The sequence below is a fragment of the Peromyscus eremicus genome, chromosome 18 (genome assembly GCF_949786415.1).
Source record: "Peromyscus eremicus chromosome 18, PerEre_H2_v1, whole genome shotgun sequence".
NCBI classification, from domain to species: Eukaryota; Metazoa; Chordata; class Mammalia; order Rodentia; family Cricetidae; genus Peromyscus; species Peromyscus eremicus.
The window spans coordinates 38,365,387-38,509,565 of NC_081434.1; the positions used below are offsets into that span (position 1 = coordinate 38,365,387).

Consider the following 144,179-nt stretch of genomic DNA (forward strand, 5'->3'; position numbering starts at 1 on the left):
CACACACACACACACACACACACACACACACACACACACACACACACACGAGAGGAAGGGGGAGAAGGAAAGAGATAAACTGAGATGCTCACTGCATACCCATTCTATCTGTTGTTTCAGTTCCAAGATATAGCAAGTCTTTCATGGCCTTCACAGTGCTCTTCTCTCTGCCTGGAACAGTGTGCTCCATTCTCATCAGCAAGTGTGGCCTTTTTACTTTTTTCTCTTCCTCCCCCCTTCCTCACTCTCTCTTTCTTTCTTTGACTCTTACTCTTCCATCGTATCTCGATTTAACATTCCCTTAAAGAAATGCTCCCACAAACCAAAGTAGATGATCTGTTTTTTCCTGTTACCACAAATACCTTATGCAAATAGACAATGAATACAGAATGTCATCATTCTTATAGCCCGTTTTTTTTCTTGACACATTTACCCAACATCTACATATCACCAACAATCAAAATATAAGAGATAGGAAGAAAGAAAAAGAAGGAAGAGAGGGAGGAGCAGAGGAAGAAGGCAGGCAGGCAGGAACGTTATCTTTCTTCTCTTTAGATGGGATGAAGCAAGACTCTCATCTCCCAACTCCCTTCCACTTGGTCTATCCCTCAAGGGGCAAGAGAAAGTCCCTAGATGGACAATCAGTGTCTTAGGGTTTCTATTGCTGTGAAAAGACACCATGACCACAGCAACTCTTATAAAGGAAAACATTTAATTGGGGTGGCTTAGAGTTTCAGAGGTTTAGTCCATTATCATCATGGCGGGACATGGCATTGTGCAGGCAGACATTGTACTGGAGAAGGAGCTGAGAGTCCTATATCTTGTGGGCAATAGGAAGTGATCTCAGTGTCACACTGAGGGAAGCTTGAGCAAAAGCCTGCCCCCACAATGACACACTTCCTCCAGCAAGGCACAGCTACTTCAACAAGGCCATAACTCCTAATAGTGCCATTCCCAATTACATTCAAACTACCATGGTCAGTAATAGTCAGGAGGCTCATATTAGACTGGCTGGTTCCCAGGGATGGGGACCAGAAGGGTCAGTGACCAAGGAAGAGAAAAGCAGATCCATGAGCAACATATCAGGAGAGGAGAGTGGAACTTACTGTATGTATGAAGGAAGAATATAGAATAATGGCATTTACTAAAGACAAAATTGAATGACGAGCAGAACAACCTCACAAGAGATTTCTTTCCTTCTGAAATAAGCGTTTTAGACTGACGAATTTATAAAAATTATTTCACCTCCTGTAAATTATTATTATTATTATTATTATTATTATTATTATTATTATTAGTTGGTTTTTCAAGACAGGGTTTCTCTGTGTAGTTTTAGTGCATGTCCTGGATCTCACATCTCACTCTGTAGACCAGCCCGGCCTTGAACTCACAGAGATCTGCCTGGCTCTGCCTCCCGAGTGCTGGGATTAAAAGCATGCACCACCGCCACCCGGCACTTGGATAGATTTCTAAATAAGTATTTTTAAAATAAAAATAGATTCTTCAGGTAGAAAATCCCCAAAAGATTAACAAATACAATAAACATTAAGAAGTTATTCAACCTCATTAGAAACTAGGGAAACCCAAGGCAAAATGACGTCATATTTCGAGAAAGCCACCTGGGTTCAACTACCACGCTGCCCATCCCCACCATTCAGGGAGAGGAATTCTGGACAGTATTAAGATTATTAATATCTACAAGAATATGAGAAAATACATATGCCCATATACTGACATTGGGAATTTCAGTTACTATAACTTTGGGGAAAAGAAATGTCTGAATGCCAGGTGGTGGTGGTGCATGCCTTCAATCCCAGCACTGGGGAGGTAGAGGTAGGTAGAACTCATCTCTGTGAGTTCAAGGCCAGCTTTGAAGCAAGTTTCAGGACAACCAGGGCTGTTACCAGAAAAAAATCTGTCTCAAAAAACCAAAAAATTAACAAAAAAAAAAAAAAAAAAGGAAAGAAAGAAAAAATGAAAAAGAAAGAAATGTTTGAGTGCACATTAAACTAAAAACACAATATCCTCTTACCCAGGAATTAGCATCTCTCTTTGTCCTTGTTTGCTTTCTTTTGCTGAGATAAAACACTTGCCGAAAGCAGATTGAGAAGGAAAGGGTTGGTTTGGCTTACAGATTAGACCACCATTAAAGGAAGCCAAGGCAGGACCTGAAGCCTGGAGCGTGGAGAAACGCCATTCACTGGCTTACTCTGCCCGCTTTCACCTGGTTAGGAATGAATAAACCCACAGTGGTCTGAGCTTTCCCACAGCCATCACTAATCAAGAGAATCCCCCACAGGCATGCCCACAGGCCAATTGGAGGGAAGCAGTTCCTCAGATGAGAGCCCTCTGTCCAGGTGACTAGTTTGTGGCCAGTTGACACAATGAAAAGCACACCCCTGAACTAGTGAAAACAGCAGAATATAAGATATGTGACAGTTACTCTTGGTTGTCATCTTGAGTACATCTGGAATTAACTAAAACCCCACAAATGGAGAGCACACCTGTGAGAGATTTTTGCTTAATTTGAAGTAGGAAGATCCATTTCTTTTCTTTCTTTTTTTCTTTTTTTTCTTTTTGGTTTTTCGAGACAGGGTTTCTCTGTGTAGCTTTGCGCCTTTCCTGGAACTCGCTCTGTAGACCAGGCTGGCCTCGAACTCACAGAGATCAGCCTGCCTCTGCCTCCCAAGTGCTGGGATTAAAGGCGTGAGCCACCACTGTCCGGCTGGCTGGAAGATCCATTTCTAATCTGGATCTTTGAGGTGGGAAGACACACCTTTGATCCTGATCTTTTGAGCTGGAAAAACACACTTCTAATCTGGGCCACGCCTCCTGCTGGAAGCCTCAATAAGGACACGGAAGAAAGAAGTGTTTGCTCTTTGCCTGCTTGCCCGAGCTCTCATTGGGCAAGTTCATTCCTTCATTGGCATTAGAGCCTACTTCTTCAAGATTCCACTGTGTACTGAAGACCAGCTGGGACATTCAGCCTCGTGAACTGGATTCTTGGACTTTCTGTTCATAGCCAGCCATTACTGGATTAGCTGGACCACAGTCTGTAAGTCATTCTAAAAAGAAAAAAATCCATATATATAATATATATATATATACATAGTTATATATGGGATTTTCTCTCTTTGTATATATATATATATATATATATATAGTCATTCTATAAGTTCTGTCACTCTAAAGAACCTTGACTAATACAAGATATTTATACAAATATGTTCATTTTTTATTTTTTACAAATTAGATGAAGTGTTTTGTTGGCTATCTTCATCAATAGAACAGTTATATAGTTAGGAAACTTCTCTCAAATACATGCCTAAGAGTGACGAGATGATGTACCAGTCCAACTTCCTTTGGTGTCTATCATATATTTCTCAAAGGCTGATGAAGCCTTTTCCCCATGCCCTAATTCTCCAGGTCGGGGGATAATCTCATTATACATAGAGAGAACTCCAAAGGAACCCCAACCAACCAAATGATCAGCAAGGGTAACTTGAGGAACTTAAGAGAGATAGTTTTATTCATTCTGGTAGCTAGAGACCTGTGCCTTCAGTCAGGGGCTAACTCTGGACCTGCTGGAGTATCTCATGGCCTTAGGCCTGACGATAAGAGTCCTGCCTCCCCACACTATAGCCACATCCATCAACTACTGCCTCCCACACTACAGCCACGTCCACAGACCACTGCCTCCCACACTACAGCCACGTCCACGGACCACTGCCTCCCACACTACAGTCAAGTCCAGGGACCACTGTCTCCCACACTACAGTCACATCCACGAACCACTGCCTTGCCCTAAGTGTTCTTGTGGCTGGCCTAGGGCTGTCAGCATTTCTTTAACTGAAGGAGGCTGTGGCTGTCAGTGAAGGGATGCTTCCCTGTGGCTGAATGCATAGGAAAAAAAAGCCCCTTAACTGAGCCCAGAATTCCGCTACTACTTACACCCCAAAATTAAGTCTTCTGACAACAAATTGAAACTCGTCTTGCCTGACTTGGACTTTTCTAACAAATGTTTTAGACTGGAGAGGCGAAATCACACATACCTGTTTTTTATAGTTCTGGAGGCTGGGAAGCCTGCGATCAAGATGCAGGCCAGTTGCATGTCTGCTGCGGTGTTTACACATAGCCATCTTCTGGTGCTGTGTCTCCACATGGCAGAGGGCAGAGAAAGAGAAATAGAGAAATCTCTCACCGTTTGTGAGCCCTGAGGAGAGGGCTCACAAGCACCCACCCCATTACAATGCTGCTTGGCACCGACCACACTGACTTTCTCCTGTACTTCAAGCCTCGTTTTGATGAAGGGAACATTTTTTCCCCTGAATCTCCCCAAAAAGTCTTCTTGATCTGTGCCTAAGGATACAATGTCAATATGTAGAGAAGGGCGTGGGGTCCCTAAGTACTGATTTCTTCACAGAGTTGTATTTAAAGAAGCAAAAGTCAAGCCCCACCCCCATCCCAAATTCCCAAACACTTGCAAAGGGTTTTCTTTTCTTTTCTTTTTTTTTCCAGAGCTGAGGACCGAACCCAGGGCCTTATGCTTGCTAGGCAAGCGCTCTACCACTGAGCTAAATCCCCAACCCCGCAAAGGGTTTTCAAGAGAACCCCAAAGCACCTATCTCAGCAACACTTATTGACCTCCCCATCCCCCCACCCTCCACCCCCTTCCTAACCTCTCCCTCCACCCCCACCCCCACCCACCCACCCCCACCCTCCATCCCCTTCCTGACCTCTCTCTCCACTCCCCCCACCACCCACCACCCCGTTTAACTCATCTCCTCTGCAGTCTACAGCTGCAGGACTTTCACAGTGTGTCTAGATTGTTCTCTGTCACCCAGTCCTCAAAAACTTGCTCCTCCTAACCTCCAGCCACCTCTGTCACCTCGCTTTTCTTCCTGGAGCAAGAATCCTCTCTCTTTAGGGCTTTAAGAGGAGGGAGAACTCCCTTTGGCAGGCAAGAGAGGAAAATAAAATTGTAGGTACTCACATGCTCCCCCTCCTTTTCTTGTTTCTCATCACAAGGATGTTTGCTGACAGTAGGGGAAAAAATGTGTCAGATCAAATGTAAGAGGAGACACCAAGTAAGGAGTGGAGAGACACGTGAAGGCAGGGACAGCAGGTGGGTTTGTCAGAGTGGAGAGAAGGGCAAGCTGACACAAGACCTCACTGTATCCTAAAATACCGTCTCTGCTGGTGTCACTGTTGGAAGCTACTGCTGTGAGGAAATTCACACAACCGCTCAGTGGTGTCTCCGGGAACATAAGAAGATGTAACAGTGATAAAGGTTAAGTGTCGGGTGTGACAGCGAATTATTGAGAAATCGAACCAGGAGTAAGCAAAGCCCATCCCCAGATTTTACTGAAATGAAGACGTTACTACTGTGAAGTGAGTGTAAGGCCAGAGGCCCAGTCTGCAAAGGAGCTTGCGTTTTCTCCAGCATTCAGAAAGGTTGGAGGCAGACAATCTAAAGTCAAATCACTGCAGTGGATATGCTCTATATGCTGTGAATATGCTCTGATTGGTTAGTAAATAAAGTGCTGATTGGCCAGTAGCCAGGCAGGAAGTATAGGCGGGACAAAGAAAGAGGAGAATTCTGGGAAGAGGAAGGCTGAGTCAGGAGTCGCCAGCCAGACACAGAGGAAGCAAGATGTGAAGGCAGAACTGGGAAAAGGTACTAAGCCATGTGGCTAAACATAAATGAGAATTATGGGTTAATTTAAGTGTAAGAGCTAGCCAGCAAGAAGCCTGAGCCATTAGGGCAAACAGTTTTAGTTAATTGTGTTTATTTGGGTCTGAGCAGCTGCGGGCCCAGGCAGGACTAGAGAAAACACCAGTTACACCCACTAGCAAACACAACGCAGAAGCCATTACTCCTGTGTTTCCACATGTAAAATAGTAATCCTAATACACAGGGATACTGTATTTGATAAATTGTTGTACCAGTAGAAAAATTAAACCACTCAAGTAGCCCAGAGACAGGGAGCCAAGAATGGTTCCTTTCTCATATTACTGCTACTATTATTATTAATTATTACTCCGAGACAGGATCTCACTACATAGCTCTGGCTGGCCTGGGACTTGCTCTGTAGACCAGGCTGACCTTGAACTCACAGAGCTCTAGTTACCTCTGTTTCCTGGGGGCTGGCATTAAGGGCGTGCACCACCACCAAGCCGAGCTTTCTTCTTGTGTTAAGTTTTTCAGTGATGGAACCGAAACACGAATGGAGTAAAGGAAAAGGGGAAGAGGCTGGACAGATTTTCTCACATGCTGTGGTAATAAATTACTTGCAAGTAGAGAGCTGCAGGTTATTGGCCAGCCATTCACTGCTACCATTAGCACGTCGAATCTAACCTGAAGCCAAAACTCAAAGTCTCCAGTGAGGCAGTTTGAGCCTATATTTATAACTACTCTGGATGTCTGCAGCTGATGCGAAAGATACTTACTCACTTGGGAACCTAGTCAAGTTCATGCAGTGGAAGTAAGGAGGAAAAAAGGACTTCTGTAACTGGCGATAATCTGAGGTAGCACTTAGAATCCATGCCCTAATGTGCCACAGGGTATTTTCCACAGTGACTACTGAGTGATGTTGAACTTGGACGAATCTTAGTATTGTCCAGCTAACTGTGGGATTTGGCCAATCAACAAACACTTCTTCCCCTTTTCCTCCTCTTCTTCTTTGGCAGAGTCAATTATACGAAGTAGATCAGGCTGGCCTCCGAGCTCACAGCTCTCCTAAGGTGTGGTCCACAATGTCTTCCATTTATTAATTTTTTTTTTAAAAAATTATCCTCTTATTTACGATTTGTTTGTTTGTTTTTCGAGACAGGATTTCTTTGTGTAGCCCTGGGCTGTCCTGGAACTAGCTCTGTAGATCAGGCTGGCCTCTAACTCACAGAGATCCATCTGCCTCTGCCTCTCGTGTACTGGAATTAAAGGAATGCGCCACTATTGTCCAGCTCTATTTATGATTTTAAATGCTTTCTTCTATATTTGCCATAGCAAAGACTCAAAGGCTGGAATTGTCTCAAATTGCTTACTGCAAGGAACAGTGGCTTTGGCCATGTACCCTTGGTAATAATATCCACCTCCCCACTCCCCCACCCTCAAATCCAATTCCTACCAAAAGAACCCCCAGAGCTGCATCATACAGGCAGAGCTGGAAGAACTCAGTGTTAACTGAAGTTATGAGGGTTTTTTTCTTACTGTACCCGCCACCAACTAAGCCAGACACCCACTCTGTATGTGACATCATTCCTTCTAAATGCTCCCCCAGGCCAGGGGAAGTGAGGCTAGAGGTGATTCTAGGCTTGGAGTGGCTTTTGAGGAAAAAGGCAGTGTGCAAGGGTGGCTGTGGACTGTGCTTGCTAACCTTCCGGTTGAAGTTTTGCAGTTGCCTCTGAGTCTGGGCGCTTGAACCACTTTATTGCCGTGTGCACTAGGATAAGGCAAAGGGGAGTTCCTTGTGCAGGGTTCAAGTGCTCTACCCCGAGCGTGAAACAGGAGGACTTCACGTAGCTAAGTGCACAGGCTTTCAACTTGTCCTTGTCACCCAATCGTCGCTCTTCCCGTCCCAAACAAGTTGAGCTGGTGCGTAAAATTTTCCATCATCGCTCTGAGTGGCAGAACCCTCCTGCTTCTGCACTTCCTGTTCTGCAGTGTCTCCGTCAGTCACAGAGTAAAGCACATCAGCAGGGCTGCCCGCCATCCTCTCTCCCAGACATTTTCCTAACGACCTACACCTCTCTTCACCCGGATTAGAATCCGGGTAAAGTCAACCTTCCCGTTTAGCTTCCTTTCACCGAAGAGTCTATTTTTTGAGATTTGTCAACTTCTTTTGCAAGAATTATAATTCTTTTCCCGTAGTCTTTTATTCATGCAGCCAGGTACACCACCATCCAGTGTGTATGCATTCCATCAGCCAAGTTCTTATGCCTCGTTGAGCAGTAAAGAAATCTGATAGCTCCCTTGGTCTCTATGTTGGAAGATGTGGGAACTTTTCCCTAGTGACAGCATGCAGCAAGATTTAAATAAGGCTAACAAAGAGGAAGAGTTTGGATGGGAAAGGAAAACTTCAAACGTCTTGTTTTAAATTACACCAAGATGCAGCATGGGAGATGGAAAAGAGGAATTTTCTTTAAAACTGGAGAGAGATTCTTAGTGTGTGTGTGTGTGTGTGTGTGTGTGTGTGTGTGTGTGTGTGTGTGATTATGATCCAAATACACTGAATTCGTGTATGAAATTCTCAAGGATAAATGAAATGTGTGACAAGATAAGGCAAAGAGGTTCCTTGTTTGGGGATCAAATGCTTACTTGCTCTCTCTCTCTCTCTCTCTGTCTCTCTCTCTCCCTCCCTCCCTCTCTCCCTCCTTCCCTCCCTCTCTCTCCCTCCCTCTCTCCCTCCTTCCCTCTCTCTTTTTCTTCCTTTCTTTTTTATTTAAAAAATTATTATATATATATATATATGTGTGTATGTGTGTGTGTATGTGTGTGTGTGTGTGTGTGTGTGTGTGTTTTGCCTGAATGTATGTCTGTGTGCCACATTCGTGCCTGGTTCACGTGGAGGCCAGAAGCTGGTGTTGGATCCTCTAGCAATGGAGCTACAGATGGTTGTGAGCCTTCGTGTGGGTGCTGGATATCAGATCCAGGTCCTCTGGAAGAGCAGCCACGCTTTTAATTGAGGAGCCATCTCTCCAGTACTTGGTGCTTTTAAAAATAATCAAAACAGGGCAAAATTTGAGAAAAGCGGTTCATAAATAGTATGTGTACAGGACAGTGTGGAAATTATAAAAAGAGAGGAGTGCTGGAGTTTGGGAATGTTTGATTTATTTTTTCTATATTGAATGGAATTTTTAATTTTCTACAGCTTTTCAACATCTGGTCTATTGCTACGTGGTTTCACAGCCTCTTATCTCCTTCAAGGATCTTTTGTGCAGAATTCTTTTCTAGAAAAGGAAACACTCATACAAAGTAAAAAAGACTTTGTCTTGTTCTTGCTTTATTTATTTTTACTTTGTTGTCTTTTTAGAGTGAAACTTACTTTCATCCTTTTTTTTTTTTTTTTTTTTGTTCTAGGCCTGGTCTTACTATGTGCCCCATACTAGCTTGCCTTTCTTTGTTTGTTTGTTTATTTATTTTGAGACAGAGTTTCCAGGCTGGCCTGTAGCTCCCTGTGTAGACCGACCAGGCTGACCTCAGACCACAGAGCTCCATTCTGCCTCCGGAGTGCTGGGATCGAAAGCAAGAACCGCTGGGCTGGTTCCATGCTAGCTTTGAACTCATGTAGAGACTAGGCAGTCCTCACACTGCAGGACCTTCTGTCACAGCTTCCCCCGATGGCATTTCAGGTGTATGTCATCACACCTGGCTTCCTTTCCACGGTGGATGGCTCACAGACCACCTGGAACTCCAGCTCCAGGGCCTCTGACCGACACCCTCTTCTGGCCTCCACAGCTAAGTGCATGCACACGTACACATAAATAAAAACAAATCGCCTAAAAATTAGTGTTTGCTACTTTCTTTTTCACTCTGGTTGCAGATAACATGTATGGCACGGAAAATGAGAAGATATTATAATATAGCTCAGCAGCGAATATTGCTCCACTTTTTAAAAATTATTGTTTTTAAGAGTATGGAGACTGGAATGCACTATGTGGACAAGGCTGGCCTTGAATTTGGGTAGACAGTCCCATTTCTGCTTCCTGAGTGCTGGAATTATAGTTGTGCATCACTATGAGCGACCTCTACCTCATTTTTTATGGCTTTTATCTTTTTTTTTTGCACATGCCATTTGTGTTATGTAAGATTTATAAATAATACCTGTTAACTAACACACAAGCATTAGTTAGATTCCCATTATTAAACATAGGCTTGTTTTCTATTTGTTTGCCTAGTTTATTTGTCTATTTTTATTTTTCAGCCAGGGTCTCACTATGTAACCCAAACTGGTCTTGACCTCACTAAATGGCCTAACTATTTCCTAGCTCTGTGTCTTCTTCCTACAGCCTCCTGAGTGCTAACCTGAAGGGCAGCAAGCCACAGCGCTCTGTGGCGCATCTTAGTCGCTCAGAACGTCAGTGAAGGCCCTTTCCTGTCAACTTTACCGTCTTGCATATGGAGTTTTGTGGAGCTGACTTTGGGTTCGTCAATCTTGACAAATTACCACGCCCACGGGATGCCGACCTGAATCTCCCACAACGCACTGCTGAAGTCAGGTTGTCTGAGAGTCCTGTTGGGACTCCTGTTGGGAGCTGTGGGACTTGCCATTTCCTCACCGGTAGCTGGTACCGCCCCTTCCATCACAGCTGACCCCACCCCACCCCACCCCACCCCCACCTCTGTGCGTTCCCAGCACATCCCCGAGCCAGCACCAACAGGGATGACCACATCACCTACGAATGCTCCTGTCTCATCAACCTTATCCCGTGTTTGTATTGTTCTGGTTCCAGATTGCTGATACTTTAAGCCCGAGGCTCTAACTTGAGCAGGAAGAGTTTATTTTGGGATGCGGAATCTCTCCCCCCCACTCCCCAGAGACAGGCCTCTCTACCAGTGTCTCTCCCTCCCCCTCTCCTCCATCTCATGCCTCTCCTCCTCCCCTCCCTCCATCCCCCTTCCCGCCCCTTCAACTGGGGAGCTCTGGAGGGCGAATTGGTTTCTAAATCTGCAGAAGCATGCTCCTTTCTCTCTCAGAAAATTCAGTGTTTTCCACATCTACTCACTTAATAGACAGGAACAGTCAACGGGACAGTAAGGGGTCTTGCTGACTGTGATGTCAGTCACTTATGGAAAGCGCCCCTATAAATCTCCTTCAGTGTGTAGAGTTGATGTGACAAATACATGCAAAATATATATTTCATCAGCTCTGTAAACACACGTGTTTAAAGTGGCCAAGGAAGAAGGAAGGCCCCGCAATAATGACAGGGGTGGCTGGAAAGGGGAGTGGGCGTGAAAATGTGATAGGACTACATTGCACGCATGGATGAAATTCTCACAGAATAAATCAAATTATCATTTAAAAAGTGACGGCATATCAGCTTGCTTCGTGTTGAAACAATACTCCCTGCATGTGCTCATGTCATTTGACCTTAAAAAAAAAAGAAAGAAAGAAAGAAAGAAAGAAAGAAAGAAAGAAAGAAAGAAAGAAAGAAAGAAAAGCTCCAAACAAGAGCTTGCTTAATATTTTGTTTTCTTCAAAAGATCAGTTTTGTCTGGGCATGGTGACTCAAGCTTTGAAATCCCACCTCTCAAGAGGCTGATGCAGGAGAATTGCTGTGAGTACCAGGATAGTAGTCTGGACTACCCAAAACACTACTCAAAAATTAGAAAAAGAAAAAAAATCACTTCGATCAATAAATGTTGGACTACCCAAAACACTACTCAAAAATTAGAAAAAACCCACTTTTGATCAATAAATGTAATTTTTCTTACAAGAACATTAGTATGACCTTAAAGAACAGGCTGGTGAAGTGACTCAGGAGGTAAATGAACTTGTCCCCAAGGCTTACAATCCGAGTTCGATCCCAGAAAACCACGTAGAAGATGAAAACTCCAAGGACTGTCCTTGGACTTCCAGGTGGGCACAGTGGCACACATATGTCCCCTTATACACAGTATAGATTTAAAAATATAGAATGTAATAAAATCTTCCAGAAAAATACAGAAAAGAAATGTACATTTGTGAACAGCCTTTTCAATAACAGAAATGGGCGGGCAGAGTATTGGTGCTCTTCAACATGTACATAGGATTTTTCTCAGCAGAGATAAAACGGGTGGGTTTTTATGAAGTTGGTAGAAAAACAGGAAAAATAACAATTTGTGATACATTTGTGATACCCACTGGGCAGTGTTGGGCCACGAAGGCTTTGTGCCCTCTGGGATAAGTTTCATTCTGTGACATCTTGGGATTGCTTATCAAATGATAGCCCGAGCAGATGTCCTTAACATATCCAGATCTTTGCATCCTCTTTGTCTTTTCAAACCCAGACAGTGACTTAGTATTACAGTCTTGTAAGTAGAGCATTTCACAAACACTTAGGTGATATGGGACCTAAAATACAAGTGTTTATATTTTTCTGGTTTTGTTGAGCACATTGGAACTCACTATAGAATGCCATAATATTTATTTTATTTATTTATTTTTTATTTAGAGACAAAATCTCTCTATGTAGTCCTGGCTGTCCTTTAGTTAGCTAGGTAGATCAGGCTGGCCTCAAGCTCACAGAAATCTACCTGCCTCTGCCTCCCCAGTACTGAGGTTAAAGGTGTGCACCACCACATTGGCATGCGTCAGAATTTTAAAGGAAAATATATGTAATAACTTTGGTAGGAAATGAGAAGGAAAGCCAATGTTTTCTGTGACTTATGAACAGACATGACAATACTCAGCTATTGGGTTTTCAAAATTAATCACACAACCGCTCTCCGAGGATTCTTTTTTTTTTTTTTTTTTTTGGTTTTTTTGAGACAGGGTTTCTCTGTGTAGCTTTGAGCCTTTCCTGGAACTCACTCGGTGGCCCAGGCTGGCCTTGAACTCACAGAGATCCGCCTGGCTCTGCCTCCCGAGTGCTGGGATTAAAGACGTGCGCCACCACCGCCCAGCGATTCTTTTTATATTAGCTTTCTTGGAGGTATTTGTGATAGTTAGTAGAGTACCAGCTACTCCACGAAGAGGTGTTCACTAGTGACCACTGTCAGAACACAGTCCAAGAATGGAGTCCAGTTGAGGAATACCCAAAACGTATAGATTATCGAGGTCAGGAAAAGGGGGCTCCAGCTATATGGTTATGAGAAGCCCTCATCAATATTAGATAGATTTCCAAGTGTGACGAGATTTCTGAGTACTGATGAGAAAACTCCTGTGGGAGCCCAAACTGACTCAGTTTCCCAGTTTGAATCTGAAGTCCGTTCTTAGTCAATAGAGTTCAAGCTTGCTTGCTCCAGGGTTGTGAGAAAGTCCTGACTAGCCCATAGAGTCTCCTTGAAGGACTGTGAGAAAGTCCTCATTAGCCCATGGGAAGGAACACACTATCTAGCTAGACGCAGGCTGCTGGTGCCAGCTGGAGGTACATCGAGATAGAACATGAAACCGCCTGCTCCTTGACTCAAGGACAGGATAGTGGTTGAATGTCCACGCTGTGCATTGTTCTACCTCTGTCCTTCAAAACTGTTCATAAGCTGGCTGTGAAGTAAACTCGGGGCTGTCCGGCATTGACCAGCAGACCTCTCGACTCTTTTCTGTCTTCTTCATTGTCTCTTCAATCCGCACGCCTCTACCCAGTTACCCAGCTGACTGTCGGCAGGCTCCGACAAACTCCAAACAACAAAACAAAACAAAACCAAAAATCCAAAATAACAACAACAACAACAAAACAGGCAAGAGTCTTGTGACCTCCGTTTCTTCAAAAACACAGAATTGTTCTTGGATAATGCTTTGTGCCCTCCCGGGTGTAGCAGATAGGAGCGAGTTTACTTCAGACTACTCATTACAACTGGCTATTGTTACTTGTTTACATACCTGTATGGGAAAACATGTTCATTTTTGTCACAGGCAGCTTATGGGCAGCTTGTCCACCACAGGGGCTTGCCCTTGTGATTAGACACTTAACTCATGAGACTCCTCTTAACCCTCAGCTTATAAATTGTCTGATGCTCCGAATAAGTTGGCTATTGCACGAGACTTTGGTCCGCCTTATTTATCAGCTCTGTTCTCCCAGGTCCCACCCTCTGGATTGGCGACAAGTCACTATACAAAGGACACTGTTCTGCAAGGATTACCTTAGGAAGATGACATTCTAATGGTGCCCTCCAGAGATGCCTCCATGGTATGAAATGAGCTATGCTGGTCAGTCAGTTCCAGCCCCAGAGCCTAAAATGTCTCATCACCTGAGGGACCATTAAGAATACGTTGATGAGGGCTGGAGAGATGTCTCAGTGGTTAAGAGCAATGACTATTCTTCCAGAGGTCCTGAGTTCAATTCCCAGGAACTACATGATGGCTCACAACCATCTGTAGTGAGATCTGGCACCCTCTTCTGGTCTGCAGGCGTACATGCAGACAGAACATTGTATATGCAATAAATAAATGAATCTTTAAAAAAAAAAAAGAATACTGCTGTGGGAATGTTCTGTATGGCAAATGTGTTGCTAATTAGTCAATAAATAAAACACTGATTGGCCATTGGCTAGGCAGGAAGTGTAGGCGGGACAAGGAGGAGAATAAAGCTGGGAAGTAGAAGGCTGAGTAAGAGAGACACTGCCAGCCACCACGATGACAAACAGCATGTGAAGATGCCGGTAAGCCATGAGCCATGTGGCAAGGTATAGATTAATGGAAATGGATTAATTTAAGCTGTAAGAACAGCTAGCAAGAAGCCTGCCATGGCCATACAGTTTGTAACCAATATAAGTCTCTGTGTTTACTTGGTCAGGTTTGAGCGGCTGTGGGACTGGCAGGTGAGAGAGATTTGTCCTGACTGTGGGCCAGGCAGGAAAACTCTAGCTACAGAATACATTGATGACAGATGATGGAGTTCCACTCTGCCTCCCACCAATTCAATCAAAATGCAGGCTTGGACAAGGCAGTCATACTCCACCACAGGTGTTTTCAATTTCTCCACAAGACTCCAATGTGTAGCCAAGGAGCAAACTACTTGCCTAACTTTTAAACGTTGTTTTGTGGTCCCCAAGAAACTTCCAAGTAGCTGGATAAAATTGGAATTATTGCATTCCGGTCAGGGCGGGCATCTTGGTTCACTGAGGGTGTTACCATAGTTCCTATGTGGAAAGTCCCAGATGACAAGTTGATTGTAGAGTTTAAAGAAGCCACGAGAGGGGTCTGTTATGTGCTACCCAAGAATATAAATGGGAATATGTCCGAGGAAGAGGTAAGTGGAATAAGCAAAGACCAAATGTAACTAGAGAATTGTTCTGTCTTGAGTCTATATGTGTACAGTGTTACCGCAGAAATAGAATCAGGAGCGTCAGGGATGGTGAGAAAATCAGTCAAATCTCAGGCCTGGACAGCAGGGTTGCTGGTAGACCGTTTATCCTGGAAGAGAAATGAGAGCAGCCATCTTATGTGAGTGACGCAACTCTGAATTTAAAGGAAAAAAAAAATCGTTTTATGCAAGAGGCCACACGTCTTCAGTCAGGACAAGAGATCAGATGGGATGTGGATGTGTGATGTGTGACTCCAACCTGGACGACGGATGGAGAGGGAAGATGGGGAGCTCAAAACCAAGTTCTAGGCCGTCCTCGGATACAGCGTGAGATCTTGTCAACACAATGAGAGAGGGAGGGGAGGAGGGGAAGGGAAAGATCTCTTTTCTGGCTTCTTGGTTGCTTTCATGGTGTCACCAGCACTCGTGGCTGGGGAGCTTGGCCTGCAGTTGCCCTCAGACGGATGCTCGGCCAGGACCGTAATCACGAGGGTGGTCATGTGATAGGCTGCTGCTGAGTCTGTCTCTCCGCTTTCAGGGGAACACTGTGACTTTCTCACTGAGAATGCCGAGGGACGATAACACTATGTCAAGTCCAGAGAAAGTAATGTGTAAGTAGATGTTTGAGCAGAATTGAGGGTCCTGTATCAGGCCTGACATGGAGTCTTGCTTGCATTTGGGAAAGTGTCACTGAACGGTAGTGACAAGTAAAAGGTGCCACCCCAACCAGCCATTTGGTTTTCTTTTGAAGGATTTTACTTTCAGAAACTAAATTCTGGAGTACCTTATATAGCTCTTGTGTGTAAAGTTCATGTGTGCAAGTGTGGCCTAAAAAATCAGATTTTACCACAGAACCGCAAGGCTAATTCTCTCAATTGGATATTGTATCTTATTAACTTTTAAGATTATTTTACTTTGTGCGTATGAATGTTTTGCCTGCACATATGTATGTGCACCATGGATACGCTTAGTGCCTTTGGAGAAGAGGGCATCGGAGCTCTCGGGATTGGAATTACAGATGTTGTGAGTAACTACGTAGGTGCTGGGAATTAAGCTCAGGTCCTCTGGAAGAGCAGCCTGTGCTGTTAACCACTGAGGTAGGTCTCCAGCCCCCTCTGGGTATTTTAAAGCAGAGTTACAAGAGTCTCCTAAGTGGAGAATTTCTTTTCTATTTTTAGTACTGGGGATTTGCAGTACCAGGACTTTGTACATGCTGAGCAAATGCTCCACCATTGAACTATACCCCAGCCCACCAAATGCTAATGCAAAAAATTAATATATTAACATTGCTACTCTCAAACCTTCCTACACCTAGTTCTAAAAAAATGCACAGCCCTCTAGGTCAACGATGAAGCCCATGTATACTTAACTGAGCCTGCTGCTTCTCAATAAAAACGTGCTGATGGTTGGGAGTTATTTAGGACTAGAGATGTTGTATAGCCTGAAGGCTCGCACATCAGTTAACAATTCTTCTCTCCACCTCATGGCATCCTGAGCTCCTTTTTTTGAACCACTGTGGTTTGGGCTTTGACATTTCTAAGTTTGTTCAACGCACATTAACCGATTTTCTGTCTGTCCTTAAACTTCAGGTGGACTCTGAACCAGGATAGTGCTTCCTTGCTGTTTGTGCCTCTTTGTCTCATAAGATAGGTTTCTCTCTCACTCACATCAAGGCATACACTTGACCCCATGTAATACACACAATAGGTTCCCTCTTATCTGAAAGACCTAGAGCATGACGAGCTCCCAGGCTAGGAAAATCTCTTTCATTTTGCTTGACAGATATCACAGACAATATAGCTCCTATAATTTCTATAAATAATTGTGTGTGTGCATATGAGTGTGTGTGTGTGTGTGTGTGTGTGTGTGTGTGTGCGCGCGCACGCGCGCGCATGCATGTACATGCATATGAGCATGTTCGTGCCACGGAGGTCAAAGAAAAACTTGTGAATGTCCATTCTCCTCCACCATATCAGTTCTGACGACTGAACTCGGCTCATCAGACTTGGCAGGAAGTGCTTTGATCCTCTAGGCTGTCCCTTTGGCCCTCAGGAATATTTTAAATGGTATCTATGATTTTGTTTTATGATCCTAACCGAAATCATTCTGTTGGTGTATCCTTGAAAAATTAAGACAGTAAGACTTTTTTTGTGTGCAGCTTTCCCCTTCAGAACTTATAAACACACAATTCAAAAATCAATTCAGACTTCACTAATTGATCAATACATTTTCCTCGCTTAGCTCAAATATATTCCAGCATCCTCAGAGTTGTGTGACAGATGGTCGCCTTGAAGATCATGTGGGTGAGCTTGACATACTCTGCGTCATGTTAAAGGGGCTTAGTTTAATAACTAAAACCATATATTCTAAAAAAATGTTTTCAAATACTGGCTCTACCTTTAATGGTGAGCTTTGGAGATAATTCAGTTTTGGGGGGGCCTCAATTTCCACATCTCTTTTTTTGAAGATGAGACTAACAACATTAATCCTCTCAAGGTGTTTTTTGGAGGGTGGAATGAATGAAATAACCCATGAAAATGCTTAGCAGTCTGCCTTGAACCCTGTACATGACAAAATGATGCCAATAATGTTCTTTTAGGAGATAAGTGAGGAAGTTCTCCTTCAACCAGTGAGGTACATGAGTCTGCTCAGACAGCAGCGATGTTCTGGGCAGCTGAGCAGGCCTAGGGTCTTTTCAAACAAAGACACATGGCAGAAAATAAATCAGAGCCCCAGAATCTCATCCCACAGGCTACAAATAGAAGCTGCAGCTGCAGGCCCAAGGCTGGCCTTTACATGTCCAGCGTGCAAAGGGACTCTTGGTGACAAGCTGATCTTTTCTGTCACACCCACACAGACTCGGCAACCCGTGGAGTCAACTCTGAATATTAAGGAGCTGTTTTTAGTAGACTATAGCAAATTGCCTAGTAATACAGACTGTGTAGAAATAGAACATGGTGAATTTAGTGATTAGATGTCCCTGTGTGTACCATAGGTGATTCTGGATTATGGAGCTGCCAATAATAACCCATTCCATCTGTAGAATAATTAATCATGTCCAGGCACTGGACCAAGGACATCCAGTGTTAGCTTACTTAATCCTCCCACACCTCTGTGGGGCAGATATGATTATTATCCAAACCTAGACTTCAGAGGGAAAAAAAGGACCAACAGAAGACAAAAGAAACCAAGACTCAGTGAGAATAAATATTTACCCAATTCACAGAATTCTAGGTATAAAGCCACGTTTACACCCAAGTCCATCTAACCTTAGAGTCTCATCTCTTACCCACTTCCTTTGGGTCATATCTAACTCCCACACTATTCCATGCACTTACTCCTCACTACATGTGATGATCTCTGTGGAGAGGGTACTGCTGTCTGGCTGGTTCCATAGCCCCAGGCTGAGGGTGGTACTACAAGGGAAAAAGAAAACAGCGCAAAAGACTTGCCTCTTAGCATGCACACACACACACACACACACACACACACACACACACACACACACACACACTTTTAATTAGATATTTGCTTACTTTAAAATTCTCATATGCACTTTATTCAGTTACAAATTATTGCTCACTACATGAACAGTCAAGACAATTGAGAGCATACCCTTCTCTGAGAGTACTATGTCTAGTCTAAATGTTTCAAATTCAAATGTTTGCTTGGGCTCAGCAGCTAATAAAAAGGAATATAAACAACTCAAGGAGCAAAGTGATATGTTCTCCTGATGACTGATTCATGATGGACTTATTGCCACCAAGAGAAACTGATGGACCTGCTGTTACTAAAAGAAACCAATGGACCAATTGGCACCAAGAGAAAATAACTCTCATGTTTTGTATGGTTCTCATGTTTTGTAGATAAAAGAGTGCATGGGTCAAATGAAACATTTGGAGAAAGGATTTAGGTCATAGTTTTCCAGTCTGTGTTCTCTGGTAAAAGTGACAGGGAACATATATAACTAGAGTGTGATCACTATATAAAGAGTTTATGTAAAGTTTTCAGAGAAGTCAGTCTAGGTCCAGCAAGAGGATCTGAGACTTTGTAATGGGCATTACCTTGAGGCGTTTGTTGTTGTTTGTGTTGTTGTTTTTTTCTTCCACAGTGGACCAGTTTCGGATCCATGCTAACAGGATAAAACTTTCCTTTGGTGACAGAAAATGGTCAGAGCAGAGCCTGGCAGGTAGGAAATCAGAGCCAAGGCCAGTGGCCTTGGAATTACACTTTGGATTTAAGACTTTGTTTTGTTGTATGTTTTTGGCTTCTTGTTGCAAATAAATCGACTCTATCCTTCCAAGGCTCTGGGAACATCATGGAAGAGGAAGTGGAACAAATGTCGGAACCAGAGGATGGGAGAGAAGCTAGAAAATGTCTTCTGGATGTGGCAAGGCCACCATGCTCCTGAACTCACAGCAGCTACAGTTACCTGGTTAAGACCTGCCCGAGACTGGACTCATCAGTATTCCACCCTGCATGGAAGAGGGGCACATGAGACCACACTCCTCCATGAAGGAGTACTGACAGCTAATGGTTGTTGGGGGAGAGGGTGTCTTTATTTCAATTATCTATTTATAATTTTCAAATATATCTTTGGTAATGATAGTTGCCCATGCTCCAGTAAATAACCTTCAACCCAAGGTCATGTAAGAAACTCTAATTGAACTCAGAGGTATACACACACACACACACATACACACACACACACAAAGACTTGAAAGTAAGAAGGGGACTCCTTAGGAAGAAGGGTTTCAGTAGGAATGGAAGAAAGGAGGTGAAAAGGACCAAGACTGGGGCTGGGCACAGTGTACACACCTTTAATCCCAACACTTTCAAGGCAGGGACAGCTAGATCTCTGTGAGTTCGAGGCCAGTCTGGTCTCCATGGCAAGTTCCAGACAGACAGAAGTACATTGAGAGACCTTGTCTCAAAAACAAACAAACAAACAAAGAAATAAACAAAGAAATGGCCAAAATTCATCACATGCAAATGAAATTGTCAAAATGAAAAAAGACAAGTAAGTAAATAAATTTACACATCGGACGTTAAAAACTACTGCAATGCGTCTCTAATCCATCAGAACTGGGACAAGGTTTGCATTTTTTCCAATGGGCACCATTAGCAAGAAGCAGAAGACACGGAGGTGAAAACTTGTTAGGGTTAAAACGTTAAGGCCCAGGAACTGTCACTACTTGTAGCTTACTTAGTGGTGTGTGGTAGGACACGGAGCTTAAAAGAACGCCTGAGTCTTGGAAGGGATCCAGCAGAGACACCAGACTAATTTAGGAGATGAAGGGTATGTCTTCTGAGGAGAGGTTTAGAAGGCTTAGCATGCTTCACTTTTAAATAAGGAGGCTGAGTAGAGTTCTATTGATAGCCAGCAAGCCGTCAGTAGGAACTTGTACTTGGTACAAAAGAAAACTCAAAGTCACAGAAAGGATTGCAAGAAGGCAGTTTGCTTTCTTTTTTTTTTTTTTTTATTTCAAACTTAACGAGCCCAGGAACATGATAAGCAAAAGGGAGGGGGCTAATTTTTCCTAAATGAAATCTATTTACATAAAGCTTTTAAGGGAAAAATCTTCAGTTTTAATATCATTTATTAAAATGCTAGATTTGAAGAACCATTGCTCATGTTATCAGTTCATAATATAGTAGATAGAAATATTTCTGTTCCATAATAGTTTGTCTGAAACAGTTTCCCATGTATGCATGGGGAAAAAAAAGAATTTGCTTAGCAGTTGCTTTGTGCAACTCTGATAACATTTGACAAGTTCTTCAAACCTTTGTTATTTATGTCATGTATTTTTTTCTTTTGTTCATTTTTTCAAAGATAGGGTTTCTTTGTAGCTTTGGAACCTGTCCTGGAACTCACTCTATAGCCCAGGCTGGCCTCGAACTCACAGAGATTCACCTATCTCTGCCTCCCAAGTGCGGGATAAAAGGCATGTACCACCACTACCTGGCCTTTTTTTTTTTTTTTTTTTAAGATTTATTTATTTATTATGTATACAGTGTTCTGCCTGCATGTGTCCCTGGAGGCCAGAAGAGGGCACCAGATCTCATTATAGATGGTTGTGAGCCACCATGTGGGTGCTGGGAATTGAACTCAGGACCTCTGGAAGAGCAGCCAGTGCTCTTAACCACTGAACCATCTCTCCAGTCCCCTCATGCATTCTTTTCTGCTTCACACAGGGTGAGAGATTTCATAGCAGGGAAAATGGGTGGACACAGACTTTGGGTAACAATTGTGTGGAGTTATTCGTCATAGTTTTGGTAGGCTATGTTCCCCAGGCTAGTCTCAAATTCTTGATCCCCCGACCCACTCTCCCAATACAACTGTGTAGAACCATGCTTGGCTTCATTTTTCAAATTTCATTTTATTTAAATTATTTTCTTTTTGAGTTTCATGTAGCCCAGGCTAGCCTCAAGCTTGCTACATAGATGAGAATGACTTTGGATTCTCCATCCTCCTGTCTCTACCTCGTCAGTGCTGGATTACAGGCATGAGCTACCAACCCCAGCTTTCATTCTTCAGATTTTTTTCGAACTTGTTCTCTTTTGAATTATTTTGAATTTCAGGTTGGATCCTAGATTTCTGCTTTCCATGGCGTAGGTGAAAACTCAACTGTGGTGGTATTTATTTGTGCTGAAATGTGATATTTTATTTGTATGTTAATACATAAGGTTTGCCTGGAGATCAGAGGTCACATAGCGAGACATGAACAGAGTCAGGCGGTGGTAGACCCTTCATCTGATCACATGGCAGGCAGAGTCTCTGTGTGGTCAAGGACACAGCCAAGTGTGGTGACACGAGCCTTTAATCCCAATACCAACCATAGAGACCTGGAGGTCTGTATAGACAGGCAGTGACGAGGAAGTGATGTGGCTGGGCTTAGAGCCAATAGAAGGCAGAACAGGAAGGTAATAAGGGTGCAGATTAGACAGGAAGAAGCTCTCTCGGGAAGCTACAGCGTGGTGGTAAGCTAAGGCTAGTCAGTGGCTCTTCGCTATTTCTCTGATCTCTTCGGCAAACTTTATTTATTTATTAACATACAAATAAAATATCACATTTCAGCACAAATAAAATATCACCACACTCAACACCCACTCCAAGTATACATAGGAAAAACTGGGGGGAAATAAAACACTTTTTTTTTTTTTTTGGTTTTTCGAGACAGGGTTTCTCTGTGTAGCTTTGCGCCTTTCCTGGAACTCACTTGGTAGCCCAGGCTGGCCTCGAACTCACAGAGATCCGCCTGAAATATAACACTTTTAACAGTTACAATATCTCTGATTAAAATTTTAGTACTCAATTTAAAGAAAGCTCAGGTTCCAAAGTAGAGGATTAGGATTAAGGTTGAAGGTAGGTTCTGGGAGTCCTTTGCACTCAACTGACAACATGAGAGGGGATCATTGAGGGAGAGGATGCGCCCAGGGAGCAGACAGAGGCAGACGTATTAGACTCCATCTCTTCATCGCTGTCATAATCTAAACGAAGGTCTTAAATAAATTTGTTCACGTTCTTCACAGCAAAGGCTGAATTGTGCCCCTCTGTTTTATATAGTTAGGTGCCTATACCTAACTCGCTGGTGGTATTATAGACTTGTGAATATCAGTTAGGTTAGAGTAAGATCCTGAGGGACTCACATGGCATTGAAGCCTTTAAAGGAAAAGATGCCAGAGAGATTCCTCTGTGTCTCTCTCTACCCTGCAAGAGCATAAGGAGAAGGTGGCCCTAAGTCAGCCAGGAAGAGGGCTCTCATCAGGACTCAGTCTTGCTGGCACCCAACCTTAGACTTCTAAATTGCAGAACTGTAAAAAATAAATCTTGGTTGTTTGTTTGGCATTTAATTGTGGTGCTCCAACTTGACTAATAGCACCTTTAAATTGCTTTTGCATAATTTGCATGTATTTAAAATTCTTCATCATAAGCTTAAAAGGTTACCAAGACTGTAATTGTCATTGTCCTATAACAGTGACCTGTGTACTTTAACTGTCTCTACAGGATGAAAGTGTGATGATGGTATAGTCCTCCATTGACTGTTCTAGACTGTGAAGAAGTCCTTCATTTCTCTCAGGTCACAGTTTCAGAGGGTCCCGTCCGCCACAGTGTAGAAGGCATGGCTGGGAAACCGGAAGAGGAATACTGGCCACAGGAAACACGTCAGTCATCAGAAACTGAACACGGTTTCCTTCTCTTCCCGAACAAACATTTTGATTCCTCTCAATCACAGGATTTTATTTCTATCTAATATGATATTTTCTTAAGCACTCAAAGAAATCATTTAACTCAAAATTTTCATATCAAAAAATATAAAAGCTGAAAAAAGAATTGATTTGAGACAAGGCTTCACTACGTAGTCCTGGGTAGCCTGGAACTCACTAATAGATCAGGTTGGTCTCAAACTCACAGAGATCTGCCTGCCTCTGCTCTCAAGTTCTGCCATTAAAAACATTCTCCACCATGCCTGGAATGGTGAAAATTTTTAAAAACTTTTTTTTCTGTGACCACAAGGCTGATATATATATATACAGTATTTTAAAAGTCCATTTGTTATTAAGTTACTATCATGAGTACCATTTATATACAATTGACTAAAACAACATAAAAGAGAATACTAACTGAATACTAACTAAATAGTAAATAACACCTTACTAAAATATGATTTAGCATTTCTATTAGGTAGAATTCAGTATTTTTCTCATTAATTTATAAGTAGATATTATTTATTGTCAGAAAGGAACCTAATTCAGTGTCAATATCAGACAAAATAGATTTTATTTCAAAAATTGTTTCAAGATAGAGACCATTAGGTATTAACAAATTTATAACAATTGTGAACACAAGCACTGTAACTCCAAAATATACAAAGCAAACAGTGGCAGAATTGAAGGGAGGAACAGATAGTTCTGTAATAATAATAAATAATTATTTTTTAATATTTAATAATTCAAAAGCAAACAAGTTAGAAAAAAATCTGAAGAATGAAACCTGGGGATGGTAGCTCATGCCTGTAATCCAGCACTGAAGAGGTAGAGACAGGAGGATGGAGAATTCAAAGTCATCCGTGTCTATTTAATTAAAAATAAAAATAAATAAATGATAAGTACACAATAAATAAAAAATAGCCATCAACACCTCACTTTCAATAATCAAAATATCCAGACAGAAGATAAGTCTCTTAACAGTCTATTGCAGTGAAGAGACACCATGACCAAGGCAAGTCTTCAAAAAGAAAGTGTTTGGGGGCTGGTTACAGTTCAGAAGTTTAGTCCATAATTGTCATGGCAGGGATGATGGCAGCATGTAGGCAGACATGGTGCTGGAGTAGTAGCTGAGAAGTACAGCTGGATCCACAGGCAGCAGGAAGAGACTGAGACAAAGGCCTGGCTTGAGCATCTGAAATCTCAAAGCCCATCCCCAGTGACACACTTCTACCAACCAGGCCACACCTACTCCAACAAGGCCAGACTTCCAAATCCTTCTTGAGTAGTGCTACTCCCTGATGACTGAACAGAGAAGGGAGAGGAGGACCAACAGGAAGACATTGTGTCTGAAGGTGACATAATAAATCACCGGCTGAGCAGACGGCTCTGTGGAGAACTGCTGTGCAAGTGTGAGGACCCGGGTTCTGATTCCCAGAATCCACGTAAAGCCAGACTCAGTAGTGGGCCCCTGTATTCCGTGCTTCTACAAGGTGGAAAGCAGAGACCAGAGGATCCCTGGAATTCATGGGCCAACGATAGCGTGGTGTATAGTATGACAAGGACCCAAGGTTGTCCTCCAACCACCATACATGTGCACATTATAAATACACACACACACACACACACACACACACACACACAGAGAGAGAAAGAGAGAGAGAGAGAGAGAGAGAGAGAGAGAGAGAGAGAGAGAGAACTCAATACTTTAAAATTTTATTTTTATTTCATTTGTACATGTATTTTGCCTGCATGTATCTGTGCACCACATGCATGCCTACTGCCTGCAGAGTTTGAAGAGGGCATTGGATCCTCTGGAAGCGAAGTGAGCTGCCCTGTGGGTGCTGGAAATTGAACCTAGATCCTCTGCAAGAGCAGCCAGTGTGCTTAACTGCTGAGGCATCTTCTCAGCCCCAAACTCAGTGCTTTGCATACTAATTTAAAAAACAAGCTTTAAATGGGGATTGTGAATTCTTTTTCCTTTCTTCCTTTCTTTTATTCCCTTGTCCTAGGTGTGAACATGATAGCTAGTATACTAGAAGCCTTTTTATTCATTTAAATCAAATAATTTAAAATATTTTAACTTTTTAGACTTACTTATTCTATGTTATGTCTGTTGAATGTTTTGCCTGCAGATATTTATGTGTACCACATGTGCACCTGGTAACCGTGGAGGTCAGAAGAGGAGGTCAGATCCCCTAGAACTAGAGTTATGGGCTGCTATGTGGGCACTAGAATTCGAATGTGGATTTCCTCAAGAGCAGCAAGGGCTTCTAACTGCCCAAACAACTCTTGAGACTCCTAAAAGAGTTTTGAAATAGTTTTCACTATGTTGTTCAGACTGCTCTCAGAGTGATCCCCCTGCCTCAGCCTCCACATGACTACATGTGCAGCAGGCCACAGTGCCTGGGTGAAAAGCATTTTTTCTTTTGGCTGTGATGTTACCTGACTGCCTGATGATTCTGAACTATTTGATTTTGGCCTTGCTTTATGTGGGAAAGAAATATTTCTTTCTTGATGGAACTGTTGCTAGCTCTGTGTGTGTGTGTGTGTGTGTGTGTGTGTGTGTGTGTGTGTGTGTGTTATGGTTAGCCAACTCCCAACTTCTCCCTCAATAACACACACACACACACACACACACACACACACACACACAGGCACACGCGCACACACACACACACACACACACACACACACACACACACACACAAATTCAACAAAGCATTTAACCAAAGGAAGGGGGAGAGCCTGTTGACCATTTTCCCTTCCACAAGAGTCTGCAAATACCCGTATCCTAATCTAAAATTTCACAATAACTGCCTGCTAAACTGTGTGGAACTTGTCTAAACTTTCAGTTCCTCCAATAGCGTTTTCTTCTTTGTAGTGAAGTCCCTTGTTACCAAAAAAGTTCTCCAGGTCATCAAATACTTTCTCCGAGGACGGCAGTATTTCCTGGCATGTGCTTGCTCAGTAAAATGATCAGTGTATTAAAAGCCCACGGGGCCTCTGCTGAAGCCAAGGATGGCACTGCAGCTCCTTTGCGGCATGTGTGAAATCTGCCCATCACATAAACGTTCTTCTGCAGCACAACACTCTGCCTCTCTGTCCATTTCACACGAAATGCTCAGTGTGCTGGGAATGCTGGGAAAGGGATTCCTTTTTAGGGCCTTCTGCTGCAACAAAAGTCACAATGTTAGAGGCATAGTGCACCTCTGAGATTAGTCAAATCTTTTATTTGACACAAGAGGAAACTGAGGCACAGATTGGCCACCAGACTTCCTTATGGCAACTCAGCTGGATTCTACCGGGCCCATAAACAGAACCTAAGGATCCTAGATGCCTTAACTAGTTTAATGTGTGATTGGCATCCCCATAAGACACAGGGAGCTCTATGTCCTTCTTTTAAGCCATGTCTGTCTAACTTAGTCTGTCAGAACACACCATTCTGTGCTTGACATTAACAGGCTGTCATCTAAAAGAATCTGTTTGAAAAGCACATGGTGTGTTCAGCAGAACTAGAGAAGGCTTTCTGTACAGACTATAGTCATTGAGAGGGCTGACTAGCTGCCTCCCCCCTCTTCCCACATAGCAAACTCATGATGCCATGGAGTGCTCAGTCGAGTTCCCATCCGTATATGAAAACTTAGCTTGGCACGGTGCTTGTTAGAACTAAGTCCGACCAGCTGTATCTCAGCCACAAGGGAGATAAACAGACAATGTGGTTGCTTCGGGACAAATTGTATCAAAAACACACACCATTAAGGGCATACACGTGGATGACTTTACATCTAAGCAGATTTTAGCCCTTGGACTGAGGTGCCACGCATATGGACGATGAAAACAAGGGATGCCTGTTTAATGGAGCCCTTTGGCAGGTCATGTTTCTCACTAGATCCTCTAGAGTTTCAGGAGAAAGTGACCAAGTCTGCTACCTTCTGTGACTGTCTTAGGTTAGGTTTTCTGCGCCCGTCTGCCATATTTATTTATTAGTTTGTGTTTGTTTTTTGAGACAGGGTTTCTCTGTATGTAGCTGGCTTTCCTGGAACCTACTCTGTAGACTAGGCTGGCCTCGAACTCACAGAGATCCTCCTGCCTCTGCCTCCCGAGTGCTGGGGTTAAAGGTGTGCACCACCACCGCCTGACCCATTTGCCGTCTTAATAATCACCTTTCTGTTTCCTTTCTGTTTGTTCGTGGTGTTCTGGTTTATCTGACTTTCTTTACCCGTGCCCCATATATCCACAAAGCTATGCAAACATTCCCACACTCCAATTCTGGAACATTTTCATCATCGTCAGAAGGAGTCTTGCATTCGTGAGCACTGAGTTCTAGCTCTGCTTCTCCTGGCTTGTGGCAACCACTAAGCTGTGTTCCAAAGCTATTCTGCACATTTCACAAAAGTGGAATTGGATAACATGATTTTATAGTCAGTGTAAGTTACATTAGTGTAAGTCCTACGCACGTTGGAGCATATCTCCTTGCTTCATTCTTTTATATACTTGCAATTTTTAAAAGAATATTTTTTTGGAAAAAATGCAAATGCAATGTATCCTTTAAGAGACACCTTTGCTATTCTTGGTAGAGAAAACAAAACAAGATATTTAACTTGGAACTCAGTTTGACTGATTAACATTGGTGTAGAAATACAATACAAAAATTTTAATCTCAGTAATTAAGAAGTAAGGAAAACGAACATCTAAGGGAATAAAAATGATCATCTTAATATATCATTTTTTTTTTCTTTCAAGTCTTAGTGAAAACTAAGAGAGAAGCCAGGCTCGTGTATATATGACTGTCATGTATTTATTTTATGACTCAGAAGCCTCCGTGTGCTGCTGAGTCGGCACATGCATCTGTCCGTGGGACAGAAAAGAACAGGAAAGAGCACGAGGCTACAGCTGAATTTAGAAAGTTAGAGGTGCTCGCATCTGCCACACAGAGAGGGACAGGAGATTCCTTCCAGCAGGCGAGGGAGCAGAGCACAGACAACAGATGTGAGGAAGGTCCCAGGGCTGTCAGATTTCAGCATCCTTGTGCCGAAGAAGGGAGGCGCCAACATGATTGATGTCGGGAGGCTGTATAAAAGCGTTCGCTACCTCTGCCGCTGCTTGTCACACTGACCCGCACGTCTCTCGACTCTTCTTGGGGTTTCTGTCAAGTGGTGCAGGAGGGAGAAAACTCTCGGGAGAGTAACCTTTTATTGTGGTCATGCCAGAACCCACTAAGAAAGAGGGTAAGAACACCCATAAATCTTCTTGTTGTACTCTTTAATACGTATTTTGGTGTTTGTTTTCCAACAGGTCTCTGGTTCTTTTTTTAGACAGACTATAAAACAGTAGAATGACTGGGATGCAAAGATAAAATTCTCGAGTGTGAAAAGGCCAGAAGAAAAAAATATAAGACTATATAATCAACTGAGCAACATCTGATAGAGTTTATAAAGCAATATTGATTCCAATGATTAAGTGAAAATTCTATTCTTCAATTTTAAGAGGTCCTTAAAATGCTTAAATCAAAGATATTAACTGTTCGTGGGGAGGGAGGCTGCATTTTCAAGCTTATTTTCTTACTTTGTTTCTCAAAATTTCCACCTTGTTTGCAGTGTACAGGGGTGGGGGGCGTGGGATGCCTTCTCAAACACTTGATAACTGTGGTCAAGTCTTCGAATAAGAATGTGTGATATTATTTGTAGTTTTACTATTTTTTTCCACAGGAAGGTATTTAAAATATACAGATGGATTTGATTGTTGCTTTGGGAACTCAGCTTTGAAATTCTTACTTGAAAAGAAAATCTTTCTGATAATGACTGGTAGATTGAACCTGCTCCTGAGTTTTGCTATATACAATTGCAAAATATTTAGTCTTTTAAAAAAAACAATCGAGGGGTTGGGGATTTAGCTCAGTGGTAGAGCGCTTGCCTAGCAAGCAAAAGGCCCTGGGTTTGGTCCTCAGCTCTGAAAAAAAAAATTGAGAATAAAAAAGAAAAATAATTAAGGAATAGTCAATTGCTAGTCAATAATGTAAGCAAGCTGGTGTGGGTGACTATGAAAATAGTGAAAATGCACATTCATCACACAAATATATCAACTAATTTTTAGTAGAAACATCTTTTGTAAATATCATCTCATACTCTGGTTTCTCTTCAGATGATATAAATCTTTCATCCTTTACTAATGATTACAGAGGAAAGGAATATCTTTGAGTTTCAAGCCAAGTTTCTGATGCTTTGCTTCTCTGGGACTAATACAAAATATAAATATTTAAATCAAATCAGTTTCATTGGGGCTTTTTAATCTTTTTTTTCTCCTCTACATAAAAGCATACTTGTATGCACTCACAGATACACACACACAAGATTAGCAGAGAACATAAAAAAAATATTTAGGCTCTTTGTTTCATTTTTAATTCTTAAAAGTGCTTGTTACCATTATTCTGAAGAACTTTGAAAAAGATGCCACGCCTTGAACATGAAGTTGAGATACTAACCAAACTGTGAAGAGGCTTTTAAGTGTTTTTCTTTATGTAATTAGGTAGTCAGTGCTGACAGGTTGGGGTGATCAGTTACAGGTTGGCTCTACTTAGCGGTAGAGAGAATTGATGGATGAAGTCTTCCTCCCAAAATAACCACACCAAATGCATGCATTAATATGGGAACTTAATCCCAACTGTGGGGAAGTGTGTCTAACACTTTAGCAAAAGTGTCTTATTTGTGATGCAAATGATTTACATGTGTATTAAATGTCCCTTTTATCTGATGGGTCACTTGACTTGCCTCTTGGAGACTTACTTGGATGAAATGCCTTTTATGATTCCCAATTGAAAACAGAAGATTATTTTAATTATTCTGAATTTCATTTGTTGTTTGACATCCCAACTGAAAATAACAAGAAAGCTGGAAGATTAATTAGTAAGGTTCTAGGCTACAGGACCGATAAAGCGAATTAAATGATTCTGCCTGCTGGATGCAGTGGAGTTTTGTGTTTGGTTTGGCAACTTGATCCAATCTCTTCTACATTTAGAGAGAAGGAAATTACAGAGCTAGGAAGAAGACAACATATTTTTCCTCTACCATGTATTTATACTATATGTTTTATATAGTATATTTGAAAAATAAATCTACATGAATACTAAAGTCTCCACGAGTTTCTTTTGCTGTCAAAGTACTTTTGGTATTCTGTGTAGGAGCCCCTCCGCCCAGGACAGTAATTTTATACCCATAGATTCTTTGCTTAGTTTAAATTTGGATGGTGAGAAGCGGCATCCCAAAAAGCATCACTGATATATTTAAAACCCATCGAGGAAGTACAGCGATTTGCTTTTTTTAATTCCCTTACCAGCAGAACTGATTGGTAAAGGAGCTGTGTCCCAAGTTTGCCTTGGTGAAACTGCTGCTGTTGGCAATCACTGTCATTTACATCCCGAAGAATGTGGTCATTGCTGTGCTGTCCTGGTCTGAAGCAGCTTCACTGTTTCGATGATTTCATATAACCACGGTTGTCTTGTTGCATGGAAGCTGCCCTCTGAAGGACAGAGCAAACCAGCCACGCTTCAGAACTTCCTGTAGATATTCACCCAAAGAACCGGCTCCTCCAGCCCTAGGGATCTGCCTTCTCCTCCCCAGCTGGGAACACCGTGCCCAGAAGGGCTGGACTACTGCTGTGAGCCTTGATAGGATCTGGCAAAGAGACGGAGTTTTCAGCACCCAAAGGTGCAAAGGACATCCCACTTAGGTGCCTCCAACCTGCAGTGGCCTAATTCTGGGAATGTCATGTCAGTTCTTCAGGGAGTGGGTCATTCTGAGGATGAGAAAGACAGGTGCCCCTTTGGACCTCAAGGAGGAAGTCTGGTGGAAAGAATTAGTCTATATGAAAATATTTTGGCTATCTCAAGGACTCCGTTTGGAAACAGAAAGCATCTTTTCCCCTGGGTGGTGCTGAGGGTCAAATCCAGGGCCTCATGCATGTTGGGTGTGTGCTCTGCTATTGAACTCCATCCTTGCCTAGAGCAGAGGTAACTGCTTCCCACTGTCTCCTCTGTTTCACCAGCTGCCGATGCGTTCAGACAACTGTGTTATTTACCCCATGGACCCATCCTACACTCTGTGTTCATATAGACTCTGAAGCCATTTTATTTGTCTAATAAGATGGTGAGAAAAGATGCTGAAAGGAAGCTTCAGTTGTTAGGAATCTCCCAGAGTGCCTTGCTAATGGATTCATTCACATACCAACTATTAATTAAGCACTACCGTGCTCCATTTCAGACAGATGGATAAGGTGGCTTCTTCAGGCCTTCAAGGATAATTGCCTCTCTGGGTCCTAGTATGTAAAGAAACTGCCTCTGGAAATTTTTCTTTCTCCTGTCAAAAAGAAACTATCAACACAAAATTAAGAAATTTTAATGATGTTTCTTCTCGGGATAGAATCTTTATTAGTTTGAAAATATTATGGGCTTGGCGAGGCGGCTCAGCAGGCAAAGGCACTTGCAGAACCTGACAACCTTAGTTCCGCCCATGAGACCCACATGGTGAGAGGAGAGAGCCAGCTCCCACACGTTGTCCTCTGACCTCCACATGCTCACAGTGGCTCACATAGACACAGACACACGCACACACATACATACACACACACACATACAGACACACACATGTACATACATACATACATACATATATACACACACAGACACACAGACACACACATGCACACAGACAGACACACAGACAGACAGACACACAGACAGACACACACATGCACACAAACAGACACACACACACATGCACATACACAGACAGACAGACACACACACACACATGCACACAAACAGACACACACACACATGCACATACACAGACAGACAGACACACACACACACATGCACACACAGAGAAACACACACATATAGACAGACAGGCAGACACGCACACAGATACACACACACACAGACACACACATGCACACACACAGACACAGACAGACAAACACACACACAGACACATACATGCACACACATTAAATAAAATGTAATAAAATTATAAAAATAATACAAATGATGCTTAAATACCTAAAAATTATTGTACTTCTGCAGCATGTAATGATGAACGCCACAAGGCCTGGCTCTTTAGAATCTGCACGTAACAGTTAGCTGTTAGATTCTATGCTCTCTTGAAAAATTCTTTTCTCACACATTGAGTTGAGGCCTCACCACGAATTTCACCTTTGCCTTGTGACATATTGGGTGCTATTATATTTTGCATATGTAACTCATCAGAAGAAATCAATAGTTCCTTTTGGTCCTGTGCATCCATCAAAATACCTGTTGGCATTGTCATAGTTTTCTCCTTTCACATTGGATCCTTTCTTGCACACTCCAGACACAGGACAAGCACAGGGTCATTTATGACTGCAATTGTAAAGGTGTATTCAGTAACTTCCAGAATCAAAGTCGGGGCTCTTGCGCTGCACTGACATCCAATGTAAAGTATCTGCTGTGTGTTCTTGGGTCATTTTTGGTGGGAACGGGAGGGAACATGGTCACACAGATCTTTTTCAGTCCAGCAGCCTTCCCCACTTCCTCTACTTTTCTTTCCTGGTCCCTAGAACATCTTAAAGTTTGGCAGAGTATAAAAACCAATCTGAAACTAAAGTGGCATCCTTCACCTCTTGCCTATTTCTAAGCATGACTCTGGGCTTAGTCATCGTCAGAAAAGGAGCCCAGTGACGGGACGCCTCCCTCTCGGATTTACTCACTGACCTTCAGGTTCCACATGCAAGCCACTGGGTGGCTTATTTGAAGTCCCCAAATAAACTTGATTTGCGAAATCAAATATATATATGAATATATATACATATGAATATATATATCCTTAAATTAGGGGGAAGTTAATGTATAGGAAACAAGATAGAAGAATAGAGGAGAAAGGAGGAGGCATTTCTTTTTTTTTAAATGGAGAGTAACTGTTTTCCTTTTAACTCTGCATGAGCATGTGGATCAAGTAAAAAGCTCGAATGAAGAGTGTACAAGCTACATTGTGAGATGTGTTGTGGTGACACATGTCTATACCCCCAACATCCAGGAGACTGAATAGGAGAATGAAAACTTCAAGGCCAACCTGGGCTACTGAGTAAGATACTATCTCAGAGAAGATATATGAGATGTCAAGCAGAAGATATATGAATAAGTACTATAGTGTTACCTCACCCCACCCCCCGACCCGCTCAGAAAAGAGCTGCCTTGACGTACTGGAGCTTCACAGTGCAGGCTTGGGCTGTGTGTGTCTGAAGGAATGCTCTGGGGAAATACACCCTGGGGAGGCTTAATGCTTGGCAGAATTCTTCTTTCTCAGTGTCTGCTTTTATGATCATCCCACTGCACCTGTCAGGGAGATAAATAAAGGACCAGGTGATTCTTTCCTCTCAAGCTCTCTAAATAAAACACTTTAAAAAACTATAGGAAAACAAATTGTGTCCTTGCTCTCGTCCAGTGAGTGCAAAGGAGTCCTCCTCTTGCTTCCAAGGAATTTCAAAAAGCAGAGAAGTCAAGAGGTAAGATGGCCAAATGCTCTCTGCTTCTCCGGGAAGCTGGAGGGAAGGAAACATGTCAAGGACTTAGACTTTCTCTGTGGCTTGCTTTATTTTTGGTCTGAGACATGACTCTGGCCTTGAAACACTTTAATTTTTGTTTAAATAGTGTCTCACTATTTAAGGCTGGCCTTGAACTCACCATGTCCCTTCCCTCAGCCTCTCCAGTACTAGTATTACCTACATCATCTTATCCGTGTTTCAAATACTCACTTTCAGCATCCCCAGGCACACACACGTGGTTCCTTATTGGCAGCAATTTTAAAGTCCATTCATGTTGGAATAAGCTACCCAAACTGAAGTCACTTTCAAATAAAGTCTCTTTAAAAATTTGAATGAAACAATCTTCTGCAATACTCTTGCAAATATATTCTTCTAAATCTTAGGGATCTTTGAGAAGAGGTAGCTGTGAAATTATTGCTCTTGCTCTTACAGACTAGCAAGCATGCTTGGTCTCTTTCCTTGAATTTCTTATGACCAGTTTATTTTAAAATATCAATTTAGAGTCTTTATGGACCTGTAAAGAAGATTTTCTTATTATGAAACTTTCCTATTTTTACCTAAACTCTTTCCTCAGTACCTCTAGGAAGGCTCCATTAAGTGACACTCAGTACTCTTGGCCATCAGTGACTCCTGTGAAGATTCTCATGCTAGGTCACATCTCTCGGTATACTCGTGTGTAATAGATAACCAACATCAGGGTGAAATTCCAGCAATAAGAAATTAGCCCTGCCTTATCATCACCTGATGCCAGTTCTTGACAGATAAGTCAGTTTTGTTTTGTTTTTCTGAAACCCTTTGGTTGGTTCAGGGTAATGCATCCTGGAGAAGCCCAATAATTTCCCAGGAAGACAGCTCCTGAATTGTGTGTTCTGAGTTCAGTAAATTGTGAAGAGTCCAGCTCTTACGCAAGAGCCATTTCCTCAAAATTGAGAACACAGTGATGAGCAAAGATCAGATTATGAAAAAGAACCAAGACTTTGACATTTAATTTCCCAGAGGCAGCAAATTGTTTCATAAACAGAGAGAATACGACCCCTGCCCCCATAGTTTTTTTTTTTTTAGCAGACAGCCCCCCTAAATCAAAGTGATGCTATTGTCTTGTCTCACCCAGACTTGTTTTGGGTGAACAGGGTCAGCTTTAACCCACAGAGACTGCATTCACACAGCCACACAGATAGGTAGCAGGCCAGATTTCAGGGTGGTCCCATTCGCAGGGCAGAGCTCTTAGAGTCTTCCCATGTGCTTCCAGGGTGAGCTTTTCGATCTCATCTGGGCAGGTGTGGGTCGACTGTCTTGGCAGAGAGCAGACGAGGCTCATTCCATCCACCCCATGCTTGTTTCTCTCTCTAAAATGAGTTCACAAGAAACAGACAGTAGTCTGACTTTCACGCTGCCTTTCAAGTTTAAATCCACTCTGATAAGACTTTGGCCCTTCTCTGCTCCCCAAGAACCTCTGTGTGGGCCAGTTTGGCACAGAGATGTAATATCTAAAGTTACACTGCATGTCAGGTATTAGGTCTTAGGGTTTGTCTTACTCACTTTTTGACTTGTGTTTGCCTATTTAGGCGAAACATTTTCTTTTTTCAAAGTCATTCAGGTCATCTCCAGATAGTGTCAAATCTTTTCTTAAAACTCCCCAGGAATGCTCTGCTTATATCTTTGCCTTTTATAAAATGTCACACAGCAGTCGATGTTCTATTTATATCAAAAGTTCGCTTATTCATAGGATTGAACATTTTAGTTTTTATCGTGTTGGTAGTTGGATGTCTTTAAGATTGTCCTGTATTCAGCCTTTCTTTGTTTTGTTTTCTTTTTTTTTTTTTTTTTTTCTGAGACAGGGTTTCTCTGTGTAGTTTTGGTGCCTTTCCTAGATCTCGCTCTGTAGACCAGGCTGGCCTCGAAACTCACAGGGATCCACCTGGCTCTGCCTCCCGAGTGCTGGGATCAAAGGCATGCGCCACCACTGCCCGGCTTATTCAGCCTTTCTTTATGCCTATTAAATAACATTCTCACTAAAATGCACTGGATAATGCGCATGAACAGTCTAGGTAGCTTAAATTCCTGCTGAACCATATACTGAGTTCCATATACTTTCTATGCCTCGATTCTCTCATGTCTAAAATGTAACTAAAATAATGCCTGACTCACAAAGTGTTTGTAAAAATGGAAACAAATCAGGTAAAGTGTTCAGAACACAACCCACCATACAGCAAGATTGCAAGTAGTGAGCCCAGAACTGTGCATGTGATCTAAGCTTTGTTTTTCCAACAGCCTAGGCTATGACAATGGCTGCTCCCTCTTAACCTTTGTTAATATTTATAACACATGACCAGATAAAGGTTGTCTTCTGTTTTGTTTTAGGTGGTTTTTGTTTGTTTGTTGGAAACAAGAGTCTTGCTATGTAGCTTTAGCTGGCCTGGTTCTTTCTGTAGGGCCCTGGACGGCCTTGAACTTGGTCTCTGTCTCTTGAGAACTGGGATTACAGGCAAACAATGCCACGTAGTTTGAGAGCAGGAACCATTGAGATGGCCATTGTTGTCACCCGGAGTATGCCCTTATTTTACTCAAAGTGAAACATCTTAGTTTTAACCCAATTCAAAAAAAGGTCGACACTCCGGGGTCTCTGTTGTGTTCCCACTGAAATGGATGGTGTGGAGGGGTCTCTGGCTGACAGAAAGAAAAGGACACCAAGCTATTTCTTTATTGCTCTGTTGTAGGGGTATGCCCTTCCCCACTTAGATGAAAGTGTCACCTTGCGTAGCTGAGCCTATAACTGTATCTGTCACCAACAGTTATGACTTGGGTTTGAGGGACTTTAGATTTCTCTACACAGAGCTGTTTTCAGGGGTCGGTCTTCCTGACTCCGAATTTTTCTCAGGTAATGGCATAAGGAGATGGTCTTGACTGCACGTGCATGTGGTGGGTAACAAATTCAATGCCACCGTGTTTATTGTTCTGGAATCTTCTTTTTATGGCCCCATCTGGCGTCAGGACTCTCTTTCCTCTATTTTTAAAAAGTCAACCAAAGTGAGCCCCAGCAGGCTTGGAAGAAGGTCTTGAAGAGGTTTATCCCATAACATCTGACTACAAATGGGAGTCAATAAAACAGACCCCAGGGAAAGGCACGGGGGGGGGGGGGGGGGACGACTTAAAGAGAAAAACATTGACAATGCAAATAACCTGTGAAATAATCTCCTTTTGATGATTGCTAAAGTATTTCAATTCCTTCAAGTTGAGTCCAGCTTTACCCAATGGCTGTCCCCGTCTGGGCCTTTCTGACCTTCCTTTGATTGTCTTGGAAACAAGAGATTAAAGAAACAAGTCATTGTACTGGGTGAAACACCTTCTACTTGTTGCTGTGTAAAAATGCCTGCGTCTTCATCCTCTTTCAGGGTGGAATGGCACCATGAGCTGAAACATGCATAATTCGGACAAAAACACAAGCTAACCGAGGGGTTAAAAAAAAAGCCCTGTGGATTTAGGGAACTTCCATCAGGCTGAAGCGAGAGTCACTGAAATCTTCAGACTCCATCCCTTAGAGTGCAGTCTTCAGCAACACGTGACCACAGCAGCCAAATCTGGGTTAAGCCACTTTAAAGAGTGGGGCTGTGTGCAGTACTAAGGGTAGGCTTTCTTCTAGACCCTGGTAATCTTGAGCGTTTCAACCAATACTGGATAGAAACATTTCTAAATGTAATATATCTGTACTTAAAAACAAATCTCTACATTTTAAAAGTGAATCAGAGTGGGAGCTATGTGTGGTGGTGTGGGTCTGCAATGCAGAAGTTCGGAGGTAGAGAGGCATGGGCCATCCTTAGACAGCCAGCGGGTGTAAGGTCAGCCTGGGCTACACGAGATTCCATCTCAAAAAACAAAAAGAATAGACAAAGCACAGTGGATGTAATTTAACGATGCTTTATATTACAGATATTGTAGAACATGGTATCCCAGGAATCCAAATTACTGGCTTTTTAAATCAACGTCACGTCATTAATAGCTTTCCTGCTGTTCTGTCCGTCACTGGATGAAACCCCTCCCTCTGCTGCTATGCCCATGGGGTGATGGATCCAGCTGCAGAGGGGTTAGTGCCGCCTTGAGAACAGCCGGCATGTAAGAAGGCGTTCACTTTCAAGCCACGCAAACACAGGGCAGGCACCGAAAGATGAGACACCCCCTTTAAAGTTGCTCCTCTGAGCATCTGGCTTGCCTCCCCCCGAGGCCCATGTTCTGTGCTCACTCAGGACTTTAGTACAGCTCAGGAGTCGTAGGATGAAGGATGCTAGAGGAGCATGATGCAATGCGTTTTCCTCCCCAGAGGCCCTTGTAAATTTTCAGGTTATCTGGATGAGTGAATTGCTAGGTAGATGAATGTTAGAGGAGGCAATATTGGGCAATATTACCCTTTTGTCTCTATCATTGTGCCCATAGAAAACCAAGTTACCACCCCCAAAATCAGTGTACAGTTTTGTTCTTTTGAGACAGGGTCTCAATACACAGCATTGACTGTCCTACAGCTTGCTATATAGACCAGGCTGGCCTTGAACTCACAGAGATCAACCTGCCTCTGCCTCTTGAGTACTGGGATGAAAAGAGTGTACCACCATGTTTAGCTACATTTTTTTAAAAAAAGATTTATTTATTATTTTATGCATATGAATATTTTGTCTGCATGTGTATCTGAGCACCACAGGCATGCAGGACTAGAAGAGAGTGTCAGATTCCCTGGAACTGGAGTTACAGACGGTTGTGAGCTACCATGTGGGTGCTGGGAACTGAACTCCCTGGGCAGCTTCACAGTTTTATCAATCAAAGCTCCAAATGAAGTATATAACACGAATTTATTCACATTAAAAAGACATTACCCAAAAAATCTTTTTAGTCTCACTCGGGTACATATTTCGCATATATTCAAATATATATTTATTTATGCTTGTAGGACAGGATCTTGCTACGTTGCCAAGGCTCAGGCGATATCCCGTCCTCAACCTCAGAAGTGACTAGGGCCGCAGGCAAACCACTCAGTTATTGAAGGCACTGGCCAGTTTTTGATTGTTATTTTCGAGTAAATTAAAAAATCAAAAGATGTTTCACACATACAAATATATGAGCTCACATTCTAGAAGCTGTCAGCAACTGATGTCATCACATGGGATGTGTCCTTTGGAAAACTTCACTATTTACTTGTAAGAGAATATGAATGAAAAATGCAAATAATATCTTTTTTTTTTTTTTTTCTCCCGAGACAGGGTTTCTCAGTGTAGTTTTGTGCCTTTCCTGGAACTCACTCTGTAGACCAGGCTGGCCTCGAACTCACAGAGATCTGCCTGGCTCTGCCTCCCGAGTGCTGGAATTAAAGGCGTGTGCCACCACAGCCCAGCTGCAAATAATATCTTAAAAGTACAGAAACAACTTCGATATTCTAGACTCTCTAGAAGAGTCTTGGGAATCCCAGCCCATACTTTGAGAACTATTCCTATAAATCAAATGTTGGTTAATTTTTTGGTGACAGTAATAATATAGTCAATATACCCTAAATGGTAAGATGAATGTCTCCAGGCAAACCATGCTTTATATTGAGACTATTTCCAGTATGATGAGGTTCCGAGTGGATCAAGTATGTAGTGCCAGGGTCCATTGTCAACAAATGCTCATTGTCTTTTTAACGGAAAAAGACAGAGAGTTTGTATGTTCCCAGAAGTGACCTTATTATAGTAGGTTGGGTAAAGTCAACATCATTGATGTTTACAGTATGTAAAATAGTCACATTTTCTATTTTGCACTCAGAATATTACCTCAAGAGTAAGAAATACAGGCCAGCAGTGGTGCATCAGGTAAAGAAAGGTACTTGCTACCAAGCCTGAGGACCTGAATTTACTACCTGGGGCCCGAGTGGCGGAAGGGTAGACCCGACTCCTGCCTTCTGACCTCCACATGCACGCTTTGGTACATGTGCACACACACAATATGTGTTTAAACAGTATAAACAATAATTAAGTCTGAACATGGGACCACTCTTGTAATCCCAGCACTCGCGAGGGGGATATGGGAGGATTGCAAGGCTAGTTTGGTCTACATAGTGAGACTCCATCACAAAAATAAACAAACGACACCATTTTGTCCTCAAAGTCATATTACCAAAGGCTGGCTTTAGAAGATTCATTTTTTAAAAGTTTCCCCGATAAGGGACAGAATGAAAGCCATAAAAGACATATAGCCACAGCAGCCAATGGTAACAATTTTGTATGTGTTCTTCCTGCCTCCTCTGCACCCATGTAACATTCATGTGGTATAATTAATTATGCCCTCCATAATATACAAAATTAAATGGAATTATATCTAAGGCTCCACAGAATCCTTTTTTTTGGTCCGAGACAGGGTTTCTCTGTGTAGCTTTGCGCCTTTCCTGGAACTCACTCTGTAGACCAGGCTGGCCTCAAACTCACAGAGACCCGCCTGGCTCTGCCTCCCAAGTGCTGGGATTAAAGGCGTGTGCCACCACCACCTGGCCACAGAATACTTTTAATGATGATGTATTGTTTAAATATATAAAACATGAAATACAACAATGTAATAAGTTTTATTATGTAAAACTAGCATGCCAGCTTACATGGAATTATCCCTAAAGGTCCACAGAATATTTTTTAATGATAATGTGTTGTTAAAATACATGACAATATAAAACACAATAATGTAATCGTTTTATCATACAGAACTAGTATGATAGCTTTGTTAGAGGTAGTGAGCCTATGTCCACTTTAGTGGACAGACTCCTACATACAGAGAGCGTAATACCACCTAAGAGTTCAGACCCCCACCTCCCTAGCTACTAACCACAGAGCCCTTGGCATTGAAAGCGGAAGCGGCTTCCACTGGAGAGACTCGCACCATTTATGGAGCCTCTGGTTCCCCGTGTTTCTTTAGCAGCTGAAGGCCACGTAGGAGGGCTGTCTCGTGGGTGCCACCAGTGCCCGTCAATTAGAATGTCTGGGCACAAGCTGTGCGGGCATGCCATTGGTGGCATACCTGTGCTTTTTACAGTAGGTGCTCATAGGAAAAATCCACCATAAATAGATCAAGCGTTTGAAAGCATTTCAGCGTCGCAGAGGAAGGGGGAAAGCCTGTTATGAACTCGAAAAGATCAAAGACCAGCCGCTCTGCTCTAGGAAGCCAGAAGCCAGCTTCCTTGCTACTGCAGAATCCCCTCATTTTTATGCTGTCCCCCCCCCCCCAGCTATTCCTTCCTCTTTTCCTCCTCCTCTTCCCCCTCCTTCCTCCTTCTCTTTCTTTAGCAAAGTACACATCCCTGCTTTTCCGCACCGTCTTATTGGCACGTTTTCTGGTAAGGAATAAGTACAAAGAGAGGGGGCAAAAAGCTACCTCTGTCCCCCTGGTCCACAAAGCTCAGGCTTGGTCTTTTGGCTTTTAAGTAGGTAGAAACTTAGCGTCATCTGGCTTAGTCAATATCTATCTGCTTGTTTAAGATTTAGAGTTTACTAAAAGACGTACACTTTGGCCATGACTACACAGGGAACCAGGTATCAACATACCTGCCATGGCTGACTTGGGGGGGTACTTGCCTAGAAACTGGGGGGCAGGTTCCTTGATTCTAGTTCCTTTCCAGCCTAGATTTTAAAGGGGGCAGGTTCCTTAGAAAGGAAAGGGGTGCGCTGTCCCCGGAGAGCCAAAACCCCGGCCATGTTTGCTCTCCTGCCCTTGTTAAGAAATGCAAGACCTGCGATGACAGTAAGATGAAATCTGAAAGATGGCTTTGGGCGGATGCCCGGGAGCCTCAGCCAGCAGGAGGGGTAGCAATGGAAGACATAGTGTTCCCTGTGGGTAATGCAGCTGAAGAAAGCTGCCCACAGAGCACCAGGGGACAGTTCTTGATTTCTTGGCAGGGAGGAGAAGGGGCTTTTGTCCGGGTAGGAACTGCCTGCCAGTCAGCTATATTTACGGAGCACCTGCTGTGTGGAACTTGGAAAGGAAGAGAAGACGGGCCTTGTCCTCAAGAGGCTTGTGACCAAAGAGGGAAGAAAGGTCCCCAGCTACTGTAAATGTGAATGTTTTAGCATTCACAACCATCTTCGAGACGAGGGAGGAACAGGTGACCTTTAGGGGTCTGAGCTGAGCCTTGGCGCTCAACGTGTGGGCCTCGGCAGTGCCTACCAAGCCTGTTAGAAATGCAGGATTCTGAACTTGGCACTGACCTCCAGTCAGAATCCGTGGTTTGATTGGATCCTGGGCACATGGCAGTTTCTGAAGCTCTAGAGTCCATGGAGGCCGTGAGTCCTGAGTGTTGTTAGAATGGAGTAATGAGGGGAAACAAAACCATACTCACAGATAAATCACTTACCCGTGAGTTCCTTACATGTGTGGACCTCCTCTCTCAGCCACTTTCGTAAGCCTTTTGCTTTTGCTACATTCATAATGGGGTCTCAGCAAATGATGGTTGATGGGTGCTCCCACCTACCCCATACTCAGTGGGGTACGGGGGACATTGCTGTTAGTGAGTGACTGTCATAGAAACAGTCAATGAATTTGAGGTGTGTGCAAGTGATTTTAGTGGCAAGACAGCATGACAGGGTCTGTCTGAGACAAAGACATGAGAAAGAGGGGAGAGAGAGACAGACAGACAGACAGACAGAGACAGAGAAAGCAGCATTATAGGTAATGTTAAAGGACACCCCATAGGGATGCTGAAACTTTGGAAATGATTGGTTTTCTGAGTCAAGTCTGCTTGGCTGTCACCATTCCTGGTCACCTATTACCTCCAAGTTACACGAATTCTTTGTACGAATGCCCTTTCTGTTTCAGGACAATTGATGACTGGCTGATGATTGATCTCCTTACCTAACTTGTGAACTGCAATGCTAACCATGAATTGTACTTACTTTAGTAGTAGTTCCCATTTTACAGTTAGGGTGGAGGGGGCTAGCACATCTGTCCCATCCCTGGCTGCCTCTTCAGGCCCCACCCCAATTCCAAACACGTTCTAATGGTGGGAAGTCCACAGTCCTGAAAATTAGACAAATCCTTAACAGGTGGCATATGTAGACATTGGTTTCTTGTTCAGGTGTGGCCAGGTAAAAATAATTAAGAAAAACCAGGAAGTGATGATGTATAGATGGTGAGTCGGCTAACTCATTCCTTCCTGCCAACTTCCCTGAGGGGGAGGCTCTGTTGTTAGTTCCTCACGAGGAAACTGAGACACGTTCCTGCAGATGGGACAGAGTAAGAGGTTACGTGACCTTGACAGTGACCAATATGAGGGGACCATGAGGTAATGATATTGGAAAGTCTGTCCATTCATTTCTTCAGCCTCCTTCAGATCAACTGAGAAAGGAAGTGCCGGCCCTGCTACAGAGCCTGGCCTCTCCCGTTAGCCTGATGGGAAAGAAGGTGTGGAGGCCAACTTCCTTCTGTATCCTAGAGGGAAGAAGGTACAGAGCCTAGCTTCTCTTCATGAACTGTGGGGCCTGTCGGGGTTTCAGTTCCCATGTCGGAAGGGGGGTAATCATGGACAGTAACTTGCTAGAGTTAAAAATGTCGATATAAGTTAGATCTAAATGCAACGGTGTCAGTAAGTTGTGGCTGTGTGTGTGTGGGCTACAAAGCAACTTTTTGTTCTTTAGACCTTTTTGTGTTCTTTAGAGGGCACACGACAAAGAACTTTTTGTGTTCTTCAGAGGGCACATTTCCTTACCAAGCAGGCACACAATTTTCATTTCCACTTCATGCAAATGGCTTAGCGTTAATGGCCTAAAATGTTTCCACAGTTTGGACAATCTGTCACAGCTGGCTGTTAGAACAGTGGCCTCCAGATTTGAGGCAGTTGAATTAAAGCTCTTAAATTTTCATTTTGTGTTTTGTATTTTGGCCTGCTGCAAAGTGCATGGGTCCTTCAGACAGAATGGAGACGGACAATTTCTATTCAGGGCACGTTCCCAGCTTCAGCATCCAAGATGATTCTAACGAGTTGGGTTAGAATTCACCCAAGGCCCCACTTGGATTTGAAAGCACTCTAGCTGTCCCTAGGAAATGTGCCTTGTGCCGTGTGTGGTAATGCATGCTTGGAGTCCCAGCACTTGGGAGGCTGAGGCAGAAGGATTGCAATGTGTTCTAGACTGGCCTGGGCTACACAGAAAGTTTAAAGCTAGCCAGAGCTACGTAGAAAGATCTTATCTCAGCAGCAAGGCTGAGGGCACACTAGCAGCCTGATTCAGCTTGAATGCTTATATACAGCCATCCATGAAGCCTTTATCTATTCTTTTTTAAAATATTTTTAAGACTTATTTATTTATTATATATACAGAAAAGGTGCCAGATCTCATTACAGATGGTTGTGAGCCACCATGTGGGTGCTGGGAATTGAACTCAGGACCTCTGGAAGAGCAGTCGGTGCTCTTAACCTCTGAGCCATCTCTCCAGCCTGCCTTTATCCATTCTTTTGTTCCTTAGTTTCCTATGTATTTAATGTGTTCTCAGCAATACATGGAGAAGCCAGGAAGTTCAAAAGCATCCCTATCAATATTTAATTGGGGAAGAAGGGACATACAAGTATACCGAGACTGTTCAAAAATAGCTAAACTATAGTTGATAAGTAGTATATTGTGATGTGGTCACAGAACTTCAGGGGAATAAGGAAGAACAGAATGTCACAGCACAGAGGGCCTTAAGAGAAGCCATAAAGATGAACAAAGCTTGGGCTGGAGAGATGGCTCAGCGGTTAAGAGCACTGGCTGTTCTTCCAGAGGTCCCAGCAACCACATGGTGGCTCACAACCATCTGTAATGAGATATGGTGCCCTTTCTGGCCTGCAAGCATACATGCAGGCAGAACACTATATACATAATAAATAAATAAAACTTTTAAAAAAAAGATGAACAAAGCCTATGCAAGTGAAACAGTGGAGGAGGGTAGACTGAGTCAGATCCCACCTAGTTCTATCCACATAGTCACAGAGGAAAGGCAGAAGGCCCACTGGGGAAAAGAACGAGACAGTGACCTTCACTGGCAGGAAGGTCACAGGGTGGACAGAGAATACAGCTCCAGAATGGAATGGATGCAGTAGCACAGTAAGAGGGAGAGCAAGAAAATGCAGCCACGGCTTTGAATGCCATGCTGGAGAGAGGAGGCCTAAGCCAGTGGGTAAGAGGTCTTCTCAGATACAATAATGGGATGGAACGCCGGAGTACAATGGACAGCTGCCGCCTTAACTCTGCAGGCGGGAAGGATCAGGAGACACACAGCGCTCTCTGTAGAAAGAGCCGGGAAGAGGTCCTTGGGCATGGTGCAGCCATGGCTCACACCAAAAGACAGTGTGTCAGAAAGACTGGCTTCTCACTCTGGTTCTCTGCTATTCATCCGTGTGCCTCAGCTACTCACCCAGAGCCAAGCTGTCAATATGAGATTTCCATTTCTGCACTCTGATCTCTGAAAATAAAAAGGCTGAGGCTTTCATCTTCTACTGGACAGCGGCATTAATGATACTTTCCGTGACATGGTGAAAGACATGAAAGCATCCTTGTCAATGGCATCTAAAGGGACCTAAGCCTTTCCACTGTACCTGTGAATGACCTCACAGCCTGCCACATTATCTTCTGCTAGCACATAAGGCTATACACCTCTTCTCCTTTGATATCTATCTATCTATCTATCTATCTATCTATCTATCTATCTATCTATCTATCTATCTATCCATTTCTCCATCCATTGATCTATCTATCTATCTATCTATCTATCTATCTATCTATCTATCTATCTATCTATCTATCTATCTATCTATCCATTTCTCCATCCATTGATCTATCTATCTATCTATCTATCTATCTATCTATCTATCTATCTTTCATCTTCTCCCTCATTAATAAAATACTGATCTCCAGAATATTTGAAAAATTTTCAGACAATTAAATTAACAAATTGAAGTTTATAGCAGGTACAAAATATGATGTTTTAAAAAAGACATTGTTGCACCCCACACCCACACATTGCTCATTTTCTGTTTTCTGTCATGGCATAATCCATTGGTTATTTTCTAAGCCCAGCCTGCCTATGCTAAAGCCCTGTGTGTCTCCACAGCCAAGCCACTGGGAGGCACCCTAGACAAGGACAAAGCACCGTGGATCCCATTATCTGCCTAAAATACAACTTTCCTTTATTCTGGTTTTTATTTAATGATCAAGGAGGAAATGCTTTCAAAGGAGATTGTCTTCATCAGCAGCCTCTTGCTGTTCCGGAATTAAAGCATCTGCTTCAGTCACACAGAACCAATAGCACCCGGTTCTGGTGGCCAGGAATCCCACAGGGACATCTTTATGTTCTTACATCCTGGGGCGCACCTGTAGCTGCTTGGAAATAGTGTGTTCTCTAACAGAAGGTGCTTTAGCAGACCGCACAGCCACACTGCTCCATACTACTGCATATGCAAAGTTGTGGGTAAAACCTCAAACTCCTTGGTCAGTGTAGGCGGAAGTCCAGGCGTGTACACTCCAAGAAACCATCATGAGAAGGGGTTAGTTCTACTTCCCAGAGACCAGTGCTTTGCCTTGTAATGAAATGGGGAGCTACAGAACCAGAGAACTATAATGTCATTACCTTTCAGAAAGTGTCCTCATGAGGAAGGGTCACACTGGAGTCACCTTGGTGCCTTTTCTTTTGTCGCAAGGGCATCTCTTAAAGGGACTTCATTTAAAGCTCCACAGGGTATGCTTGCCACCCGCTGGGTCCCCTTTTATCCTCACAGCAGGCCTCTGATACCCAATCAATGCCAGGGCCATTTTTCTAGAGCAGGGGCAGCAAACTTAGCAATAGTAATTAAATGCCTGAGTTGCACTTGGCTCGGATGAGGTTTTGTTTGATTTTACATTTTGAGACAGAATTTTGAATAGCCCTCATTATCCTGGAACTCAGTATATAACCAAAGATGACACTGGACTCCCTATTCTCCTGCCTCTGCCTGGAAAATGCTGGGATTGGAGGTGTGTACCATCCTTCCCAGCCTTGGATGAGTACCTAAGTGGCGAGCATAGCCTGGATCCCCACCTCATCTGTGCCCTCTCCAGCATCATATTATACCACCTCTATCAGGCCATTTAGGTCCTCAGCTCACGCCACACACCTCGAGGCAGTGTGCCTTGGGCCTCTGGATGCCACCACTGGTCCTCGGTCAGCAAGTACGAAAAGATGGCCGCCAGAGTGGAACAGCCCTTACCTTTGAGAAACGAGCCTAACAATTTCATTGTCCTTTTCATTTCTAGAAAATGAAGTGGCAGCCCCAGCTCCTCCCCCAGAAGGTAAGTAAAAGCATCCCCTCACGTGTTTGAGCGGCAAATTCTGAAGTCCGTCCCAGCATGATCTGGCGTTCGCGGATGCTGTGAGCTTTAATCTATTTCCTGCTGAGACACTTGATGATGACAGGTGTGAAAAGTTGGTAACAAAAATAATACACAGTGTGTTAACCTAATTTGAATAGCACTTCATATGTATTGTGGGATATTTCTAAGTCCTTCGGTTATGGAAGTTGTTGCTGGGTCCATATTTTGCACTGGTGAAGGCAAAGGGTTTATGAAGCTTTCCCTGGTTTAGTAAAAGCCAGAGTTTACATCTTTCTTGTGGCCATGGAAAATGGATCTCGTCTCACCCCGAAGCTGGTTGGTCTACGTCACCATCAGGCACCTTCAGAAACTCTTTGGGACTACTGAGGCACAATATCAGATCCAATTTATTTAATTGTTAATATTCTCTGGCCTTCCAGATTGGGAAGGGGGGAACAAACCTAAAACTATCCAGCAAAATTCTTGGTAGGTACCCATACAGCCAGAAACACACAAAGTCTGATTTACATATAAGAACAGAGCTGGAAGGATTATAAGCAAGCCCTAATGTGGACCCCAAGAATCATTTGTGTATCTGCTCCTGCCAAGACAAAGAAACTAAAATCATGCGTGTTGTCCCCAAAGCCCCCAACCCAGGCCAAGAAAAAAAAAAAAAGTAAACAAATAAACAAAATCTCTTTCTTGTCACCCTTCCTCCTGAAGGAGGTGACTGGTGAGTCACTCACTGGACATTTACCACATGCACAACTCTAGATGTCACCCTAACCCTGGAGAAGGATACTGGGCTCTCTTCCAAACTCTGGAAAGCTAAAACTCACACTGTACCAGACACAGCATGGAGTTCTAAATAGAAAACAGTTTCCTGTATTGTTGGTTTGCAGTCACATTGAAAATAAAACACAGACTGCAGAACAATGAAACAAAACTCACCTTCTATACTGACATGCCCACAATGTTGCGGGAAGGCCCCAGGGCACTACACAATTATGTGCCGGTTACCTGAGTTGGCAATATGGTGCAGAGCCACGGTGTGGGAGGCCATTGCTGACTGGTTCTGCCCAAGTTCAAGTAAAATGGAATGCGATTTCAATTTCTGGCTCTCTTCCCTTCTGGTTTGTTTTTTTGTTTGTTTGTTTTGTTTTTGCTAGAAATTTATGAGAGAATTCTGCAGCTTTTCGGTCATAGAGATAGTTTTTTTGTTTTTTTTGTTTTTGTTTTTTTTGTTTTTCAGAGGGCAGTTTGGGGACTCAAGCTGCTCACAGAGCCTCTTTGTCTAGGTAGGAATACCAGTCTCACTGAAAACCTGAAATAGTAAGGAATACTGCTGAATTTCCAAATAAAAAAACAGGCTTGATGCCCTATGAGGTCAAGTGGGTAAGCTCAGATTTAGTGTTTTGTAGATGTCTAGCTTGAAGCCATTGGAGATGTGTGACATTCTTCGTAGGATCATCTTCTTCCTTGCTATGTTTTCTTCTTGTACATAAAGCTTATTTGGCCATTACTGAGGACACTGAGAACCTAGATGAGCCTTCCCCTTCTGCCTGCAGGTCAGATGCTGTGCTAGGCTGCTATAAACTGTGTTTTCTTTATTCTGCCATATTTCATATTTATTATACAACATTGAGTTACTATGGCTAAAATGCCTCCTCTCAAACTTTGCTAAAATAGTCCTTAGTTAGCCAAGTTCTGGCTTGCTAGTTATAGAAAGAAACAGACAGACAGATAGAAAGAAAGACAGAAGATAGAGGGCAGAACTCATGTTGAAACAGTATTTATTTATTTTTCTTGTTTGTCTGAAACAGGGTCTCATGTATCTCAGGCTGGTCTTGAACTCATGATCAATTGGCTTCCATAGGATTACAGTGTGTGTCACCACACCTAGTTATGGATGAAATGGTTACTTTTTTGTTTTAAGATGCATTTGTGTGTGGGGTATCTGTGTGAATGTACATGCACATGGATCTAGGTGCAGGTGCAGCAGAGGCCAGAAGAAGGATGGAGTTACAGGCAATGTCAGCCACCTGATGTGGGTGCTGGGATCCAAACTTAGGTCTTCGTTTGAACATCAAGTTCTCTTAACTGCTGAGCCATCCCCCCATCCCCCCAGCCCCAGCACAAACTATCTTCTCATCTCTAACAGACTCAGAACAGAAAGAAGCAGAAGGTAGAGACATTGACTGATAAAAATCTGATCCCACTGTCCTCATAACACTTTCATTGCTTCCCAAGCCAATGCAGAAGTTCCACGTGCTCACATGAGCATTTTCAAACTACACACACCTCACAATCTTTTTATACCTCCTTGTAACAGTCAGAAGCTAAGCCGTTGGGACATGGGTCAAAGTTCCTTAAAATGTCCCTGGCTGAACTCTAAAGTGACCCTCATAGTATACTTAGTTCTACTACAGTATGTAATACAACATGGTGGAGTTAAGAATATATATATGTATATATGTATGTATGTATGTATATATATTTTATATATATATATATATATATATATAGTTTTTTTTTTTTTGGTGGAAGAGTTTGTTTTATTGAGACAGGGTCTCTCTGTGTAGTCCTGGCTGTCTTGAAGCTTGGTATATAGAACAGGCTGTCCTTGAACTCCCAGACACCCTCTGCCTCTACCTCCTGAGTGCTGGGATTAAAAGAGTATGCCACCATACCCGGCCCTGGGTTAAATGTATTTTAACAAAATGTGTATTGCATGTTTTTATATATACACTTTCGAAATGATCACATTTATTAATTGCTTTGATTAAAGGTTAAAGTGACTCTAAACTGTAATCCCCAAATTCCCAATTAATATGCAGCATCATGAGTATGTAGCATCATTAACATCATCATTTACTTTCCTCCCTCTCCCTCTGCTCACTGCTCATCACCCCATAAAGTGCTGTCCGACACTTTTAAAAACGTGCTTGTACTTTCCACACAGAACCAAATAAAGAGAAAGAGGCGGGAACTGCTCCGGCAAAAGGTGAGTTGGAGGGAGGGAGAGTGACTTCAACCATGTCAGAACAGGAAGCGCCCCCCTCTCCCCCCCCCCCCGTAGGTGGTCATGTGACCTGTGACATGTCTGTGCATTAGCTTTCATCTGAGTGGTTTCTAGTTCCCCATTTGCATCTCATCGGCAAGACCCAATCAGCATAATTACAAGTGGTGCTTTGGTGTGTGGCTCTCACACACCTTCCGAACAAAGGAAAACCCTTACAAAAAAACTCAGTAAGAAGCCACCATCGAGTTGGTGAGTTGGCAGTGTTTGAGTCCCACTGAGCATGCAGAGGAAAGCTGTTTGATCCTGGTTTGCTTTGGTTGGGAAAAATCAGCTGATTTATCCGGATGTCTCAAAAATTTGCCAGTTTTTGAGTCATTATGCGAACTACTTCGTCAGGTCTCACTTGCGATTGTGAAGAGCAGCCCCTCCTGGTACAACACTGAGTCCTGGAGATACACTGATTTGTAGACACTGGCATTACACATTAAGCAGACCTCATGCAGCTGCTTACAGAATTGGAAATCCACTGATGTAATAGTGACCTGTGTTTTGCCCTTTGTGGAGGTAGTACAGTTTTGGAAAAGAGATAATCAATGTCATGCATTTCTGTGTGTCACATGGCTGAAGTCATTGTCATCACTGGTCATCTCTTTTAGGCTAAGGAGTAAGGGCCTTAGCCTAAAAGAGAAAAGTTTTCATGGAAGCTGATGGACAGTTTTGCCTTACATGTTGGCGTTGTCATTTTCACACTGACCTTTATTTGAGTAATGAATAATGTAGTTTAAATTTCAGGGTAATTGTTTTCTGATTACAATAGGAAGATTATTTTCTTTCCTGGACACAGCTCAAAGCATGTTAACTATCTATTTATTCTTTGTATGTCATATATCATTTCCTTATTCCTATGCTACTGTCTCCTATACATTAGTAACATCTTTCTTTCTTTCTTTCCTTCAGTATACTGAATTTCCTTCAGCTAACTTGGACTTACTCTCTTGTAAATGAATGCACAGTGTTAGCACATTGCTCTTTGTCCTGACCTTCAGGAGTGCCCACGGACAGTACCACAGATGCTAATCCTGGCTACATGGCCGTAGTTCAAGGCTATTTTCTTACAGAATGCAGACAGTGCAAACTCCTAGAAATCTTTCCATGATACGGATTCAAGGAGGTTTGAACATCCTGGCTGAAGTTATTGTAACATTATTCTCAACAAGACCGGTGGAGTATACCTCTGCTTCCAAGTTTGGGAAGGTGCTTGAGCTGACCTGTGGGCCTGAACCAACAGGACAGGTGATGTAATCCTAGAAGGCAGGCTGCATGCTTTAAACAAAGCCTGGGCTCGACCCTCAGTCTGCAAAGGTCATCATATTCTATTTATATGCTTCAGTAATTTTTCTATAAACTAAAAGCAACTAGTTCCCAATACTTCCTTTTAGAAATCAAGTGTGATGAGAGGATAAGGCCAGATGATGGAATCTTCTAAAATTAGTAGCTTTTTTTTTCCTCTTACATTTGTAGACATGACTACTTACAGTCACATGCCTGAGTTCATAAACTGCCTTCTTTTATTTTTTTAAGAGTCACTCTTCAGCCAGGAGGTGGTGGTGCCCGCCTTTAATCCCAGCACTCAGGAGGCAAAGGCAGACAGATCTCTGTGAGTTCGAGGCCAGCCTGGTCTACAGAACGAGATCCAGGACAGGCACCAAAACTACACAGAGAAACCCTGTCTCAAAAAAACAAAAAAAACAAAACAAAAAAAAAGAGTCACTCTTCATACTTGGCAAGCAAGATCATTTAGTATAAAAAGTGATGTCCCTAAATAAGGAAGCTGGGCAAATGGTTTTATATCTATGAAGTCCTCTTCAACTACCGTCCATTTTCACCCAGGACAGGGATATTTCCAAAAAAAAAAAAAAAAAAAGTTAAACAAAAAGGTACACTAAGAAAGGAGGACCGTGTGGGCTAAATAGTTATTGACGAATGCCACACCTTTCTCCAGGATTAACCAGAATGTCTTCCTCTGCTCACTCCCTCCTGCTCTGTCTTTTTAACTCTTTTTTAAACTACCCAACTCTGGTTTCAGTCCTTTGACAGCTTACCCTGACGATCTGGCTCATTTATACCATCCTTCTTCCTCCTGATTTTTCTTGGACCTATTTCCTCGGTCATTTATGGTGCTCCCCACTTAGTCACGCATCAGTGGTTGACTCTTTTGCCTGTCGCTGGTCAGGCACGGTGTCTTAACACCTCGTTGGCCTCCTCATCTCGTTCCCTCCAGCGTCTGGCACAGAACCTCCCATGACAATCTCCCAATAAATGCTTGTGGACTGAGTCACCAGTTGGGTTTCCATGCTGTCTTGCCTGTTGACCGTGCCAACAATGGTGGTCTGGAGAGTTTTATTCCTTTGTTCTTCTTATTTGCTGGGCAAGATATAGTCAGTGAGAGTAGTGTAGAACAACTCGCCCTGAGCCTCTAAATGTGATCAGGCCTGGGAATCAGTTCTGAACGTATCCTGGCATCTTTTATTACTATGCACTCTAGTCCTCTGTCCAGTTAAATATATTCAATAAATAAGCTCTAAGGCTATTACTATTAACAACATTCTGCTGTGCTGGAGAGAAGGCTCAATGGTTAAAAGCCCTGACCAGGACCCAGGTTAGACTCCTAGCACTCCGGTTTGACTCAGGTTAGACTCCTAGCACTCAGGTTAGACTCAGGTTAGACTCCTAGCACTCAGGTTAGACTCAGGTTAGACTCTTAGCACTCAGGTTAGACTCAGGTTAGACTCCTAGCTCTCAGGTTAGACTCCTAGCACTTATAACCATGTGTAATTGCTGGCCTCTTCTGGTCTCCACAGGCACTGCCCACACATGGTTCAGGCATAACATCCATACAGATAAAATTAAAAACAAAGAAAAACGTTTTAAAAGAAGTAATATTTTTAACTGAATTTACTCTGAGATGACCTAGAAATCTTCTGGGAAAAAAAAAACCCTAATTTTTGTATGCAAAGAGAATTATTTGGTTCAGGTATCGACCTTGCAATTAGGGTGTTGGCTATATCTGCCAACTTCTTCAAACAGATCAGGAGCTTCTGAGTCATTCATGGTAATGCGCACACCTATGACCCTAGCACCTGAGGGGTTGAGGCAGGAAGATTGAGTTTGAAGCCAGCCAGGGCTACAAAGTAAGACCCTATCTCAAAAGAAAATTCTTTTTTAGTATCCTATTAGTTCAGTGTGTGTGTGTGTGTGTGTGTGTGTGTGTGTGTGTGTGTGTGTGTGTTTACATATACATGACAGGCTTAGTTAAAAGAATTACTGTGCTTTTTGTTTTTCTTCCAGAAAAGCAATTGCTTTTTGTAGTTGCTGCAAGGAAAATAAAGACTTATTTACTTCTCTCAGGGATTAGCATCACCACATAAACTGTCCCACATGAAACCCATGTTGATCAAATATCTCACATAACCTAAGATGGAGTCTCCTCCTCCTGATCCGAGTGTGGCTGGCAGATGAGGAAGTCAATCAGCAGACATTCTAACCTGTGCTTTCCTGAATGATCCAGTTCCTTTAAAGAATCATTCATTCATTTTCTTCATTTAGGTTCCTTTATACCCGCAGTAACGGTAGCCTGGTGGTTTTTACTTGCATGCTTAAATGTGTTTGAGCAACTTACCTTTAGGCGTCAATCAATCAATCACTCAATGACGCACCTCTTATACAATTTTCTTTTGCTATGTATTCTAATGTCATTGCTTTACATTAATGAACTTAGTCAAAATTCACATCACTGTATTTTTCAGTTCTGAGACGGCCATTAGAAGATGCAACATTGATTTAATAGGTTTGGAGGACAGAAAGAAACTCACTAAATAGACATATTTATAATCAAATTAATATTGGTTTTTGTAAACATCAAAATAGGAAGGCATATGTCATTTTAAAAAGTGTAAGTTAATAAAATGACTCAAAAATGATGAATTAATATTAGCTGTGTTGCTGTCTTCCAATATTTTGTTGTTGCTGTTTTGATTTTAGTAATGTATAATAAAATTTTCTACATATGATTGCCCTGCTTGAGGTATTCATTAATTTGCCTAAATCAGGTGAGATACTATATCAGTATTTAACTGGTGTTTGTTATGAACCATGTATATTTCATATGCTTTTAGTCTTCATTCTAAAGCCTCAACATTTGTCTGAGGTTTACATTACTTAAATTATTATTTTTTACATTAACAGGCAATTTAAAATCAGCTATGGGAAAACCAAGCACAGTGGCATTTGTCTTTAATCTTTGTCTGGGGTTTACATTACTTAAATTATTATTTTTTACATTAACAGGCAATTTAAAATCAACTATGGGAAAGCCAAGCACAGTGGCACTCATCTTTAATCCCTGCACTTGGGAGGCAGAGGCAGGTGGATCGCTTTGATTTCAAAGCCAGCCAGGTAGAAAGAATTGCATACCCAACAGAGTCTGGAAGGCTGCGAACACATCCTGTGGGTTCTGTGGTGGTTGTGATCGTGCAGCAGGGCTCACACACAACCCAGAGGACTCATGCACCCCACTGAAATCCGTCCGAGGCAGCGAACATGGCTGTCTTCTCTCAGTGCTCTGACTTCTTTCCTGGAAACTTCAGGTTTTTTCAGCCATAATTTTCATGGTTCTATGACGGCCATTTTCCCATGACCTGGGAATAAGCAAGGTCTACTGTTGTTTTTATCTAAGTTGTTTTATTACCAATAAAGACTTGGGTGTCAGATATTGGAATGAAAACCTGATAGATCAAAGACGGGGCAGAGGAGTGACCAGCTGGCCTTCTTTTTTTTTAACCAGAGCCCCAGCAGGAGCATCTTTCCACCTGTCCCAGACCAAGAAAGACCGTGAATCTCCCTACTCTTACCTGTGCGTCTCTCTATCCATATTCCTGGCTCCTCTCTATGGCTAATTCCTGTCAATTAGTCACTGGTTCCGCCCCCTGATCCAAGGTTAATTTTATTAACAACATCTCAGAGTTTCAAAGTGTGATCAAATATCCTGCAACAGTTAAACAAATTTAACAGCTTTGTTAAATTGCCCTTCTGTGCAGCTAGGGGACGTAGCCTGCTGCCTGCAGACTCTGTCTTCGAATATGTTGTATTCTAGTAAGCCCAAATGGAAATGTTAGAATTTTCATCAGCAAAGTCACTTTGAAGTAGAGAAAGGGGCAGTATGACTTCCATACTACACTGTTTCTTTTGTCTTTTTTTATTTTTGAGATTCTATCTTTCATTAAAAAGGTGTTAAATGTCACAGAGCCTAAAAGATTTCCTCCTGGCAAAAGAATCTACCTTTAATGGTAGATAAGAAAAATTAAACTTTTCTTCTTCATTCAATCCAATTGAATTCAACCAGACCAGTGTTGGAGAGCTTAAGATTTTCAACATCCAAGGAATACTAGTAATCCCAGCTCTCAGGAAGCAGAGGCAGGAGGACTTCAAGTTTGAGGCTCATGAGTTCCAGGCTAGCTTTCTCCTTACATTTCAGAAGTACCTATAGATGTAGAATTTTGGGGATGTTAATGAGTATCCCAGGAGAAGAGAATTCCAAAGGGAAATGAGTTTAAGAAGTATATCACCTCAAGTCCATTCCTGGTGTGGATGAACTCACCAAGGGTGTTGACATGTGTGCCAGTGAAATATGTACAAACAACACAATAAAATATAAACGTTTAGCTTAATCCCCACCATTTTCCTTTTTCTCGCCCCCCCTCCCAGAGCTGAGGACCAAACCCAGGGCCTTGCGCTTGCTAGGCAAGTGCTCTACCACTGAGCTAAATCCCCAACCCCTTGGTTATAGGTTTTTCTAAGATCTTTTATTTTTTTATTTTATGGATGAGTGCTCTAATTGTCTGTATTCATTTACGCCAGAAGAGGGCATCAGTTCCCCCTAGAGGTGGTTATGAGCCACCATGTGGTTGCTGGGAATTGAACTCAGGACCTCTGAAAGAGCAGCCCGTGCTCTTAATCACTGAAAAATCTCTCCAGCCCCAATTTTACCTTTTTTTTTTTTTTTTTTTTTTTTTTTTTTGGTTTTTCGAGACAGGGTTTCTCTGTGTAGCTTTGCGCCTTTCCTGGAACTCACTTGGTAGCCCAGGCTGGCCTCGAACTCACAGAGATCCGCCTGGCTCTGCCTCCCGAGTGCTGGGATTAAAGGCGTGCGCCACCACCGCCCGGCCAAATCTTACCATTTTCAACCTCCTTTGATCACTAAAAATTTCCACTTAACAATCTGAACTTTCATATTCTGGTGAATTTCTTCTGGAGTTTTGAAATACTAACACTGGAGGGAGGGTCCTTTATGCTCTGTGTTATAATATTTTGTTTGAAGAAGTGGTAAGATACCTCCCTGGTTGAAAATAATGTCAAGTCACTAAAGTAGTATTTGTTGTAAATATTCAAATGCATTATACAAAAGCCTACCTTCTCCATAATTTTTAAGCTACTTTTAGAAAATATTTTATGCACATGGATCTTCTGTATTATATGTATGAGGTCATGGGAGGTCCTATTTTGATAAGTGTAAAATGTGTATTATTTATTCAAACCTTAGCCTGCATGCTTTGGGAAGGAAGGGTCAGTGTTTCCAATACTACCAACTGCCTCTTGAAGCATGCAAAGCATGTATGTTGCTACACAGGTGTCTCGGGAAGGGGCTATTCAGTGTCTCTGAGCATAAGATTGCACAACATACTTTGGAATTCATAAATTTGCATGAGTAAATTTTCAGTTATGTAGCACTGGAAATACCAATTCAATCTTGGGGAAATGCCTGTAAAGTTCTGAAGATGATTATGGCTAAACTTAATAAAATGGATTAATTTATACTTATTAATTTGAGTTTTGGCTTTTTTAAGTACAGAAGGGAAACTCTGGGGTTTGCTGGGTGGAAACAAGTTCTTAAACAGTCTCCAACAGCTTGCGCATCAGTGTCTAAATGAATATGATATATGAATAACATCTGACCTTGCTTTCAGCTAGGAAATAAAAACTTGGAAACCCCCTCCATCATTTTCCCACTAACTTACAGTCACTGAAACTCTGGCATAGCTCCATTTCTTAATCTATGTTTTCGTTTGAATTATCCAGCACTCATACCCTTTTTTTATTTTTATTTTTATTTGTATTCTCCTTCTGTTCGGTTTGGGTTTTTGTCTGTGCTCTGAAAGTTTACCCGCAGGTGCACGGTCTCCTGCGGCTCCCTCAGCAGGTGCAAATGCTGCGTAGCCTCTCTCTTCTCTTCCAGATCCTCTTCCTCAGGTTACTTGGATGAAGTTCTTTCTTCCTTGACTTTTTCCTCCTGTTTCTTGTTTCAGAGGAAGATGAGGCCTCTCCGCCAAGTGCCCTGCCTCCAGGTTAGGACGACCCCCTGGCCCAACTGTTAACTCATTAGTTCATTGTCCCCCTGTAGAATTGTCCCACTGCTGTAGAATTGTCCCGCTGTAGAGCTGGCGAAGCAAGAGGGGAATTATTGGCATTAATGATGGTTTCCAAGAGAAACTTCTGAAAAGGAAGATTTCCTAGCCAGGTGTGGTGGTACACACCCATAATCCCAGTACTGGGAAGGCTGAAGCAGGAGGACTCTCAAGTCTAAGCTAGCCTGGGCTACAGAATAAGTTCAAGGTCAGCCTGAGTTACATGGTGAGACATTGTCTTAAAAAGAAAGAAAGAGAGAGAAAGAAAGAAAGAAAGAAAGAAAGAAAGGAAGGAAGGAAGGAAGGAAGGAAGGAAGGAAGGAAGGAAGGAAGAAAGAAAGAAAGAAAAGGGAGAAAGAAGATAGATCTTGGACATGAATGAGTTTAGAGATGAAAATGTTTGTCTTCCATTTTCATCTACACATCCAGCTTTCCCCACGCTTATGTGTATGTTTAAATTGTATTTTTGTTCTTAAAGAAGACAGACTTGTAACAGAGTCCTTCATAGTTGGGACTCTACTGATTTTCCACTCAAGCCAACTTGTAGTTTTCTTCCTCCATAGCAAAAAGAGATAGGGTTTAGGAGTACCCTGAGAAGGTGGTAGTCACCCCACTTCCCTCCTTCCTACACTCTCCTGCATCCTCCAAATCATGCTTTCCTTTCAGGTTTGGGTAGTCGGGCCCTGGAGAGAAAAGATTCAGGTGAGCAAATGCATCCAGAGAGGCATCCAGACCTTACACACGCACTAATGACTGTTTCCTGAACCATATTCATTCTAATCCTCGTTTTATTCAGTTTGTAGCTTTTACAGCAAACGTTTGTTACATTTCCCAGTACAAGAAAACTAATGTATTGAGAAACAATTAATTTTGCATGATACAAATACATACATTTAAGAATCCAGCCACATAGGCCACAGACTTTCTTGTTACATCATAATATCATTTTTTTTTTTTTTTTTTTTTTTTAGCATTTAGCAAATACACAGAGATCAGTCTCCACTCCTGGGATGTGTCGAAGTTATAGTTCACATCTGTGTGTAATTGTAAATATAATTGCTAGAAACATTTTCAAACACCTGTCAGCTGGATCTACAATTCTGAAGTTACTTGATTCACTCATTCAACAACCTGGTGCTGTGAACCTAACCTGGTCCCATCACTGGCTGCTTAAGGGCCAGTCAGTGGCATAGGCACTGTGGGTATAGAAGTAAACAAAACAGTAAAAATTCTTGTTCTCCTATCCTTTACACATGTGATCACCACTCACTATCACCATTAACATCATGGACACAACACGCACCTCTCACATTAACTTGGGAATTAAGAATGTGTACTCAAGCGACTACTTGACTTAGCTTCATGGTGGGTAGAATTCTTAGCACTGAGCATGATTGACACGCGAAAACTAAAATGATTAAATGTGCACTCTCCTCCTTTTCATGAAACATTAACAGGCAGAGTTGTTGAACCATGCATTTTTACCCCCAGTTATCAAGTGCAGACAGCCGAACTCTGCACTTGGCTCAGAGAGGGCTCGACTACGGTTCTCCCTGCTGCCCTTCCCTCCCATGCTGGAGTGGACTGCTGATCAGTGTTAACCCTGCATCTCCTTTCAGACTAGGAAATACTAAAGAAGCTTCCTTTTCAGCTTGTCTCTGTTCATGGGAAAGCTTCGGCCAGTCTTCTCTGCTGTTTTGTTTGTTCGTTTATTTTCTTTTTTGCAGGGCACTCCTACTGTTCTTTAAATTTGTACCTGCAGGTCAGGACCCTGTTACTGACCTTTATGTAGAGTTTTTCCACTGAGCACAGCAAGGAACCTAAAAGTACAAAGCCAGGCTTGGCTCTCTGACCCACACGGGGCAGTTTACCATCAAAGTGGCCCGCCTTTTAGTTTCTCCGGATTCTGTTGTATGGATTTGGGCCTGAGTCAGTCATCTGGAAAGAGCCGGAGGTTGCTGTGTGAATCTCTCACTGTGTAGATCATGAGGAACAGGCAGAACACCACCAAAGACAGTTAACAATTCACGACCAGCTTTACTGTTCCAGGAATTAGAAAATGTCCTTTGGTCTGTGCATGGAAGAGCTAGCCCTGTAAGGATGGAGATCGGTCCCTCCCTTCTGGTGGTTGGTGGGGTCAAGGGAATGCTGTCGTTTTGATCTAGGTTTATTAAGCAAGAACAAGAGTCAGTGTGGAAGAGAAGAACAAACACAGGTAAGCCAGCCTGAGGAGAACCTGGCCCTGAAATGATCCGTGTCTCCCTTTCCGCTTCCAGAATGGTCTCTTGGGGAGTCACCGGCTGGCGGAGAGGAACAGGACAAACAGAATGCCAACTCTCAGCTGTCCACCCTGTTTGTTGAAAAACCTCAAACAGGATCAGTGAAAGTTGGTGAGTATTGGCCCAGAATCCTTCCCCTTTGCACATACCACAAAATAAATCATTTTAAAATGAGGTTTTCAGTAACTATGAGAACGTTCGTCACATCCATGCCATTCCAAAATATTTCCATTACCCATAGGAGATCTTGTACCCCATTACTCCACTACCCCGTTCCCTAATCCTAATCTTTGTTTCTATGGATTTACCCACCCCGCTTATTTTATACAGATGGAGTAATTATGAAACATGCGGTCTGTTGCGTTTGGATTCCTCTGATCAGCATAACGTGTTTGAAGTCCACTCTTGTTGCTCCTTTTTATGACCAAGCAATAGTATATTGTGCATGAACACTATATCATGCATTTTGTAACCCCCAAAGACGGATGGTAGTTATTTTGGTAGTTGTTAGCACATAGGGAGTCCAATGTCTGAACCCGAGAGCCAATTTGATTGAGTTAAAAGTGCTGGTTCAGCTTCTTGCTGGCAGGACAGACCATTTAGCCTCATTCCACCTCAATTTCTTCTTGTGTAAAATGAGAATAAAGAATGAGGCCTGCCTGTGAAGTACTCTGAAGCAGCTCTGAAGACTGGTGTCTGCTGTCACTATGACAGCACGTGCCCCCCAGCAGGTGCTTAGGATGCCCACAAGTCTGTTCAAGTGCTAGATAAACTATGTAATGTGTCTCAAGGACAGCTGGTCGGACAGATGGTGCAGATTTGGAAATAATTATCCAAAAACATTCATCACATGCTACCTGGTTGTGCTGGGTACAGTATACCATATGAACCGACATAAATTATAGTCTAAAGACAGGAACAGACAAGAGAAGGTAACCAGATAACCACAAAAGCTACATGCCAGGAAGGAAGTAAACAGAAAGCCGAGATAGAGAAGAACTTAGGACCTCCTGAGTTTTAATTTAGCAAATTCTTATGATCATAATCAGACTTGGGTATTGACCAGATATCATGCAAATGAACACATAACTAACTATATCTCAGACTTTCTTCTTACAGGCCTAGTGTACAAGTAGAAATGTTGGCTCCTTGTATGTTCTTGTCAGGCCCTGAGACACTGGGCTAGTGGCCAGACTGTTCCTAATGTCCCCAGAGCCTAATCAGCGACTACACAGTCTCTTCAAATCACCCCAAAGAGACTGGTTTAACTTACTCCTAGCCCTGTCATTACAGGCACCCCGTCATCTTGAATAACAAAGACATGTATTTCTTTTGTGGAAATGCATAAATGTAAATCCACATTTAAATATTTCTTTCCACCAATATCTTCATTGCTTCTTTTCTGACTCAAAATTCCCAAATGGGCTGGGGATGTGACTCAGTGGTAGAGCACTTGTTTAGCATGCACAAGACCCCAGGGTTCACTTCTCATATATATATATATATATATATATATATATATATATATATATATATATAATGTGTGTATGTGTGTATCTGAATATATTGTATATATGTATATATAACCTGAGTATATATAATATACAATTATATATAATATATAAATATATATTATTCAGTAAAAAATATATAGAGAGAGATACGTACATACATACATACATACATACATACATAGAAACTTCCAAAGCAGACCAACTGGACTTGGTGATAAGTATCAAGGATACTTATCACAAAGCAGGGCTGATCCATTGTGCCAATGTGAAAAATGTAAACCGGCTCTCTGCCGTACAGACCCGCATCAACTTCCTTCTGCTGAAAGCAAGACAAATGACAGTTTATAATCCCACATTAAGTCCTTTGTGCTTTTTCTAGGTGCAAACATCACCTTTGTAGCCAAAGTCAAGGCTGAAGACCTTCTTAGAAAACCCACGATCAAATGGTTCAAAGGGAAATGGATGGATCTGGCCAGCAAAGCTGGGAAGCACCTCCAGCTAAAGGAGACCTTCGAGAGGCAAACTCGGGTACGGTCCTGAACCCCTGGATCATCCCTTCTGGGGTGTAGAAAGCTGTTTCAGACTGCTGCATGGTTTTCCCCCCACTAGGGAGTATATTTCTACTCACCCCAGATAACTAAGACAATGACCTTAAAGAAAAGATCTCACCTAAGTCCAGTTTGGTGAACCACGAATCCACTGGGGTTATTTCTAGGAGTGTGTAGAAGCCGCTCAGCTACAGCAGCAGCGTGAGAAAATCAGGAGCTGCATCATGAAACACCTTCACCCCGGTGTGGGCGATGGTTCATGAAAGCTGCATCACCCATCTTCAGTGCAGCTTAACTGACAGCTGGGCACTGCGGGTCATCCTCTCCCTCAGTAACTCCTGACTGTTTACGTAACCAGGAGGGGCCTTGTGAGTCTCCACATTCTCTCCACGGGGGAATGTTAAGAAGGCTTGTGAGGGTCTCAAGCTGGTGATTCACAGCTACTCTGATTCAAAATGGCAGCAATCAGATCCAAACTAGAGGAAATAGCTACACGACACAAGTTTAGTTTTGAGAGATTTTTGTCCTTCTGGGTTATCATTCCTATGTCTACACTCTGTTGCAATTGTCTTGCTGTGTCTAGAAGCTGTGGGGCACAATCCACCCTTCTAGACTGAGACGTACTGGATATAGATACTGTCTTATCTACTAGTTCTGAGAAATTTGTTAAGCAATTGAAAGGTGAGCACCTGTCTCTGCAGTAAAGGTCAGTCAGTCTACAGTATGTCTGGATGCTTTTTATTGCAGATCTACACATTTGAGATGCAGATCATCAAGGCCAAAGAGAACTATGCAGGAAATTACAGGTGTGAGGTCACCTACAAGGATAAATTTGACAGCTGTTCATTTGATCTTGAAGTGCATGGTAAGAGAACCATCTCGCCTGGATAAATGTTAATTTTTATGGGTGGAAAGGGATGGAGAAGAAATTTATGTAATGCTATCCGATTTGGGTGATTTAATTTGCATTTTGTTTTGTTTTTTTGAGACAGGGTTTCTCTGTGTAGCTCTGACTGTCTTGAAACTCACTCTGTAGCCCAGGCTGGCCTCAAACTCACAGAGATCCCCCTGCCTCTGCCTCCCTAGTGCTAGGATTAAAGGTGTGTGCCACCACCACCCAACTTAATTTGCATTTAAGATTGTGTTTTTCTGATTGTGGAGGATTTAGCAAGCCTGATGAACCAGTATTATCTCTTGCTATCAGTATTCCTTCTATCTCCCAGAGGATAAGGATGGTATTGTTTTTTCTAATGATTTAATCTGTTGCCTGAGGCCATTTTTCCACTGAAGTTTGGGAATAAGACAAGGATGTCAGGAAGCCAGAACAGAAGGGAGATGTTCTCTACAGTGACTTACGTCACATAATGGAAATTCTCCACCCATGTGTTCCATGTACTGCCCCGAGAAAACACAATACGGATAACTCTTAGGGTACACTGAGGATGATGAAATCTCCACTTGTATAAGTGTACAGGTAGAAAACCAACTTGCCAGCAACCATCATGAACTTAAGATAAGTTCATCCAAATGTGATGTAGCCACAATTTTTTTTAAAAGCCAGTATTGTTTTAAATGGAACTATTTACACGGAACGGAATTGAGTTTTAGGAAGCAATGCTTTTCTCTGCAACCTACTGCTTGTTCCACACTTGGAGTGGTGTCATTGGTCTTGTATACTGCACCTCAACTTGGATCCCTCTGGAGGAGGGTCACCAGGATCACGAAGACTCCCAACCACACCCTTGTCCTACTTGAGTGTGTGGGTGAAGGGAGTCAGCGTGACTCAGTGCACAGAGGAGCAGCCACACAGAAGGGGAACTCCCTTTCCTGTGCTCAGACAGTATTAGGCAGATTAGAGAGGATGAGGAGACGAACTTGGTCCTTACATTAGGGTGGACTCTTCCAGCAAGCTATGTAGACAGCGAGGTGTGGAACATGCCTCAACCACTCAGGAGACAGAGACAGGAAGGCTTCTGCAATTGAGGCCAGCCTGGCTTTAATTGTTTCAGGCCAGATAGAGCTACACAACAAAGCTCTGTCTCTCTGTTTCTTAAAAAAAAAAAAAAGGCCGGGCGGTGGTGGCGCACGCCTTTAATCCCAGCACTTGGGAGGCAGAGCCAGGCGGATCTCTGTGAGTTCGAGGCCAGCCTGGTCTACAGAGCGAGATCCAGGAAAGGCGCAAAGCTACACAGAGAAACCCTGTCTCAAAAAACCAAAAAAAAAAAAAAAAAAAAAAAAAAAAAAAAAAAAAAAAAAGTGAGAAAAAAAAAAAAAAAAAAGTAAAAATAAAAGGAAGGAGGAAGGAAGGAAGGAAGAAAGGAAGGAATGAGAAAGGGAAGGGAGGAGAGGGGAGGGGATTAAAGTTCTGCTGACAACCTGGAAGGGGCATGAAGTTCTTATTCTGAGAGATATCAAGCAGATAGGGAAGGATCATGGGTCCCTTCACTGTAAGGACTTCTAGTACCCAACAGAGCTTCATTACCCCAGCCAGGCATGTCTAAGAGTCTCCTGGGAAACTGTCAGAATTCTGATTTTTGGACTTCCCTCCATCATCTAGTAGATCAAAATCTCTATCAGAAAACATCAAGTTAATGCCTTTTAATTGTTCTCTGTGAACCAATGGACAGGCAGGTGAAGTGAGAATTTGCCTCCGAGGTCTCTCTGTTGGTTCCTCATTTAGAGGATGAGAAGTGACGATGTCTCAGCAGCTCAGCCACCCAGGAGGACAGTCATCTCCCTTCATCTAATGCTTTTCCATCTGGGGAACGCCTCGGTCCATGAGAGGACTGAATACAAAACCGCCTTCTTAATGGTCATTCATTGTATTATCTCTTTCTTTTCAAAGAATCCACTGGGACTACTCCAAACATTGACATCAGATCTGCCTTCAAGAGAAGGTAATTTCAGAGTGGGAATCCAGATAGCGTTCATATAATAACATGGAGGTGGAAGAGTTTCCCTCCATTCTCCATATTCCAAAAAGGCACAGCCATTTCACTGCAGTCAACCATATCATGTCTTTAAAATTGCCATTCTAGAAAAGCCATGAGCTTAATGCCGGACCAACCCTATACAGATAATTTCTTAGAGTATTCTCGCTAGAGTAGACCCTCCATTTGTGCAGGTCTCAGATTGCCTTAAATTATCCATGTCAAGGAGTGGCTTCATCCTTATTTGCACTGTTTCCCACCAAATGCCCGAAAGAGAAACAGAAAGAATACACCTTATACAGCACCAGCATAGTCACAGCTGAAAACTCATTTCTATTTCTTTTCATCGTGTATGGCGCTACTAAACCGTGTGCCCTACCCAAAACACAATTGAATAGCTACTTAGTGAAATTAATATCACATACTGTGGGATCATCTTAAGTGGGTAACCACTGAATCTGTTGACATTGAGGATGATGTGGAAAGGAACCATTTAGACTTCACAGACCGTTTTGTTGAAAAGGAAAGTCACCCTAGAGTATAAAATGTGATCCCTTTATTATAAAGCATGGTTTTTGTCTGATTAAAAAACATAATTTCCTACCCAAATTATCAAGAAATATAATGTTTAGTGACTTTTGAAAATACTAGACATTGTCCAATTAGTCAATGCTAATTTTTAACTTGAAAAAAACCTCAAACTGTCCAATCTCATTACTGCCCTCCCTCCATCTCCCCCCCCCATCTCATACTTAACAATAAACCAACCTAAATGTGCTCATGGCACATGCAGGTCTATCTTAAGACAGGGAGACACAAGCTACTGTTTTGTGCTTTGAAAAAACAGAAACGTATTTACTTTACAAGGCCCTCGGCCACAGGCTAACAGAAAATGTGAGAACGCGTTACTTGGGTTTAATTTCTTATGACTTACATCTTAGACACACTGTTTTTAAACCCACATGCTCTTTTCTTAGAAACTACAACTAACATCTGTAGAGAGCAGGAAACAAAATCTCCATTAGAAATTAAGCATGTAAGTAAATCCGTCGTGCTGTTTAAACACCAGCACCACAGCTTCTACATAGAGTTAATCAGAAATCAAGAGAGCGGCTGCATGCCTGGTTTAAGATGCATTTCTCTATAGGGAAACTCCTTAAAAAGTTACCGAGAAAGGGTTAATCAGCAACTCAAGAGAGAACATTCTGAAAACTACACTTTAAAAGGTGCTAGCAAAAACACCAAATGACTGTACTGCAAAGAGCAGCAGTCTCTTTAAAAAACCGAAAGAAATGCATCTTCTAGAAAGCTCTACAGTGAGTAGCTCCATTTTCATGTCCTGTTGGTATCACTGATCTGATTCATCTACTCGTGGGCATAGCGGTTACCTTTGGATATAAGGCCATGTGTGCACTTATATGTCTGACAGGCTCTATTTTGTCCTTGAAGCCAATCTCTGCCTTCCATGGACAACAGAGATCAGCAAAAGTCCTTTGGTTTTTACACAGGTTTCTGTCCAGAGCCCCCAACTTGCAAAAACAAAGTACTTTGTGTTGCTTGGCTTAAGTGCATTTGTGTTATCTGGTGTTAACACAAATCCAAGCAGTTTCATGTATGCAATCTACACTGTGTCTTCTGCAATCATACAGTAACACAAGTGCCTTATGTCTACTTTTCCACAAGTACATACTCCAAAAACTTACCATGTCACTTGTGTGAAAAGAAATAGTTTGCGTTGATTTAGTCCTCGTGTGCCGGTACGAAATTGCATATACATTCTGTGTAGAGTGTTCATTCGGGGAAACTCAGCTATGTGTCTGCATTAAACCCAGACTTGCTTTTCTTTTGTTAATGACAGTGGAGAAGGTCAAGAGGATGCAGGGGAACTTGACTTTAGTGGTCTCCTGAAACGTAGGTGAGAACCAAGTGATGCCGTGAGGCACCGTGGCCTGGATCTTTTAGACCCACCCAGAGAAGTCAAGTTTAAGCTGAATGCTTTTCAAAGAATTGTCACTTCTTAATACGTGTCTTGCTTATAGAATGTAACAATCAACTAAGAGAGAAAGAACGCAGCAACTAACCTGTTGAAGGCAGAAGCTGGTGCTCCCTAAACTTCCCACTTACGTGTTTGATGAGTTTTCATGTATTTTCTTAGTTGAGAGTGAGGAAATGGGATAACTGAGACATAAGACTTAACTGTCTAGAAACAGCCAAGACTACATGTGATTCTCTTCTGTGATTGGGTAAATACAGCTTTCGTTACCTTTGGTTCTTGACACTTGACTGAAAATGTCAATTTCACATTTTTGGTAGTGGTCTTTACAATAGGCAGATTCACTTTGATACGTTACTTGTGACTCAACTTTAAGACATTATTGATTTGAAGACATGTTGATATTTCATAAAAGCACTAATAATGAAAGACTTTTTCTAAATGTTTTATTATGACACAGTGTTGATTATAAGATACATAGTATGTAGTATTACAGAGATGTTTAAAATGTCATCCCCAAGATGCATGTTTTAGAAGTAATGAAACATAGTAGTGAATAGAAATAAACATTTATTGCTCACACTTCCTTGACAGTGTCATCTCATGTAATAGGACATAGAGGACAGCCGTATGGATGTTCAGCATATAACCATGTTATAAGATTTCTGTCCATATATGTACAAGTATAAAATAATATAATAGACTATTGCATAAGTGTTATTTGCAGCTATATATACATTTTTCAAGACATTTTCTATAGCAGAAAAACAACAAAAAGAAAGGGTTATTTTCTGTGATTATAGTTTAACAAATTTGTGAATAAACAGTAAACCTATTTGTCTAAATAATTTATAATTTTGCCATCAGTTTTCAGTTAGTTTTTCAGATTTATTAAAAGTCAATTTCAGTCCTCTTTGGGATATTAAAAGAACATTAATACAAATGCTCCTCAAAAATTGTAAACTCATGAAAGAAACACCATGCTTGTGTTTCTATCCTCAGTTTGGTTAGATGTTTGGTTTTTTTTTCAAGTTAACAGAATGAAGATTTCAATCAGATCCCTCAACATTAAGGTTAGAAACAGAAATAGTTATAGGTGTAATTTACTAATTAGTGATCAATATTCAACAATACATATGACAATATCAAATACATCTTTTTGATATCTCAATCATTAGTTTAAATAATATTAATTATTTCCCAAAGTTCATTTAAAGCAACAATATAAGAAGTGTCCTTAAGTGAGCCTCATTCTCAGGTGAGAAACCAAAATCCTGAGACACTGAGTCACTCACACAGGGTCACACTGGACCAGGCAGGGCAGAGACCTGAATCCCAATTTCTCTTCTTTGCTTTCTGGGTCAATGCCATCCCTGTGACTCCATGTAAGAAGCAGAACCCCAAGTCTGCCCTAGAAGCTAACATTGCCATTCACAACGTGCATCACACTGTAGATGACAGGGGAGTTTTTCTTCCTGCTGCACATGAGACTCACCTGGAAAATACCAATCTGTAGAAAATCAAGCTAGGTGATGTCCAGGGAAACAAAGCAGGGTCTTACCCATAGGAAAGGATGAAAATATGTATGATATTTGTATGATAGTGAGACCGACTTAAATCTCAACATATAAGGTAGTAAACTGAAAATAAATGTTTAGTATTAATGATCACACCTTCTTGACAGTATAGAATTCCACTGTGAGTCTTTGGTCAAAATGTATGTCCTCTCTGAGGTGTGTTTTCCACATATATACATTTGAAAAATAAAAACTAATAGAATTGTAAAAATTAAATTAAATATAAAAGACCTAGATCATGGTAGACAGCAGAAACCATGCCCTTCCTCTAGACAAATGGACATTTTCTTTCAATGCATTTGTCTTCGTACAAAGACCACACACTCACACACATACACACACTCACACACATGAGCACAATCAGGATGTGATACAGTAAATTTAGTGCCACGTTCCAATTTAAAAATGAAAGGGAAAGAACAAATAGCAGGCTGTTTCTACCAACAATTTGCACGGGGGGGGGGGGGGAAGAGGAAATCATATAGCCCAAATGACAAGAAAAAAAAAATCTTAGGAAAAGGGGCAGCGACTATGTCTCCAGTTCTCATTTCCTTTACGTCCTTTAATTAAAGCTTAGATTCACTGAATTGTTCGCATAAGACTGTGTTCCTTTAACATACTGTACTAACCCACCATTATAACTGGAGAAGGCGTGTGTTTCCTACTAAATTGTGGGTTGCATGTGTTTTCATTGTGGTAATGACACATGGTTACCCTTTCTACTTCTTCAGAAGTGTGTGGCAAAATCTCTGCCGGAATAAATATTAGAACCACTGTCTGTGTACCGAAAATTCTCCCTTTGCCTATTAAAGCCAGCTTGTTTCAATATACACTAGATGAATCAAGGCTAATCTTTGGGGCAGTATTTCATTATGGGATTAGACCTTTGTAAATATTTAGAAGTCTTATTCTACATAAAATTTCTATAAATGATTTATGGTTCACTGGGACCATCGATTTATAGAAATTTTTGCTGTTGATGAAAGTATGGTAGAAACTATACAGGTCTATCCCAGTGATGCAAAGGAACCTTAAAATGTAGATTTCTCTCCTCGATGCACTTCAGTTATCCACGCAGACAGTGTCGTGAACAGCCACCATGGTACGTAAAGATGGATTCTAGGAGGGTTGACTGCTGTAAAACAGAGCTTTGACCTCACATCCCAGCACAAAATGAAAGCTTCTGTCTAAACTCGGGGCTACACTAGAGAGGTAGAAAAAGAAGAAAAGAGTTCATTAAGGTTCACATACAAAATTTGATAAGGAACACGCAGGAAAGGCATCTATCCTCCTACATCAACGAAAGATGCTGAGGATCATGGGCTGTGAGTCCACTCTAGGAAACGGTGAGCATTTTTACTGGCTTCCTCTGTAAACATTCTCCTCACGAACCTGGTATGTCTCACTTTTTTCTTGTGTTTCTTGTTGCTATTTAAATTATAATAACTATTAAGTGCGTAGCTTAGTTAGTAGAGTATTTATTTACTTGGCATGTACGAGGTCATGGGTTCGATTATCAGCACTACATAAACTAAGCGTGTTGGTACACACCTGTAATCTCAACACTCAGGAGGTAGGTGCAAGAGGACCAGAATTTTAAGGTTATCCTTGACTAAATTGTAAAGTCAGGGCCAGCCTGGGCTACATGAGCCATCTTAAAAGCAAACAGAAAACAGAATAAATTATACAGATGTCATATCTTTAAATCTTTCCACCAAATGTTAATATGAAATATATAAATTGAAATATGTATGACATAGTTCTTCTTGATTAAAATACCAGATGTAACAAAATCTCCAGATTTAACACAATTGAAGTATGAAATAATTCTAAAATTTGAGTGGATAAATTTAGGCTGGAATGTAATAAAAAGCTTTAGAAGATTAAGGAGACAGCCCACAGAAAACATACACACCGTGTACTTACATACACATTTAACTGCAATTCTCCAGATTAAAAAAACTTGTGTTTATTGCTTTTAATTATATGTATCTGTCTCTGTGTGAGTGAGTATGGAGTGTTTGTGGGTGGCCATGGAAGCCAAAAGAGGGTGTCCGGTCTCTTAGGTCTGGGTTTGCAAGTTGCTATGAGCTACTCCACATGGGTGCTGAGAACCGAACTCGAGTCCTCTGAGAGAGCAGCAAGCAGTCTTAACGACCACGCCATCTCTACAGCCCCCAGTGTACAATACTTTAAAAGATGAATTTAATCCCAGCACTCGGGAGCTAGAGCCAGGCGGATCTCTGTGAGTTCGAGGCCAGCCTGGGCTACCAAGTGAGTTCCAGGAAAAGGCACAAAGCTACACAGAGAAACTCTGTCTCGAAAAACCAAAAAAAAAAAAAAAAAAGATGAATTTAAAATGAAGATGGCTTTCAGTATAGAGATTGAGTGAATCTGTCAAATTATTAGCAATGTTTCAATTTAAAGATAATTTCAATTTTTGTATATGAACACAAGTCATATTTTCATTTCTGGGAGATGAAAAAGATGTTTGTTTGTTTGTTTGTTTGTTTGTTTGTTTGTTTTGAGACACAGTCTCACTGTGTAGCCCTGGGTGACCTGAAGTTTGCTATGTAGACCAGTGTGTTCTTAAACTGAAAGATCCACCTGCCTCTGCCTCCCCAAGTGCTGGGATTAAAGGTGTGTGGCACCATGCCCAACTGGGTCATGAGGGGTTTTTTGTTTTGGTTTTGGTTTTGGTTTTGGTTTTTCAAGACAGGGTTTCTCTGTGTAGTTTTGCACCTTTCCTGGATCTCACTCTGTAGACCAGGCTGGCCTCGAACTCACAAAGATCCGCCTGGCTCTGCCTCCCGAGTGCTGGGATTAAAGGCGTGTACCACCACCACCCGGTTTGAGGTTTGTTTGTTTTTTTTTAAGATACATTTCCTTTTTTTGTTTGTTTGTTTGGTTTTTGGTTTTTGTTTTGATTTTGTTTTTTCAAGACAGGGCTTCTTTGTATGGCTTTGGAGCCTGTCCTGGAACTCCCTCTGTAGACCAGGCTGGCCTCGAACTCACAGAGATCCATCTGCCTCTGCTTCCCGAGTGCTGGGATTAAAGACGTACGCCACCACTGCCCTCTTTTTCCCTTTTTTAAGAAAGAGTTTTAAAGAAGTGGGTAGGTGGGTGGGTGGGGGACACGGGACATCTCTGTGAGTATGGCTGCTTGCAGAGGCCAGAAGAAGGTGTTAGATTCCCTAGAGCCAGGGTGACGAGCAGTTGTGAGTTTCTCAGTGTGGGTGCTGGGAACCGGACTTAGCTCTCACGCAAGAGCAGTGTGTGCTTTTAACTGCAGAACCATCTCTCCAGCCTCTAGGCACATTTCCTTAATGGGATTGGCTAGACATTGCCATTTAAGACGGTGGACCAAAGACCTCTGAGGTCCTTCCGCTCTCTGGGTTAGCTCCATTTTCTACACTGGGCGGGAAGACCTGACCGTGTGAGATGGAAACTGGAGCTTTAGACGTTATCCTGGCTCCCTTAAGCTCTGTGCTGCTCCTGTGTTTCCGTCTCAGGGAACGCATGAAGCTAAAGAAGACATTCTGAGATAAGCGTGACTGCTGTGACCAATTCACGCAGCCTTTTGTTCGCACCACCGTATTTTCACACTGATAGCTCCAATTATTGACCAACTTTCCATAAAACCAGTGTTATTCACAGTAAGAAGCCCCTGGAACATTTTTTTTTTTAAACTAACCTAATGAAAAGCTAGTTAAACTTAAACAAAATAATCAGGACTATGTAGCCAGTGAAGAAAATCAGATTAAATTATGTCTTTCATTTATACTACTACACTCATTCACTAAAAAGTTCATGTGAAAATTTTGGCTTCATTGTGTGGATTTGAAATAGGGGCAAGACATATTTTGATCTTTTTCATTTATTTATTTTTTTTAGGCAGGAACTTACTGTGCAGTCACAGCTAGCCTGTGACATACTGTGCTGACCAGGCTGGCCTCAAACTCACCAAGATCTTCCCGCCTCTGCTTCCTGAGTGCTGACGCATATAACAGATGATACATGTAACACGTGGAGGAGAACGTGGCTGCACCCTGTGGTGTAGTCATTATAAGGGTGGTATAGTCATGTACTCCTTCAAGTGTCCCACACATTCTTTGTCAGTGGTCAGGATTTAGGGTCATATTACCCTGTTACTTGTTCATAGAATCTTAAACCATTTATTTTACAGCTTAACATTAATCTGTCTACAGCCCAATCCCATTCTTGCTCTTAAAAAAAAAAAAAAAAAAAGTCAAGATGGTACGTTAAGCTGAAGTATGACAGAATTTTTTTGCCTCATTGTTCTTTTTCCTACCAACTTAGAAAAACAATTTTCTCTTAAAATGCATCTTAATCGACACTAATATGAAGAACAAATAAAAAACTTTTATTATTGTTTCAATGTTTTAATGTAAAAATAACAAAATAATGCACATATTTATTAATGTGAAGGAACAAATATTGGAAAAATCCACAGGTTTGAAATACTGTCTGGATTATGTTTACATCAATATATGTAGAAAGGGATTTTTTTTTCACTCATAGGCCAATTTGAAATATTAATTCTTAATCTGCTTTTCAAACTGAATCCACTACCCACATGAGTGGCGAGATCTGTTTTTAAGTTTTTGAAATTCTTACCTTCAACTGCTTCTCAGCATTTTGGTCAAGATCTATTGCGATGAGACTTTAAAATTGAAAATATCTCAGGATTTGTCCTGACATCCCCACTCTTCCTACAACTGCGTTTTTAAGTTGGAAAAGTAAAAGTTCAAAGTGTACCTATTTGATCTTCTGGTCTCCGGAAGTTACCCAAGAAATCGAGTCGACTCTGTTGGTGGCTCTAAGCAGAACCCTTGGCATCACAGAGTGGGATCACACCCCACATTCCGGGTCTTTGGGGGCAGGACAGTTTCTAACCTAGGCGACCATTCTTCCGGGCTAGGGAGGTGAAGCAGCAGGAGGAGGAGCCCGAGATAGACGTGTGGGAGCTGCTGAAGAACGCCAACCCCAACGAGTATGAGAAGATCGCCTTCCAGTATGGCATCACCGACCTGCGTGGCATGCTTAAGCGGCTCAAGCGCATGCGCAGGGTGGAGAAGAAGAGTGCAGGTGAGCACACCCAGGGACATGGCAGAGGCGGGTCTGCCACCTAGAAAGAACCATGTCTCCGGTCTCATCCTATTTCTCATCCAGGAAGCAAGGCTTCCTGGGCCTGCAGGGGTTCATAGTTCCTTTAGCTCACTTAGCCTTCGGGTGGAGTAGTGCTCTGCTGGTGTTGGCGTGGCTCCGCATGGTAAGGGTCAGCATGCTTACAGTACCACACATGCCACACAAGGAAGCGGAGAACATCCCTGTGGCCTCTAGGAACCTCTCGGAGGTCTCCATTCGTTCAGGCTCATATGTCCCTCACTCTGTAGCTCTTGATTCTTCCTCAGAGTTCATCCCTCGCACCCAATAAGGTTTCTGGGGTGGGCTCACTTGGCTCTGGTTTGAAACACAAAGTTGGGGGGCCGGGGAGAAAGGTGTGCTTTTCAGGTTGGCCACTGTCGCTCCCAGCTTTCCTGTGCTGGATCATTATCAGGTTCCAGTTGCACAAAATGTCGGGGTGATGTCAAGCCTTTTACTGCTTCCCTTCATGTTCAGACGGGATTTAAAGAGTCTCATTATGGTTTAAAAAAAAAAAAAAATCCGGTCCTCCTTTCTAAATGTCACCCTGAATTGGCTGAGAACCGGCCCTTGGGAAATCTAGAGGCCCTGCCTGAGTTTGCACAACTCAGCCGTTCCCAGTCTCACAACTCCTATGTCACGATTCCAGAAACAGTCGTGGAAGTGGAGAGCCAGCTGACGACCCCTTTAGAGAGGCTGGCCTTTCTGAACCCTGAGTGCTGAATCCACGTGCTAGGGAACTGGTTGGAAACCTAATAATCATTTTTATCTTTTTAAAATACTAGAAAGTGAGCAAACGCCAATGAGATGGCTCTGAGAGCTCAGGCGTTTGCTGCCAACGCTAACTAACCACTTTAGTTTGAACCACGAGCCCACGTGGCGGAAGACAAGAACAGCCTCCTCAAAGTGTCTTCTGACACCAACACCCCACAGGCATGCAGGCACACACAGAATAAATCAGTGTAATTTAAAATTAGTAGTAGTGCTACTTTTCCTCTTAGGCTTCTTTTAAAAGCACACGAATTCGCTTTAAATTATAAACCATCTTTCTGTATACATGTCAACATAACTGAAATATAAGGGGTAATTGGGAAGGCCTCCGACTTTGTTTTTCCCTGAAACTCTTTTTTTTTTTAACATGTTCTTAGATTTCCATGCGCACATTGACTATTTAAATTGGTAGCCTGGGTGTATACACACTGTCATATTTTTTTGCTCCTATCTACAGCTTTTGCCAAAATTCTTGACCCTGCGTATCAGGTTGATAAAGGAGGCAAAGTGAGATTTGTCGTGGAGTTGGCGGATCCAAAGCTGGAGGTGAAGTGGTTTAAAAACGGTCAAGAAATCCGACCCAGCACAAAGTAAGTGGGCTCTGAAGGACTCAGTCAAAATAGAAGTGGCCGGGCGGTGGTGGCGCACGCCTTTATTCCCAGCACTCGGTAAGCAGAGCCAGGCGGATCTCTGTGAGTTCGAGGCCAGCCTGGACTACCAAGTGAGTTCCAGGAAAGGCGCAAAGCTACACAGAGAAACCCTGTCTCAAAAAAACAAAAAAAACAAAACAAAACAAAAAAAATAAAAGTGGACAGTGGTTTGACTTAACTTTGAGAGACTAAAAGAACTTTTCAAGCATATGTTTTTTTTCTTTTTAAAGAATTATTATTTACTTATGTATACAGTATCCTGCCTGCATGTATGCCTGCAGGCCAGAAAAGGGCAGCAGATCCCATTATGGATGGTTGTGAGCCACCATGTGGTTGCTGGGAATTGAACTCAGGACCTCTGGAAGAGCAGTCAGTGCTCTTAACCTCTGAGCCATCTCTCCAGCCCTTGATCTGTCCTTACAATGTAACACTGGAGGGAAAGGAGAGTTTGGAGTTGCAGTCCCTTTACGTGTAGTTCGGAATTCTGAAAGTCATAGTGCTGTGTAAAAGAAACTCATGTTTTCTGAGGCTATTTCAAGTGAGTCACGGTTATTTTGTGTCACTGTACATTATATGTATTGTCTCAACTTCTCTCTATTCAAAATAATAGAACTTGGAAATAGTTGAAATACACATTTGATGTGCTAGATGAAAATTGCATCTCATAATTAAGTTTTAGGTTTTATGTTTGTTTTTGCTTTTCCCAAAAATAACATGAGTATTTGATAATGGTTGAGCATCTTCTATTTGGGTGCTGTTGGGAGTACCCACAGCATTACAACTAAACAGAATGGTTTGATGTTAAAATCATGAAACCCAGGCCAAATTCTGTGTTTTATTATGTCTTGTCCCTCTTCCAAAAGGAAGGAGTCAAACTGATCTCTGATGTCTGACGGTATTGCTAGTCTGTCATGAAACTACTTCATAGAGATCTTCCTCAGCCTGGGAGATTTTCAGCTCTAGTATATTGTCTTAGGTTAATAAGTGCCACATGTACACTAATACAGACTTTAATCCCAGAAACTTGTCACTTCTAGAGCACAGTGAAGCGGTTTCCAGCTTTTCCATGGGCTCATGCCTAACAGAATGACTTTGAGATGATAATATTTATACCTGGTGCAAAAGTCTCTTGGAGACAGCCTGGATTCACTCAGAAATGGTTTTCCTTCATTAGCTTTACTAGAAAATGTTGATATGTTTTGTTTTTGAAGTCTTCAATTCAAGATATTTCCCCAATTTGGTTTTTTTGCTCATCTATAGAATACCCTTGTATGCACCTCCATAATCAACACATATAGTTGAGTATTTTCTCTTCCTGGCTTCTAGTTTTCTGTTTCTAAACTTTCTTTTCTAAACGGATTTGATTTGATGTGTATTGGTGTTTTGTGCCTATGGAGGCCAGAAGTTGAGCTACAGAACATTGTGAGCTGACGTATGGGTGCAGGGAATCTAGCCTGGGTCCTCTGGAAGAACAGTCAGAGCTCTTCACCACTGACTCATCTCTCCAGCCTGGCAAACGATTTCTTAATGGAGAGTAACTGGGACACAATAGGCCCAGTGCTTAAGCTCATTTAAGAAACTATATTCGCTGCTGATCTTATCAATCAAAGTCAGTTATCGCTTAAATTGCACAATCATTTATTCATCCAACAAAAATGTCCTGTGTCCTTGGACTAAACAATGAAGGGAATATGTGTAAATGAGTAAGATAAAGTGTCTGTCACTTTTGTAACATACATAATTAACACATAATCATTTGAAGAGTGTACAGAGTTAAAAAAATCTCTCTAACACACTCAACCAACACTATCTTCCAAAAGTGGGTTAAAGAATTAACTATATGAGAATTTGTTGATATTTGTAATAAAAACTTATATGAAAGAAAAGAATAAAAATTAAATAGTATGTGTAAATACACATATTTGTCATGTATCATAGAAATAAAAAATGAGCTTTTGTTTGACATTAATTGAACAGATAAAATATGCTGCATAAATAGAGGATCATAGCTTTATCCTTGAGTCTCAAGCATTAACGAAACATAAGCCAAATCTGCCAATAAGGTAAAGAAAATTGAGGTCACAAACTCTGCCTCCCCCCTGTTTGAAACAGATACATCTTTGAACACAAAGGAAACGAGAGAATCATGTTTATTAATAACTGTGCGCTGACAGATGACTCGGAGTACTATGTGACAGCTGGAGATGAGAAGTGTTCCACTGAGCTCTTCGTGAGAGGTAAAAAGAGATCTCTCCTTGCATTATCAAGGGGCAAGGGCTCTCCTCCCAGGGACCCTGAGCCAAAGGAGAGGCAAAGCAGCCGCTTCAGCCCAGGGCAGAAGCAGTCGGCCCTCCAGAAACGTTGGGCTTGCCTGTTAGGTTGGTTCAGTATTGAGGTTCCATTACATTGGCAGGTATCCTGAATCCTAATTACTCTGCTGATTTGTTGAAGAACAGAGCAGCTGAGGGGAGAGAAAAGCTGCTACGTGAAACTGCCTCGTGCTTTTGACTAAGGCCAAGCGCTATTCTGCAAGATGGATATTTCAGTGATAGCCTCTTAAACCCAATGGATTTTAATGGGTGACCTGTATTTTGGCCACTTAACTGACTACATGAGAGCAGCTTCATTGGGAGGGGGGCATTGTTCACTGGCATCAAAAGAGCAGCGAACCCCAGTGAAAAGCTGGGGGAGTCAAAGAATGCTAGGATAACCATATTTTCTCTATGAAGCTCTCTGGTTACAGATAACTCTATTCCTTATCCTTGGTTGAGAGCCAAAATCAAAACCTTCAAGCATTATACATTCTCTTTCATCCACTGTATCTACCACCTGGTACCCTACTTGATGAAGGCAGGATATTTGGTGTACACTTTATGTACTCCCTAGAACAATAATTCATTTGATCTGAATAGTTCTGAAACAACTGGGGGGGGGGGCTGATCCAGCATTGCCACAGACGAACAGAGATTCTCACCTCCAATTTATATCCCAGATTGATGATTCTTTCCCATTGCAGGATTTTCCTCTGTGAACAAACTGGGGTTTAAGACACAAGCTTTGGATATTTAATGATTTTGGTTTCCCCTTTTCTAACTAGAGCCCCCAATTATGGTGACTAAGCAGCTGGAAGACACGAACGCTTACTGCGGGGAGAGAGTGGAGCTGGAAGTTGAGGTGTCTGAAGATGACGCCAATGTAAAATGGTAAACTGCTTTGTTGATGCCTGCCTGTGTTTAATAGACAAAGCTGTATCTGAAAGTTTTCCTGTGTCCTGCCTGGCCTGCGACACAGGGTAACTTTCAACTACACAAAGTATCTTCATAACCAATAGAATGCAACATGGGAGTGTCTTCTAAACATGAAAATAATCTCAACATCTTTTGTATTAGTAGAGATGATAACCAAAAGCACATTATGATCTAAAAAACCAACTCTTAGAGATCTGTCTGGGCAGAGATGTAGGGCAGTAGCAGTCCTTACTGGCAACATACATGGAAAAATATAATGTACATATTTTTCATTTAAGTCCTTATTGTTGCTGGGAATGTAACCCAGTGGGACAGCCCTTGCCTAGCATGTCCAAGGCCCCAGACTCCAGCCCTATTGCCTAAGAATCCAATTTTCACCCCTTTATTTTTTCAGTTCCCTAGAAAAATATGGTAAGCTAAAAATCACCAATTCATTTCAATAGTTAAAAAGAGCCAGGGGATGTGCCTTAGTGGTGATACATAGTTACCTTGTCCAAGGCCCTTAGTTTGACCATTTGCAACACACACACACACACACACACACACACACACACACACACGTAGCTAGAGTTTTCCTGCCTGGCCCACAGTCAGGACAAATCTCTCTCACCTGCCAGTCCCACAGCTGCTCAGACCCAACCAAGTAAACACAGAGGCTTATATTGCTTACAAACTGTATGGCCATGGCAGGCTTCTTGCTAACTGTTCTTACAGCTTAAATTAATCCATTTCTATAAATCTATACCTTGCCACGTGGCTCGTGGCTTACTAGCATCTTCATATGCTGTTTGTCATCTTGGCGGCTGGCAGTGTCTCTGACTCAGCCTTCCACTTCCCAGCTTTATTCTCCTCCTTGTCCGCCTACACTTCCTGCCTAGCCACTGGCCAATCAGTGATTTATTTATTGACCAATCAGCAACACACTTGACATACAGACCATCCCACAGCGCGCACACACACACACACACACACACACACACACACACACACACACCAAACAAAAACAAATAAAAATTTGAGGTAGTGGGAAGTGAAGAGTCTTTTACGGTATGTTCCCTGAGAGTTAGCTCAAAATCAAAAACTAGAAGATTTAAGATTATGAGATGAAATGTGATGTTGAGAGGAATATAGTAAATCACACAACAGGAAGCGGTAGTCATTAGCATGGAAGAGATTTTTAGTACTAATCTGGAATATGAATAACTTAAAAATGGGTTGTGAATCCAAAAGTGAGGCCGAATATAGTCTCAGTACCTCCCTCTGACTGAGTGAGCTCTTGTTCTTTTGATATGATTTTGTACACAATACTTGTCACACTATGAATCAATTGATGAATCTACCAGTGGACCTACCAATGAAGTTGTATTCTTTAACGGATCCTTCCTGTGTGTCTGGGATCTGTTAGGAACTTTGGAAGACACTGGGATGAAACAATAAACAAATATTTATTTCCAGAAATTTAAAATATTTTTTCATTATATATATATTATATACATATATTCGATATATACATATCCCATTACCCTCCCTTATTCCCTTCTTCTCACTGATCGTCTTCTCCCTCCCTTTACATCCATATTAACTCAGGTTTAAGAATGGTGAAGAGATCTTCCCTGGTCCAAAGTCAAGATACAAAATTAAAGTTGAGGGCAAAAAGCACACTTTGATCATAGAAGGGGCGACAAAGGCCGATACTGCAGAATATTCAGCCATGACGACCGGGGGACAATCATCTGCTAAACTAAGTGTTGACTGTAAGTAAGACCTCTTTAGCTGTTTCCTAAACTGTCTGACAAAGAAGAGTGTGTGTATTAACAGTTTCAGAAAAATCTCAATCTGTTTGATCTTTTATTCGTGGTATTTTAAAATATGCAGAATTGGCCTCCATTCTAGCTGAGTGTCATAGCAAGCCTCTTAGAAAGGAGTCAATGACTCGGTTTAATAGTAGTGCACCAAGGGAAGAAATAATAAAATCACCTACCAGAAAACTTACCCAGAAAGTTATAAGTGCCAGACCATAAAAGTAGATAGTAAATATGCCAAATGCTGATGCTGTTAGCTTAATTAATATCTTGCTATCTAGTCATGAAATAAAGTCAATGTTCAACATGCAACTTGTAACTGCATTTGATGTGAGAAGAAAGTTGTTTAAACCCAGGGGAGCCACTGAGCACTCTCAGCTGAAGAACTTAAGTTGCTGATGACAGGCTTCCAAAGCATAAGAGAACTAATGTTCTTAAAGTAGTGATTTCTCGATAACAATCTATTCACGGCTGCCATGAAAATTAAACTAGCAGAATGCCGTGATGGTTGCTCACACATGCAGAGCAGACATTCTTTCTTCCTTACTCCTTTGTTGGTCCGGCTACACTTCATATGATCACAGATTGAAGAAGAAACAATCTCAACATATGATTCATGGAACCGTGGCCCTTTTAGTTTAATATCAAAATGTGTGTTGACCATGGGCAGATGGTAATCTGACATTTGTATCCATTCTAAGTAGTTATAGTAGGTTCTGCCTTCATGTGATATATCTATTTCTAAAAATCGCTATGCTATGCAAATTCATGTGATAATAACCAGATGGTTTATGGAATAAATAATATTTGGTCCATTAGACTAAAAAAATTCTCCTAGTGACATGTTAAAAATAAAATAAAGGGTGGAGAAGTGACTCTGTGGTTAAAAGCATGTGCTACTCTTGCAGAGGATCCAAGTTCAGTTCCCAGCATCCACATGGTGGCTCACAACCATCTGTAGCTCCAATTCCAAGGGATTCAATGACCCCTTCTGGCTTCCATGAACAGCAGGCATGCACATGGTGTATATGCATGCATGCAAGTAAATACTCATAAAATAAAAACACACAAGTCTTTAAAAAAAAAACAAAGACCCCATTCAAAATAACAAAAAAAGTCACAGTTTTTTCTCATCTTAAATTGTTGGTAAATATAGTACTTTACCTTGAAAGGGACCTGAGATTTGCTTGTAGGCATGGTGCTGAAATGTATCATGAAGTATCAGGAAGATTATTTGAAATCAGATGAGCAGTTGTAATCTTAGATGTGAATGGATGCTGCTCATATCATATGGGTGAATAGCCATCATGGTGGGTATCTGAGGTGATGGAACTTGTGTTATGCTCAGTTCTGTTCAGTTATATCATCTACGTTGGAAAAAGCTGTCACCTTCACAGCATGTATTATAGACAGGACACTGTGAAATGCTAGCACGTTAGCTTGTCTGGAGTTTGGCTGCGGATCCATTCTGTTCTTTATTTCTGTAGTGAGACCTCTTAAGATCACAACGCCACTGACTGATCAGACTGTAAAACTTGGGAAAGAAGTATGCTTGAAGTGTGAAATCTCTGAAAATGTGCCGGGAAAATGGACAAAGAATGGCCTCCCTGTCCAGGAGAGCGACCGTTTGAAAGTTGTTCACAAAGGAAAGTGAGTAAGCCAGGTGGGCCGTTCGTAAGGAACTAGCCACATTCACTTTTCCTACTCTCGAAATTACACACTTACTGACTCTTTCTTTGGAGATTAGGGAGATGACCTATTCGTGGTCTAGTAAGAACTGGTGATTGCTTTGCTCTATACCACATCCTGCTTGAGATCCTCTATCTACACCTCACGATACTGTATACCATCCAAAACCTATCACCGGCACTATCTGAACATGTGGCCAGAGGAATGACTGTGAATTCTAGTTGAGGGCCTGACCAATTATCAACTGTCCCTAATATTCAGTAAGATATATAGGAGACCACTGAATTTGTTCTGAATTTCTGCATCTGGGCCCAGGAGACCAAATAAACATGGAGATACCCATGCTGAAGTTCCGCCCTGCCCTTGCCCAAACCAAGTTGTTTATCTGAGTTTGCAGAAATTGAGATAACGAGGACTAACACCAAACCCTTGAACAGGACACACTGAGTTGACATGATGAGGGGGTTCCCTCTGCTTGAGAAGAACCTGCATTTTGTTGTCTGACGCTGCTTCCCCGACCCTTTGTCTATGGTATCGACCTCCTATGCTCAGTTTATCGGAGCACTCATTCTATTTTATGGTGTTTGTTGCCTCACTCCAGAGTGCAAATAAACATCAATTAATATCCTTACACCAGCTGGGCAGTGGTGGCGCACGCTTTTAATCATGGCACTTGAAAGGCAGAGGCAGGCGGATCTCAGTGAGTTCGAGGCTAGCCTGGTCTACAAAGCGAGTTCCAAGACTGCCAGTAATGTTACACAGAGAACCCCTGTCTCGAAAAAAAACAACAAACAAGAAAAAAACAAAACAACAATAAAAAAGATCCCTATGCCATGGGGCTGGAGAGATGGTTCACTGGTTAAGAGCACTGGCTTCTCTTTTAGAAGACCAGAGTTCAATTCCCAGCACCCACATGGCAGTTCACAATTAATTCTAGTTTCAAAGGCTCTGATGCCATCTTCTGGCCTTCCCAGGCCCTGCATGCACACAGTACACATACATACTTGCAAGCAAAACACCCATATACATGCAATAAAAAAAAAATCTGTTTGTTTGTTTGTTTGTTTGTTTGTGACAGGGTTTCTCTATGTAGCCCTGGTTGTTCTGGAACTCACTCTGTAGACCAGGCTGGCCCAGGACTCACAGAGATCTGCCTGACTCTGCCTCCTGAGTGCTGGGATTAAAGGCCTGTGCCACCCCCACCAGTCTAGTAAATAAATCTTTAAAAAAAACTTGACACAATAATTGATGTCAGCCTTTAATAATAATAACTATCACATGAACTTCCTACTATTTTTGTTTTCTTGGGGGAAGCATAACTGCCTAGACTCGAGCAAAGATTTAAAGCAAGGAATTGAACCTTGACTCACAGACTCTCACCAGATCACAAGTGGATTTATGGAGCTGAAAAAGGCCTCTAAAATTTTATCTGTATACAAAAATACACATGTTCATAACATCACAGAATGTCCTGCATGTGTTACTGCCTGTGTGTCTGCGTCAGTATATATGTGTGTGATGCTGAGGATTGAATCCAGGGCCTCACACATGCTAGGTTAATGCTCTACCACTACATCCCTAGGCCCAAATGTACACTTTTTACAGTGAGAAGCTCCGTAGGCTCCATCCAATCCTCACTGATTCATGACCCATGAACTTAGGAACTATTGCTCTTCGATGCATATAACCAAAGTCAGTGTTTTCCTTTGGAATTTCTTGTGTGTTTAAGTGTAGCATTATTAAGATGCTGTATTTTGTTCTTTTTTGAAGTTATGAGACAAAAGAAGAATAATAGACACTTGCATACATAATAAGCAGATTGTATTGCAGAGATACTTTAATATACTCCAAACCAGATCTGACTTGGACAGTAAATAGAATATCCCCCATCTTTGCGTGTCCCTCTCTTCCTTTCCCTCCTGTATGAAGTGAGCGCATTAAATAAAGGGCAGGTCCCTCCAGTTTGGGTCATGTGTACTCTACACCCTTGTAAAGTGTTAGAAACCTGTTTTTCCTGTTTCCTTAGGATCCACAAGTTAGTCATAGCCAATGCTCTTGTTGAAGATGAAGGTGAATATGTGTTTACACCAGACGCCTACAATGTTCCTATGTCTGCCAAAGTTCACGTCATTGGTGAGTAGATCAGAGAAATTATTGTATACCTGTCCACTTGTTTGCTTACCTTGGACTACAATGTATCAAAAGCTATATGATTTAAAGGATACATCAATGTGATATTATTCACTCCTTATAAAGAGTTGGTTTATAAATCTAACAAGAAGCAGTTTTATAGGGTGCCAAGCACCAGCTCTTGTGAGGACTCATATATATATACTTTTAGCCAGGTTAAAACTTGATTGCTACCGATGTTTATCATTAGCTAATCACTAGCCAAAACACCACGTAGAAATGGCTGTATGGTGACCAAAGCTGTGCTGAATGTTCCAGATCCTCCCAAGATCATCCTGGATGGCCTTGATGCTGACAATACCGTGACAGTGATTGCCGGAAGCAAGCTCCGTCTTGAGATCCCAGTCACAGGGGAACCACCTCCCAAAGCCATCTGGAGCCGAGCAGACAAGGTCTCTCTCTCTCTCTCTCTCTCTCTCTCTCTCTCTCTCTCTCTCTCTCTCTCTCTCATGCGCGTGTGCACATGCACACACACACACACACACACACACACACACACACACGCATGCACGTGCATATGCACATGGCCCAACTCACCCCTTGCCCCCATGATTCAGGTGAAAGGAAAAGGTGTAAATCAACGTGTCTGTTAAAACCAGCTGTGGTGGCTCAAGCCTTTAACCCCAACACTGGAGACAGAGAGAGGCAGGCAGATTTCTGTGAGTTTGAAACTAATCTGGTCTACATAATGAGTTCCAGGACAGCTACAAAGTGAGACCCTGTCTCAGACACACACACACACACACACACACACACACACCCCACACACACACACACAAAAGAGTATGTTATGGTTATAATTCCTTTGAAAAGAGAATGGGGTCTAGTTTTCAGATAAATCTATTAATCACTTATTTATTTTCCTATTTCTAGCCACCCATTTACTTGGCCAAGCATGATTTTGTGAGTTATGAACATGGTCCCACCTTCTATTCCATGGACGTCATGGGGCAGGCAGGAAGGAAAGTGGTAAACAGTGAATAAGTAAATAAACTAAGGAACAAAATCACTCTGCACAGTAAGAAGCGCTGTAACAGAGGACGTGCTAAGCTGGGTCTGGTGTCATACACCATAACAATTACACTGAGCAGAGTAGGGCAGGAACACGCAAGGACAGCAAAGGCTACCTAAAAAGACCCTGTCTTTAAAAACTCTAATAACAATACTAATAAAAAGTAGTATAATAATAATATATTAACAAATAAATACAACAACGAAAAACCCAAGAGCGTACTTGTGGGAGCCCGTTCTCGGGTTCCTCGTGGCTTTACCCAGCAGGTCTGCATAGAGAGGATGATTGGACCACGGGCCTGAGTGCAGGTGTCTGAGATGGTCTGCACTTGGCTGTGCTGGGGTGGGGTGGGGGTTGCTCCACCTCTTGGCATCTCTATAAATACCCTGGGGCAGAGACAGTCGGGGCCGTTGGAGAAGGTTCCAGGCCCTCTCCAGGCTATCCTGTATTTTCTATCTGTTTATCTCCACATTCTAAATCCTTCTATCTAATATTTCCTGCTGCTTGCACTCAAGAAAACTCTGGGGAGCCGTGGGGTTGGTGGGTAGCCACCCCGAGCATATTGTGATAGCAAGTAGCTGTACAGTCACTGCGGCCTGAGTGACAGCAAGGAGCTCCAAAGGGAAGAGACCGCCTGGTGAAGGCCTTGCACCCGCCAAGGTCAAGGACAGAGAATGAGTTCAATGTGTGGGAGGCCTAGGAAAGCCAGTGCTACGGGGGCACGTGGTCCAGGAGGAGAAAAACGAAAGAATCTCAGTTTAAACTACCCTGGTTTCTTGCCACCAAAATATTACATTCAAAAAGCAGAACAGGAGTCTTTCTGCCAAAATGGAACAACAGGAACCCGATTTATATTCTCGAGTAGATAATCTCCAACCTGATAAAACCATGTGAATGATTATTTTCTGTACATTGTAGTCGAGTTAGGAGAGGTAACTACCTCGAATATGACCAGCAAGTGAGGGTGTTCTACCACTGCCTTGCTTAGAGAGTTCTCCCGTGGTGGGGGATGTGCTTAGGGGTCAGCCTTTGCCCTAGCATGTGTGAGGCCCTGGCTTTGAGTCCTAGCAGAGGAGAGAAGGAGGAGAGGAGATATTTCAGTTTCAGGTGATGTACAAGGAGGAGACGCCCCAGCAGAACCTACAGATTGTTTAGGATTTTTCATTCAGGAAGACCACAGTGGCAGGACGTCATCAGATGTGCGCCAGAGTAGAAAGCTCCACAAATCAAGCTCTGGGGCTCTCTGGACAGTGTGGTAGCCTTTAACCCCAGCACTCTGGAGGCAGAGGCAGGAGGATCTCTGTGAATTCAAAGCCAGCCTGGTCTACACAGCAAGGTTCAGGCCAGTCAGGGCTATGTAGTGGGACCCTGGCTCAGTAAATCAGAGGTTGGGGATGGAGCTCAGGGGTTTAAGATTTAGAAGACAGTCGAAGAATACAATAAAAGGCTCAGCTTTTCTCTGCCAGTTGGAAATTAGTCCTTCTTCTATGTCTTTATCTGAAGTGGAAACTGGAGGCTGAACAGATGGCTCAGTGGTTAAGAGCACTGGTTGCTCTTGTAGAGGACCCAGGAATCAGTTTTCAGCACCCACAGCCAGCTAACAACCACCTGTAACTCCAGCTCCAGGAGATCTGACGCCCTCTTCTGACCATTAGGGGCACTACATGCACATGGTACAGAGATATATACGCAGGCAAAACAACTATACACATAAAATAAAAATAAATAACTCTTAAGAGAAAAGAAATGGAAACTTAATATCAACTCGGGTGGGAAATTATCTTTGTGCCATTCTTCAATACCACCCACCCCCTGCCATGTTTTTTTTTTTTTTGTAGTTTTGGGGGTGGGGGGAATTGTGGGGTTTTTTTTGTTGGTTTATTGAGACAAGATCTCATTATGTAGCTCTTGTTAAGTAGACCAGGTTGACCTTGAACTCACAGAGATCCACCTCCAGAGTTCTGAGACTAAAGATGTGCCACTGCTCAGCCTTCTCAGTGTTTCCAAACTCTCAAGACATCCATGCAGATGAAAACATGAGTCTCTGATATGAGATAGTGTATTTCTGATTTTATACATAAAGAGGCTGGCATCCTAAAAGGATACCTTCTACCCTTATACTTTTCTGTCCTCCGGGTTTCTCTTGGTAAAGCTTGTAGTTAATGGCCCATGGAATGGAGACCCCTTTCAGCTGTGTGGACTTTGAGCATATGAAGTCTGGGTTTCCTCATATGCAAATGAGCTAACTGGAGTAGGTGATTATGTATATGTTAGGCACTCAGGCTGCCTGCCCGGGGTCCTCAGATGCTCGGCAGTGGATCCTGCCAGTCCATCATGCCGGGTTTGCCTCTTCCTCATCAGGCTATTATGGAGGGCAGTGGTCGGATCAGGGCGGAGTCTTACCCTGACAGCAGCACGCTGGTCATTGACGTGGCGGAGAGAGACGACTCTGGTGTGTACAACATCAACCTGAAAAATGAAGCTGGAGAAGCACATGCGAGCATCAAGATTAAAGTTGTGGGTGAGTTCTCCAGAAACAGGCTGACAGGAGAGAACCAGCATCTCTCCTTTCCACCTCTATTATTTTTCTCTTTGTATTACCTTCTTCCCTCTTATTTTCCTCCTCTGTTTCCTTGTCTAGAGGACTTCTAACTGGAGTAACTGAATAGTTAGGGGCATTTGGGACTGTTGGTTATTAGTTCTTCAAAGTCATCATCCCTTTGGGTACCCTTTAATTTTTTTTTTTTTTAATATTTTTACAATGAAGATATAATTACATTATTTTACCCTTTCCTGTTCTTACATCCAACTCCTCCCATGCCTCCCCCGTAACTCTCTCTAAAATTCATGGCCTCTTTTAATTCTTATTTACACACACACACCCCAAACACATGTGTAGAAATACAACCTGCTCAGTCCATTCAGTGTTACTTGCATGTGTATGGTTTCAGAACTGACCACGTGGTATTGGATAACCAATTGGGGGGCTCATCCATGGGGGAAACTATTTCTCCGACCTTCAGCACTCCTTAGTTGCCCGTGCAGGTCTTTGGGGGGGGCCCTGTGAGCCCTCCCCCTTCTACGTTAGTTAGCACCTCTTGGTGCTGTACTTGCTAGGGTCTTGTTTAGACAGCACATTGTAATCATAGGTGAAGCTTCCGTTCTCTAGGAGACGCAATCTCACGGCAGATCTCCTGCTTCTTCGGCTCTTACCATCTTTCCGTCCCTTCTTCGGCAATGTTCTCAAAATCTTAGATTTCGGGCTGTGTTGTAGACGTATCAACTGGTGTAGGCACCTGGGATCGGTTGTCTTTGGCATTTTGGACAGTGTGGTAGTCTGTGACAGTCTGTTGCAAAGAGAAGTTTTCTATAATGAGGGGTGAGGACTTATCTGTGAATGTAAGGATAAGTATTTAGAATGCAGTTAGGAATTATGGTAGCTCAGTAAAACACCAGTAATAGGCTCTCCTCCAAGATCCATGACCTCATTAGCTCTGGGTAGTTGCTTCTGGGTGCCCATCAAAGGTCACTGAGACGCAGTTGCTGATTTCCCACGTCAATCATTTGAGGCATGGTAGCCATCCGCTTTGGTCCTTAGCTTTGTAAATGCACTTTTCCTAAGCTGAAACCCAGGGACACGAGTCTAGCTGGCTATTAGTGTTGCAGATTCTCCGGGGCTCCTTTTCCCACTTCAGATTTCCTTGGGGGACCATATTTCAGATGGACCCCAAATTAGTCACTTTATCAGAAGCTAAACTTTAAGACATAGCATCTTGCCAATGCTGAATTGAATTCTTCCAATTAATATCTTAAATGTTCTATTTGATGTAAAATTGACAATAATTAGTCCTTGGTTCCACTCCGCTGGAAATTCATTTTGTAATTAAAAAACAATAATATCCATCATTTAGGTGATAATTTCTTGTTTCCATTTTCAGAGTTAAAAACAAGAATCTTGGGCCCCCTGTGGAACATGTCTTCTAATGCGACAATTTTCAAGGATTTTAGACATTGTTACGTTTATTTTCACCTAGCTCTTTCCCCCTTACCTGTATTGACATTTTGTCCAAGATCATTTTTAAATGCATTTCAAAAAAGAAAAAAAACAAAAAAACACCTTTGGTACCAGGTTCTTTCCCCAAACCCCTACTTGACTATTAATGTTTCCCTGTTTTGTCTACTACAGACATCCCAGACCCTCCAGTGGCACCAAACGTGACAGAAGTGGGAGATGACTGGTGCATCATGAACTGGGAGCCTCCCGCCTATGACGGAGGGTCACCGATCCTGGGTAATCACAGACTGATCAGCCCATGTCAGGGCCTATGCAGTTGGCATCGTCTTAACGCATATTAGGACAGAATACATTCCGGAAACTGAATCTAGAAAAAAGCCTGTTGAGTGGGTAGACTCCTGGCCTAGCATACAGGAGGCTCTGAATTCAGTTCTTATATTGCTAAGGAAGAGGAGGAGGAGACAGTGGCTTGTTATAATATATATTTATAGGGCGGTGGTAGCACATGCCTTTAATCCCAGCACTCGGGAGGCAGAGGCAGACGGATCTCTGTGAGTTCGAGGCCAGCCTGGTCTACAAAGCGAGTTCCAGAAAAGGCGCAAAGCTACACAGAGAAACCCTGTCTCAAAAAAAATAAAATAAAATAAATAAATAAATAATAATAATAGTAATAATATACTTATGACTTCAAATATCTGTTGAAATATCTATTGTGGTGTTCTATGACTCCTTGGGATTTGAACGGATGTGATGCACATCTTCTGAACACTGGGTCTCTCTCTCTCTCTCTCTCTCTCTCTCTCTCTCTCTCTCTCTCTCTCTCTTGTTTGTTCTTCTTACTCAACAACTAATTCCAAGACAGCTCCAAGTCTAATTCCCATTGTTATGGCCAGAGAATACCATAGGGTTGTGTTTTAGCTTCTGTTCTATTTCTCTGAAGAGATGCCACGACCAAGGCAACTCTCGTAAAAGAAAGCATTTAATTGGGGGCTGCCTTACAGTTCTAGAGGGTTAGTCCTTGATCATCACAGTGGGAAGCAGACAGGCTTCCAGAACAGTAGCTCAGAACTTTATATCCGATCTGCAGCCAGCAGGCAGGGAATTGGGCCCAATGAGAGTTTTTGAATGGGGGCCATTCTCATTCAAACCGCCCCAGGTTGTGTCATGGAGGAATTTCTCAGCATAAAATTTTTAGAAGAATTTGCCTCCTCGATGGAGAATTTTTTTTCTATAGGTGGTAATAAAATGGACAAAACTGATCTTTCCCCGCTTAGTTCCATCGCTGCACCTTCTGGGATCTTGGCCCTGGATTGCTCAATCACAGCGACTAAGTTGCTAGGAGCTGCATGTCTCTGGTTCACTTTTCATCTTTTTCCAGTACAACTTTATTTTTTCTAGTCCCATTATTTTATTTTATCTGTATCTTGCAGAGTCCACATTTGTGTTAGCTGATCTCTAACAACTGGTGGAATGAGGTGCATTAAAACATAAATGTTTTTTTCTGCTTCACTCAGTCTGTTTAGAATGTGCAAAATGTCTAAGAACTTTGGAGATAAGGTTTTTAAAAACAAAAAACAAAACCCTGAGTCTCTGCTTTGTACACTACAGGGTACTTTATTGAGAGGAAAAAGAAACAAAGCTCTAGATGGATGCGACTGAATTTTGATCTCTGCAAAGAAACAACTTTTGAGCCCAAGAAGATGATTGAAGGCGTGGCCTATGAGGTCCGCATCTTTGCGGTCAATGCCATCGGCATCTCCAAGCCCAGTATGCCATCCAAGCCCTTTGTTCCTTTGGGTGAGTCAAGGAAAACCACTGTCCCAGCTTATTATTACTGCTTTCCCTCTGCCTTGTAAACCAGGATGACCTGGAGCTTCTCAAAATGGTGGGTGGGGTGTAGCCAGACAAGATTAAGGGCGATTCTGTGAGAAATTCAATACAGACTTTGAAGTTGACCATCTTCAGAATGTAGGTCCTGGAATTCAGTTCCAGAACTCCAGTGAGAGCTGTGGGTGGCTCCCATTGCCATTCCTGACTGTAAACATGAGGCTGAGTCCATGTGACTGTTCTTCATTGTCTTTCCTAAAGTGTCAAGACCAAGCTACTGTGAACCTCTTTGCTTTGCAATTGTGTCTTAGTTTACAACTGCATCTTAAGTTTATCTATGAAACAAGAAAAAGTCCAGCAAAGGCAAATGAAAGATAAGCTATCTCCACTATTTCATTGTATTTAAGTATTCCTTAAGAAATGGAAAATTCAGTACAAGAATTTGTTCAATGACAAGTCTTAGGGCTGGAGAGATGGTTCAGTGATTAAGAGCAGGCGTTGCTCTTGCAGAAGACCTGAGTCTGACCCAGCATCCACATGGGGCAAGCTCATAGCTACCTCTAACTCCAGCTCTGGGGGATCTCACAACTCTCTCTCTTTTGAATACTGGGCACCTGCCTATATGGGCACACAACCTCCACCCACATATATACACATAATTTAAAATGATAAATATTTAAAATTATAGGGCTATAGAAATTTTACTCTAGACCATTAGATTCCTCCAAATTGATTTCTCTAACTCCCTGTGGCCGCCCAACTTCTCACACAAACTTTCCAAACTGGAGAAGGAGTGTGGCAGTCTTTCCAAGATCCTCCCGTCAGTCAGACATTTGGCTTACACATCGCCATGCTCTGGGAGTTCTCACTGAATGTCAGCAGGGCATGGAGCTTCTGCGCATGTTTTTAGTTGCATCCCAGTCTCTTATCGCAGGTGCTCTGCCATGGCTCCGCATTCATAGTTTCCTGTGTTTCTCACTTTCATCTTTTTAGCTGTGACCAGCCCCCCTACTCTTCTGGCTGTTGACTCTGTTACTGACTCGTCTGTGACAATGAAGTGGAGGCCCCCAGACCAGATTGGTGCCGCAGGTTTAGATGGCTATGTGCTAGAGTATTGCTTTGAAGGAAGTAAGTACACCTAGAAGGTACAGTGAATACCGTCAGCGCTAGGTGAGATACGCCTTGCTTTCTTTTGTCATTCTTGGGAAATCATTGCTTTCTTACTGAAAATGATACCAAGCCAAAGGCCATTTTTCTGAGATGTAGGTGAATATAGATTTCCTCTGGTATTTAATGCTATACATTTAGATGCCAAAAAAAATCTTAATTAGGCTGTAAGGAGGGTATCACCACTGGGCTGGCATGGAAGGATGGTCTTTTGGCAAAGCTTCAGAGACATCTATTTCTGGACTCAGTGCAACTGCAGTGTGCCGCTGAGTAGTGAACATCTACTTATGGGCAAGCACAGGGGGATAGACTATGTCTTTGGCCGTCCAATGAGCATGTCCTTCCTTCTTAAAGAGAGGAAGGATTAGGGTTGGGGATTTAGCTCAGTGGTAGAACACTTGCCTAGCAAGCACAAGGCCCTGGGTTCGGTCCTCGGCTCTGAAAAAAAAAAAAAAAAGAGGAAGAATTAAAAGCAACTCTTAATTTTAAAGAGCTAGGATTAAATCCCAAAAAGTATGAGCAATGCATTCAATATATGACAATAACTTATCTTAAGGCTTGTATACATGAAAATTAAATTTTGGAGGGGAAAAGAAAGAATCCAAAGAACCCCTCTGATTAAAGTAAAAGAGAGAGACATAAAATGTCACAGAAACCAAAACCAAAAGGGTGTGATATTCACTCATTGCCTAGTGCTTTTAATTTCCTGCTTGCCATAACCAGAAGAAAATGACATTTGAAAAAGGATTGGGGGTGTAGCTCAGTGGGAGAGCATTTGCCTAGGTTGCGGTATAAGTCCTGGATTCAATCCCAAATAGGAAAAAAAAGAAAGGAAAAAAGATAGGAAAAGGGAAGTAAGAGAGAAAGGAAGGAAGGAAGGAAGGAAGGAAGGAAGGAAGAAAGAAAGAAAGAAAGAAAGAAAGAAAGAAAGAAAGAAAGAAAGAAAGAAAGAAAAGACAGGAAAGGAGGGAGGGAGGAAGAGCAGGCAATAGGTGAATGAGACAGAAACAGCCCTGGCTCTGGACTCAGGCTCCTCTCTGGTTGACGGTAGGCAAACAGTCCCCCCCCCCCCCCCCCCCCCCCCCCCCGCTTCCCAAAGAAGCTACTGAGCTCTCACAAAACAAAGACCAAGAATTAACCTCTAAAAATCACTCCGTGGACCCCAAACTTTAACACTGAAGCTCCCCGTGAAGGAAAGAAGCAACGATGCCTTTGGGAATCAAGAATGTAATCAAGAATGTAAACAATAACGGGTGTCCCTGGAGGAAAATCACCGTGGAGAAGAAACTTAAAGAAACTGTTGAAGTTCCAGCCTGCCCTGGGGCCCGGCAGAAATGGCAGCTGGCGCTCAGGAAGAAGCGGAGATGGGGATGAAGCACCCTGGGACACTGATATTCTTTTATCCAGCCTCACTCCACTGGATCTGCTTCCTTCAAGCTTCAGAAGGCCCTTGATCCTAAACCAGTGGGGGGATCTTAGAGGGAAAAGCCCCAGGGATAGCATGGTGAAGGAAGTGGGTATTGGGACAAATTCAACAAGAAACTCCTTCAGCGTTTCCCAGTACGGTTTATTTCCATTCTGTTGTCCCGAGCCCTCCCTTCGGCATTTCATACGGCCCAGCCAGCAGAATTTCCTAACTCATGTGTGATGTGGCTTCTGAACAAGAACCTTCTGTATGTGTATGAAACGGAGCAAATTCTTTACTCTTTTCTTTCTGATAGGTTTAAAAAGTAAGAAGATACAGCAAAATGATAGATGCCTGTCATTTTGATGTTACCCACCTTAGATAAAATACAACGAAGTGTATTTTACATAATTTTGTGTGTGGTCTGTGTAGATATATATGTATATGAGGATATACATATGTATATGTACACGGTCATTATGTATATATTTTGCCACATAACATGTCGGAATTAGCTTTCTATGGAAACTCTTTCATAACGCCTCTCTCTCTTCTCGTGGTCTTTCCTGGTTTTCTTAATGTGGCTGCCTGATTCTCCATTCTCTTTTAATGGCTGCTCTTCTCCGGACTAATTTCTGAAGTGTTTGATGCTTTTGGATATGTCAGGTTTAGTCTGTAAACGTCTTCCTTACATAAGGTTGTGTGCCTTTTTTTATGATTATTCTGCCTTTTCTGTTTTATTTTTACTGCCTGCAGCATTTTATTCTTGTGGTCTTCACTCTAGTTCATCTTTTTCTTAAAATAGACCTCGTGCATCAAATAACGTATGCATTCCCTCCCCCGCCCCTCAGGCATCACTTGTTTCCTGTTCCCCTCCGTTGAGGGAGCTCGGACGTGAAGAGACTAGCTATTTTTGTTCCCTTCCCATCTTTCTTATCTTGTTTCCTCTTTGATCTGTTCTTTGTTCTTTTGTGTTTTTTCTCATCTCTCATTTTTACTTTTGCGTCCACTGAGTCTTGCCTAAGAAACTAGCGCAATAACTATCGAACAGACCGTTTGCTGAAAGATGTATCTTCTTTCAAAGTCATGAGTGATTTTTTATCATCCACACACCCTCTCAGCTGTCAAGATATCAAACCTCCCTTCTAGTACTGATAGGGTTGGGAAAAGAGAGCTGGGGGAGGCCAAGGTCCCCAGAGGCAGTCACTCTGGACTCTTTATCCCGGCTCATCTCCTTGGTACCAAAGAAAGGTACATCATTCCAAACCACTGGGACAAGCTCCAAGCCATCCCTGTGAGCACTTTACTTGAAATACAGGGACACAGGAATGTCCAGTTTGTTTTCTCAATGCAGAGTTCATTGTCCTGGTAATCAGGGCTGCTCCCCGAGCTGCTGGGGCTGACTTCATTTCTACCGGAATGTGTTAAGGCACAGCTGAGTCCTGGTAAGACAGTGCTAGAGTGTCCTCCTAGACTCTAGGGAGGAAGTCCCACCATGCAAGTGAGCATCCTGCTCCCTGGGGGACTGGAGAGGAACAGACTGCTCCCTTGGGATTCCAGAACCGACTCTTCCTTTTCCTTAGAGGTCTTATTTTGTTCTCTAGCTCTTCTTCCTGCCTGTGGAGGTGTCCCAGCCTCTCTCCTCGTCTGCTTTTCTTAGCCCTTCTCTTCTCTGGGGCAGGTGCCTGTAGACCAAACCCACAGGCTGTACCGAGGAAGCTGTGCCTCCCCTTAACATGTCTGGTCTCTTGCGTCACTACTCCGAAGACGGGTCTCTTTGTCTACTTTGCATACTTTACTAACAGAGAATGCTGACTACTGATGCAATATTCTTCTGGTGTGAAAGTGGGTGTCTTTAATTAATTTATTGACGGATTCTCAAAGGTACATCAGCAAAACAGTCTAATGAAAATGGGGAGGCTGCGTATGATCTACCAGGTAAAGTATCTGTGAAGCTCTCGGACTTTCTTACTCTTTGAACCTTATCTGGGAATATTCCATGACCTTACATGAAGGACCTTCCCACCACCTTCACACAGAAGTCCGTAGAGTTGGGGGGAAAGGGGTGACTCTCTCCTTAGGATCCAAGACTTCTCTTTTCCCAGTGGTCCTTTCTGACTTTTAGAAGCGGAAATACTTGTATGTCCTGGATGCTGGGTTTAAAGTCTTTTGATAATATAGAGTGTAGACAAAGCTACCAATTGATGAAAAGGAAAATCCAATTTTTGGTTAAAGGAAAGGGTTGTACCAGCTCATGAGATACCAGCTCATGAGCCTCCTTTCCTCTTTATGAGTAGAATTGGCTTTTCTTCATGAATGCAAATGACCAGATTCCTTATGTTCACGTTAATGTTTCGTGATAACAAACCAGCTAGGATAAAACAGACCACGTGGCAAGAATAATGCCTTTCCTTCGTGAGAAGGGCAATTTCCTGTCTTTCTGAACTTTAAAGTTTATCAAGGCCTAAATGTCAAGATTGTATCAAGCAGTATGGAACCAAGTTGGAGTAAAGCTGCTACAAAATTATTGAGAACACTTACTATTATTCAGGGCACTTTATTCCTAAGTAAGAGTTTTTTATTTTTATTTTTTTCAGAAATAACAGAGTGTAATTTAATTCTTTTTGTTGTTTATGCTAGCCATTTGGGGACATTTTCTCAGGTATTTAAATAGTCATAACCTGAGTCTAGTCCAAATCATGTTCTTTCTGAAGGATTTAAGCATGAATGTGAAATGCTAAGTTGGAGTTGGTTGTGATGGCCTGGGATGGCTTCTCTCACTAAACACTGTTCCTGCTTCTTTTTTCTTTCACTGGTCTTAGCTGAGGACTGGATAGTTGCAAACACGGACCTGATTGACAAGACGAAGTTCACCATCAATGGTCTCCCCACGGATGCAAAGATCTTCGTACGTGTGAAGGCTATTAACGCAGCTGGGGCTAGCGAGCCCAAGTATTATTCTCAGCCCATTCTTGTGAAGGAAGTTATAGGTAGGTGGTACGGCTCTTACATTTAATCTGCCTTTTCCATTGTTTGCTTTTACCTTTTTTCAAATCTCTTTCTAAGGAGTGGGGAGATGACTCAGTCAGTAAAGCCCTCCTGTAGGCATGAGGACTTGAGTTTGGTCACCAGAACCAACATGAGAAAGCCAAACATGGTGATATGCTATAATCCCAGTGTTGGAGAGACAGACACAGCGAGATCCTTGGGGGGTCACTGGCCGGCCAGCCTAGCCAATCAGCAAGCTCCAGGCCAGGAAGATCCCACCTCAAAAAACAAGGCAACAACAAAAGCCCAAGGTGGACGTTGTCCTGAGGAATGACACCAAGGTTGACCTCTGCAGTGTGCACATGTACATGGGTACACACACACACACACACACACACACACACACACACACACACACCTCTTCCTTAAAATTCATTTTTACTGCCATTCCTTTGATATTTTATGAGTGTTTCCTGGGAGTTAAAGATTAACAAAACACTGCTTTTTTAGGCAGTGTAGGAGGTCAGTTTTGGATTTTATAGTTTCGTACTCAGAAGAGCAGTTCAGTGACTTGGCCAGATGCTCTGAATGGACTGCATTGGAACTGCACCTGCACCTGCACTCTAGCTCAAGTGGGTCCTGCCAAGTCACAACCATTTTCATGATGGCCCAGATACATTTCGGCCCTTTTCAACGTCCTTACGTCTGTCCCGATGGCGTAAAGGAAGCCATTGGTATGTTTACATGAATCAAGTCAGTGGCAAAGAGTTATGACAGCTACCCCCCCTCCACGTGCTCACAGTTAAAGAGAAGGCTCCGTTTTGCCTCAGAGTGTTGTCGATCAAACATAACAAATGTTAACTGCATTAATCTTGGTCCTTAAGCCCATAACTTGCTTTCTGGACTGGAGAACAACTTTCAAAACTTGGTTTTCTCTTCCCACCATGTGGGTTTCAGGGACTGAACACAGGTCATCAGGCTTGCAGACATGCATCAACGGCTTTTGAATACCTAAAAATATTGATTGATACGGTAGTCCTATCAACAAATAAAAATTTTAAAATATTATACAATAAAAGTCAGCATTCAGAAGATCTCCACAATTCTATACAGTAATTGTTTCCAAATGACCAATACCTATCAAACAAATCAAGTATCGAATGTGGTTATAGTACTATATGCCCTGCTTGAAAGGCTGAGGCAGGGGGATTACTTGTCCTCTAGTTCTCTAAGTACTCAAATGCTTTCTTTTTTATCGTTTTACTTTATCTTATGTTTATGAGTGTTTTGCCTGCATGTATGCCAGGATGCCATGTCTGTGCCTGGTATCCAAAGAGGCCAGAAGACAGCAAAGAATCTCCTATAACTAGAGTTACAGTTTTGAGTTACCACGTGAGTCCTGGGAATCAAAGAGGACCCGCTAGAAGATCAGCCAGCGCTCTTAAGTGCTGAGCCATCCCTCTAATCCCATAAAAATGCATCTTAAAAATAACTACACAGGGTTGGGGATTTAGCTCAGTGGTAGAGCGCTTGCCTAGCAAGCGCAAGGCCCTGGATTCGGTCCTCAGCTCTAGAAAAAATAAATAAATAACTACACAGAGAGAAATCTTGTCAAAAAAACCCACAAATAAATAAATAAATAGATAGATAAATAAATAAATACATAAATAAATAAATAGAGATAGATAGATAGATAGATAGATAGATAGATAGATAAATGGCATCTGTGCTTAAAGAAAACAGTTTGGACCAAATTTGCTCAATATGCTGTGAAACATCTAAAATTGCGTGGAAGAGATGTGATCATAGGTCATGGGTGGGTCATGCACCGTGCAGTTCCGCTTACGAAAGGTCGTTTCCAGGCTGCTGTACTGATTGCACAACTGTGCTTCTCCACCCTTCCCAGAGCCGCCGAAGATTCGCATCCCGAGGCACCTGAAGCAGACTTACATCCGCCGGGTTGGAGAAGCTGTCAATCTGGTTATCCCTTTCCAGGTGAGAGGTCGAAACCTCTTACCCTGTCTCTCCAGGCTGGAGAGTTGAAAAGGTGGAGGGAGGTGGTCCAGCCTTCAAGTTCATCATGATTCAGAATTCCCCAGAAAGATCAGGTCAATAGTGGAAAACGCCATAAACCTGTCAGATTTCAATTCTGCAGGACGCAGAGATCTCATCATGCCTGAAGACTCAGTGGGGTGGGGGGAGGCAGGGATATTAGAGAGGAGATGAGGAAACGCTGCAAGAGTCTCTGTGACCTAGCCGTCTGTGACACGATTGTCTGCACTCAGGTGCTCATACCCAACAAAACAACGTCCTCTTAGTTTCCACAATGGCTCCCAACCAAACAGAATTCTGCTTTGAAATCTTGATGTCACTAACTGAAATACAAGCCCATTGCAAAATAATCACTCTAGCAAAAGTCTGCTGTTTATAAGATTAACCTGGCTTTTTTCTTTTTTTTATTTTCTTTCTTTCTTTCTCTCTCTCTCTCTCTCTCTCTCTCTCTCTCTCTCTCTCCCTCCCTCCCTTTCTTTCTTTCTTTCTTTCTTTCTTTCTTTCTTTCTTTTTTTCTTTCTTTCTTTCTTATTTATTTATTTATTTTTGAGACAGGGTATCTCTGTGTAGTTTTGGAGCCTTTCCTGGAACTCAACCCGTAGCCCAGGCTGGCCTCAAACTCAGAGATCCACATGCCTCTACCCCTCCCGAGTGCTGAGATTAAGGTGTATGCCATCACTGCCCAGCTAACCTGGCTTTTTTTAAAAACAATAATCAACTTAGGTCATTCTCTCTCTCACACAAGCACACACACACACACACACACACACACACACACACACACACACACACACCTTGCTCATGCCTGTACAGGAGGCTGAGGCCAAGGGACCACTGTGAGTTTAAGGCAGATAACAAGACAGCTGATCCACATAACAAGGTCTATATCAAATGAACAAATGGGCCAGGTGTGGTGGGGCTTGCCTGTAATCTTAGTATTCAGAAGATAAAAGTGGGGGGTTCAGGAATTCAAAGCTATCCAAGGCTATTCAGGAGCTTGAAGCTATTTTGGGCTACATGAGAGCCTGTCTCAAAAAAAAAGAAAAAGAAAAGGAAGGAAGGAAGGAAAGAAGGAAGGAAGGAAGGAAGGAAGAAAGGAAGGAAGGAAGGAAGAAAGAAAGAAAGAAAGAAAGAGAAAGAGAAAGGAAGAAAGAAAAACTGAAACTTGTGTCTATGGATAAGATTATAATTTTATAATTTCTTAATTGTGTCAACAGCTAGAGAGACTTTAGAACAGCCTGAGAGGGGAACACAGTATGTAAGAAAATAATTAGCTTTCGCTGTTACTGCTAAGCCCTGATGCTGTCTGCAGAAGACTTCAGTCTGTGAAGTGGACACTACTATTGTCCCTGTCTTACAGATTGAGAAACTGAGGCACAGAGTTTAACAGTTTTCCCAAGGTCACACCAATTTTAAGTGGTCAATAGTCAAGCATAGGTTCTGGGGTCCCAGAGCACATGCACTATCCTACTGGAGTCTGGCAGATCCACCCAGAACTGTTCTAGAAGTTTCTTAACTTGAAGGCTTTGGGCAAATCACTGAACCCCTCTTTCCAAATCAGTGAGGATAATGATTCTTATTTATGTGTAGACTAAGGAAAATAATAAACGTTATGCACCTGAAACACAGAAGGCCATCAGTTGAAGTGGCCTTGCTTAACAAGTGTCACCTACCACCAGGTCAGGATGTGGCATCTTCCACCCTTGTCTAAAATAAGTTAGGCCATTGTCATTCTTGTGATGTTTAAAAAAAAAAAAAAATCCAAGACAATGTTATTTCTCCCCTTCAACTTTTCCGTCTTTCATTTTAGGGCAAACCAAGACCAGAACTGACCTGGAAGAAGGATGGGGAAGAAATTGATAAGAATCAAATAAACATTCGCAACTCGGAGACTGATACCATCATCTTCATTAGGAAAGCGGAGAGGAGCCACTCTGGCAAGTACGACCTGCAGGTCAAAGTGGACAAGTACGTGGAAAACGCCTCCATCGACATCCAGATCGTAGGTAGGTCTCGGGGGAGGAGCTAGAACATTCTGTCAACGGAGGACAGAGACAAACGGTCTTTGTCCTTTGGGGAGAGATAGGAATGTGTTAGGCTTGTCCTACACAAACATATTTTTAAGATTAAAAAAGAGGCGGTGGCCGGGCGTTGGTGGCGCACGCCTTTAATCCCAGCACTCGGGAGGCAGAGCCAGGCGGATCTCTGTGAGTTCGAGGCCAGCCTGGGCTACCAAGTGAGTTCCAGGAAAAGGCACAAAACTACACAGAGAAACCCTGTCTTGAAAAACCAAAAAAAAAAAAAAAAAAAAAAAGAGAGGCGGTGGTGGCGCAGGCCTTTAATCCCAGCACTCAGGAGGCAGAGGCAGGTGGATCTCTGTGAGTTCAAGGCCAGCCTGGTCTATCTCAAAAAACAAACAAACAAACAAACAAAAACCTAAAAAAAAAGAAAGGAAAGAAGAGAATGACTAAAAAAGAAATAAGCAGCAAGAACAGTAAGATCTGTTAGTATTTCAAAATAACTTTCACTGGCCAAATGTGCTAATCATGGGAGACCATGTACGCAAGAAAATTAGTGGACACACTAATCTTAGTGAACTCAATTTGCATTGCTTAATATTGTTCTCTGGCTTTCAATTTCTAATCCCCTGATGATAAAGTATGTTTTATGCTGAAGAAAACAAAGTAGCTTCTAGACAGTTTAAAATGTTCTTGCCACACTGTAGCTAGAGTTTTCCTGCCTGGCCCACAGTCAGGACAAATCTCTTTCACCTGCCAGTCCCATAGCTGTTCAGACCCGACCAAGTAAACACATAGACTTATATTGGTTACAAACTGTATGGCCGTGGCAGGCTTCTTGCTAACTGTTCTTACAGCTTAAATTAATCCATTTCCATGAATCTATACCTTGCCACATGGCTCGTGGCTTACCAGCATCTTCACATGCTGTTTGTCATCATGGTGGCTGGCAGTGTCTCTCTGACTCAGCCTTCCACTTCCCAGCTTTATTCTCCTCCTTGTCCCGCCTACACTTCCTGCCTAGCCAATGGCCAATCAGTGTTTTATTTATTGACTAATTAGCAACACATTTGCCATACAGAACATCCCACAGCACCACACCCAAAATTCATTGGTTGTAAAGTCTGAGTGGAGAGTGAGGACTTTTTCCTAATGTAAAGATAAGTCAACAGAGCGCAACAATTGAAAACAGGAGGAGTTGATCGCTTGTGCTAGTTAGTACTCGTAGAAAGTAAACAAATAGGTTAGTTCTCATTTTTGTCACAATTAGGGAAACAGAATAGGGATCCTTATACACAGACACACACACACACACACACACACACACACACACACACATACACACATACACACACAGACACACACATACACACATACACACATACACACACAGACACACACACACACACATACACACATACACACACAGACACACACATACACACACATACACACATACACACACACACATACACACACACACACACACACACACACAGAGCTTAAACTATTCTGTAGATTTCGCAGCATCAGTAAGTAAACTTAGGAGGCTCAGAGGACACAAGCCTTTGCTACACAGCATGAGGACCTGGGATTGGGTTCCAGCACCCACAGAGCAAGTCAGGTGTGGTCCCACACGTGCCTCTAACCCCAGCACTGAGGTGAAAGGAGATCCCAGCATTGCTGTGGTTTGCTACCTGCCTGTCTTAGCTGAAAAGCAGTAGTTCCAGGTTCAGGAATAGACTCTACCTCAAAGAAGTAAGGTGGAGAGTGAGAGAGAGAGAGCACATGACAGCCTCCTCTGGCTTCCACATGTGTGTATCCCCCCCAACCCCTGACATGTACATACATACATACGTACATGCATACATATGCCCCTCACACACATACACAGAGAGAATTTAAGAACCCAGCATAGTGGTACATGCCTATAATTCCAGCATGTAGAAGGCTAAGGCGGAAGGATGCTGAGTTTAATGTCTAAAACACCGAACAATAAAAATCAGTTAATTAATTATTAGTGCTAAAAGAAGCCATGTTTCCAATCTTTTTTTTGTTCCAGTCAATTGACTGGGACTTGAGGTTCTCTAACTAGAGCAGTGGTTCTCAACCTTCCTAATGCTATGACCCTTTAATACAGTTCCTCATGTTGTGGTGACCCCCAACCATAAAGCATTTCATTGCCACTTCATAACTGTAGTTTTGCTACTATTATGAATCATGATGTAAATATCTGATGTGACTCCTGTGAAACGGTCATTCGACCCCCAAAGGGGTTGTGACCCACAGGTTGAGAACCAGTGAACTAAAGAGAAACTTCCTCTGGGAAACCTGAGCTCTTTAAACCAAGCACTGTTTTCCTCTCACCAGACCTTAAGGGGTTTTCTAAGCTAAGAAGAGTGAGAGACCCTTGGCCCTGTCTGGGATGAAGGGAACACGGTTTCTGTGTAGACCCTGTGCCTGAGACTGGAAGAATATTGCTTTCTGTAACAGGAAAAAGGGCATATTAAGATATCCTCATGAAACAGGGTATAGACTAGACGGGAATATGAACTCACAGTGATGGCATGACTCCATCCCACAGACCGCCCGGGTCCACCCCAATCTGTGACTATTGAAGATGTGTGGGGAGAGAACGTTGCTCTAACATGGACACCACCCAAGGACGATGGCAATGCGGCCATCACAGGGTACACTATCCAGAAGGCCGACAAGAAGAGCATGGTAAGTCTGGCTTCTGATTGACATCAGGAGCAAAGTCACTTCTGCCAGAGGCAATGGGATTGTTGGGAGGTTTCTCTGGTGAAGTCTGTCGGGGTGTGGAAGAGCCATGTGGCTGAGCCAGAAAGGTGAGGCCTTTCAAGTCACAGAGTTGAAGTAAATCCCAGGGCTGCCATTTAAGTCATGTGTGCATGACCTTGACTTCCTTGGTTCCCGTTTCCTTATCTACAAAATGGAGGTACAGATACTTATCTTGCTTGGTTATTTAAAGCTAAGATAGTCTAAAGCCGGTGGTAAAATGCAAACGGAATTCATTCTTCATTTTTAAAATATTCGCCATGCAATGCTTTCTCCTTGTGAAATAAACATTTAGTGGTATGGGCTTAAATCCAAATTTTTTTTTTAAAAAAATGGGTAGACATCAACTAGAAAAGAACGATTTTTGAAAGTTACATCATGTGCTAAGTTTCTGAGAAAGAAACCCACCTGATGTGTTCAAGATGCAACCCTGTAGGAATAATGGCTTATCATAGATGAGGAATTGGGGCTCTGAAAGAATCAGACTTGATGAGGAACAGAATTGTTGTGCTAAACGCTGAATAAGAATCTATGTGCGCCGGGTGGTGGTGGTGGCGCATACCCTTAATACCAGCACTTGGGAGTTACACAGAGAAACCCTGCCTCAAAAAAAAAACAAACAAAAAAAAAAAACAACAACAACAACAAAAAAAAAAACTCTATAAGAATCTATATGCTATATGCTATACCCTCCTATTGACCTACCTGTAAGGGATTGAATGAATGAATGAATGTTTGGGCACACATTGGAATAGAACATTTTTCCTTCCCATAATCAAACAGCATAGTGAACGGTGTAAAGTTGTTGTGTACTACACAGAGCTCAGCAAGAACTTAGGTCGTGAAGTTAGTTATACTGGCTTCATAGAAGGGGCCGGGGTGAAAAAGACAATCAGACTTCGAACTACTTCTTTCCATAAACTGTTTTTATCATGGCTTCCCCCCCCCCCCAAGTACTACATGACAAAATAAGACTTGGCATTTCAAGTAACATTTTTCATCTAAACAAACAGCCCGAGAGCTAGACCGATGGATGAATGACCTTGTAAGACAAACCTGAACAGCTCAGACTTCTTTTGCAATAAAGGATTGTCTTGGGCCTTGATCCTGATATTGGCAGAGAACCCAGAGGCACCAGAGTCTCTCTAGAGGGCCCCTCTGCAGTCTGCACATCATCTCAGACTAACGTGCTGGCACAGCATTTTATTCTTAAGATATCCAGCCTAGTCCTGCTGGGCCAGGACTTTCCTGCCAGTCCACGTGACTGAGTCTGCCTGGGGACCCCTGACGCAGCACTGTGTTTCTCTTGCATTTCAGCAGCAACAGAACCAGGGACCAGACGGTGCTTATTCTACCAATTCTTCTTCGAGGGGACAAGGTCACCCCGTCTCCTCATGCCTGCAGGCTCCAGTCTTCCCCAAATCCCCACAGCCTCCCACCTTTGTGGTTTCTGTTATGTGGGCCCAAACATTCACTTGTTCGTCCTCTTACTCTGTGTGTTAAACACCGTTGAATCAGCTGAATAAAAAGAAGGAAATAAGAAAGAAAAAATATTCCCATTTTGGGGGCACTCTGGTCAAGGCAAGATGAAAGACATAAAATCAAATGATAAGCCAATATGAAAAAGTTAGGATAGGGCTGGAGAGATGGCTCAGAGGTTAAGAGCACTGGCTGCTTTTCCAGAGGTCCCGAGTTCAATTCCCAGCAACCACATGGTGGCTCACAACCATCTGTAATGAGATGTAGCACCTTCTTATGGCGTGCAGGGATACATGTAGACAGAACACTGCGTACATAATAAATAAATGTAAAAAAGAAAGTTAGGATAAAGGTTTGCATAAAGAGTTTTGGGAATAAATGAACACATAGCTATGTTTTTTTCTGGTATTAAATTATCCCAAATTTATAATGATGGCCTTGAAAATTCCAAGGAGAATTCTTTTCCTGTATAGAAGTGTGTTTTTATTAGCAAATGTATTTTTTCCGTTAGTAGTACAAAACATATGTTGACTAGTGTGGTCTTCTACTGGTAACAGTGCAAGCTTTGAAATTATATTTCTTGGTATGGGGAGGACAAAAAATTTAAAAGTATCTTAATGTATTCATTCACTTATCCACTCAATACTTAATATTTACTTTGTGTATTGAAGCTACTAGGTGCCAGGCACCATCAGAGGCTTGGGTGGGAAATCAGACTTTATGTTAATTGTGCATCCTCTGCAGCTGAGAGAGTAAACAAGTAAAGTAAGTGTGTGTGTGTGTGTGTGTGTGTGTGTGTGTGTGTGTGTGCGTGCGCATGTGTGTGGGGCGGTTATGAGGAAAACACATCCGGGTTAAGGTCATAAAGCATGTCCAAAACGGTACAGACAGAACAGCAGTAGAAACAGGCAGGGACAAGGTGACAGGTAGAATAACCTGAATTAACAAGCTAGGCAAAATTATTGGATCTAGCCCCATCTATTACTCTTAACAATAAATTATCAGTTACATTCTGTAATTATATTTTGTCCCACAAAGGATTGCTAGATCAAGGGGTGGATAAATAGATGCCAGACATGATGCAGCTATGAAAAATACCAAGATGGTAGTAGATGATATGAATCTAACATGTAAATGGAGACTCAATCGGTGCAGACCATGGTAGATAAGTTATATAGTATTAAATGTCTATTGTCATTGCCCTCAACATAGAAATTAGTGCTGTTTTTTTTTTTTAATGACACATTTTTTTTCCCCCGAGACAACTCACTCTGTAGACCAAGCTGGCCTTGAACTCACAGAGATCTGCCTGCCTCTGTCTCCCAAGTGCTGGGATTAAAGGTGTGCACCACGACCACCTGGTGACACATTCTTTTTATTCTAATCAATAGGTGATTTTCCTCAAATAATAGTCATTTTTTCCCCTTCAGGAATGGTTCACTGTCATTGAGCATTACCACCGAACCAATGCCACCATTACCGAGCTGGTCATAGGGAACGAATATTACTTCCGGGTCTTCGCTGAAAACATGTGTGGCCTCAGTGAGGACGCGACAATGACTAAGGAGAGTGCTGTGATTGCCAAGGATGGTGAGTTGGAGGTGGACTGACATTCGGAGACCTTGGTTGAGTCAATGGAAAAGAATGAAAGAGGGGGGCCTGGAGAGATGGCTCAGAGCACGAGCTGTTCTTCCAGAGGTCCTGAGTTCAATTCCCAGCAACCACATGGTGGCTCATAGCCATCCGTAATGAGATCTGGTACCCCCTTCTGGCGTGCAGGCATACATGCGCCTACACTGTATACACAATTTAAAAACAAAACACAAAACAAAACAAAACATGCATGCACGCCTTTAATCCCAGCACTCGGGAGGCAGAGCCAGGCGGATCTTTGTGAGTTCGAGGCCAACCTGGTCTACAGAGCGAGATCCAGGAAAGGCACAAAGCTACACAGAGAAACCCTGTCTCAGAAAAACAAAACAAAACAAAACAAAATTTAAAACAAAAGAGTGAAAAGGGGAGAGACATGGAGACAGAGAATAAGAGTGAGCATATGCTGGGAAATTATGGTAACAATATTGAAGTAAGATTTCAATTCTACGGGTAATTTTTTCTAGGGGAATTACACTATTATTATAGATTTTACAAATTCGATTCATTCCAGTTTCTGGTCCCTGGGTCTATACGTGGTGGATGTCAGGCAGATAGGAAAAATTCCCTGGTTTTCTGTTTACTTTTGGTACCTTCAATGTAGCGTGACATGAGACGTGCTCTAAAGAAACGCGGAGCTAAATTTCAGCCTTTCATCCAGTCACTCAAGTCTCTCAAGTCCTTCACTGTCATTTTTGTTTTGTTTTGTTTTTTCGAGACAGAGTTTCTCTGTGTAGTTTTGGAGCCTGTCCTGGATCTCGCTCTGTAGCCCAGGCTGGCCTCGAACTCACAGAGATCCTCCTGCCTCTGCCTCCCGAGTGCTGGGATTGAAGGCATGTGCCATCACCACCTAGCAAAGGAAGTTTTACTCATGAGTAAAGGATGCCAAGAATAATACATCTCAAGCCAACTTCTATTTTTTAAATATCTTTCACTACTAATTTTTAAGGTAAAATCTACAAAAACCCAGTATATGAAGACTTTGATTTCACGGAGGCTCCCATGTTTACTCAGCCTTTGGTGAACACCTATGCCATTGCTGGTTATAATGCCACCCTGAACTGCAGCGTCCGAGGAAATCCTAAGGTACTGTGTTTTACTATCAAGTTACTGAAATTTAAGAACTGATTCCAAAAAACTCTTTTATATTTGCCTTGTTATAATGGCAAGTAAAACGATAAAACCGGCCTTCCAACTTCTGTGTCTTTCTAGGGTGGGAGGAGTGAAGAAATGTGGGTTTTGTGGATAAATAATTACAACATTTAAATTAGGAGGAACAAATGTGGTATATGTCTTTATTAACTAATGGAAAGCCACTAAAGAAATAAAACTGCAGGAAAGAAGCAAGAAGTAAGCAGAGGGGATATTGTTTTACCTAGAAAAATTTGGTGGTAATGTTGACTCATCAAGAGGTCTCTAACACACTTAACAGTCACATGATAATTCAGGTGTTGTTTTTAACAAAATCTCAAATGTTCAATTTTATCAATAAAGACTCGGGAGCCAGATGCTGGGAAGAAAGCCTGCTCGCTCAGAGAGGCTGAGAAAGCACCCAGCTGACCTTCCTCCATCCCAGAAAGATCCTTCCACCTGCTGTCTCAAACAACTCTCCCGTCAAACTGCATGTCCCTCCCCTCCACTTCCTGTGTGTCTATCTGTCCTCCTGACTCCCTCCTACTCTCTATGGTTTTTTCTTAATAATCCTATGTTCACTTCCTGTCAGCTGGTTGCTTGCTCCGCCTCTTGACTTATGGTTGACTTTATTTCATCCTGTTTGCAACATTCAAATAGAAAGGCGTGTGCTAGGGCTGAGCCAAACCACAGCTAGAACCAGGTTTTTTTCCAGTAACACACTCTCTGGGTTTACAATGTGATCAAATGTCCTGCAACACTCAGGGCAGAGTATAAAATGTGCTCTGCTAAGGGTGCAGAGTGCTAAAACTGGGTGATCACATTCATTCAAAAGGTTCTCAAGTCTCTTGTTGTTGGTGTTTAAAAGCAAGAATTAACAAATGTTGTCCATAGTGGTCTCTATCCCTGGGTAGCACTAAAGTAAAGTATGCTCAAATTTTGAAAACTCTGATAGAATGAAACGCAATAACAGTGGCCTATGTCTGGGCAGAATGGGGTAAGGCAAAGGGAAAAGCCAGGAGCAGCATGGGGGAAGGTGCTGAATTCATGTGTAGGCAGATGTGATGTGGGGACCTCCACCTGGGAATAGGAAATGTTAACTCCGAGTGTAGAAGGAAGGCTCAGGCTGCTGCTCTCAGCTGGGGAGTCTCAGCTTGGAGGTGCTACACACCGCCCCTTGGAGCTCAAGTTCTGCAAAGGAATAGCATTGAGAAAGGAAGGCAGTAAAAAGCCAAGGACTGGGCGGGCGGTGGTGGCGCACGCCTTTAATCCCAGCACTCGGGAGGCAGAGCCAGGCGGATCTCTGTGAGTTCGAGGCCAGCCTGGGCTACCAAGTGAGTCCCAGGAAAGGCGCAAAGCTACACAGAGAAACCCTGTCTCGAAAAACCAAAAAAAAAAAAAAAAAAAAAAAAAGCCAAGGACCCAGATGTGACCCAGATGTGAGCCTTTGGGATGGTCTCACTTGAAAGGTGGAGGATCTAGAGGGCTTCGTAAAAGACAGCAAAGGCTCTGACTGGGATCTGAGGGAGACAGGGTAATAAAGGCAGAGCAGGAGAGAGCAGGTCAAGGCTGAGCATGTTTACAGAGGGAAGGAGTAGGGAGGAAAGCGGGGGAGGTCAATGACTGCAAATGTAGATCAGGGGTCAAGGAGCACACAAGCACCTTCCTGGGTGACTAGAGCTTTGCTGAGCTTGTATTACTCAGCTGGAGCAGATCTCCTACCACTAGACAATAAATACGATGTCAGAGGGGAGGTGATGTGCCGAGAGAGCATACGTAACCTATACAGAATTAGAGGCTCTTTGGGGAAAGAGGAGACAATCAGATGACCATGGTACTGTTTGGGAATTCTCTGAAAATACCCAGTATATACATACACTCTGTTACGAATTCCTATCACAAACCTGTAGGTCAATTTTTTTTTTAATCTAGAAATAATTGTCAAAACGTGTATAGTCAAGGCACACAACGTGATTTGATGTGCATTGTGCAATGATTTTCACAATCAAACTAGCACATCCACAAGCACACATGTAAGACATCAGAGGCTTAGAATTCATTTGTCTCCTGACTGAACATTTTGTGCCTGCGTAGATTAATTTGGAATGCAACTTAATCCTTCTGGGGAGATTGCTCTCGAGCTGTCCTCTGCACAGCTAACTCCAGCTTTCTTCTTTAGAGCTACCCCTTTGCTTTCCTTCCAATTGAATAGAATTTAATTTGAGATAAACAGGAACCAAGCAGTTGTCTACTTGGGTAGAAGAAAGATGCCCTTTCTTCCTAATCCATGCTTTAAAATCCCGTCATTGGGTCAGAGGGGCTCTTAACATGCTACATACAAACCCTGGGTCAGAGAGGCTCTTACTATGCTACACACAAACAGGCTTTGACTTGAGTTTCTTCAATCTGGACTTCAGCCCAAAATCACCTGGATGAAAAACAAAGTGGCTATCGTGGATGACCCAAGATACAGGATGTTCAGCAACCAAGGAGTCTGTACCCTGGAGATCCGCAAGCCTAGTCCCTATGATGGAGGCACTTACTGCTGCAAAGCGGTCAATGACCTCGGGACGGTGGAGATCGAATGCAAACTGGAGGTGAAAGGTATGTCACCTAAGATCTCAGCTGTAGGCTTAAGTGAAAGGATGTGGTGTAAGGAAACTTTCAATGCAAAATCAAGACTACTTGGCAGGATGCTGTGGCGAGGTAGAATCGATGGGGAAGGGGTACTTCTACTTGAGCATTCAGGCTGTTTGTTAAGATCCTTGACTATCTGGGTTAACTTGTTTTAGTATTTTTTAAAAATTCACGTTAATTAAAGGAAGATTAATTTCAGTGAAATGTAGGTGGGTAGCATGGTGAGAATGAATGAAGTGAAAAACGGTATTGCTTCAGTGACATAGTCCATCTGTAAATGGAAGCCTGGTGTACGAGCTTGTCTACTGAAACCGCAGTTAAGCAAATCACACTGTTTTTAGTAAGCTGTGAAACTTCGTACATACAAATACATACATACATATTTATACACATATGCATACATATGCCGTGTTGTTAATTCAGGGTTTGACATGTGTGTAGGATACAGCATACCTGTATTGTAACATTACTAAGGGATTTTTCTTTATAGGCTTATATTCCATTTAAGAAATGTCACAACTAATGTAAACCAAGAAAAACACATAAGGATCTTAGCATAGTCGTCTTAATGGCATTTCTTACTAATTGACAAGAGTTTATTCTAAAGTTTATCTTAACAACCAAAACCTGCTTTGGGACACCATGAGATACCAGACAATATGACTCTAATGTGTTTTCACTCATTATTTCATTTCTATCCTCTGATAACCAAAGTGTTTTATTTTCCCTGTCTGTCTATGATGAAACAATTCGACCCTAAAAGTAAAAAAAGTTGGCTTTGTAAATATGTATTTTATAGTCATGATAAATGTCTAAGATGTTTTTAAAAGAACCTTTTCCTCCTAAGTTTAGCATAGAGTATAAGAACCTTCTTGAACAATAACATACTCTTAATACTTTTCTTTCTCTTATGATTTTTTTGTCCTCGGGTATATGGTAATTCAGAATTAAGTGATAGGAGAAATGTTTCTATGTCATAAGCATAGGGCCTATGATAGTAATAAAAAATTCCACAGCTTACTATTGAGGAAGCCCTTACAAATTTAACCACTACAGTTAGTTTTACATGATGATTTAGGCCATTCATAACTCATCTGGTTTCTAAACTTCTAGCTTTATTGTTTCAAGGTATTATTATAAATTTCTAACATCATCCAAAAAGCAAAATAAAAAATTATCCTATAGTCATGCCTTGAAAATAACAAAATGTTAAGGGCATAAAATGATAATTTCATAAGTGGTTCAATATCTAGAGCCTTCCACACAGATAAGTGAGATTATGCATGTAAATGTTACAGTTTTTAGAAATGTTATAGTAAATTGAGTAAAGACTGAATTTAATGTTGAGGAAAATGTATTCTTTTGTAAATAAGTCATGATCAGGTATCGACTGTGATTCCTTTCTTGATAAAAGCTTTTGGTTCTAAAAACAAAGCTGAGACTGTTTGTCATCGGATTGTTATCTGATAAGGGGTTTATGTAAATGAATTAAGCTATGTATTAAAAGGTAAGAATGTCAACTGAGAATAAATAAATACGGTACAAATATTCTAATTCTGCAGTGATATATCAAGGAGTAAATACCCCTGGACAGCCAGTCTCCATGGAGGGGCAGCAACAGGTTCAAAAAGTTCATATCCCACTGGATATTTCGATATTTCTGTTCCATTCCTCTTACATGAAAACGCACTTTGCATGTAAAGCTTGAGTTTCTTGTTTGCTTTTAATTGTAATTCTTAGCAGCTCATGGCATACAACGTTTATGTCATGAACGAGGAAGGCAAATTATCCAAGGATATTAATTTACACAGAACCAATACCTTTTTTCAGAAGACTGAATATCAGACCACTGTCCCCATAAACAAAGTCAGAAAGCGGCATTTGAGGAAACCTTCATTTTGTATATGACTATCAAAAAACCCTTTAGAAACAAGGACATTTACTTAACGTCTTTATTTTTCAAGTGTATAAAGACAGGTTGGTCCTTGAAGATAGTTTCCAGCATAGGGAGTTTGTATTCATGATGGAATTCAGAAACTGAGCACCTCGCAGCTGTTAAGTTGTAAAGAGAGCGTGCTCTGTGCATTTTTGAAGGAAGATACAAAGACAGCTGTGACATTTGGAAACTCTCCCATGTAAGATTTTCCCATTGCAAATTTACTGGTAGGATATCTAACCTATTCATGTATTGGACAGTTTGGAAATCTTTGTGGTATCCAAATTATCTCATATGCTTATGAACTTAAAAGGAAGGAAAAGTCTAGGGCTTATAAATATACTACATATAAAAAGTCCTATTGTATGTGTATGACCCACTCTCACTTGGAAGAGCTAATTAAAAAGTTCTTTGGGACTAGGTAAACAACCTGAATTAAACTCCAGTATAGATCTACGCTGAATTTACAGTATCTGCTTTCTGAATGTAGAGGTAATGCCAACACTAAAGAGAAAATAAAATACCAGAGTTCTTCTTTTGAAGTACTGTAGGCTATAGAACAATCACTGTAGCTTGAGTTTAAGACTTCCTTAGACCAGTTACATATAATCAATCCCAACAGAATATTATAAAATACACTAGCTCAATAGTTATACTTGATAATTTTGCCTTTTGGAATTTCAACATATATATATGAACACTAACATTTTAAAATATTGTCTATGTTTTTCTTTTGTTGAAAAACACGATATATATATGTTGCAGGGAATTTTTTAAGCTAACAGTTTGGAAGCTCTTACCATAAATATTCACTAGTCAGATTAGCTTTGCCACCTATTCTAGCTAAGTGGTTATGCCTATTATTAATTTTTTATGTATTAATGATCCTCTTGAAGTGACACCCTTCACTCTATTTTTCCTTTGTCATTCACCCGACTAAGGATTAATGAAATCACCTGATCATAATCGTGACCATAATTTCACCTCCAACATACACGCAACTTTGATGTTAGCACTTTATTAATTCTTACAACTTCTCTCTTCTCTTTCTCTCTCTTCTTTAGTTGTAGCACAGTAAGGATTTCTGAATGTATATTGCCCTAAGGTAAGCTTTCATATGGCTTTAGCATATGAAGCTTATGAATGTCATAAGCCATACCAGGCCTGTGGAGTATGGCATGATTTCCATTACGTAATCCAATGAAACTAGAGCCTGCTAACTTTGTAGTTTTAATTGGTATTTCTGGATCTTGACATTAACATCTAATACTGAGCCTTCACAACCATTTCTTCTGGACATGCAGCAAGTTGTTGAATGAGGTAGAGCATGAATCAAAGGATTTGATGTAGATGAAATGAGTGAGACCCGTGCATCTGAATTCTTTGCATCAAGGAATGGACATGTATATAAGTGGCATCGTTTCTACCGATATGTGACATGGTTGGTTGTTTTCTTTTTCATTAAGGAGAATGAGTTTCTCAAATTTGCATTAAAGAAGTTTTAAGATTGTCCCAACAGCATGCTGCTTTTGTTTGTTCATAAATTTTTTTAGCAAGAAGTAAAGCATTCATTATAAAGGGTAGTGCAGGCTTTCTGGTTTCGTGGGGTTTCTCCTGAATGATACTTTGATGTTTAAAACACTATAACAGGAATTCAGAAGGTAGGTATGAAATACTAGTTGGCATTTCTCTCATTTTCAGAAGGTATTAGCTCTAGTTTTTGCAGTTTATAAATGGCCAAAGTTAAAGCAAATATTTTTCTTCTCCACTGGGCTTGAATCAGAATATTCTGTGCTTAATTCAAAAGAACATTAAGGAGTTGGGAAGTGGCTCTGTGGTGACCTACAGCCATTCAGTCAGAAGCTTTACATCATTTGGGGAGAACTCTCAAAACCTCTCTAAGAGCAATGCACTCTCTCTCTCTCTCTTTTTTTTTTTTTTTTTTTTTTTTTTGCAATGCACTCTCAAAGCACTGAGAATTTAAACCAAAATGGAACAACAGTAGGGGATAAATTACTATGAGTTTGCCAGGAACTTGATTTTTTTTTTTTTTTTGGTCGAGATGCCAAGCACTTTAAATTCTAAATGTACAAGAACCAGGAGAAGATTTCAAGTAGGGCCTTAGTGAGTCTTTGTAGCTCATAAGAACAAAAGCGACCCCATTTGCAGGCAGCTAGTCCAGGAGTGTCCTCTGGGTGATCTTTCCTGTGGGTATTTTTAACTTCCGCTTTCTCCATTTTGTGTTCTCTCTAGGTGGGCTGTCCTTCTGCAGGCTCCTCCTGCAGGGCGTACCTCCAAACATAATCGATTCATATTTGCGAGACTTGCAATCAAGCAATCCTGAGGAATACTGAGGGCTGGGCACTGCCTCTATAAACACCAGTGCTTTGAAATTTGGTTGAAAAGAGAAGGCGTTTTCTGGTTTTTCCCCAGGCCCCCAAGTGTGGTCATGTTCTCTCCTCCTAACCTTGAAGAAAGAAAGAAAAATATTGTTTGCACAGATTGCTTAATTAAAAATAGCGAACAAAAATCTCTTTTTCAGTCACATTTTGTTCATTATCGTATGGCTTCGTTCACTGTACTTTACTAAAAGGCCAACTGTAGAATAAGGAAAAGCCATTATCTCAGTTTATAATAGTATCTCTAAATGGTTTTCTTTCCCAGAGTAAAAACCACAACACAATACACCATAATGGATTCTGAAAACCCATCTTTCTTGATTTGACTTTTCACTGTGTGCCCCAAAGTCGTGGCAAGCATCCTGACACAGCTCCCTGAATACTGGGGTCACCGATGTGAAACACTAAACTTGGCTTTAATAATTTTTTCTTTTTTTCCATTTCTTTTTATAAAGATTTATTTATTTATTATGTATACAGTGTTCTGTCTGTATGTATGCCTGCATGCCACAAGAGGACACCAGATCTCATTACAGATGGTTGTGAGCCATTATGTGGTTGCTGGGAATTGAACTCAGGACCCCTGGAAGAGCAGGTAGCACCCTAAACCGCTGAGCCATCTCTCCAGCCCCCTAAATTTTGAGAACTTTCTTTTCTTTGTTTTCTTTTCTTTTTTTTTTTCCCCAAGACAGGGTTTCTCTGTGTAGCTTTGCGCCTTTCCTGGAACTCTATAGCCCAGGCTGGCCTCAAACTCACGGAGATCCGCCTGTCTCTGCCTCCCAAGTACTGGGATTAAAGGCATGCACCACCACGGCCCTAATAAATTTTTCTAAGTCTACTTTTCTAAATCAAACTTGTTTGTTTCACACAGACCAACTTGACACAAGGATATGTGCCCTCTTCTCCTGTTTAAATTTAATAAACGGTGTCTTAACTTTAACTTTCAGGCTTTTTTTTTTTTTCAGTTAAAAAAAAAAAGGAACATGTATCTGTTGGACCCCAAAGTTTAGGGTCTCAAGTGGGTGTCCCAAGAACCCAGACTCTAGTCCAGTTGATGCAACAGCATGAGGAATTTATTGGCTTCTGTACAGAAGGGCAAACTCTGCTCCTAAGAGCAAGAGTCTCATCTTACTGCAGCCCCATAAGGGCTTTTAAAGGAAAACCCCACAAAACCCACAAGATCACAATTCCCATACAATTTCATGGCCTGATCACAGGGTGATCACAGAGGGGGTACAGTTACGTAAACCTCAAGGGGGGTATCAGGGCGGGAGTAGAGCTTACACACAGGTCACGGTGGTCCTTCCTGGAACACCTGCAACTATCCCAGTCACAGTTGAGCACATCTCTTAACAGAAATCTTTTTACATTGTTATATTGTTACAGGGGTGATTGAGTAGTGGCTGAGTCAGGTTGCCCTGGGAACTAGATTTTTGGTTTCTCATTTCCTGGTGCTTGAAGTTTCTCTCTTCCTGAGGCTTGGGGGTGTAAGCCTGAAGGGCTAGGGTCTTTCAGTATCTAGAAAATGGCACATCAATTTGCTGTACATATGCTGAAATGACACAATATTTGCTTATACATTTGGAGTCGCATTCTCAGACAAAGCTGAGGCAAATGGCTTGGGGCCAGGATGCTACCAAACTTGGGTCTGATTCCCATAATGCCCCTGGGAGAACTTCCCTAAGCCCATCCACCATATTTGCCTAAACAGCCAGTCTAGGGATAGCTTACTATTTTTTTTTAAATCGAGTTATTGTTAAATGTGTATATAACAATTCCTTCATCTTTTTTCCCCACCCCACCCCACCTCCTTTTTTTTTTTTTTTTTTTTTGGTTTTTTGAGACAGGGTTTCTCTGTGTAGCTTTGCACCTTTCCTGGAACTCACTTGGTAGCCCAGGCTGGCCTCGAACTCACAAAGATACACCTGGCTCTGCCTCCCGAGTGCTGGGATTAAAGGCGTGTGCTACCGCTGCCCGGCCAATTCCTTAATCTTGTTAGCACTCTTCCTGAGTTCCAGTTAAAGCAGCAGAAGCCACAGTGCCACACCATTACTCTTTATCCTTTTTACATGCTCCCCCCCACACCTATTCTATCTTTTGTCCCCCCAAAGGCTGAGTAAATTGTTGCTTGCCGATGCCACCACAGCATCCTGTAATGATATGTTAAAACATTTCCTCCTCTCCCTTTCCAAATTATAGTGGGGAGGTGTGAGAGCGGTCCTCTGGACTTGCCAAGGGAAAGATGGATGGTCTAGGTGGTTGCAATGCATCTGGACAGTTCAGGAGGAAACTATTTTATGGTTAAACTATGATGGCTCCCTCTTTGTCTTTCCTGACTGCTTGGTGATGCTGCCTTCCTGGGTATTAATATTTCTTAGTAGCCTTGCTTTTATACTTCCAATCACTCCAAAACAATAGTTGTCTCTCAGTCCCCAAGGCTCTACATGGTGTAGATTCTTGACTCCTTGTGGGTACCAAAATTTGCAGATGCTCAAGTTTCCTATATTCAAAATGTCAGAGTATTCACATTAATCTACATGCTTCTTTCTGTATACTTCAAATCACCTCTGGATTTCTGCAATACAAAATAAGCAAAAATATTATGCAAATGCTAAGTAAATAGTTGTTATTGTTCATGGAATTATGACAAAGGGAAAAAGCCCCTCCCCAAATGTTCAGCACAAACATAATTTTTCTTTGAATATGTTCACTATCCTAGCAATTGAATGAGGGACATGAAGAGCTGACTGCCATAATATACAATCCTTATGCAAACATGTGTGTTAATTAGTGTTATGCGTCAGGGTCATTCAGAGATTCATCAGTTTGACCATGGTTACATTTTAACAAAGGAGAGTCTTTTATTCATATACAAGTCTACATCCAGTACTCCCAAAGGCAGCACCCCGTCTCCTCAGTCAGGGGCTTTTAAGGGCAAAGAACACAGTGACATTCTGTCTATGCACAAGCAAAACGTCATCTTGTACAAAGCAAGCTTTTGCTCACAGAAGCAGAAACAGTAGTTTTGTTAAAGTTGTACAAGACCAGATGACTACAAAAATTAACACTTAGCACCTCAACATTTAGAAGTCTAATTTTGCTTTATAATTCTCTTAAGCACAGAAATTTTAAGCTTTTAAACATAAAGTTAGCCATCAACATAATGTCAGCCATCACATTCCCCACCTTGAGTTACACTCTGAGTCAAATCCTTGGCTCTGTGTTGGGTACCTGTTCTTCTAGCTTAGCAATACATTTTTTTTCCCTAATATAGACAGATCTCAGGTTATTTGGAGTCCTAGGTTTTGAAGTTAATGTCAGCCATTACTATACCAGTGCCACCTAGAGCAGCTCCTGCTGTTCCTCACTCCATATGAGGGTTATGAGAGGAGGATTGTGCAATTTCCCCTTAACATGGAGGCTGGAAGGGCCTGTGTTCATGCATGTGTTTCCGCCTACTAGATCGTCATAAACATACACCCAGGGGAATGTGGATAACAAGATACAGAATCTGGGTATGGATGCATCTTTCAAATAGGCAAGCAAGGATGCAACCAGTCAGTACACGCAAATCAAACAGTTTCAACTGGGGAGTAAAGGAAGGAATGTCCACCTGACAAAGTGGTGGCTGGGAGCTAGGAGACATTTATGGCAAGTTTGCATTTGATCTTAAGAGGAGATCTAAACATGTATCCCATGAAGAATGGCGGCGGGGAGGGGAGGACATAGCCAGACAAAACAACACTATTAATCTACAACCCATATTAGCCTTATGTTTGGTGGATTGTCACAAGCCTTGGTGATGGTCCATTTTTCTGCAGCCAAGATGTCACCCATGATGCCCTTGACCTGGAAGTGATGTGTCCGCTGGCTATGGATGCTATCTACCTTGATAGCAGTGGGAGTAGTCAGGATAACAAGGTGTGATCTTTTCCAGTGTGGTCCCAGTTTCCTTGAGACCTAACATTCTAGCTTTTTGTTGAGGATAAAGAGCAATATACTCTCCTCTGTAACTGTTTCTCAGCTGAGATTAGGATGCAGTCAGAGCCTGTGAAGGCTGGAATGCTAGTCAAGGCAAGGAGGGGATTCAGGCAGTGGGGAGCATTCATCAGAAGCATCTGGTTTTCTAACCAAGCTGAAGAGACAGGGAGCATTCCCATTGGCTGGACTGGTTCACATCAGCTTTCAGCAAGTCCGGGGGCTCCTGACTATTTGGAGCAGTTTGTAGTCTGTAGCTGATTCCTGGATGGTGTCTGTCAGCCAAATGGAAATATACTGGGACAGAGATAGACTAGGGACAGAGGTTAAAGCTTAGGAAAATCTTACATTTAGAACGTCCCCCTTGGGAATAACCAGTTGGTGGGGAACTTAGGCTATTGCTTAACAGGAGTGCTTATCTAGAGTCCGTTTGACCTAGGGCAGGTGGATCCACGTTCCAACTCCCTAAAGTTTATATGAGCTTAAAGTTTACAAAAAGAGAAGTTTTAGATTTGTTAACATTACCATGGTTTGTAATCTATACAAAATTCCAAATTGTTGAACAAACAGTAGACCCACACCTTTGAGTCATAGTGAAAGCTTTGGGACCCAAAAAATAATTTTGGGTTAAAAGCATTAACACATTTTCCCCTGTCCAGAGGGCTGTATATATATGAGTGTGTGTGTATGTGTGTGTGTGTGTGTGTGTGTGTGTGTGTGTGTGTGTGTGTGTGTGTGTATTGGACAGAGATGTTTTTAGCATGATGAGAAGCACCTTTTAGTCTATACTGAGAAAACAACCAAAGGAAGTTTTAAAATTTGAGCTTGTGACTGTAATAGCAGTCAGTGCTTCACCAGACAAGATTAACAGCTTATAGAATTCCATCAATTAATATGTCAACACTCCGAACCTTTGAAGTCTTAACGTCATATATTGTCTCTAAGTTTTATTATTTTTTTATGGTTTTCTCAGACCCTTACAACTTGCATAAATTTCAAACCTTTTCCTTTTTCCATTCAATCATTTACCACGAGACACAAGTGGTTGATTGCTAAGAGCAGTCAGTGCAAAGCAAGTTCTTTCAAACAGAGGAATGGTAAGCAATGACATTGAAACCTGTGAGTTTGCCTTTCTCACTTAGAGGTCTAATAGCTCTAGAAAAAGCAAGGCCTGGTTTTCACATATGAAATGTATTGACCGGGCTGCTGCTGCTGAACTGATAAAGCTACAATTTGCCATCAACACCATCAGAGATCTGAGAAGGAAAAATGGAGCAGGAAGTACAAACCAAATGGCCTCTGTATCAGTAAGATGACAGAGACTTCCCAGCTATCTGGATGATGACCCTCTTACCCCAGTCTCCTCCTGGTCAATCTCAGGAATATCAATGGAGGCTGAATGGCTTCAGTGTCCAGTGGTCACACAGCACAGCATTAACTCTTTGGCTGCCACACAGTGCAGCATCAGTCTTTGGCAGCCAGACCCAAAAGATCTGAGACACTTCGCTGTGGGTGAGGAACTTGAGAGACCGGCCTACCTTGGTGAGGCAAAGAGTGGCAGTTGATTCTCCAGTGTCCCACCTGTCCACAGTCTTGGCAGGGTGCTGGAGGTGGGTGAGGCATGGAGTAGTTTTTCCCAGTGGTTTCTGTTACCACAGTCCAGGTGAAGCGGTCTTCTTTGGGGAGACCTTAGGGCTTCCACTACAAGCTGGCATCTTGTCTCTCATGGGAAGCCCTTTTCGATAAACACTTTAAATGCCATATTCAGCAGATCTCTGAAAAGTTTTTGAGGGTCATCTATTAAGTTTATCTGACTTTAAATAAACTTTGTTTTAGACCTAACCTTGAAAACATATACAGAAGGTTAAATAAAGCTTTTTTCCCTGACAACAAATCACATTTGTTCTTAGTATGACTACAAGCATAATTCTGAGTATTTTAAAGAATTTGATCATTTATAACATGACTTACTATTAACCTGCATGTCCTAATCGTAGCCTTAAAAAATTACAATTCTTGAGTTGAATCTCTTTTAGTACCAAAATAAAACTTTAAATCATAAATGCATCCCATAGAGAGACTGGGGATTTTGTAAAAACCATACATGTAGTCCACAGAGAGATTGGGAACCTTAATTTTTTTTATCCTTTCATAGTGCATTGCAGAATATCACAGTTTCTTGTATGTCTCAGTTTATCCAAATAGCTAAAGCTTAACAAAGTTATATACATTTTCAAGCCAGTTTCTGTGAGCCTGAATAGAGCTTAGGCGAGGAAAGACATTCCATGGGCACTTCGCCAGACTGCGTAGGTCATGACCTTGCTACATCACAAAATGGGAAAGTATCAGTTCTTGTTGTTCTAGCTGTGGTCATAACGCTAGCTTCTCATCTTCTTCTCCATATTTTTAATTTTTCTTTTATCCTTTTTCATCCACGTTCACCTTGTTTCTTGAGCTTGTCACTTTTCATCTAGAACAAGACAGATCTCTGCCATCTTTGTCTGTCCAAAACTCTGGGCAGATCCTATCCCATGACATCCCATCCTCTGTTGGTCTTTTTAAGTCTTATTTTCAGTCAGAAAAATCCAACTAGAAATGGCGGTCCTTGATAGTGACTGTCAGGTCGGCATCAAATCCTGGCCAGAGACAGGCAGCGTAAGCCAGGAGGCTCCTGGGCTGGGGTTTTGTTCTTTGTTTTGGTTTTGTTTTGTTGAGACAGCTTCCTTTCTGGAGCTTTCCTGCTCGGTTCTGCTTCTGGCAGCATTTTCTGTCTTGATCCTTATAAGTGGGTTTCTGAGGCCTCGCTCTCAGGGTCTTGAGCTGGTGTATTCTCTCAGGTATGTGTCTGGCCATGGCCCTCTATTTAAAGTGAAAACTAGAACTGGCAAAATTACCAGAAGAATCGTTGCATATAGCAAACCACTGGCGTTTGCAGACTCAGTGAATTTTGAGAACACTCAAGGACAAACATTTTGGTTTAAACCATGACATCATCCTGAGATAAAGCAGATATCCAGAAGACCCGTTACTTAGCCATATTTTTAAAAGAGTTACTGAATACAGTAAACAAAACCTCAGTTATGTTGTCTTGATTGAGGAATAAAAATTATTACATTTTTAACAACCATAGCCTTCAGTGTTGTTCCCCCCCCAAAAAAAAAATTTTTTTTTTGGTTGCTCAGGCATTTTGTCAAAGAACTTTATAAAGGCAAATTGTAGAGAATTGTCTATGTTCCTCATCTGTAGAGTTTTCTATTTGTATTTTTTCCCTTATATATAAAGGCAGTAAGTACAGCTTTAATTTCCTAGTTATCAAACATAGGTTGCTTTTAAATCCTAATTTTTATGATTAAACCTTGTTCTTGTGATTTTTGTCTTCATCTGTTATTCTTATTCTCTAGACAAGAATCACTACACAAAAATCTATCCCAATCCAAAATATCATGGAGAGCTACTGGTATTTAAAAACATCCATTTCTTGCCAGGCGGTGGTGGTGCATGCCTTTGATCCCGGCACTTGGGAGGCAGAGCCAGGAGGATTTCTGTGAGTTTGAGACCAGTCTGGTCTACAGAGCAAGATCCAGAACAGGCACCAAAACTACACAGAGAAACCCTGTCTCGGGGGGGGGGGGGGGGATCCATTTCTTTCAAACAAGAGTTGAATCCAAGTTACACATACAGTGTGCTGTAGCAAATTAAGATGACCCATATATAGATTTCCAACCATCAACTGTCTTGCTGTAAGTTTTAAGTTAACTTTCTGTTACAGATTTTACAGGTCCATAATCATACCCAACAAACTTAGAAATCGTGAGGTAAAGAAAGTTTACGTTATAGTCCTACACATCTTGAGATAAGATTCATACTTTAGCAAAAGTTTTAGAGAATTAAATGAAAATTTTTAAAAAGTACAGGAGTGGCAATAACCCCATTGGGAATAGTCTATCCTTCTTCTGTCCTTTCTCTGTCACATAGTCAGGTCGTCCACCTGACTCACGACAGAGATTTTGGAGGAAACGTTTCAACAAGCACGCTTGGGTCTAGAGGAGGGGGACCCATAACCCAACTCCGGAGCCAGCTTTTCCTTGAAGTAGAACAGCATCAGACAACATTTTAATATTATTCATACCTGAAGGACACCTGAGTCCTGGTAAAACTGAATCCAGTGACGGTGGGAGGGACCAGACAGAGTAAGCGGAGTACAAGGGAGGCTTGGAGATGAGACTGTTTTGAGTCCCGGCTACCGACAGAGGACGCTGCAGGAGGGAGCTGGGAGAGGCACCCGCCAGGGTGGAGTGTGTACCCTGCGGCTGTACCTTTGCTCTCTCGCTCTGCTTGGCTACCCCTTTGCTCGCTCCCTCTCTTGCTAGATTCTGCAACATCTGCAACAAACTGACGGACACACCAGAAAGCACAGATCCACCAAACAGTAACTTAAAAAGACACACAAAACAAATATTTGGTAGCTGCCTTCATTCATAGACCAAACAGCAGATTTCCAGCTAGGCTTTTCCGACAAGGGCCAGCAGCATTCCCTGGGACTCAGGAATTAATGCTTCGCCCAGCTTTTCCACTAGTCCCACCAATGTGCACTACAGACAAACACCTCCGGAGGTTTTCTGATGCCCCTTTGCTCACAATCTAGGCATTGAGAACCTGCTGGCAGCTTCCTCCAAACACTGGACCTGTCTAATTTCTCAGCTCCCAGGACTCCACAAGCCTCCAGGGTCCCAAGGGCAGCCAGAAAAAAGAAAGTGGCGCTGAATGCTTAAATCCCAGACAAACCCCAAATGTTGTGGGTCCTTCAGAGATTCATCAGTCTATGATTTTTGTTGTTGTTGTTTTTCGTTTGTTTGTTTTGTTTTGTTTGTTTTTTTCAAGACAGGGTGTTTCTGCCTAGCCCTGGCAGTCCTGGAACTCACTCGTAGACCAGGCTGGCCACAGACTCAGAGATCCACCTGCCTCTTCCTCCAGAGTGCTGGGATTAAAGGCAGGCACCAACATCATAAATAAATTTTAACAAAGGAGGCTTTTACTCATATACAGAGGCCAGGTCTACAGCTGGGACTCCTGAATGCAGCGCCCCGCCTCCTCAGTCAGGGGCAAAGAACACAGAGTTAAGCTCTGTCTAAAGTTCTGTCATCTTGTGCAAAGCAAGCTTTTGTTCACATAAACAGAAACGGTTTCGTTAAAGTTGTACAAGATCGGACGATTACACAAACTAACCCTAGGCAGCCCTTAATATTTGAAAGTCTAATTTTGCTTTATAGCTCTCTTAAACACAGAAAAAAAATTAAACTTTTAAACGTAAAGTTAGCCATCAGCGTAACATTAGCCCCCACGTTAGGAATGCTATCTGAACATTAATAACTACAATATTTTGCACAAACGAAGTCTAGCTCATTTGTAAACACAAGAAGACTAGAACTCCTTGTATGCAGCAAATAAAAGACCATGTAGCAAAGCCGAGCAGTGTGTCCCTGCTGGCTGATCAGCACACTAGCTGAGCCAGCTGCCTCCTGCTAATACTGGCTGACCAATCTCGCTGAGTCACAGTCAAGTCTCTAAGCCAATCTCCACACGGAAGTTTAGAAGGGGTGGCAAAGCTTTCTCCCAGAGTTTCCCTCCCCACTCATGACTTAGCCTTCTTATATCTTATCCTCAATATTTACACGATCTTTCCTCATACAAAACAGTACTTAGACACTGCAAAGTTCCAAGGAAGAAAAAGGCTGTTTTGAAACTCTAAGGCACAAAAATTGTCAGCAGCTGCCACTGCTATCAGTTTTTCTATAATTTAATCGTAGTTAGGCTGAAATATCACTCCGTTAAAGGAAAATGGTGTGTCACAGGAATTTACCAAATTGTGTGGTATCCTGGGTTAAGTTTAGCTGGGAACTTTGCTTTGGCCCCACTCCGTCCTCTCCAGACCCCACCCTCAGAAAGCTTGCCCAGCATCCCCAGCATAGGCTCCTCCCTTGGAGCTACTCAAAGACTGGGTTTACAGGGTGTTTGAGGCCCCCTCCTTGAGAGCAGCGACAAGATTTCTTATCCCAGATAACTCAGGAATGTTTTACTCATTAAACCTGGACTTTTAATCGGCTTGCTTTGGTTTATTGCCTCGGCAGAGAAACCCACTACCAAGGATCCAAAAATACTTATCACTGGGTTGGAAAGCTTGAGAGGAGTGCCTAGGGACCTCATTTTACTGGATAATAGCCAACCACATTGAGAAGGCTCTCTGCTTTACCCAGTCCATCCATTCAAATACATACATACATACATACATACGTGTGTGTGTGTGTGTGTGTGTGTGTGTGTGTGTGTGTGTGCGCGTGTGTATCATTATTTTTAGTTTTTTGAGACAGGGTTTCTCTGTGTAGCCTTGGCTGTCCTGGAACTCAATTTGTAGACCAAGCTGGCCTTGAACTCATAGAAATCCACATGCCTCTGCCCTCTGAGTGCTGGGGTTAAAGGTGTGCACCACCATTGCCCCCCACCCCCGGGAAGTTTTTTAAAACCACCAGAAGTGTTGTCTAAACATCCATGTGGCATTCTACTGCCCAGTCTCATTACTACCATTATTTTTGTAGCTTCTAATTAATTGCTATTTTTGCACCAGAAATCCAGGTTACTGCTACAGGAATTTATGAAGTCCTTTGTAATTAAATGTCATTAACAGACTAGATTGAAGAAACAAATCCATTAGTGAGACAACCTGTTATCCTGACGCCAACGGTCATCACTGTTCTCTTAGGGTCACTTGATCTGTGTTCATAGGTGCGCTGGCCTGAGCAATGTCTGAAGGAGGTTACGAGGGGCAAAATACCAGGCCAGACGTAGAATGAGGACTCAAAGGTGACTTGGGGCATTGGGTGACTCAAATATGTCATTAAGGAGACAGTCTCCCACTCATGTGGCTCATCCAGCCTATCTGCTTATTCTCCTAAGCAATAGCGATATTACCTCTGTTTTCTGATAGCTACTAGGGTAGATCCCAAGACAAAAGATTCACTCCTGTTTTTCATTTTCCTTCAACTCATTCCAATCTTGCGGCCCAGGAAACATCTTCAAAGACATTACATACTAAATTATACATACTGGCTTAAAATTTTAAAAAATTTAAAAAAAAATTTTTTTTTAAAAATCTTTTAAAAAAGATTTTTGTATTTTTAATTTTTTTTTATTTAAAAAGGAATAAGTAGAGTTCATCCACAGCACTGTGGCAAGGAAAGGAGCCACGATCCCTAAATTGTAAGGCAACCTTCTTGGAGAATTATGACAAAGGGTCACTGGAAGGGAGCCATGTTTCAAAATAAAACATCATGTGGCCTTCTGGAAGATTCCAGGGATGAAGGAGCCAAGGAAGTGTCCCCTGCAGGCTACAGGATGAAGTGCCTCTTCCAGCCTGTTACCTGGGTGTCCCCTGGGGCCACCGGGAACTCAGTTCCTATTCCTGCACTGGGAGGTGCCGTGACAGTAGGGGTTACCGTGAGGAGAACCCTTTAATGGGGGCTATTTTTACACTCTTCCTAGCAGCTGATAGCCAGAGTGCCACAAACATCCCTACAGCAGAAGCAGTCCATGGTAAGAGGAGCTTTCCTGAGCCATTTCATGTTTCCAAGTCCTCCTAGTGACAAACACCAGGCGTGGCCAGTAATAATTACTCCTTTAAGGAGTTAAGCTCCAAGAGATAGAGCGGGAGCATGTGACGTGGGGGACTCCATGCCAGCCAAGACCTGGGAGCACTACCCAGCAGAAGGAGGGGCCGACAGATTAGCAGTTGTTTGTACTGAGGGAAGGGCAGTCAAGAGCGGCCAGAGAAATGAAGCCAGTTAGCAGACAGGAAAGTAAAGGAGGAAGCAGGGACTGAAAAGAAAGGGGCGCTTGTTTACCTGCCTCGCAAGCTTTAACCCAGCCATGGCTTCTTAACCCTTTCCAGAGGGGCCTTCTTCTTTGCAGAAGAGAGGAGAACCATGGGGGAAAGCTGAGGGGTGGGAAACCTCGATGTGAAGCCCTGTCCTCACCCTTTCTGGCTTAGTCAGGACTAATTACCGACAACCTATGCATTTCTTTTAATAGTAAAACATTCTCCTCACAGATAGTCAAACAGATGTTTGGTTTCTTCAGGCATTTTGTCAGGGTGCTGAAGGTCTCCTGGCCTGAGAGGCATAGTGTTCCCTCAGGAAAGTTTCAGACACCCTAACCTAGGTCTCAAAAGCAGGCAGCCGCCATTGCTCTACAAGTAGATTACACAATTGGTATAAATATGTCTTTTAAATATATGTAAATAAAAACTACAGAGTAAAATATAAAATTTAAGTACCTATCTTTCTTCTATCTAGACCTGTGTCTTAAGAACATCAGTGTTGGGAAAATAGAGTCCAGCTGCTCTTTTTGATCTTTTAATTACTCTAGTAGTCTTTTCTCTCTTTTTAAAAATCCACTTCAGCTGGGGCCGTTGCTCAGAGTGCTGTCCCCCTCCAGACTTCTAAGGCTGTGTGCTTAGACCCTTATGACTCAAAGGGTGACTTGATGACCCCACCTGGCCACCTGGGAGCTTCTGAGAAATTAAATCTCAGCTTCTCCCCCAGACTTACAAACTTATGAATCTGCATTTCAGTGAGATCCCCCAATGACATCCATGTACACTCACATGTCTGTGTGCCGGGGTGAGGGTGAAGGCAGGCTCCAGCTCTCTGTCTAATTCCTTGTATGAATATTTATGTGGGACCACTCTCTCAGCTGTCCCAAAGGAAAGATATTCTATTTTCCTTATGTTTAAAATTTCCAGTTAGTACATATTCCTTGTACAAAATAATGAATTTCATTGGGAGATTTCCATATATGGATGTCATGTACTTTGGTAATACTCACATCTCCTCTTTACCTGGTCATCAGCATCAACCCTTTGTCCCTTCTGCTGGTCCCCTTTTTTTGTTTTAAGATTTCTCTCTCCGCTCCGTGTCCACGGAGCCCAGAAGAGAGTGTAATTCCGCTGACTGGAATTACAAGTACTTATGAGCTACCCGATGTGGGTGCTAAAAACTAAATTTTGGGTCTCTGGAAGAGCTGTAACGGCTCTTAACAGCCGATCCATCTCTCCAGACCCAGTCCCCTTCTTAAAGGAAAGATTCCGGTAAACGTACCCCCTCGTGTTGTTCCTTTTCAAATCACTCTGACAGAATGCCCAATAGAAGCAACCTAAGGTTCGGGAAGGATTTCTTCTGGCTCCTGGTTCCCTGGTGGGCAAGGCTGGGCCCCTGCATGGTGGTGGGAGCATGTTGTGGAGGCTCCTTAGATCTTGGCGGATCAGAAAACTCTGTATTCTGGCTGGAACAGGAAGTGCATATAGCTTTCAAAGCCCAACACCAGGGACCAGTTCCTGTTAGGTAGGCCACACTGCCCAAAGGTTATACAACCTCCCAGGACAGTGCCATCCACTGGGGATCCAGTGCCTAAAACTGTCTTTGAGGGCACAGTGCAGATTCTAACCACAACACCCCTCCAGATAATGATCCAACCCAACATTCAAATGTGGCTTCCTAAATCCCAAAGCTACAGGCAGGGTTTTAGGTAATCAAAGTTGCTGAAAGAGGAATTTTTTTTTTTTTTTTTTTTTTTAAGACAAAGTTTCTCTGTGTAACAGCTCTGGCTGTCCTGGAGCTCACAGAAATCTGCTTGGCTCTGCCTCCCAAGTGCTGAGATTAAAGGTGTGTGTCACCACAGCCTGGCCAAAAAGGAAAGTTTTGAGGAAGGAGCTTCCCCTTAGGGTTCCTCAAATCATGCTATGGAAAACATTTTTAACAGTACAATGTGGACTCAGTAAAGGATCATTTAAAAAAAATGATTGAGGATATAAACAAGATTGAGGGCTGAGAACTGTGTCCAGGGGAGATCAGTTTCTTTAATCCTCAATTGCTTTTGCAATTTCAGATAAAAAGCACAATTACCACATCTCAGGGACACTGTTGTGAAATTCTGTTTTGTTTTGTTTTTTCTGATCTTGATTAGGACAGTGAGCATTTCTAGAGAGGAGATCAAAGGTTTTAGTTGATTTATTATTGAACACTGTATATCTACATATTTTGTTAGATACCATAGTCACATAAAATGTGAACTTTAGGATCTCAAATAGAAAAGTATCAAGACAGATCAAAGTAAACATAATCAAAGCAAACATTTATGGAACTGGAGAGATGTCTCAATGGTTAAGAGGACTTGCTGTTCTTTCAGAAGGTCTGGGTTCAGTTCCCAACACTCACATGGCAGCTTACAAAATCTGTAATCCAATCCCAGGAGATCCAACACCATCATCTGGCCTTCTGGGGCACCAAGCATGTACATGGTCCACATACATACATGCAGGCAAGTACTCAAATACATAAAGAAAAAATAAAATGTTAAAAAACAAGTGTTGACACAATAAGATCCTCAGATTATAATAAGCCAGACAGAAGAATTGTGAATGTGTATATTTTGCAAGTCTAGCCAAGTGATTCCTTTTTTAAAAGTCATTACTTTAATTGTAGGTATTTACTGGATATGGTGTGAAATTTTGATACACATAAACAATGTATCATGATCAAATTGGGGTCCAGGTGATTTGTTGATTGGAACCTTGCTTTTTGTCCATGTAGGGAAAAGGAGCTGGCTAAAAAAACCCACTCCGACCCTGGAGTCCAGAACTAGGGAAAGATAGCTCAGATAAGGCCAGTGAAAGAAACATAGTTTGTCTCAAATCAGAGCCATCTCTGTCCCTGGCCAAATGACTTGTGAAACCAATCACAGAGCAGGACAGTAGTACCCTGGCCCTGGGGCCCAGGACCAGGGAAAGACACAGCCTGGGTTTGGGACCCGAGCCAGAGAAAGGAACACTTTATCCCCAAACCCAGAACCAAGGAAACATGCCCTGACTCTGAAACTAGTACCAAAATAACACTCTTGGTCCCTAGAATCAGAGTCAGTAAAAGAAATGTGCCCTGGCCTTAGAGGTAATGTCAAAAAGCCAAAAAAGACCAGTGAAAGAAACACAGTTTGGCTCTGAAATCAGGGCCATCTCTGTCCCTAGCCCACAAAATTGGCCAATCCCTAGGCAGAAAAAAAACCTATCAAATCACTGGTTGACTCTGCCCCCAAGACATCCTATATAAACTGCCCTGCCTGGTCAGTTGTGGGCTGTTCTCTCTACCCTGGTAGAGGTAGCTACTCTCCTGGACTCCTCCTTCCCAAATAAATCTCTTTCTCAAAAGAGTATTGGGGTGTGAAGATCTTCATTCACTGTTGTAGAGAAGATCTTTGCTAAGACATCCCTCAGTGGACAGAGTAAGGAGGAGCTGAACAGAAGATCCTTGCTGAGAAGTCTCTCAGTAGACAGAGCAAGAGAGAGCTGAAAAAGTAACATTTCTCCAGAGCCAGAGGCGGTTGCTACATTTCTGCAGGGGTTTCCCCTTTTGCAGAGTGAAGCAAAAGAAGCAACATCTTAGGCTGGAGAAGTAGAGCTCTGCTAAGAAGCCTCCTTTAGTGGATGCTGAGCGGCTCTCCAGGAGAGGAGCAGGATTGCTATATCCTGTGGGGAGACCATCCCCCATCACACCAGGTATAGCCTGACTCTCCCGAACAGTCAGGATACCCTTCCCTGCAAAGCTGTCCTGGCAGCTCCAGGCCTGACTTTCCTGAATTGTCAAGATACCCTTCCCTGCTGAAGCAGTTCCAGGCCTGACTCTCCAGAGCAGTGAGAAAAATTTCCCTTCCAGGACTGAGCTGCTTCTTTGCTGTCCTAAGCAGCTCCAGGTGTCTGGGATACCTCCAGGGCAGAGCTGCCCTGAAGCAGTTCCAGGTGTCCAGGATGCCTTGCCCTCAAGGGTTGAGCTGTCTCTTTGCAGCTCCAGCCGTCAGAGCTGTCCTAAGCAGCTCAAGGTGTTGCCTGACTCCCCAAGTAGTCAGGATACCTTTCCCTAGAGTTGCAAAACTCACATTTTGGTACCAAAACCTGGGACCAAATCCAACAGAGTTGCAACATATTTACTTATAGTCCAAACCAGAGAAAACTGGGTTTTGATGTAGTTATTTCATGAACAGTTTGTACCTACCATGGCTACATGAAACTATGGAAAATTTTTGGAAATTTGGCTTCAACATGAAAGATGTTGAAGAAAATCTGAAATAGGAGTATTAGTTATACAAAAGAACCAAGAGCAAAACCCTGCTTTCCTTAAAAAAAAGAAGCTATGAACTCCAGTTCTCATTCCTCTTCACTCTATTTTGTTGCTTCTTATCTAAGAAAATAATTCTTCATGGAATCTTCAAAATAAATTATAATGGCACAAACCTACATGATACATAGAAGTTAGACTGTTCAATATGGGCAGAAGTAAATCCCCATCTAAGTCTTTCTTACATGTTGAGTATTTCTTACTTAAAATGCTTGGGATAAGAAGTGTTTTGATATTTTTCAGATTTCAGATAATGTGTATATGTATAAAGTGAAAAGTCTTGGGTCTAGAAACCAAGTCTCAACACAATATCCATTAATGATTCATATATACTTCATAAACCATATGAAGGTATTCTCATACAATTTTTCTCTTTTTGACTAACATATCTTATGACATCAGCTGTGGAATATTCCACTTGCAGCAAGCATCATGTCACTGCTTCAAAAGTTTTGAACATTGGAGCATTTCAGATTTCTAAAGTTAGTAATGCTTAATTTTGTACTTAATCATGTAATATATTAGGTGACATTTTGCAGATTGAGATTAAAGGATCTGGAATAAGAACGTGTAAACTCGGATCCTAGCTCAACACTGTACCGGCTGTATGTGTAATTGTGGACAAGAGCATGAACCTCATCATGCCCATCTGTAAAATAAGGGTGGAGGGGAGTCATCAACAGTGTTAACCAAGGTTTTTTTTTTTTTTTTTTTTTTTTTTTTCTGGAGCTGAGGATCGAACCCAGGGCCTTGCGCTTGCTAGGCAAGTGCTCTACCACTGAGCTAAATCCCCAACCCCATTAACCAAGTTTTGAGCTACAATAATGACCAGCACTGTAAGATACACCAATGGCACAAATATTATGGAGGTAACCCATCACTTTCCAATTGAATTTAAGACCTACTCCACAGGAGGAAACACATGCCTGGTACTATAACCCTGACTAAGAACCCATGGAGGTGGAGCTTACAGGACCCTGGGGTAAGCCAACTCCTATTATTCTGCTAAAGGGACACAGCCCTCTAAATTCATATCTTTATACCCGTAGATTAGTGCAGCTCTCCCATCTCCAGAAAGGTTTCTTTGTGTAGTGGATGGTGGTGAACACAGAAACTCACAACTGGTCAAAGTGTGGAAAATAAGTGTCAGAGAAGCGCTCAGCTATAAGTAGGACATCCGTATCATACCTCTCTCAAGACTCACGGACTATGGTAGGAGAGAGGACAGAAGGATTGTAAAGACTGGATCGAAGCAGTTTTCTGGATGTGACAGAACCACTGTAACTCATGAACTCACAGAAGCTCTGACTGCCTTCAGAAGACCTGCACAAAATTTAAGTCAGTCAACAGTCTAGAACGGAGGAGGAAGGGGCTCTCTGCTCCCCATCCCTGAGGAGCTAGTGGCCGCTGAAGACTACTAGGAGAGGGAGAATCGGCCTTCTTTAAGGGTGTGGCCTCCAGTAGGTTGACCATGCTTCACTGGATCGTTCCCCACACAGGAGTATATGGACAGCACAAATTGGGCTTGACAGGGTGCAAAACAGTAATAACAAAGAGAACACGAGGTTGGGGAGGTTAGGAATTAGGGGCGGGTTTGGGAGGAATTAGGAAGAGGAATAAGGGGGTTAATATGACCAAAACATGTTGTATGGAATTCTCAAAGAATTAATAAAATATTTTCTTTTTTAAAAAGTGTATAAAAAATTCAGAACACAAGCCTGTGGTTGAAGTGGGCAGATGGCTCCCCAACGCCCACCCTCTCACTTTTCAACAGTAGTAGAAATTAGCCATACAAATTATTGGCCAGCTGAAGACGACATTTCTAGTTCTTCTCCCAGTTAGGTGTCACACTCGCATGACAGGGTGCTGTCAGAAATGAGGAATAAAACCCTGGATCATAGCCTTCAAAGCAAGAGAGTTCTGCGCCCCTTCTCTTTGCTTCCTTCCGGTTGGCTGGGCATCGCAGTCACCTGTTTTTGACCAGGACAAGGACAATTCCCTAAAGGAAGCAGACAGTGAAATGGAAGAAATCAGCGTCTCTCACACATTGAGCTTTTGCAGCAGCCCCCGATTACCTACCCAGACATCATGTTTGGGCAAAATGAGTTTCTGTCTCATTCAGGCCATAGCGGTTTACCTAGATGCAGCCTAAAGCAACTGTCAATACCTTCTGAGCATGCTGTGCGCCCCTTCACACCCACATCTCATTAGAAGAGGCCAGGTGTGACGGCCGTGCTGGTCATCCCAGCTACTCAGGAGGCTGAAGCAGGAGGATCACAAGTTCAAGGCTACATAGCAAGGTCTTGTCGCAAAATAAAAAGCAAACAAGGAACTGAAGATAAAGCTCAGCAGTAGAGAGCAAGGCTCTAGGTTCAAAGTCTGGTAGCAAAATAAATAAAATACCAGGTATATAAAATGCAAGTGTTTCCATTCCCCCCATACCTACCTCTGTCTCCTGAGTGCTGGGACTAAAGCCATGTGTCACCACCACCTGGCTGCTAAATTTTTCTGCAAAAGGCCAGGTAGTAAGGCTTTGTAAGTCCTCACCTCTATTAGAATAAACACGGCTACATTCACAGATCTGAAATTTAAATTTTGTAAATTCCAACAATCATAAACATTGTTCTTCTTTTGATTTTTTTTCTCAACAATTAAAAAACAACAACAACAAAAAAATCATACTTCCGTACTGGGCTGCGGGAAATGAGATGGTGGGGTTGGCTTTCAGGCCCAAGTTCCTCAAAACAGTGTGAGGTAGAATGCATCTGCTGATCCATGTTGCTCAATCCAAGAGTCTGGAAAGTAGTTTCCTGCTTGTCTTATGCCTTAGAAAGATGCATACAGATCAGAGCCAGGACGTGAAGAGCAGCAAGTGGCTCCCCTTTGTTGGTTAGGCAATAGAACATGTTTATGACAGTCCAAATGGTGCATTGTGAGGTAAGGGACTGGTGACCTTCCATTATGTGGCAATCAGCCTTCTCAACCGTTCAGTGAAGCTTAGATTTTTCCTACTCCATTAAGGGCGTGTCTAAAACACAGCCACCGTGATGAGTATCAAATAGTTTGAAAAACAGGCATTTAGGTTTCAAACATTCAGTTCCCCCTTTGACAATATTTCTAAGGTCTGTTTTGTTTGTCTGTTTTTGTTTATTTCAAAACCTCACTGTTTAATCACGCAGGGAGGGTTAGCTAAGTCCCTATGTGGAGGGGCTACATCCCTCCGTGGTGCTTGAGTATTTTCTGACTGGTCCGTGCATCTCCTTGATTTTTTAATAAAAGGCCGGAGCGTAGGCACAATGGAACAGAGTAGCATCTAGCACTCAGTAGACAACCCAGCTCGGCCACGGTCCAAGCTAGCGAGACGTCGCCACGGAAACGTGAGCAGAGGCTGGAGAGGAAGGCCAGTCCTGGAGCCCCAAGAGGAAAATCACAGCGGCAGAGGACCAGGGTCTGAAAGCGCCATAGGCTGAACGACCGGTCCCGGGCGCCCCAGTCTAGCTCGCTGAGGCCCCGCCCTCGCCCTCCTGCTCGCTGAGGCCCCGCCCCCGCCCTCGCCCTCCTGCTCGCTGAGGCCCCGCCCCCGCCCTCGCCCTCGAGCTCGCTGCGGCCCCGCCCCGGCCTCGCCCTCGAGCTCTCTGAGGCCCCGCCCTCGCCCTCGAGCTCTCTGAGGCCCCGCCCTCGCCCTCGAGCTCTCTGAGGCCCCGCCCTCGCCCTCGAGCTCGCTGAGGCCCCGCCCCCGCCCTCGCGCTCTCTGAGACCCCGCCCTCGCCCTCGAGCTCTCTGAGGCCCCGCCCCCGCCCGCGAGCTCGCTGCGGCCCCGCCCCCGTCCTCGCCCTTTCTGAGGCCCCGCCCCCGCCCTCGCCCTCGAGCTCTCTGAGGCCCCGCCCCTGCCCTCGCCCTCGAGCTCGCTGAGGCCCCGCCCCCGCCCTCGAGCTCGCCGCGGCCCCGCCCCCGCCCTCGCCCTCGAGCTCGCTGAGGCCCCGCCCTCGAGCTCGCTGAGGCCCCACCCCCGCCCTCGAGCTTTCTGAGGCCCCGCCCCCGCCCTCGCCCTTGAGCTGGCTGAGGCCCCGCCCTCGGCCCCACCCCGCCCTCGAGCTCGCCGCGGCCCCGCCCCCGCCCCGCCCCCCGCGGCCCGCCCCGCCCCCCGCGGCCCGCCCCGCCCCCCGCGGCCCGCCCCGCCCCCCGCGGCCCGCCGCTACGTGAGTCCCACCGGCGGAGCTGGCCCGGGGCGCTGTGCCCTCGCTCGGCTCTCTCCGCCCCCCGCGCTGGCCGCGGGCTGCGCTGGGTCGCGGCGGGCCCCGCAGGCGGCCATGGCGGCGGGCGCCGGGGCCAGGCCGGCGCCGCGCTGGGTGAAGGCGCTGGGTGAGCCGCTGAGCGCCGCGCAGCTGCGGCGGCTGGAGGAGCACCGCTACACCGCGGTGGGAGAGTCGCTGTTCGAGCCGCCGCTGCAGCTTTACTGGACCTGGCTGCTCCAATGGATCCCGCTCTGGATGGCCCCCAACACCATCACCCTCATCGGCCTCGCCATCAACCTGGTCACCACCCTAGTGCTCATCTTTTACTGCCCTACGGTCACGGAGGAGGTAGGTAGGGCCGGCCGCCCACCGGTGTTCCCTCGGAACCCCTGGGCCTCCTTCCCCGTCGGCCCCACTATAGGCGTCGGGGACCAGGGGAGACCCTTTGTTGGCGGAGCATCCTCCGGGTCTCGGAGGGAGGTGCGGACACGACCAGACCGCTGTCCCGTGGCGGTGTTCACACTTTTAGCCTCCCCGGGGCTCCTAGAGACTGTCGGGCCGCTACCCCAGTCTCGTGACCGTGCTGAGCTTCCCTGGAGGGGGCTGTCAAGGTCACTGCCCCAGACCTGTGTCTGCCCACTTCGTCCCCGGGGCCATGGGCCGACTGGAAGGTTGACTGTAGGGACCAGCAGCCTGTACTTTGCACACTGGAGATTAAACACCCCCATCTCCATTCTGTCAGGACTTGTGGATGGGTTGGGTAAGCCCAAGATGCCCTTTGGTACTTCGTAATCTTGTGTTTCTCGAAGGTGGTGCCTAGTGATCCTGAAATAAGTTACTTCTGGACGTTAACTTCCTCTTTGGTTCATTGACTTTTTCATGAAAAACAAACAAGATATAGGTGATAGTCCTCACAGTTATCCAGACTTAGAGATTATAAAAGCCAACCCATTTTATTAGTTGTGATTATATCTAACCCACGTGTAAAGTAAGAATAATAAGTAATGTGGGCTTTGGACGGTGGTGGTAAGACGTGGTTCCTTGGGCTGAGTGTCGAGGGCACAATAGCACGGCGAAAGTGCCTCGATACGCTCTAGGGGGTGCATATTGCATGCAGATTCTGTGCCATTACTTTCTTTAATCTTCCTCCACAATTACATGTAAACATAGATCGTGCCCAAAAGTGAGAGTTGAAGTTACAATAACAGTAACCAGAGTACAAGAAAAACAGTTCATGCTCTGCATCCATGCAAATACTTTTTTTAAAGGGCTTAGTGGAGGCTGCAGTTTTAACACATCTTGCCTGCTAGTGACTGACTGTGTTCTCCTATCTTCCTTAGCAGACATTCCATTGTTAGGTGTTTTCATGTAATTTGGAAAGACTAAGCTGTTTGGGGTTTGGGATTCTGGTGATTCCGGAACCCCCCAGAAAGCACCGTATCGTGATGAAGGGTGGCAGGCTTGCAAGTGAAGGACTTGGCTTCCCATCAGCCTCCGCCCCGGCAGACCTATCAGATCTGTTTTCCCATGTTGAAAATAGAAATAATGCCTGCCGGGCCAATTTCACAAAGGCGGCAGTGAGGACCGGAGGATACATGCAGATAAATGTAGGACACTGCACTTGACTCAACAAATTAAAACTATCCCTCAACATACTAAAAAATGCACTGTTGGTAAACAGTGTTGTGAAGCGTGGGTAGTGAAATTTGGCTTTGAATTGGGTGTTGATTTGGCTGACAGTCTTGGATGTTTCTGGTATCGGTCAACTAAGCCATGAACTTTGATGTTATTTACCGTCCATTTGCTGAGCACTTAGAAGAATGGACAAAGAAGTCTGAGGGCTTTTGTGTAGGGTTGAAGGCTATGGATGAGATAAGTTTGTGATTAACTTATAGGCTCAGACTCTTTTTTAAAAGAGGATGTGATGGGGTCTGAGGCACATAAAAATGTGCAAAGCCAGAATGGCCCAGGTAAGAGAGCTAAGGGGTGAATGAGAGATAAACTAACTATGAGAGACTGTGAAGTGCATGCCATCGGATCCTGCATTTGCCTCTAAGTGGCCAGAGTAAGAGGAGGAAGAACATTGCAGGAGCCACATTGTTTTTTAATTAAGATGCAAATAATAAAGTGTTTTAACCATAGTTTCAGGCTAGATGGCTCTGAGGTTAAGAGCACTGACTGCTCTTCCAGAGGTCCTGAGTTCAATTCCCAGCACCCACACGGTGGCTCACAACTATCTGTAATGAGATCTGGTGCTCTCTTCCGGCATGCAGGCAGACATGCAGGCAGAACACTGTATACATAAGAAATAAATCTTTAAAAAACAAAACAAACAAACAACCCCCCCCCCATAGTTTCTGGGTATTTTTGCCGTGATAAATGACCCAGCTCCATAAAATTCAGACCCAAGTTGGTCTGACTGTGAAGGGTACATCCTTTTTGTTGCCTGTGTGGCATGGAGGAAAACATTGGCATTTTATATGACGCCAGTGTGTAAAGGGCCTTCACATTGGTTGCAGTTTTTACCTTTACCAACCTGAAGAGACCAGTGAGTTTTCCCTTCCTAGGGTGCCCTTCCTACCATCTCAGAATTCCTTCCTGCCAGCCTGAAGTCACTGGTATATATTTTCATAAGAGAAAATTGAGGTGGACAAAGATTAAATGACCTAGCTTGGAAGTTTCTGCTTCTTAGACTTGAAGATTCATAGTGCTTTTTCACACGCTGTGTACATGCTGCACTGGGGCCTTGAACATGTTAGGCAAAAAAGCTCTGCTGCTGAGCAGCACTTTTTAATTTTTTTTTCCCCCAATTTTGAGATAGGGCTCACTTAGCTGCTCAGGCTGGCCTGAAGCTCAGTAGCCATGCACTTATTTCTAGGACGTGATTGGGAGTGAAGGAAGCTAGTTGAAAAGGCTGTGATTGACAGTTTCTGTAATGGTACTCCATTATAGAGTGGTACTTTACAGACAACCCTTTCCATCCTTTCTGCTCAGGGATCTTCCCTGTACTCTAGCTGAACAATTTGCCATGGCAGGAATGCTTCTTTCCATTCCCCTTCCTTCTTCACATACCCAGTTACCTACCTGTCTTTCAGTGCTCAATTTTAACACCATCTCCCCTAACTACCACCCCATGGGCTTGTTTCTGCCTTCTGAGTCAAATCAGTTGCTTAGTCCTCCGAACTCCCACAATAACGAGGGTCGTGTACAGCCTGTTTACTGCATACCAGGCACTTTGGTTATTATCGGAATTTTCCCAGGGGCCTGCCCTGAGAAGATTTCTCCCAGAATCCTGGGGAAGATGCAATGGCTGGCATGGGATCATCTGAGGGAAAAGAATCTGTGTACACCGTGCTCTTCCGTCCGCCTGTCCATTTTATTTCTCTAAGACAAAGTTTTATCTACACAGTGTCAGTTCCAATCTGACACTCAGTTCCTCTCTGTCCCTTCTCTTCCTGTCCTCTCATAGCCCTAACTAAGCTCTTGTCCTTGTCCTCTGTTCCTCCGTCTCCCATCTTTCCTTCCTCTCCTGCTCTCTTGACCTGATTCAAATCCACCTACCATCTGCAAAAACTTTTCCTTTGCAGCTTTCTCCTCAGGCCGATCCACTCTCACCCCAACCCAGAGTCAGGAATTCTCCCCAGTCTTCACTCCACCTGGTTATGCAAAAAAACCCTTTTATTCTGAGTCAGTAGCTCTGCATTGCTACTAGGCTTGTGAGAGAAAGGGATGGTCTGAGCCTCATATGCACAAGAAATAAAGCTATGCCTTTACACGTCCTCCTGTCTCCTAGGAGACAGGCGTTGTCTCTGTAGGGGTGTTACCTAGTACAGATCAGCAGAAGATCTGAGAGACTTATACTGTTTGCCCTTATGGCCTAGGAGTTATGGGCACACAAGAAATTGATAGTAAGAAACAGCTGATATATTAAAAGCCGAATAATATCAAATATTCCTTGATATTTGACTTCTCCTCCAGAAAGATTCCGTGACCCTTCTAGGTATAGCTTTATCGTATATAGCTGAATCCCTATTTCGTGTTCTTGCGGCCTGGAGCATGTTATGTTCTCTCATTGAGTCCTGTCAGCACTGTCTTCATGAAGAAGACAGTGGATATCCCCACTTCATAGATGTGGGAAGTGAAGAGAAATTGTCTCCTCGGACTAAGTAAGTGGGAACTAGGATTCCACACCAGAAAAAAAGCCATGCTTCTGCTGCTGTGGGCCTCTGTAGCGCTCCAGGAGAAAGCCTCCATTTCTTGTTGTGGTTAACATGTCTTCCTATTGAGCAGGAGAGCCTGTCAGAGCACAGTGTCTTGCCATAGTGTTTGCTAAGTGAGTGCACAGTGAAACACACAGTATCATCTTGAGAGATGATGTTCTTGAACTCTCACTCCGTTTTAGCTGTTTCTGTTGTTTGGTCTGAGAGTAAGCAAATGTTAGGGTAAACGTGTAGAAGCCCTCCCCTCACCTGGACGAAGCATTTACCACTCTTGAGTATATAACCCTTGGGCTCCAGTCCTTGGCTGTCTCTTCCTAAAGTAACATCCATAGTTTCTTAGAACATAAACAAGGCCTACTTAATGCAGTTCCTAAGTGTGTGTGTGTGTGATAACTTGGTGGTTCAAAGCTAGCTTCAGCCTTCTAGGGTTACCAGAATCAAACATCCTTGCTTCTGGCCACTGAGATACCAGTATTCAGGAGAATGAACACTGGTAGAAAGGAATCAGGTTTATGCACAGCCAGCCCTGAAGGATCTAGAAGAGCTGGTTCTTTGAAGCTCTGTTTTCCTTGTTGGGGAATTTCTGTGGGTGAGAAGGAGGCAGTGAGGCTGGGCTTTAGGCAGAGTCTTGTTCTCCAGAGCAGTGTGGTGGACTTGTACCTTTCCTTGTGAAGAGTGCTATAAACGCCATCTGGGTTCTGGAACTCTAAAGAAAGAGTTATCAGTTAACATATGGATGGGGCTTCTTTTTAGCCCGAGGTACAAAAGGGCAGAGAGGGTGGGGAGCCCCAGCTGCAGTGGCATTCTCTTATTTACTTAACTTTTATTTTATGAGCATTGGTGAGAAGGTGTCAGGCCCCCAGAACTGGGGTTACAGACAGTTGTGAGCTGCCATGTGGGTGCTGGGAACTGAACCCGGGTCCTCTGGAAGAGCAGCTGGTGCTCTTAACCACTGAGCCATCTCTCCAGCCCTGCAGTTGCATTCTCTACTACAAAATATTTCCATGCTCTTTTTTTTTTTTTCCTTTTGCCGAATATAAGTTGTGGTGTAATTCTCTTTTACTTATTTGCTGTGATGTTTCCTCCCTGCCTTCTTAACCTGGGCATTTACATTCATGTTAGTGTCTCTTTCAAGGGCACGCCTACAGCAGACTGGGACTGAGCTTGAGGCCAGATTGAAGGGTATCGACTAGTGCATTTCTCTTACTTACGATGTTAAAACAGGACCATGCCTGAGGGAGCCATAAAGGCTTTAAACCTGATTGTAAATAACGGGCATTTTAACTACCTTTGCTCTATAGAGAATGATTTGTTGTGGGGAATGACAGAAAGGAAGAGCAGTAACCTTTCCACAGATTCCCACTCGGATTTCTCAAAGTAAGTTCAATTCTTTGAGCTCTACATTTCCTTTTAATCACTTAAAAAAAAAAAGCTAAATACTTTGTCAAGCATCATTTATTAAGTCCAGAGTCTTGGCGCGGCCTCTCTTATTAAAAGAAAATATTGCCTCCCATCTGCCAGAAGGTAAAAGTTCGAGAAGCAGGGAAGGGACTGGGATGGGGCACACCATGGCCTCAGAACTCACGAGGAGCTTTCTGGCACCTGGGAGCAGATGTTTTCGTAACTGTGAGGTGCCTCCTTGCCTCACCCTCCTTCCAGATGTGCCCAGAAGAAGCTTTCAGGACACGGCTCCCCCTGTGAGTTGTTCCCGTGGCTTCGGTGATTCTGCTGTAGTTCATTTCTAAGGAATAAGCTGCTTCTCCTGTAAAAGTCCACGTCAAGTATTGATAAAACATGGAATTGTGACATATATGAAGACTTATAAATTCCTCTCTTGTTTCACTAGACTGGGGCATAGTCTCTGACCTCTTTCATTTGAAGTTCAAGAACAGAACAGGTTATTGGGGCACCTAGCACATTTGATACTGATGACAGATTTGGATGGGAGTTGGCTTCGTATTCTCCTCTCTTCAGTTCGCCTTAGCATTTCAATAAGAACTCCACTAAGTGCCAAAGGAAAAGAATCTAGAACTGTCCAAAACAAAAAGAAAAAGAAAGGCCACCTTTCAGAGGACTTCTCAGTCCACAAGAAAACCCTTTGGTCCTGGATGGCTGGGCTGCGTGTGTTCGTGAGTGACATGTGCGTCCCTTTGCCCTGCTTGTAGCTGCCAACTGTCACAGAAACTGCTGGTGTGTGAACTGACTGAAGCCAGCGGTCCAGGGTGAACCAGTGAGGTCCAGGGTGAACCAGTGAGGCCCAGGGGGAACCAGTGAGGTCCAGGGGGAACCAGTGAGGTCCAGGGGGAACCAGTGAGGTCCAGGGGGAACCAGTGAGGTCCAGGGGGAACCAGTGAGGTCCTGTAGCCGTTCTGTTGGCTCCACCAAGGATGTTCCTTTTCACCTGACCATTCACCTGCCACAGAGGGAAACCTGCTTCTGAGAACAAGGAAATGCCCTGCTTGTCACAGGCTCCCAATAAGTGTGTGTGTGTGTGTGTGTGTGTGTGTGTGTGTGTGTGTGTGTGTTCACTTGCCTGTGTGCATGTGTCCGGAGACCAGAAGTCAACCTTCAGTGTAATTCCTCAGGACCCCCCACTGGGTCTTGGGGCTCACCTATTAGCCTAAGCTGGCTGGCCAGCAAGCCCCAGGGATTTGCCTATCTCTGCTTCCCCATATGTTATAACTGGGATTATGAACACGCCACCACACCTGTCTGTTTATGTGGGTACAGAGGATTGAACCGTATGCTGACTTGCCCATCACTTTACCAATGGAGCCATATCTCCAACACACAGCAAACTGCTTTTGGGGGGGGGGGGGAGTTTGTTGTTATTTTTGATTTTGTTTTCTGAGACAGGGTTTCTCTGTGTAGTCCTGACTGCTCTGTAGACCAAGCTGACCTCAAATGCATAGAGCTCCATCCGCCTGCCTCTGCCTCCCGAGTGCTGGTACTAAAGGTGAGTGCCACCACTGCCCTCTGGCAAACTGTTTTACCATATCACAGGTACACAGTATAAGTGAATGGGGCCTTTAGTTATTTCTAATCGCTCTGTTTTCCTGAGCCTGGCTAGCGGTTTGCTGGAGACACTACAAGTTCTCTCAGACATCCCAGACTCACCTGAGAGGGTGTGAGCAGCATGCTAGCATTGTGTCTTTTACACACACACACAACCTCTCCTCTGGTTTTCTTTCTTGACATTTAGAAATGCAGTTTCCGTTTTTACAGAGAGGTCAGCTGAAGTGTGGGTACTATTAAAGTGTTAGCAGCCGGCGTACAGTGGTTTGTGAACCCCCTTTATCATTTAATGTGTCAATTCACCCATGGCCATTTAAAGCAAAGAGATTTTTTTTTCTTTCAAGTATAAAAATTGAGAAAATAGAGAACATAGAGTTCTAGTATTTCCTAAACTTCCATTTCAGAAGACTTTTTGGGTATTGCTAGCATGATTGTTAATCTTACTTGTCAACAGGATTTAGGATTGTCTTTGGAAATACAGCAGTGTTTGTCAACAGTGTTTTCATGAAGGTTAGCTGAGGAGTGGAGACTCTTTTTGAATGTGGTTAACACTGGTTCGTGGGTGACTGACTAGAAAAGGGAAGAGGGGAAAGCAGACTGAACACCAGCATGCGTGACTGTGGGACACAGTATGGCTGATGTTCGTAGACCCGACTGCTGTGCCTTCCACCACGATGGGTTATATTACCACCTAAAGCATGAACCAAAGAAAAGCCTTCTTCCCCGAATCTCTGTCATATGTTCTGCTGCAACAAGAAAATTAACAAACACAGACAGTCAGTACCAAGGAGTGGGGCTGTTTCTGTGATGAGCTTGGCCATGTGACTCACAGGCCTTTGGAGCTGGTTTATGGGAGGAATGTGGAAGAGTTTGAAGTTGTGGCCTAGAGAAACCCCAGAATGTTGTCAACAGTGTAAGAGGCCATTCTGAGAAACTGCGGAGGTGTGGTTCAGGAGGTTTCAGAAGGACAAAGCATCACTGCATCCTGCTGGTGACCTAAAACTTAGGGTGAAGCTAAATTGAAAATTTACTTCTTGCTCATTCAGTCTCCAAACATGGGAAAAAGAAAGAGAGAGAGAGAGAGAGAGAGACAGACACAGAGAGACAGAGACAGACACACACACACACAGAGAGAGAGAGAGAGAGAGAGAGAGAGAGAGAGAGAGAGAGAGAGAGAAGGAGGAGGGATGGAGGGACAGAAAGACATAATGACTGTCTCGTGAGAATTAAGTGGATTATTGTATGTGAAGTGCTTAGGGAAGAACCTAGACTATGGAAAGAGCTCCTGTGGTGTCACTGTTACCCTATTACTGACTCTTCCAGATAACGCTAGATAACTCACAGGTGATACTTGTGTCTGAACAGTGATAAACTTATTTCATGTATTTTGAAAAGAACAGTTAACAGCACACCTAAGAGTTTATACACATTAAGGCTTAGAATGGCTCTGTGTGTTTGAGTCTGAGGGTGAAAAGCAGCTGACTCTCCTGATTCAGGACCTCCTTTTCAAATGAACATGCGTTTTCACAAGTTGGAGGCTGTATGGATACGGTTTGCCCTCGGGTACCTTTTCTACTGTCCCAGGGAAGAGTGTGAGGTTTCTCTTTAATGGCTGCAGTCCCTGGACAACTGTAGCTACTCCCCACAGCCATCTTGTCTGCCCGTCAACTCCCCTTCCCGGCGGGGGGCAAGCCACACACTTTCTAGTGTCTTTCTGCTCTCTCTCACCCGAGAGCTATCAGCCCAGGACAGTAACCATGTCACTGCCTGGATGTCACGATGTCTTGGAATTTGCTACACCACACAACTCAGTCCACTGTGTCCATCATTTAGGTATTTAGCTCTTGCGTCGTGTACAGCAGATTTCAGGAACTCAGCATATGATCCCGTTACATCAATCTGGAGTGGAAACATGTCTTGGAGTTGACCTAATCTAGCACTTTGATTTAGAGGATGGCAAAGACTGTTGTCCAGCAAGCCCAGTGCGGTTTGTCCTGTGAGCAGATGCTGATGCGCTGTTGAGCATCTAAGTCCTGCCTCTCCTCCCTGTTCCTCACTCACTTAAGATACCCAGGATTAGTACGGCATCTTTCTCCAGGTCTTCTCCCGGCTCAGGG

The 144,179-nt window shown here is 42.8% G+C and overlaps 2 protein-coding genes and 1 long non-coding RNA gene across 4 annotated transcripts in view; 2 read left to right on the top strand and 1 right to left on the bottom strand.

Moving 5' to 3' along the window:
• Positions 1-55,205: 55,205 nt before the first annotated feature.
• Mybpc1 (myosin binding protein C1) lies at positions 55,206-114,519 on the top strand. Its single transcript, XM_059245399.1, has 27 exons — positions 55,206-55,218; positions 57,429-57,467; positions 58,194-58,229; positions 59,804-59,917; positions 61,700-61,848; positions 62,616-62,733; positions 64,714-64,765; positions 73,311-73,477; positions 74,763-74,895; positions 77,068-77,192; positions 78,053-78,158; positions 79,791-79,957; positions 81,493-81,655; positions 83,721-83,827; positions 84,143-84,276; positions 87,258-87,417; positions 89,083-89,187; positions 90,520-90,708; positions 91,732-91,866; positions 96,133-96,300; positions 98,205-98,293; positions 100,161-100,356; positions 102,953-103,092; positions 106,077-106,236; positions 107,246-107,382; positions 109,845-110,031; positions 114,254-114,519. Exons 1-27 carry the CDS (start codon positions 55,206-55,208, stop codon positions 114,352-114,354), a joined length of 3,390 nt encoding a protein of 1,129 aa, XP_059101382.1. The 3' UTR covers positions 114,355-114,519.
• Positions 114,520-132,257: 17,738 nt separating this feature from the next.
• On the bottom strand, positions 132,258-134,110 carry LOC131894931 (uncharacterized). The gene is made up of 2 exons (XR_009375055.1): positions 133,275-134,110; positions 132,258-132,591 (listed from the first exon to the last, which is right to left on the bottom strand). It is a non-coding gene; the product is annotated as an uncharacterized LOC131894931 (long non-coding RNA).
• Positions 134,111-134,887: 777 nt separating this feature from the next.
• Positions 134,888-144,179, top strand: part of Chpt1 (choline phosphotransferase 1) — a 37,887-nt gene continuing 28,595 nt past the window's right edge. For both annotated transcript variants that reach the window (XR_009375103.1, XM_059245522.1), the window contains exon 1: positions 134,888-135,175. Coding sequence is in view for 1 of the 2 variants with exons in the window: in XM_059245522.1 (XP_059101505.1) it covers positions 134,903-135,175 (273 nt within the window). In the remaining variant the exon portion in view is untranslated. The remainder of the gene's footprint in view (positions 135,176-144,179) is intronic.

What these genes read in the sequence shown, in the direction of transcription:
- Mybpc1 (XM_059245399.1), top strand. An exon ending in GCCAAGTGCCCTGCCTCCAG is followed by an intron (nt 57,468 to 58,193) that starts GTTAGGACGACC and finishes CTTTCCTTTCAG; the next exon opens with GTTTGGGTAGTCGGGCCCTG. An exon ending in ATCTGGTTATCCCTTTCCAG is followed by an intron (nt 98,294 to 100,160) that starts GTGAGAGGTCGA and finishes CTTTCATTTTAG; the next exon opens with GGCAAACCAAGACCAGAACT.